Genomic DNA, 144,179 nt, shown 5'->3' on the forward strand with positions numbered 1-144,179 from the left:
TTAAGAAAATTCAATAACCAGTTCACCTGTTGTCCTAAGTAGGATTGACTATTTACATTAAGACTATAAGTAAAGGAAATTAGTTAGTGATGGGTGGGTGTGGGGTCAGTGGGAGGGAATGTAGACTAACAGAAAGTTCAAGTTTAAAAACTATAACAGGCTTTTATTTTATAAAAACTAGAGCTAGACAAGCTCTTTTAAGATCTAAATCTATCTTTATAAAGGATCCTACAGTTTAGCTTTTATCCCCCAGATTAGCAAAGTTCAGAGCAAAATAATGAATACTTACAAAATAATGAATACTTACATATATAGATATAGATATATATAGATACATATACATATATATATATTAAAACAACACAATATTGAAACTAAGAATACTTTAACTAAAATACAAAATGAAGTACAATCTTTGCAAACTTATAAGACTGCTGCAATAAAAGGTGGAGGGGCATAATCGAAAGGAACATCTAAGTCCATTTTTGTCTAAGTCGCAAGTCGTCCAAAGTAAAAACAGTCTAGGACACATTATTTAGAAAATCGTCTAACTATACATCCTGCTGATCTGATCATCCAAGTCACTAAATCGTCCATCTTTATACCACATTTTCGTCCAACTTCTCGTCCAAGTCAAAAATGCCTAGAACAAGCCCTGTTGGACGTGGGAGGGGTCTGCAAAGTGATGGACTAACACCCAGACATGGCACCTAAATAGTGAGGTACCTTACAAGGCACTGCTGTGAACTTCACAAAAAGGGTGCCATGTCTTCTCCTCACTACAACTTTCTTATAGGTCATGGTGAGCCCCCCAAACTACCTCCAGAATCCCCTCGACCCACTAATAGCCCTTATGGCTGCAGAAGCCACTTATATGCCAGTACAAAAGAGTTTTGGGGGTGTATAGGGGAGTGCACATGTTTCAGTATCAATGTAGTGATTACAGGGGCTTATAGGCATGGGGCCTCCTCTCTATGGGTCCCTAAACCACCCCCAAGATGACTTAAGCTGCCTCTGTGCAGGACGACTAGGCTTTCCTATGCCAGGCGGCCAGGTGATGATGGTCTGGGGAGGCTGAATTTTAAAGGTGTGATTATGATTTTTATGGGGTTGAGGGGGGGTTTCAGTGATCACTCGGGTAGTGTGTGTGGGTCTGTATTATGTGTTTGAAGTGCTTATCTGGTGACTAGGTGGGTTTTTGTGACTTAGACCATGCTTTAAATGGTCTAAGTCACAACGTCCAAGTTCCGTCGATCCTGGGCTGTATAACTTTCAGTTATACATGCTGTACGACTAAGTCTAAGCCGGCCCACATCTGGCCCAACTCCCGCCCTCGACACTACTCCTGAAACGCCCCGTTTAGCTTTGGTCATTCAGCGGCACTATGAAGGCCTAGGTCGTTTAGAAATACGTCCATATCCCATTTTCATTATCGGCATTGGACATATTTTGACAATGTTCATCCAAGTGCCGACTTAGGACATTTTTTGGACGTTTTTCTCTTTCATTTATGAGCCCCATAGTATTTTGCTACACCAGAAAATAGAGAACATAGAAAATTTCAACCAACGGGTAAACGTGAAGATTTTGAATTTTCCTAAAACTCTGGGTATTTCTTAATATGAAATGTTTAAAAAATATGCAATGAAAATTTTGTCCTATTCATCTGAACATATTCCACCATTGAATAAAATTGACTACCTTCCATTGCCAAAAAGACTGCCCAAGAGCTTATGAAAGTAGAGAAGATACAGAACCTATTTCCGAGGTGGTGGAGAGAACTACACTACTGATTTCCTTTGTTTTCCAACAGGACCTGGACTCATTTATGAAGTTGTATTTTAGGTTTTCAAAATCTTTGTACTATGGGAAAGAGTATGGGCATATATGGATGTTAAGAAGATCACCCAGGAGAGAAGGAAACAGTTTTTGTCTTTGAAGCAGGAAACAATAGCTTTGTGAGCCTCCTTCTTGTTAGCATACACTTGTATGTGCATTATAAAATATGCACAACTTAAATATGTATTTTTTCTCCCTGATCAGTTAAAATCCTTCCTGGAGCTGAAAAAGATGGCTTGAAATTGACCCAGTCTTAAAAGAGATAGCAAGTAAAGTGTAGCATTATAGCCTTTCTTTGGAATATTTTTCTTTTTATAAGCCTCAAGTTGGAGGGAAAATAATTATACCACATTTTATTTTGCTTGTATTAGTATCAAATTTGTACTGTATTGTTTGACAAGAAGTTTATTTTTCTTGTACAATTGTTGGAAACTATAAATAAAGAATTTTAAAAAACCAAAAAATCACAGTAAAACATTCATATAACAGAAATATAATAAATGTCAGCAGAATACAAATGATACGCCATAATAGGAAACATAAAAGCACAGATATGACACAGATATGACAGTAAAAAGAAAGCAAAATACAAAATGAAAACACTTTCAGAGATAACAGAGAAAACATAAAAACATGATGGCAGATAAAGACCAGATGGCCCATCTAGTCTGCCCATCCCCAACATCCACAAAAAGGGATGCAGGTTAGACACTGCAAATTACAGACCGGTAAGTCTCACGTCAATAGTGTGCAAGCTTATGGAAACATTGATTAAACACAAATTAGACACGGTTATGGATGACGAGAGACTGAGGGATCCACGCCAGCATGGATTTACTAAGGGGAGATCCTGCCAATCCAACTTGATCAGCTTCTTTGACGGGGTAACAAAAGAACTGGATAAAGGAGAGTCCCTGGATGTGTTGTACCTGGACTTCAGCAAGGCTTTTGACAGCATCCAACACCGTAGACTTTTGAATAAGATGAGTTCATTGGGGCTAGGAGGAATATTAACTGCATGGGTTAAAGACTGGCTCAGTGGTAGACATCAGAGGGTGGTGGTAAATGGTACCCCATCTGAAAAGTCAGAAGTGCACAGTGGAGTACCGCAGGGCTCGGTCCTGGGCCCAATCCTATTTAATATCTTCATACATGATCTGCCTCAGGGACTTCGGGGAAAAATTGCATTATTTGCCGATGATGCTAAATTGTGCAACATAGTGAGCGGAGATACCATGCCTGATGCTATGACACAGGACATACTTGTTCTGGAACACTGGTCTACTCTTTGGCAGCAGAATTTCAATGCCAAAAAGTGTAAGATAATGCACCTTGGTGGCAGAAACCCGTGCAGAACCTACACTCTGAATGGTGAGACCTTGACCAGAACTGTGGCAGAACGAGACCTGGGAGTAATCATTAGCGATGATATGAAGGCAGCCAATCAGGTGGAGAAAGCCTCATCTAAAGCTACAAATGCTAGGCTTGACAAATGCTAGGTTGCCTAGACAAATGCTAGGTTGCATCCGGAGAAGCTTTGTCAGCCGAAGGCCCGAGGTGGTGATGCCGCTGTACAGGTCCATGGTGAGACCACATCTGGAGTACTGTGTACAGTTTTGGAGGCCACACTATCGGAAGGATGTGCTAAGAATGGAATCGGTTCAACGATTGGCCACCAAGATGGTCTCGGGGCTCAAGGATGTCCCTTATGAAGAACGACTAGGTAAGTTGCACCTTTACTCTCTCGAGGAACGCAGAGAGAGGGGTGACATGATAGAGACGTTCAAATACGTTACTGGCCGCATTGAGGTGGAAGAAGATATCTTCTTCCTTACAGGTCCTACGGCGACAAGGGGGCATCCGCTGAAAATCAGAGGCGGGAGATTCCATGGTGACACTAGGAAGTACTTCTTCACCGAAAGAGTGGTCGACCGTTGGAATAATCTTCCACTTCAGGTAGTTGAGGCCAGTAACGTGACTGATTTTAAGATCAAATGGGATCAACACGTGGGCTCACTTCAAAGAGGAACTTAGAGGGGAGGGTTATTTGATTGGGCAGACTTGTTGGGCCGTAGGCCCTTTTCTGCCATCATATTCTGTTTCTATGTTTCTATCCACCATCTCCTCCTCTTCCTAAGAGATCCCACATGCCTGTCCCAAGCTATCTTGAATTCAGATACAGGCTTCATTTCCACCACCTCCTCTGGGAGACTATTTCACGCATCTACCACCCTTTCTGTAAAGAAGTATTTTCTTACATTACTCCTGAGCCTATCACCTCTTAACATCATCCTATGCTCTCTCCTTCCAGAGTTTTCCTTCATTTGAAAAAGACTCACCTCCTGCACATTAACGCCACAGAGATATTTAAATGTCTCTATCATATCCCCTCTCTCCTGTCTTTCCTCCAGAGTAACAGTCTAAATCAATAAATAGTATAAATACTCAAACACCCTAAAACAAGGCCAACAGTAGAACAAAAGGAATCTCAGCCTGCTCGCCCTTAGAGACGAAGACTTTATATCTCAAGTGCCCAAAGTCAGCAACCAGAGCATATCATAGTTGCTAGGCTTGTAACAGGGCTATCATTGATAATTGTCTTATTTTCTCTATGAGCTATTTTTGAGTTTAAAAAATCATTCACGTATTGACTAATGCTGTAAGCTGTATAATACTTAGCTCGGGTTAAATATTACGCCCGGCTTTCATCCCTTATTTTCTCTATGAGCTATTTTTTAGATTACAAAATCATTCACGTATTGACTAATGCTGTAAGCTGTATAATACTTAGCTCGGGTTAAATATTACGCCCGGCTTTCATCCCGACGGAAGATCTCCGTTTCGCTCTAATCCAAATGCCAAGAGCTTCTTCAGGACAGCATTTAGTTAAATGATATTCTAGAACAAAGCATATATAAAAATAATTTTATTATATATAAATTACTACCCTATTTAATATGTGCTGAAAGCCTCTAATTCTATCCGTCCTAGAAAAACTCAAGGACATCACCCACCTTTCCAATGCTGATAACATAACTTAAATATTGCTAAGTGATATTGCTAAATCAATCAGTTACGCCAAATTCTATAAAGTGCACTGAATGACCCAGAAAGCATTAAAAACAGATGGAAAGAATATACAGAAAATGTATACAAACAAGGTAATGAGGATAACATTGGGGAAATTGAACTGGAAACCAAAGAGAAAGAAGAACCAGATATTTTAAAAGATGTCATAGCAACGATTAAAGCTTTATTGAAAAACAAGTCACCTGGTATCGACGATATTCCAATTGAATTAATAAAAGTCTCAGAAGGTGCTATCATGGCCTCACTCGACTGTGTCAACAGATTTGGAAAGAAAATACATGGCCAAATGATTGGAGAAGATCACTGTTCATACCTATACCAAAGAAAGGTGATGCCAAGGACTATAACAGCTACAAAACAATTGTATTAATTCCACACACCAGCAAAATATTGCTGAAAATAATACAATGAAGGATCCAATCATACATTGAGCAAGAACTACCCAAAGTTCAGGCTGGTTTTAGAAAGGCCAAGGAACAAGAGACATTATTGCCAATGTTAGATGGATATTGGAGAAGAGCAAAGCATGCCAAAAACCCCTATACCTTTGCTTCATTGCTAAGTGGCCTACTAGGAGCATACAACACTGCCAAAGAGGACAGTTAAGGTGGTATCAATTCAAACAAAGCTCTATAAGCTAATACAAGTATCTTAAAATCCACTCTATCATTTCACTGGAAGACAATGACACCATAAAAACAACAGTCCCCCTCTCTCCCCAGACTATGGCTGATTACTTCCATGACAAGGTCCACAAGATCGCCCTTGAATTCACTATAAAGTCACATCTTTCTCCCCTACCCACCATCCACTCTCCTCAGGGGTCTCAAACTCCCTCCTTGAGGGCCACAATCCAGTCATGTTTTCAGGATTTCCCCAATGAATATGCATGAGATCTATGTGCATGCACTGTTTTCAATACATATTCATTGGGGAAATCCTGAAAACCCGACTGGATTGCGGCCCTCAAGGAGGGACTTTGAGATCCCTGACTCTCCTGAACTTCAAACTCATACCACCCCTTCATCCTTCACCCAAACAACTCAGGAAGCTCCCCTTACCTCTCGACCCTCTGTCAACTACCACTGACTTTTCTTCCTTCTCTGAAATCACAGAGGAAGAAACTGCACAACTTCTGTCTTCAGCCAAGCCTACTACATGCCCCACAGACCCTTTTCCAACCCCTCTAATTGACCCCATCTCACATACTGTTATCCCTTCTATCTGCTAGATTCTCAACCTATCCATTTCCATTACAACTGTCTTCACTGCCTTCAAGCATGCGGTGGTTAAGTCTCTTCTCAAAAAACTCTTACTGGACCCCACCTGCCCATCCAACTATCGCCCTGTCTCCCTTCTTCTGTTCCTCTCCAAGCTACTCGAGCATGTTATTCTTAGTCACTACCTGGACTTCCTTTCAAATTTCAAATTTTATTAAAAATTTGATTAATCACCTAAACAAAGTTTCAAGGCAATGAACAATAAAATATAACCAATAGGTTTAATTTTTGCTTTTTACAAAGGCCAACACTTACAGACTTACAGAACAAGGACTGGAGACTTACTGTTACAATAGGTTAATAAGGGGAAGAATTACAATAGAAAAAAATAAGAAAGAACATAAAAGAGAAAAACAAAAGGAAAGGGAGCAAATAATGTCAAAAATTCTGTTAAAAGAAAGAATTAAAATTTAACAATCCTATGGCGTCTTGAAAAGGACACTCAAGCATTAAATGCATCTCTATGAGAGTCAGAGCATTTACCGCGCCAGCCCACGCTAAAAACCTCTAGCACAGCTTGACAAAAGAGGCCAAGAGTCACATGATCTCTAAAATGAGCTCTAGCTCATAAACAAATTGCTGTATTTTGAAAAGTTTGTAATTCCTTTAATCTTCCAGATGTCAAGCTTATATAAACCAAAGTTACCATAGTCTAACTTTGAAAACAAAAGTGCCTGAAGAAGAGTATGAAAGGTATCCTCATCTACCAAATTTCTAATAGCCTTGAGCTGTCTTAGAACCTCAAATCCTTTTTCTTTTTTAAAACTGATGACAGTTCTTCAAAAGTCAGTTGACAATCAATATAGACACCCAAATATCTAAAGCTATCCACAGTGGAAGCAGCAAATGCATTCTGCCACTGCTGCTGCAAAATTGTAGCACTCTAGGCAGTGGTGTAATGTGCTTAATTCTTCCAATGACCCTGCTCCTCACCCCTCATATTTTGTATTGGGTATAAGGAGAGGAAAACAATAGGATCATGGCACAGAGAGGCAATATTTGGTGGGGGAGGGGGGGAGATCAGAAATCCATTGGAAGAGAGGAAGAGGGGATTAGCAATCATTGACTTTTTTAAGCTTTCCAAGTTATGGGCTTGGATTGAGGAGAAGACACTCCATTTATTTATACAGTTTATACTATCCATAGTCCTAGGAGGCTCACAAAATATACAAAAAGAGAATCTAACAAAGACTGCAGTATATCAAACTACGAGGAAAAACCAAACAAAAACTGCAGGCTATGTTTATTATACCAATGATAAAATGCAGTAAATATACGACCTTATTACCAACCCAAGGACCCGACATGGTCCGTGTTTCGGACAACACGCCTTCCTCAGGGGTCCATGGTGCATAAGGTATGAAATAGACTGCTAAAAAGTTCCAAACAATTGCCCATTGCGAAGGATTTTCATATTGAAGTTTCTGTCTGTAGATTGATCAACACGGGCAATTGTCCGAAACACGGACCGTGCCGGGTCCTTGGGTTGGTAATAAGGTCGTATATTTACTGCATTTTATCATTGGTATAATAAACATTGCCTGCAGTTTTTGTTTGGTTTTTCACAAAATATACATACATAATGAAAATCACAAAAAACAGCAATAAAAAGCCAAAATGATAAAGTAATCTATGATTATCAATTACAACTGGCAAACCAAAGACTTTTATTTTACCATCAATGCCTAACGAAATAGGTATGCCTTCAATAATTTTCAAAATTGTAAGTGAGATTTCATAAAATGTAATTCATCTGGAAGGGAGTTCTATAACTTAAATCCTTCCACAGAGAACATTTGTTGTCTAGAATTCTCTAAACAAATGATTTTATATGAAGGAACATCCAAAAACAGCTTCTCTGAGGAACATAACATCCCTCAATGGACAATAAATCTTTAATGAGGCCAGCAGTGATGACAGAACATCACCATTCAGTGGGATCCAAAGCACAAAGCAAAGATAACAATGAGATGACTCAGCAACAAGAAAGTAAATGACATTGAGTGGCCTGGTCAAAGCCCAGACCCGAATTCAATAGAAAATCTTTGACAAAACTTGAAACCTAGGGGTAAAGATGATCCCCAGCCAACAGGAAAGAACTTGAACTATTTATCCATGAAGAATAGGCAAAAACTGTACAATGGTTCTATGCTGAAGTTTCTATTCTGCTAGGCAAAGTTTGTAAGTGCTTCTCCTAAATGATTCATGGGTTATTGCTATGAAGATGTTTTGTTTTCTTATTTTTAGCTTGTTCTTGAATATTTCTATAATTGTTGCTTCACATTGAAAATGCAGTTTGTTGCATAGATAAGTGAACCAAACTCCTACTTGAATGCTTTATTGAAACTGCAGTTTTTGACAGAGAATGTGAAAAATGTGCAAGGATGTGAAGACATTTACAAGGTACTGTATGTGTGCACGTCTGTCTCAGAGTGTAAAAATGATGGCCATTTTTAGGTCAGCCAAGGTTTGACAGTGTCTCTATAAATTACTCATGCCTTTCATTTAATCCTTTCTGAGAATCATTTGTGAGAACTCCCAAACTAAATGAGCTCCTGTGATACAGTGCCAAGCCTATTGCTGATATTCAGCACATGGGCTCTGGCTGGGAAAAGAAACTTCTGGCTCTACTAGTAGCCTGTCTAGAAGGACCCAGAGTGACACCGGAAGTGCTGGCACCAAGTTAGCTTGTGTAAATATTTAGTTGTAACCACTCCTGAATCCACAAGAGCTGTAGGATCAATCACGTTGTCCATGTCACCACAATTAATTTCCAAGGAAGCATTATTCAGAATATTGCATAACCTTTTCATGAACTTTACCAAAGTGAATGCTGCACTAACATTTTCCCTATCACTGGATTTTCCTCCTTCTCTGCCAAGCCTGTCTCACAGGGACACTCCTTTAGGACAGCTAATTGACCACACTCTCTTCATGAAATCTTTAAAGATGTATCAATACTTCAGGGAAGTCATTGACAAATAGGCTATAGCAGTTGAGCTAGCATGCCACGTACATGAAACAGGTCAGCTAAAAGGAATTTTGAGTCGCAAACTTAGGGGTTTTCCCCAATACTAGAGAATGACATGGTGACAGAATTTGTCACCATCTCCGTCCTTGTGGATAACCACAGGAAAACATCCCCATGTCATTCTTTGAGGCGAGAAGGAAGAATCAGAGTATGAATGGGCTGAAGTTAAGATAGACACTAAAGAATGACAGTCTCTGGTATCCAGAGCTGAGATTGTGATGTTGTATAATGCCTCATTTCAACAATGCCTAAGAGCCAACCTCATCAGTGATGTCACAATGGCTTGACTATCCTATACTTGGCTCACATAAGAAACAGAGTATGAATGGGCACAGCTACTGACCCTCAAGCCTTGCATTGAAGAATGCTAATGTAGGACTAAAGAATGACACAAGATGGTTCCCCGTGGGGACAAAGATAGTGACAAATTCTGTCACTATGTCATTCTCTATACAGATTAACTGTACAGATTATACTGATCATGTGCTGCTAAGTATATAGCAGGGCAAAATAAGGCGCTTTTTAAGTAATCTGGAAAGAATAACATCAGCTTCTAAATTAATGTCATGACCTCTCTACGATGTGAACTCTGCAATAATTACATGCCAGAATGCATTGTTATGGTTGTAATCCCTGTACTGGGAAAAATGAAACCATGGATACCTGATAACACAATATGCAAGCCTATGGATAATACAGTACAACAGTGGTGTATCAAGGGCAGGGTGGGACAGTCCACCCTGGGTGCAGCTCATAAAGGGGTGCTCCGGAATATGGCGGGGAAAGGGTGGGAAGGAGAGATGGAAGGGAAGAAGACAGAGATGCCAGACCAAAGGGAGGGGAAGGAAGGGAAAGATACAGAAATACCAGACCATGGGGTGGGGTGGAGATAGAGAGAGGAGAGAGAAAATGGAGAGGGGATGAAGCTGGAATGAATCATGTAAAAAGGAGAGAGGGAGCACAGGTTGGATGGGAGGAGGACAGGCCAGTTTTTGGAAGAGACAGAAAGAGGGCAGATGCCATATGGAAGGGAAAGAGGGCAGTTACAGGGTGGAAAGGACAGAGAGGGCAGATAGTGGATAGAAGGGAGGATAGGGTAGATGCTGGATAGAAGGGAGAGAGAAGGCAGATAGAAGGAAGGGGCAGAAAAATAAGACTGATAGTGGATAGCAGGGCAGAGAAAGAGGGCAAGTGCTAGATGAGAGGGTAGACACTGGATGGGGGAATGAAGAGAAGATGAGAAAAGAAGAAACCAGACATGGCAAAGGTAGAAAGACTTTTTTTTTTTTTTTGCTTTAGGATAAAGTAGTATTGTAGCTATGTTAATAAACATTTATAAATAGAAAATGGAAATAAGGTGATCTTTTTATTGAACTAATTTTAATACATTTTTAACTAACTTTTGGAGGCCAAAACTCCCTTATTTGGGCAGGACAGAATACCACAAATGTACTGACCTGAGGAAGGAGGTTTTGGCCTCTGAAAGCTATTTGAAACTGTATTAATCCAATATTTGGTACTATCTTATTTTCCATTTTTTGTCTGTTTCTATTTGTTAATTTGTAAAGTGATGATTATTATTTGTCAGGTTTTGGGGTTTTTTTTTTTCAGATTTACATCTGCTATCTTTTTATTTATATTTTGCACAGTATTGGCAATGTTAGGGGACGTGTGTCAATCACTGTTTCTGCAGTGTTGCATTCTATACAGAGTCTGGCTCCATGAAGGTTAACTTTTTGTCTACATATTTGTATTTTTAGTTTGTGATTAGTTATTCCATACTAGATGAGTATGTATCTGTGTTTATGAAAGAGACATGGTTTTCTGTTAGCATTTATCTGTACTAATCTGGCTTGTTTAGTTTTATAATGAGTGTATTTATTTATTTACTAGTGTTAAAGCCCGTTACATTAACGGGTGCTAGAAAGCAGCCCCCTTTCCCTCTCCCCCTCCAGTTCCTCCCTGTCTCTCCGTGGCCCCCTTCTGTCTCCCCTCCCCCAAGCAAAGCTGTCTGCCTCCCAACACACCCCTCCCCCAAAGCAGCCTCCTTTCCCTCTCCCCCTTCAGTTCCTCCCCGACTGTCTCTCCGTGGCCCCCCTTCTGTCTTCCACCCTAAGCAAAGCTGTCTGCCTCCCAGCACACCCCTCCCCCACAGCAGGCCCCTTTCCCTCTCCCCCTCCAGTTCCTCCCTGACTGTCTCTCTGTGGCCCACCTTCTGTCTTTCCTCCCCCCCAAACAAAGCTGTCTGGCTCTCAGCACACCCCTACTCCAAAGCAGCCTCCTTTCCCTCTCCCCCTCCAGTTCCTCCCTGACTGTGTCTCCGTGGCCCCCTACTGTCTTCCCCCCCCCAAGCAAAGCTGTCTGCTTCTCAGCACACCCCTACCCCAAAGCAGCTTCTTTTCCCTCTCCCCCTCCCCCTCCTTAGAGAATTTTTACCTGCATGGGACACCTGTAGAACCAGCACCATACCCTCCAGCCATTCCTCTGAGCGAAACTGCCACCACCGCTCAAAACTCTTTCATGCGCCGCCTGCCTACACGCTGTTGAGGCTGCTGTGCACCATCCCTGCGGTCTGGCTGGCTCCCTTAGTCCCTTGCTGCCCCTCGCCCTTCCCTTCCCGCGGACCCGACAAATGTGCAAACTCCAGCAGCGGCCGCAGCACTCTAAACTCATTGCTTCGCGGCCTTCTACTGCCCTGATTTGCTCTGCCGTGTCGGACAGAGCAAATCAGGGCAGCAGAAGGCCGCGAAGCAGCGTGTTTAGAGTGCTGCGGCCGCTGCTGGAGTCTGCACGTTTGTCGGGACCGCAGGAAGGGAAGAGGGGTGGCGGTAAGGGACTAAGGGAGCCGAACAGACCACGGGAAGGGAGGGTTGGATGGGAGAGTCAAACTGCAGTGGGAGGATCAGATGGGAGGCTGAACAGGGGTTCGGGTGTGCCGGGGAGGGGGGGCGAAGACGCCACTGCCGAAGATGAACTTTCTTATAGGGAGGGGGAAAAAACTCTAAGCGCGCATGCGCACTCCTGTGGCCACAGACCTACAGATCATGGAAGCATGTAGTTAAGAGCGCGCATGCGTGGCTAGGGTTTTATTATATAGGATGTATGTCTTTCTTTCTCTCTCCCTGGCCCTTTTCTTTCTGTCTCTCTCCCTTGACCACTGTCTGTCTTTTTTTTTAATTCTCTCTTTCTTTTCTTGGCTTCTGGCTGTCTGTTTATCTTTATTTCTGTCTGCCTCTCTCCCTTTCTGTCTGTCTCTCTGTCCCCCTGTCTGTATATCATTCTTTCTCTCTTTCTCCTTGGCTGCTGGCCGTCTGTATGTCTTTTTTTCTTTTTCTCTCTCTCCTTGGCCGCTGGCCGTCTGTATGTCTTTTTTTTTCTTTCTCTCTCTCTCCTTGGTCGCTGTCTGTCTCTCTGTATTTTTTTTCTTTCTCTCTCCTTGCCTGCTGGCTGTCTATTTTTCTGTCTGTCTGTCTTTCTGGCACCCTGTCTCTCTGTCATTGTTTCATTCTCTCTCTCTCCTTGGCCGCTGTCTGGATGGCTATCTGTCTTTCTTTCTATCTGTCTCTCTGGCCCCTTGTCTGTTTGTCTTTCCTTCTGTCTGTCTTTCTCCTTTTCTGTCTGTCTCTCTGACTCCTTGTTTGTTTGACTTTCTGTCTGTCTTTCTCCCTGTCTGTCTCTCTGGCCCTCTGTCTGTCTGTCTGTCATTCTTTCCTTCTCTCTCTCTTTCCTTGGCCGCTGTGTGGATGGCTTTCTTTCTGTCTGTCTGTCTTTCTGCCTGGCCCCCTGTTTATCTTTCTGGCTGTCTCTCTGCCTGGCCCCCTGTCTCTCTCCCTGGCCCCCAGTTTTTATTTGTCTGTCTCTCTGTCTTTCTGCCTGGCTCCCTGTTTTTCTTTCTGTCTGTCTCTCTGCCTGGCCCCCTGTCTCTGTCCTTGGCCTCCTGCCTGTATTTCTCTGTCTCTTCTGGCCCCCTTCTGTCTGTCGGCCCTCCCTCCAAAGCAGCCCCCTTTCCCTCTCCCCCTCCACTTCCATGAGCCATTTTTTTTTACCTTGTAACAGCGGCAGCACACCCTCCTGCAAAGCAGCACCGGAACCGACACTCTCCACTAACAGGAGAGAAAATGCCTGCGCTGCCGCTGTGAAACCACCACCGCAACCACAACCGCCACTCTCCTGCCCCGACAAACCGCCAAACGCGCCTGAAGCCGACCGTGCTGACACAGTTGCGCGCCTTCAGCTATCGCATGCGCTTCCAGCCCCTGCAAGCGCCGTGAGGTGTAATAGAATACTGCCACAGAAGCACACCTCACGGCGCCAAGAAACACGAAATTTCAAGAGTGCATGCGCGCTCTAGGGTTTTATTATTATAGATTCAACTAGTCTTTAAGCCCGTTACATTATTGGGTGCTAGAATAGATGTGTCTTCTGTCTTTCTTTCTGTCTGTCTTTCTCTCTCTCCTTGGCCACTGTCTGGCTGTCCATCTTTCTTTCTGTCTCTCTCCTTGACCACTGTCTGTCTGTCTTCTTTTCTTTGTCTCTATCTTTTTAGCTGCTGTCTGTCTTTCTGTCTGTGTTTCTCCCTGGCCCCCTGTCTGTCTATCTTTCTTTTTGTCTCTCTCTTTCCTTGGCCACCGTCTGTCTGTCTGTCTGTCTTTTTTTCTTTGTCTCTCTCTCTTTGGCAACTGGCTGTCTGTCTGTCTCTCTGGCCCCCTGACTGTCATTCTTTCTGTCTCTCTCCCTGGCCCCTTGTCTGTCTGTCTTTCTGTATGTCTCTCTGTCTCTTTCCCTGGCCCCCTGCCTGCCTATCTCTCTCTGTTGCGCCATGCCTGCCTGTCTCTTCGTGGCCCCCTTCTATCTCCCCCCCCTCGAGCAAACCAAGATTGATGCCTGCCCCCCAGTATACCCCTCCCCCCAAAGCAGCCCCCTTTCCCTCTCCCCTCCTCTTCCCTATGCAGTAGTAGCAGCCTCACAGCACTCACACCCCGTCCGCTTCATTCAGGCCGAAGGACACCCTCCTACCATTGCTCTCAGCGCCGCTCAAACCACCACACGTGCCGCAAGCCAACACACACCTACGCCACATGCCGCACACGACACAAATCGAACATGGCCACGGAAGCACACAGCACGGCGGCAGGGATCACGGCCTCCTAAGTGCACATGCGCGCTTGGAGTTTTATTATAGATGATTTTCTATACTGTTCTCCCAAGGAAGCTCAGGACAGTTTTACATGAATTTATTCATAAACTCAAGCATTTTTTCCTGTCTGTGCTGGTGGGCTCACAATCTATCTAATGTACTTGGGGCAATAGGGGGATTAAGTGACTTGCCCAGGGTCACAAGGAGCAGCATGGGTTTGAACCCACAACCTCAGGGTGCCGAGGCTGTAGCTTTAACCACTGCACCACACTCTCCCTTTTGCGCTAATGCTTACTGCAATGTTTAAGATGCTGCCTTTTCCTAGGAACACATTTTTTGTGGATTATTACTAAAAATAATTTCTTCATATAGAGGAAGATGATGTTAAAAAAATGATTGGCCCCGGATGTCAAATACACCAGGTACGCATATCACATTTCCAAACTCTTTCCTACCACTTGGCATGATCTACAAAATGATTTCAGTGCTTCACTTAAGTACCCAAGGCTGTTAAACAAATTACATACTCCTCAGAAGATTATAGCACTCAGTTTGGCTCTGTTCCTCCACTTCTATGCAGTGCATAGCTTCAACCTACACTATCATCATATCTGATGATTTAATTGTATGATAAAAGCAAAGAGGATAAAGAAAACTGGCATCTGGCTAAATGTTTCCTCTGTTTTAAGTAATGAAATTTCATTACAGTTTTGAAAAATAAAAGCCATTTTAAACACTTCAGCTGGCTGAACTAGATTTTGGGGTTCATTTCCAAAACAGAAAAATGTCCAAATAATGGCACAAAGTGGTTGTTGGAACAAGGGATCCATGGTAGCCAAGGGACCCCCCAAAATCTGCCCCCCCCCCTTTTACCGCTGCTGCTGTTTCAACAGTGGAAAAAGGAAAATAAAGGCATTGCAGGCTGCTCTATTTATCCTCATGGCTGCCAGCCCTGCCCCAGAATTGAAAGTGTGTTTGAGAGTACTTCCTCTTTCATATATTGTTACATCACTGATTTAGCAAGTTCAGTAAACATTTCGTTTTGCCAAAATTTGTAGATTCTATGGCTCCATTAGTCATTAACAAATCATACAAAAGAGGTCCTTAACAACTACTCACATGGCAACAAGAATGCTGTAAGTTGGAAAAAGCTTGACCCTGGTGGAGTAGCTTGACTGCTAAGGCACTCTGGAAACCTCAGATGAGCTTATAGGCAAGAGGTTACCGAATCCAAGAAGGCATATTATTTAACCCTTTGCTTGGCAGATGGTGAAATGGCTACTTTACGTAACTTGATGTTGAACAAGAGCAAAAGTGCCAAGTAACAAGCATTTGGAGATGCAGATCTCCCATAAGAGCAACAATGCCAAATAAAGGGTTAAGCTTTTTACAGATTTTACATCATAATATTCTGCAAGGTAGTCCAAACAGCCAAATACAAATGAACTTGCAATTTATTTCTCAGAAGAAAAAAAAAAGTAACCGATATGGCAGTCCTTATTTAATGAATCATGTTCTCTTAGGTTTCTGCAGCTGGCATTATGATTGTTGCAGTTGTCAGGGTCTTACCACATCTAAGTAGATAATACCGTTTCATCAATCATGCTGTGATTGATGACTGAAGAAAGCCACGGCATGATGGCTGAAACTTCAGTTCTACCTACCCAGGCACGGTGAGACCCCGACAACTGCAACAATCACATTGTTCTTGCTACCTTTTCAAGACGAACATGGAGCACCCTGCAGATACATACGTGGTGCTCTGCATTTAGTTCCATCACAGAGGAAGCCGTTAAACCTTTGCTTCATATGTCTCATTGCACTTTAATTGATTTTTTGCTAGGCAATCCTCCTCAAAAACTTTATATGGAAAGTCTTTTCTGTGAACTATGTTATGCATTATAGTTATTTTCAACCATCTATGCGAGAAATGAATACCCTATTCTAAAATCTTTGAACTCAGGCTTGTCAAAAATATGTAGGGGTTGATATTCAAAAGCTTTTAGTCAGTTAACTCGTACTGTCTGGGCCCCGAGAAAATTTTCAATAGCACTTCCCCTATAGTACCGTCGAATGTCCCTTCTAACTGCCAAAGCCGAAACCAACCCAGGGGCGGAATTGGCACTTAACCAGTTAAATTAACTAGCCAAACAGGACTGCATAAATAGTCCTATCTTTGTCTGGCTTAACTTAATCAATCAGTTAAGGGCTGATCGTCCGCACACATCCAAATATTTAATGCTGTTACCTAGACATGGCCAAGCACTGAATATCTAGGCAAAAATTTCAGCTGTGGCAACCAGCAATTTTTTTTTTTTTTTTTTTTAATGCTGTCGCTGGCTGAATATTACAGCCTTAATTTCAGACCAATAGCAAGTACCCCATTTTTCACAAAATGAATTTTCTTGATGGATTACAACTACCCAGATTTTTGGTTGTAGTTTGCACTCTTCACGTTTTGGATCTATGTTCCCTCTTAAGCTGAGCACATGAGCAATTGCTCATAAATTCTAGCACTGTCACTCACAAAAATACTTGTGAATCTGGAAAATTGTTGGTTTTTAGAATTTATTGCTCACACACACACACATACAAAAAAATAAATAAATAAATTGAACTTGTCGCTCACGCGAAAAAAATAAACACGCACCTGGCCAGTCCTGAATCCAAACCAATGCTCCCTCTAAGAAGTTTACACAGTACAAGTGCATTGCTAACAACATTTTGGCTATCTTTGATACAATCAATTACACCCTATTATTGGCTAAACCGAGTGTTTTAGGTCTTTCCTGTGTACAGTAGTTCTTGATTAGTCCTGGAAATTTCTGGTTAAAAAGAAATATTGTTTCAGGAAAATGGGATTTGTCTTCTATCTGGCAGCTGACTTGTGTACCTCAGGGTTCAAAATTTTTATGAAACCTCTTGGCTTAATCTCACTAGAAAAGGGTGGATGCTTATACGCTTATGCTGATGGCATGTTTGTATTAATCCCTGCCCTTGTAGGACTGAAGACATATCCAAAAATAGCAAACTATAGTAACAAGATAAAAAAATAATTTTAACCCCCCCCCCAAAAAAAAAAAAACCCTGGGCTCTCTTGTTTGTTAAAATTGAATAGTAATAAAACCAAAGTTCTGTGGTTTAGTTGCTCCCTAAAGATGCTTTTGCCAATGAAGCAGTCAACGAGACTGCTGGGAGTATTATTACTAAGATGCTTTGCAATCTTCAGAACCTCAGACAAATAATCTAAGCAGCCTTTTTTCAAGTTTAAGCAATTTAGGATTGTTCACTCCTATTTCTATGAAGATTATTTTACACTATTGCTTCAGAGTTTGATACAGAAACATAGAAAAATGACGGCAGAAAAGGGCCAAAGCCCATCAAGTCTACCCACTCTAGTGACCCTTCACCATGAATTTGTTCACCACCTCCTGCCTTTACATCATTAGAGATCCCACGTGAATATCCCATTTATTTTTAAAATCTGCCAAACTGTTGGCCTCAATCACCTGCAGTGGGAGTTCGTTCCAATGATCGACCACCCTCTTGGTGAAGAAATACTTTCTGAAGTCACCATGAAATTTTCCTCCCCTAATTTTCAGCGGATACCCTCTGGTGGACGAAGGTCCTTTAAGATGGAAGATATCCTCTTCCACCTCGATACGGCCTGTGATATATTTAAATGTCTCAACCATGTCCCCTCTCTCTCTTCGTTCCTCAAGTGAGTACAGCTGCAATTTATTCAGCCTTACTTCATACGGGAGATCCTTGAGCCCCGAGACCATCCTGGTGGCCATCCGCTGAACTGACTCAATTCTCAGCACATCTTTCCGGTAATGTGGTCTCCAGAATTGAACACAATATTCCAAATGAGGTCTCACCATGGATCATCTGTACAGTGGTATTATGACTTCTGGCATCCTGCTGATAAAACCTCTACGGATGCAACCCATCATTTGCCTTGCCTTGGAGGAAGCCTTTTCCACTTGATTGGCAGTTTTCATGTCATCACTAATGATTACTCCTAAATCCCGTTCTTCCGTGGTCCTAGCTAAGGTCTCACCATTTAACGTATAAGTCCTGCATAGATTTCTTTTACCCAGGTGCATCACTTTACATTTTTTAGCATTGAAGTTGAGCTGCCAAGTCGATGACCATTGTTCCAATAGTAGTGGGTCCTGCGTCATACTGTCAGGCATAGTGCTTTTACCTACTATGTTGCACAGTTTGGCGTCATCGGCGAACAATGATATTTTTCTTCTGAGCCCTTATGAATATGTTGAATAGGATTGGACCCAAGACCGAGCCCTGTGGCATTCCACTGGTCACATCCGATGTTTTGGATGGGGTACCATTTACCATCACCCTCTGATTGATTTATTCTGTAGAAAAGGAAGTTTCTTTCCTAACTTTGATAGATATTCCAGATCACAGCTGCAAGGCTAATTCTTTTCAATCAAAAAGATTTGGTAGAGCTACTCCTTTGTTGGCAAGGCTTCATGGGCTGCCAGTCCAGGTGTGAATATTTCATGTTGGCCTTCTTTATCTTTGATTCTTTAGGTTTAGTCCCAATTTACTTAACATATTTGCTAAATATTCCATCTAGTAACAGAACTTTTCCCTCATTTAAAAGAATGTTAATTTTAAGACATTTCTGGTAGGCTCCTTTTCTTTTAATGCTGTTCAAATCTGGAATAGTTTCTCTTTACTTATTAAACAACAACCCTCATCTTTTGTTTCACAAATTTTTTAAAACACAGGATGATTTTGCCTGTGGTTTGCTACCAAATGGGTATGTTACCAGTGTTTTTTCAGGGGTCCTTTTACATGAAATTAAATAGTATCCTTACCAAATTAGTTTGGTTGGGTAAAACTACGAGAATTGCTTTAGTATCTTTACAAAAAACAATTGTGGTGGGTGGGGTAAATTTCCCAAGTTTTTATAGGTATCATCAGGCTTATATATTGTGTCAGGGCATATATTGGATTCTTCCTGAGTTCATGGAACATCTCCCTGATTGGTTGTATTTAGAGTGGCAACTTATGTCCCCATTACGATTGTTTCCTGTGTTGAGTATCAAGTTACCCAGATATGTTAAGGACAATAGTATTTTATTTGATACTTGGAAAACCTTGAAATTTATTAACATATTAACAGATGTTCCATTCTAGAAGTCCACTTATCAATCCTTATGGCTAAACTCCAAGATTAAAATTGACATGTCTGGGATCTTCTGGAAGCAATGGATGCAGGCGGGTATATGCACATTAGATGATGTTTAATCAAATGGAAAAAATGCTTGATTTTTCACAACTGCAACAATCATTCGGTATTTTAAAGTCTCAAAATTATAAGTGGTTGCAGTTGAAGCAGGCCATTCAGAAGGGATTCCTTGATTGGCAGAATCTAAAAAATCATTAAGCTTGCAGGTCCTATGCTCCAGACAGATTTGCTAGGACATCAGGCTGCTCGGTGGTATAAATTTTTTTTATTTTTCTGAATTCTTGAATAAAAAAACAAAATCTAGGCTTAGAGAAATTTGGAGTATTGAGATAAGGCAGTACATTTCTGCGTCTCAATGGCCATGAATTTGGACTTGGAGGATGAGATGTACAGAGTCAGCATCTATGAGACAAACCTGGTTTTTCTTGTTACATAGATCTTTTAGGACCCCTGTTAGGTTACAAAAGTTAGACAGTTCTAAATCTAATAGATGCTGGCACTGTCATCTGGACATTGGATCATCTGTTGTTCTATTGTCCTTTGATACTCAACTTTTGGAAGTCAATATTGGGACACATTAATGTCATACTGGAATCATCAATTCCATTGACATACGAGGTAGTCATATGTGGAACATTATTGCATATTAAGCGCCCCATGGACCGCTATAAATGCCGGCTTTTTCTAATTATGATTAGGATAGCCATGCAGATGGTAACTCATAATTGGAAAAATTATGATCACCTCAATTTTCCTTTTTGGTGGGTGAATTTATGTTCAAGTTATAAATATGAGAAAATGAACGCCGACATGCTGGGGCATAGCAATTTATTTAAATTGGTTTAGGGACCATTGACATCTTTTATTTCTTCATTATAAATTGTCTTTAATTTTTGTTTATTTCTATACACATCCTGGGAAGGGTGGGGGTGAGGGATACTTTTATCTGAATTTTAGCCCTTTGAGTACATACATCCAGGGCGGGTAGGATTACATTACTACTTTAAATAGGGAAAGGTTATTGAATAAATCTATGTATTTGTGTTTTTATTGACTAGTTATTGGATGGGTGGGTGGGTTTAAATGCTCATGTATTTCTAAGATGATTGTGCTTTTTTGATTTATTATATGTTTATACACTTCTGTTTTGCACTGTTGATATATGAAAAATCAATAAAGATTTAAAAAAAAAAAAAAAACCCACACAGGTTGAACATTAAGACAAATCTGTAGTTTTATGATATTGTTCATTTATAATTTACATAGAGAGGCAGGCGGGACTCAGGCCGCCTTATTGGGCAGACCACATGGACCATATAGCTCTTTGTCTGCCGTCATAGTATTTTACTATCAGCTTTGGTATTTTAACTGATGATTCTTACTGTGAGCCACTTCAGAGCAATTATGGAATTAAGTGGATTATCAATGCTCGAGATTGGACTAGTTCCAAAGTAAGTGTCAAATTACTAATTGCGAGTATTGGTATGCTCAATAGTAACTTGTTTTAATCTTTAATCCTTTGGTGGTGCTAACAGGTGTCTCCATCATGTGGTCTTATTACATAAGCGCAACTTGATGCTTCAAGGCACAAAACTTTATATTTTACAGGCCCTTTCTTTTGGCATTCTCTCCCTTACACTTCGTTAGCATTTCCTCTCAAATAATTTAACTGCCCTCAAAACATGGGTATTCACCCAAGCTATCTAGTGTGGGAATTTGAATTTCCTGTGCAGGCAGACGATTCATGCAGTCAGTGTCCTCCCAGCCCCTGTTCTTTACTCTGTGTTTTGGGTGCTTGATATTCTTTCATATCTACATACTTACATTTCTTTCTTTTTTTTTTTTTTTAGATTGTGAATCGCTTAGACCTATCTTGTTCAATCTCAGTGGTATAATAAATATGAAATAAAATAAAGTTACCCCATTAGCAAAAAACAAAAACTTTTACACAGATTTATCTGTATAACTGGTTCATTCCCCTCCAGTCTCATTCTCTCATTTCCTCTCCCAAACTATTATTGTAAAAATAAATGAAGATGCACAGAGCTGAAACTCATCTTTTTTTTTTTATTATGGAAGTCTATAAAATAGCCACATTTATTATTTTAAGATCACAAAAAGGACACAACATTCATTTTAATATGCGACACATAATATACTCAGGAAAAGAAATTCCCACATTATAGAAAACACAAAAGACCTTGTGGCACCAATTTGTAACGATGAAAAACAAAACAAAACACAAGTGCTTCTCTTAATATTAAAAAAAGACTAAAAAACATTTGACCAATGTTTACAAATAGAGGAAAATTCATATTTTACTAAATAAAATATTTAACAGCAAAAAAATACTAAATATCTATTTTGAATTATAACAAAAATAGTACTTATAATAGTTTATAAAGACAGACAAAAAATACAAATTAAAAATTCTGTGACGGCTGTGTATAAAATAATATATAGTGAAATTAGCCAGCATAAGGATAGCTTTAGGAACAAACTGACATTCAAAGTGCTTATTCTGCAAACACATTGCAGGAACTTTATTTAGTCGTTATAGAGTTAGGAATGGTAACCAAGGCATTTATCCAGCTGCAGTTACACAGACAGTGGCAATGCAAGTAAACAAGAGTGCCTGTTGCAACATCGTGCCACAAACTACAGAAACTCAGAGGCTTTCAGCAGGTTGATACAAAACAGAGCCACTAGCACCAGCTTATTATGGTATGAAGGTTTGCTTGAATCCCCACCTTGTCCATAAAACAAAAACACACACACACACACATTATGCTAGAACATGAACAAGTATGCTTAAGTCATTTTACAATCTGAGTACTCAACCTACACACAACACATTTGAGTTTTTTTGTTTGTTTTTCTGTTTTGATGTTGTGGTTCTTGTTAAGGAAAAAAAAAATTAAAAAAAAACAAACATTCAAGCAAAATCTATGTTTTCTGAGATCAGTTTGGGGCTCAGAATGTTCCCCTTTTCCTCAAGGATAAAAATCATCCAAACACGTTTTAAATTTAGCACTTCTACTGCCACTTCTCTTCCCCCACTTCCTTCACCACAGGCTTTTCCAAGGAGATATTGGCTTTCTGGCATACACACTGCAGCCTGCAAACAGTCACTTTACAAAATCCTCTTGGTATAGGGCTGGTTCCAAAGAAACGATAAATGAAACAGCCTGGATCAGTGGTCTCAAATTCAAACCCTTGGCAGGGCCACATTTTGGATTTGTAGGTACTAGGAGGGCCTCAGAAAAAATAGTTAATGTCTTATTAAAGAAATGACAATTTTGCATGAGGTAAAACTATTTATAGTTTATAAATCTTTCCTTTTGGCTAAGTCTTAATAATAACATTGTCATTTATAGCTAAAGAGACATATGATCAAGAAACTGTTTTATAAACATTCTGAGGGCCTCAAAATAGTACCTGGTGGGCCGCATGTGGCTCCCGGGCCACAAGTTTGAGACCACTGGCCTAGATGGAGGGCACTTAGCAGAAGTCAGGACTGGGTGCAAGAGCTCATAGCTTCAGAGAGTTTGAGCCCCTATTCACAATAGCTTACTAGGGAAGAAATTTTGATAACACATTTAAGTATGGGATAGAGCAGGAAGAAAACTACTAAACTTATTAGATTTACATAGTCAAAAATGTTTTCAGTATAAATAACTTTATGCCAAGATCTGATCACATGAAAAAGAAATACAAATAAATTAGAATACATATCACCATTAGGCATCATTGAGTTTTATCACTCGAATACTGTAATCTCATATACTTAATTACAATTGTTATTCTATTGAGAAAACTGGCACCAAGCTGTGTTATCATAGCAGTCTTGAGGGTCACTTCTTTTTAGGTGCATTTTGCAAAAAGCGATGGTGCCTACAGATGAGGTGGTGTCCATTTGTATCAGTCTCCATTCATGCATTTGCACATGGACAGCTGGACAAGTTCATAGAAAGTATACGGGCAGGAGTGGGAGCCATGGAGGTGGCAAAGAGCCCCCAGAAAGAGTAGACTAGCATAAATTGCAGTCACCTCAAAAACCCACTCCCCCACTCCACACACACACACACACACACACACACACACACACACACACACTCTCCTCGACTTGCAGAAACATTGCTATGTAGAGAATGGTCTGAGGCCTAACGGTAGCAGTAGCAAAACCAGTAATGGAATTGTACGAATGTATGTGACCATCAGCACATGACTTCAACCAGCCAGGTCTCTTTCTAGTTTCTGTAAAGGAAATGAGGCCTCTGAGGGGAATATGCACCGAGGGCTCCGAATGTCTTTACAAACCCATACTGTTGCTACCACCACCATCAGGCCTGTCGCTGGCCCTTAATTCAGTAAGTTTATGTTTGCAGGGCATGGGATCGTAGGGGGTGGGGGGGAAGGAGGGTTGTTGGCGGCCACTGAAGGAAAGGGAGATATCATTGCGCACTTCAACTTGTTTAATCCAAAGTGTATTCTGATGCATGATGCAGAGCAGACAGTCCCTTTTCCATTATGTAGTCCTTTCACCCAAACTGTGGAATAAGAGATCATTCTATAAGAAACTATAGCATTGATCTCAGCAATGAAAATTGGCATGATAAAAAGCAAGTGATCAGCTAACATTGACAAATGGCATAAACAAAAATAATCCAAAGCAGATTGTGTCCACCATCATTTATTACAAAACACTGTCATTGCCATTTCTGAAGTAGTCAGTTCACCTTGCTCTCTCCCACTCTGCCGTTTAATCATTAACATTTTAAAGTCAATGCTTTCGCAAAGTATTGCCGGTTCCACATTGTCAGTATTCCCAAATCCTAGAAGAATCAAATATAAAACCATCCATTCATTCTTTCTTCAACCTCACCATACCTGGCAGCTAAATGGTAGAATCCTTTACCAGCACAATTAAGGAACATCTCCTCCTACCACAACTTTTGTAAAGTCCTAAAAACCTATCTATTTGGAAAATACCTTACTCTCCCACTCAAACAGGCTACGACCACCAGAAACCAAACAAGACACAAATCACCTCTCCTATGTTTGACATGATGGCCAAGCTCCCTACAAACCTGGAAAAGTGACACCCATACCAGAACCCGTAATATCAAGACTACAACACCAGATGTAGCCAATCTTCTCTCCAAACCATATGCCATAATATGCTTACACAAACACAAACCAAGTTATCTGTGTCATGAACCCTAATGAAATAATGTAATCCCTTGATACGGCCAGGATCTTCAAAATTGTAAATTGCATTGAATTCCTTCCGGGGCATATTAGCGATCCATAAATACTAATGTAATGTAATGACCTAATTGATGCATCATGAATCAGAGCAACTTGGGACCAGACTTGTGTTTCTCGGGTCTAGAAACAAAAACCATGGGCTATTAAACTCCGATGTTTAACACTGTAAATAAACAAAGTCAAGGTAGAGGCAAGACTACTTCAATTCAGAGGCCTTCCCATAAACTGGCAACCTACTGTGTGTCCCACATCGCAAAGGGAGCTTTCTATCTGATGCAATTGCTCTAAGAGAATGTGAACAGCTCCATCTAGGTCCCCAACAACCACCATTTTCCTGTCTTCCCATCAGCTGTGGCACATGCATTCACCATTCCCAACAGAGTCGTGGTTTTTCTTTTCAATTCGGATGTGTGTAACAAACTAAACATGTTTTGTGTTTTTCCACAGAGATAACACGTATCAGCAACTGTTTGGCAGCTTTATAAATGTCTGTGAAAGAATAATATTTTTGTAAAGTTAACTGTCATTTCGCTGTCATTTGCTTGCCTTTCCTCCTGCCTTATTCCCAAAACTTGGGTTACACCGTGGTTCCCAGCATGCTTTCTGTTTCCGTTATGATCTCATTTTGGTTAGAATCAAGTCCAAAGAATTTGACTTTCAGTCCGTCAACAGGATGAACCACAGGAACTGGCATGACACGTGGGAAAGTTCTTGTAGCCAACTCAAACCGGCTCATGCTCGTCAACTCGATGGCTAACGTTTTGAGGAAAAGCTTGGCTAAGTGTTTACCTAGACAGGACCGCACACCACCTCCAAACGGGAGGTAATGGAACCTGCCATCTTTGTCTTCTGTGCGCTCCTGCCCAAAGCGGTCAGGATCAAAGATATCCACATCTTTAAATACTGGAGCAGTGTCATGGGTGTCCCGGATACTATACATGACACTCCAGCCTTTGGGAATCTGGAAGCCCTGAAAGAACGAAAACAGAATTTACCATCAGAAATCAATCACTCGGACAGCTACAATGTGTGACATCCTTTATCGTGGTGATTCTCAAAATCTGGTCCCTGAGGCCCCCCCCAAGACAAGATTATTCAAATAAACCCAATTCTTAGTCTAAATATATTAAATGGTTCTCTCTCACAAACATTGATTGCTGAGACTCAAATTCAAATGTCTTTAGGAGTTTAAATTTGACTGAATTGCTCTATGCACAGATTTACATAGGAACATGAATAATATCAAAAATTACAGTAAAAACTGCAATAAAAACTGAGGGATCCTAGCAAAAGAGAAAAGTAGTCTAGGGGGGCAGGGGACACTGGTTCCTCTAAGGAAACTGGACAGTTCACACCAGAGCTTTAACATCTTTCAAGAGGGAAACTATGAATGTGGGCTACTGTATTGATAAATTGGGTTATGTTACCACAAAAGTTGGATTATTAGAGCACAGGGTCTCTCACTGCATAAAATGGGAATCTATACTAAATAACCCAATTTGTGGTAAAATAACCCAATTTAATATTAGTCCACATGGATAACCCCACCCCCACCCCTTCAGTGTTACAATAGAGAAAACATGTTTCTGTGTTTTCCATGAAACACACTGAAATAAATATCCCAGGATTATGAGAAAGTGACAGGTCAAAATTGAAAGTTTAAAGGTTATATGAACTCCACCAAAAACACAGAAAAAGATTATGAGAAAGATTCCAGTGTATTTTCATTCCCAAAAGATGTAGATTTATTCTGGGTTTCTCAATACATTCAATGGAGGACCATATTTTTGCACATTCATTATTCTAAGCAATGTTTGGAGAAAGGAACCCCAAAGTGAGTAGTATCTGAACATTTTGACTAGTCTTCAGAATTCCATTTCTACATTAACTAAAGTAGTTTGTGATGATCAGCAGAACTTAAGACACCGTCTGGAGAGATGATGATTTGTCACTTGAAACAATGGAAGCTGCTACAGGGAAGCTCCAAAGAATAAGGACTCAACACACTGGAAACTGGAAGTTATTAAAAAGTGATGTGAGATTTAAACTCGAGTTCTTTATGTCCTGATGGGAAACTTTAAAATTCCAAGACAGAAGACAAAAATCCTCTGCAAATAGATGTACCATAAAGGAACAGCAGTGGAGACAAGAACAATCAGGATGGCACAAGAACATAAAGAAAATTGTAGATGGCTCGACACGAATCGTGTTTCGGCCAATAAGACCTGCCTCAGGAGTCCTGTGAGAATCTAAAACTGCAGAAGAAAATATTACAGCTGTGAACTTATTGAGTCACAGCTACAATATTTTCTTCTACGTGTTTATAGATTCTCGTAGGACTCCTGAGGCAGGTCTTATTGGCCGAGACATGATTCATGTCAAGTCATCTACAATAAATTTTCTTTATATGTTCTTATGCTGTCCTATCTCCACTGCTGTTCCTTTATATGTATATGTAGGAAGTTCTAAAGATTCCAAGCACAGCAATTCCCCCTTGAGTAAAACCTTTAATTCCATTTAAGAAGATGGATGGACAAAAATGGATAAGGAAGGTGGTATATTTGCACATAGCCTGGACCTTATGGAACTTTTGGAGCACTCAGAACATAGAGAAACTAATGCAGAACTCCAAATTACCACCTTTGTTTTTCCACAGGACAGGAATCATGTGTACAAGCACAAAGGAAAAGATTTCTTCACATGTATTGAGGCTTTGTTCCAGAGCTGGGAAGAAGCAATACCAGTTGTGATTTCTTTGTAAATATATAGTTTTATTTGCCTCTATGTACAGTATATATTTGCCAGAGCAATTGAATATTAGATGCCAAAATGTTGGAGACATCAGTAAATGCTCAGAATGGTATTTAATTGGGGAGGGATTGGGGGTGTTGTGGAAGCTATGAGCTTACCTGTCCTTTATTTCCTTATAATTTGGGGGCCTTTTTACTAAAGCACATTAAAAGATTTGAGCTTCACTCATTTTAATGCAGGACATTCCTACATGTTAAGCCCAGCTCGTCTGTGGCAGTACTCGGGGCATTTTAAATACAGTAAAACCTTGGATTGCAACTGCAATTAACTTGGTATGCAAGTGTTTTGCAAGACAAGCAAAACATTTTATTAAATTTTAACTTGATAGACAAGCAAGATCTTGCAATATGAGTACATACAGTATACACGCGTCACATCATCATCACAGTTGAGCCGATAGATCTCTCCGCCGCTGTAGGAGTGTAGCGACTGTTCTAAATGAGCGAGGTCTGTATAGTATTTTGTAATAAAAGGTTTTTGGGTTGTGGAACAAATCATCTTGAGTTTGTTATTTCTTATGGGGAAATTTGCTTTGATATACGAGTGTTTTGGATTACAAGCATGTTTTCAGGACAAATTATGCTCGTAAACCAAGGTTTTACTGTAATTGTTAGCGCACAAGATGTGCCATAAAGTAATGCAGGAGCACCTACTGCCTTTTATTTAGGAGGCATTAAGTGCTCTCATGTTAAGTCCAATTAGTGCACGCTAATCAGAACATGCTAGCTGGAAAACGCTTTCACTATTCCCCACCCTTGGCACACCCCCTCCCAAAAAACAAAAATAAATGCACAAATAGGACTGAATTCCATATAAAGAATCTAATATAATAAAACTCTAAGCCACGCATGCGCACTCCCACTGCATGCGCCGGTTTTCCATGAGCTGTAGGGACCCGCAGGTAGGAGTGCGCATGCGCGGCTTAGGGTTCTGTTTTTCGTCCTGTTTATCGGTCTGGCCTGCTCCCTGCTTGTCTTGTCGTATTGTATTTTTTAGTTGAAAGACGCGGCGGTGGCTCCTCTCATGATCCCCGCCTGCGTCGGACTTCCGACGCAGGTGGGGTTCATGAGAGGAGCTGCCGCCGTGTCTTTCAACTAAAAAATACAATACGGCAAGGCGAGCAAGGAGCAGGCCAGACCGAAGCTCCGACTTGAACTGCCAGTTGGCCGGCTCCCTTGCCGGAGTTATTTTTTAAGTTTAAAGGTGCCGCGGCGGCTCCTGTTACCAGCCGCACCTGCTTCAGAGAAGACTTCTAATGCAGGCGGGGATCATTAGAGGAGCCGCCGCAGCACCTTTAAACTGAAAAATAACTCTGGCAAGGAAGTCGGCCAGATCACCACGGCAGCCACTCCCCACCTCCCGCCCTCTCTCTTGGGCTACTCTCCGGGAGCAAGCGAGTGAAGCCCGGTACTTCCGGGTAGCTAAGGGGCGGAGCACGGCGCGTGCCCAGGGTCCAGGTGGAGAAGCCGGTGCTAGAGCCGCTTGCGCACATTAGCGCTGGTTAACGCGCCCCGCAGGGCTTAGCGCGCGCAAATTCCATCTAAGGCCCATTGAAACCTTTAAGGTTGGGGGGAAATAATGGAAACGAGCAAAAGAAAGGCCTGAAAGCGCCAGGGAGGAGCCACCCCCAAGACAAAGATGCCAGCAGAAATGGAAGTTGGAGTTTGAGCCACTGATGTATGTGAGGCGATTGCTTTTTATGTGAAAACATAAAAAAAATGTACAGAAGTTCAAAAATGTAACTACTGCCGACTGCTTGGTGGGGGGGGGAAGGAAGGGAGGCCTACTGCTGGACAGGGGGAGCAGGAAGAGGTGCTGATGGACAGGGGGGAGGTAAAACAAAGGGAGAAGGGCTGCAGCTGGATAAGGGGAGCAGTGAAGGGGTGGTGGTGGACACAGGGGAGGTAAAAGAAAGGGAGAATGGACAGGGGAAGCATGCAAGAGGTGGTGGTGGACAGCCAAAAGAAAGACAGAAAGAAAGACAGAAATACAGAAAGCGGCTAAGAGAGAAAGAAATAAAGACAGACACACACACATATTCTAGCACCTGTTAATGTAACGGGCTATTCAGTGAGGGTCTGGGCAGGGAGAGCGACAGAAAGAAAAAAAGATAGAAGAAAGAAATAAAGATAGACAGCGGGAGGGAGAAAGAAATAAAGAAAGATAGACAGGGCAGGGAGAGAGACAGAAAGAAAAAAGATAAGACGGGGCAGGGAGAGAGACAGAAAGAGACAGGGGGGCAGGAGAAAGACAGACAGACTAGAGAGTTTTTAAGGCCCATTGTATAAATGAAACATCTATGCAGTTTATACAATTATAAAATTACAGAGCACAAGAAGCAGCATCCTTCTGCACAACTGCTGGCTCTTTGCCTTTTCATGTTATGTTAGAAAGAAGCATATTTTGTTCCTTCCCCTTCCAGTCGCCCCTGATGCAGTCTTATAGGTGAAACGTGGCTAATCAGGTTTTGTTTTTATTTGCATGAAAGCTTCTACTTCTACCATTGCTTCATGTTTTCTGCTCTGCTTTTATACAGCACATGCATAAATCAGCACTTTGACCATGTTCTGTCCAACTCCGCCCCAGAACAAACCTATACCAGAGTCCCATAAGAGCATACATGTTCTTGTCACTGTGCAGATTTGTACATGTGGAGTAATATCAGAAGTGCAGAAATGGCATTAAATCTACACCTCTCTAATGAGTAGAATAATCCACACACAAGAGCATGAGGCAAAGATGTCATCAACCACAAAGGATTTCAACCGAGAGTGCTTTATTGGATATGAACTCGACATTGCTATTGTTTCAGCACAATGTGCCTCTCTCAAGAGTCACAGTCTTTCTGAGAGAGTCTACAATCATCAGTTGACAAACATAAAAGCAAGAAATCAACCATCAGATCCAAAATAAAGTAAAACTAGTCGAATAGCATATCTGCTCAGTAGTTAGGCAGGAAAAACTACCGAGTACATATGCTATTGTTTGACTGGTTTGATTTGGTTTTTGAAACTTTTAAATCCGATGGTCAATTCTTGCCGTTTTATATTTGTCAATTGATGATACTTGAAGACTCTCAGAAAGACTGACTCTTGAGAAAGGCACATGCTGCCAAAAACACTGGCAGTGTCGAGTCTATATCCAATAAAGTGGCGAAGTGGTTAAAGCTACAGCCTCAACACCCTGGAATTATAGGTTCAAACCCACACTGCTCCTTGTGACCCTGGACAAGTCACTTAATGCCCCAAGTACATTACATAGATTGTGAGCCCACCAGGATTGGGAAAAATGCTCAAGTACAGGCAGTCCCAAATTACAGATGTCCGAGTTAAGTACAACTCATACTTAGGAACGTGGTCTCAGCTTCATTTGATTTCACTGAGCAGTATTTCCAGTGAGGCATAGACTTCCCCTGAAGCAGATTCAGGAATGATGAATGGCAACATTAACAGTATGTGGTTGTGAATGCTGTACTTTAGCGGGAACACTGGTAGGGACATTTGGCCCTTTTGTCAGCTGGGAGCAGAGGTAAGCAGCAAGAACCTTAAAATCTACAAGTTCTGAGTTGCATACAAATCCAACTTAACTTGGAATTACCTCGTTCTTAACCTGGGGACTTGCCTGTATATGAATAAATTCATGTAAATCATTCTGAGTTCTCCTGGGAGAATGGTATAGGAAATTAAATAAATATCAGTTGAAATCCTTTGTGGTTGATGACATCTTTGCCTCATGACTCTTGTGTGTATAACATTAGAAACAGCATTTTACATATACTGCCATATGTGTCTGTCTTTATAAAAGGGCCCTTCTAGAGGTCTATGTGAAGGCCATGTAGATGCCTATTTTATAAGGGCCCTTTTAATGAAATGCATTAAGCACTTATCCCCACAGTTAGGCATTCACATTTGGCGCAGATCCCAGATGTGCATAGAAGCTACTTAGTCAAATAGGTGTCAACAATCAACTATTGAGGTGAATCACAAACTGTGTGCCATGGCAACACTGGAGCCTATCACTGACAGCGCCTCTCCTCCTCTCTGACATCACCACCACCACTACCACCCCACCACCACCCACCCCCTCTGCGATGGAGGGATTCCCAAAACCCAGCAGTACGTCTGGGTTTTGGAAGGCCCCCGAACTCAGGACCGTGCCTGCAGAGCCTATGAGCATGTGCGGACATCGAGAGGCAATGACATCATGCACATGCATGTGACATCACCGGTCGACGTCCGCGCATGCTCAGAGGCCCTGCAGGCACAGCCCCGAGTTTAGTGTGCTGCGGCGGCAAAGGTTTGCAACACGCTGAACTATTGGGAGTTATTTGGCAATAATTATGAGTTATGCATGCATCTGCCTTACACCCTATTCTATATAATGGATGCTTAAGTTTCATAGTGAACAACTCAAAATGGGAGGGGTGGCCAGGGCAGAGCCATGAGTGGATCAGGGGCGTTTGAAGAAGTTAGGCGTGATTTCTAGAATATTTGGGATTTCCACGCCCAACTGCCATCAGTTGGGCTCGAGGATTTACACCAGGTCTCAGCAGGCATAAGTTGGGCATGGGAATCCGCTCTATGGGCTATATTTTATAAAGCGTGATCTGCACGGAATGCCCTTTATGGAATTCTAGTTTAGTTTACTGAATCCAGCCCTTTAACATACAAGTTAGCGCATGGTTAACAAGTTAACAAGCTACTGCAGAAACGCTGCATGTTACTCCATTTTTCTAAATTTTTCTGACGGGTGTGGCATGGGCTGAGAGTGGGTATAGAAACATTGGCTGTATAGCTAGTGCGTTATACTTATCTGGTGTTGTAGTCTTGGCTAATAGAGAGAGCGAGTTAACATGAGAGCACTTAGTAAGTCCTAAATAGATACCACATGCAAATGGTTACATTAATGCATGCGCTGCAATGAAAAATAGAAGAAACACCCCCAAAACATGTCATACTAAATCTGGACTTTACATGTGATAAAAATCTAGCATTACAACATGCTAGGAACAAATTTCAGTGCACTTTAGTAAAAGTGCCCCATAGTATTTTATAAAAATACATAGAGGCCTTACATAAATCCAGCAGAAATAGTGGCTAGACTGAAGCCATAGACATTTACAGCTGCTTGAGAGCACAGCAATGTTAACTCCTGCCCTGAACAGACCTCCTTTAGAGTTCCACACACATATATGTTTAATTGCAACTCATATACTTTTCCCACAGAAGATATTTTAGACGTGACCTTTCACATGCGTACCCTGGCATATAGACTCAAAAAAACTTTATAAAATTATCTCTTTTCTGATTGCTCAATCAGCTACAGGCCTGTGGTTTGGGTTTGAAGATTTTCTGAGCTCTCTTGAGTAATGAGCTGCTCTTGCTTATTATCGTATATAATGGAAATACTTGAAAAATGGTCCTACTATGGCACTGGGCTCTTTAACCTCAAGCTCCCCTGATTACAGGAAATACAAAAGCCTGGTTTTCCATTCATTGTATTACACAAATAGGATACATATACCCTATTTTACAATATCAAAAAAGTATGGCGCTCATGAAAAAGAATGTTGATGTGGAGAAAGGGGGAAGAGATTTATGGTGCACTGATTATTTTAAAAGGTTTACAGTTCCAGTTCTGACATTATTGGAATTTGCAGTTGCAACATCATATGGCATTTAGTAGACGAGATTTATATTCATTATTCTAAGTAACAGCTCTTTCTCCTGCAACCTGGTTGCCCCGTGCAAGAACTAAATTTCCACCTCAAGTTTTCACTTTGACAGGTATCTTTTCTTTTTTAGCAGGAGAGGGTGCATTTAGGCAAATTTGGAGCATTAGGGAAAAAAGGGTTTTGTGAAGGTAAAAATTAATTTTATAAATATCTTTCAGACTCACATCTAGCTCAAACGTCTGCAGCACAGTCCTGTACCCTCCAGAGACAGGGCTGAAGAGACGCAGGACTTCCTTGATCACACATTCCAAGTAGTGGAGGCTATTGATGGTGTCCACATGGAGGGAGCCCTCACAAATGCAGCCATTGTGCAGGATGCCTTTGCTTCGGAGCTCCTCCCGGAGCTTCTCCAGCACACCAGGATGCTTCAGCAGCTGCATGATGAGAGAAGTGCTAGCACTAGCTGTTGTGGCATAGGCAGCAAAGATCAGCTCCAGAGCGCCATCCTAGACAGGGGCAAACAAAAAGCATGAAAGGGTAGGTAAGGCTAGAAGAAAAAAGATGAGATCAACATTCATCTAAGCTTAAATCTGTCAGTAAAAATTACATTTAATGGACTAGGTGCAATGTTTTTTTATTTTACATTTGTGTCATTTAATATCTCCACAAAAATCTCCCCTTAAAAAATTGCCATGAGGACATTTTACAAATCAAAAAAAATCTAAGAGTATGGCAAAATTTTGAAACAGTACAATTTTTACCTATGACACAAGTCTGGCACTTGGTAAAAAATGTGTGCAGAGCAAACCAAGACTTGTGCCCAGTCCTTATACCTAGCCATATTTATAACTAAAATACAAAATAAATAAATCAGGAAAACATCCATAAAAATAATATTCTAGATCCCTCCAATAGAACAAAAACAAAAAAACTGTATATAGGATCTATACTTGTACTTTTGCTTTTGAGAACAGTTTCTTTTGAACTATATTAGGGCTTGGTAGGACAGTGTTGCTGTGACAGATGCAACCATTACATGTTTGGGAAGGTGTATATCATTTACTGAGCACTTTCTAATTATTTAATAAATTATTTTACGAGTATAGATCCGACATCCTTCATATTTATAAAACTTACAAGGTGCACTGAATGAACACATCACTAGACAAATTACCAAGTTACACTGCACCACTTAAACCTAATATTTAGCAGAGAAAGGTTATTCAACTCATAGCCTCATGAATAATAACTGTGGCATAAACGATGGTATTGGAGCTGGTTTGTCTGTATGCAAAACTGTGATGTTATGCTCTAGTAGCTTGTCTTTCACTAAATTTACTCAGTCATGCAGTGCATGGTAAGGGATTGGATCGGAGCCCAAGCTTCCAAGTTTTACTGTGCTTTGATTTTGCCACTAACCTCAGCTGCCAGCTCTTGACAAGCTGGATCAATCTCCCGCCTAAAAGTTTACTGGCTCTCTTTACAAATTGGGACCAACAGTCAATCAAGCATGGAGCTGTGGAGCTCCAATGAGAGGTGTGTTGATTTTGTCTGCCCCCAAACGATTCATGATGATTTCACTGTGCCACAAGACAGGACATTTTATACAGCAGCAGTCAAATCAACATAATAAACCCTCCTGACAAACAGTCCTGTTGGAGGTACTTTTATCACTGGGATGAAGAAAATATTTCCATATGATCTCCTCCTTCTTGTCTTCTCCCCATACCATCATCTGTTCTTCTGCATCATGCTCACAGGGCAACCCCCACCCTCACCCCACCTTCCATTACACTCAAAGAAAATCACCTTGTCACCCATCACACTCTGACATCCCCTACTCACCCCTTCCTAAATAGTACTGCAGAATGAATTATTCTTTATAAGATAATAAAGAGAGCATGGAAATTAAATGACAACCTATGACAACAATATGCCTCAGTCCTTGGAAAGAGATGATGGCCTCTGATGAGACGGTTATTCTCCCCTTTCCCTACCCTTAACATCTTGCCTGAGATTCTGTCAGATTCGGCATGCGTGGCAGAGGAGGAGGAGAAGGACTCGGCCCAAGCAGTTGGCCTGCAAGAGAAGCTGAGAAAATGATTGGCCATTAGCCACGTAGCCTGGGTTTGCTCTTTCCTCATCATAACCACATGATGGAATAGGATTTGTTCCCAATCCGCCTCCGAGCACTTGCGGTTTTTGTACTTCTATGAGCAAGCAATGGCTTCTAAATGGCTGTTTTCAGACTGCTAAACAAGGAGCTACATTCCTCCCAGAAAGCAGGCCAGATGACAGGAGGAGGAATACAGAAACATATAAACTTACAGGAATTACTTTGGTATTTCTAGCTAATTCCAAGTTATATCACACCTCACAAGCACAGCCTTCGGTGATTAGTTGGTAAACTACATTTGGAGAAAGAGGAATTCAGAAGACAAACCTTTCTTGGCTTAACATGCTTTGGAAAAGAGACAGCTTAGGGGAGATATGATTGAAGTCTACAAAATCCTGAGTGATGTAGAACGGGTACAAGTGGATCGATTTTTTACTGCATCAAGATTTACAAAGATTAGGGGACACTCAAAGTTAGAGTAATACTTTTAAAACCAATAGGAGGAAATATTTTTTCACTCAGAATAGTCAAGCTCTGGAATAGAGAATGACAGTGTGACAAAATTCATCACTGTTCCCATCCCCGGGGATAACCGCGGGAAACCATCTTCATGTCATTCTTCAAGGAGAGAGGGAAGAATCAGAGTATGAATGGCCAAAACCACTGACCCACAAGCTTTGCTCTGAAGAATGCTGGTGTAGATGGACTGAGGTTGAAATAGACACTAGAAAATGACAAGGGATTATTTCCCGCAGTTATCCGTGGGGACGGAAACGGTGATGAATTTTGTCACCGTGTCATTCTCTACTCTGGAACGCATTGCCAGAGGATGTGGTAAGAGCAGTTAATGTAGCTGGGGTTTTTAAAAAAAAAAAAAAAAAAAAGGTTTTGACAAATTCCTGGAGGAAAAGTCCATAGTCTATTGTTGAGATAGGTGAAATACGCTGATACCAGAGCTACGGTCATTCAGTAGTAGAAGTGAAATTGTGGAAAAATCTAGTTGGACAGCTTAGAATGATTGTTAATATTCAGCAATTTAAAAAGCTTTAGAAAAACATCCTTATTTGTAGAAGCTTTTTGTCTAAGTGGGTGAGGTGCAGTGCCTAGGATCTATGGGTTGGGCTTGCAATTGGTAGAAAAAAAAATTAAGACCTTGAGTCTATTGTGATTGTGCTTTAGACTTTAAATTTCAAATATATATGGTAGTCAAGGGCTGTTTTCAGTTGCGCATGACCAAACAATTGAGATCTTTGACTAAAATAAATCTGGTGAAGATAGTGCATGAATGCATTGATAATTAGTTGATTAGACTATTGTAATTCTTTGTATAATGGAATGAGTAAAAATTGTTCAGATAGATTGCAGTCAGTGCAAAATACTGCTGCAAAATTAATAGCGGATAAGAAAAAATTCAGACCATGTAACACCTATATTGGTTGACTTTCAGTATAGCCCTTGTATTTATACTGAAGTTATACAAAGATGACCACAGAAGATTTAGAAGGGAATAATTTTTCAAAACTTGTGATTATATGGAAAGTCCCTTTCACGAATCAGCCCCCAGATGTAGTCTACCATCGTGTTCTCGTTATATTTCCCTTGGTAGTGGCATTTGAAGTCCAGGATATCCTGATGGAAGCACTCACCTTGCTCCTCCAGTGGTCTCTGAGTATGCTCCCACATTCTCCTTGAATGTTTCAAGAAGAGCATTAAGGACATGGACTGAGACATCCTATGGCCCATTCTACTGTAATTTATCACCAAATTCTCGACCAACTCCATGTAATTTTCAGCCTTGTGATTTCCCAGGAAGCCCTGCGACAAAGCTGTTCCAAACTGCTTTCTCCTTCCTAGTTAGCTTACTTGCATGCCAGGATCTTCTTTATCTGTGGTCTGACAGACACCTTCTTTGTCCTTTGCCTCAGACAGATTAGGGAAGAGGTCTTGAAAGTATTTGAAGTCTGCCAACTCCTTATCTAGAGCTCTGATAAATTGTTTCATTAGGCTTGATTCGATGTACAGTGGTGGCATCAGCACCTTCCGGGGTCCCCAGAGAATTTGGTCTGCTGTGGTCAATCCTGCCTTTAGTAGTGCACCTTTGTGTCCCTGCTGTCCAAAAGGAAGAGAAGGCAAGGAAACTTGGAAAAACCACCTTTGAGACCCATTAGGAATGCCACCGTTTTGAAATGCCCGATGACCTCCCAGCTGTACTCATCATACTTCAAGCAAGGCATCTAGTAACGTCTTGATGCTGTTGTAATCCTCTTTGAGGTACACTGAGTGAGCCAGTGGAAAAGACTTGTTCCCATTATGGAGCTGCACAGCTTTGATGCTCCTGGATGAGCCATCAATGAAGAGATGTTACTTTTCTGGGTTACAGGCTATTCCAATTGCCTCAAACAGACTGGTTAAATTGTGGCAAAAGCAGAGCTCATCTTGATGGGTGAAAGTGGAGAAAGCTTGGTGATGCTTCTGATATGTGACTTGCACACTTTCATCCAACAAGTTCCACTACTTGAGCTTGACATTGGACTTGGTGAGACCAAGATCTCTGATTAAATCACTGAGATATTTTTGGTTTGGATATATGGGTCTCTCTCATCAGCTGCATCACTGATATTGTAAACTGGATCTAAATTGTTTCCCTCATTCTAGACTTGATGCTCTCTTTCTGGGGGAGTGGGTTAAAAAGGTCCCTAAGTTTATTCAGCTTGGAATCAATCTGTAATGTTCTGCAAAAAAGGTAAATTTAAAAATATCAATGTCCTGGTCAGAAAAGCAAAGTTTGAAGGGAATGATAGTCGTTTTTCTATACTTTTGTGGATTATGCAATTAAAGGAGGAACACTTATTAACCCAGAAACAAAAAAAACCTGAATTGTGTTACATAGTGTAGTTAATGTGTGTTAATTTGGGCAGGTGCCACATAGCAACTGCAAACTTGTACCGTAGAAAATAGAGGCCTGTAGACAATAGTTGTTAATATGGATGGGCAGGCCAGATAGAAAATGAAGACAAATACTACTGGCCTGTTTCTATGTTTAGAGTGTATTACAGAGCTTCCCAATCTGAGTTTGGGGTTGCATCCTGAGTGGACTTTCCATAGAGTCATCGTTATTCTGCGCCTCCAGTGGGGTCACAAAATTATTTGGCCACAATCATGGGATCAAGGCCACAAAAAGATAAACAACAACTGATGTAATAAAAGGTTTGGATAATTTCCTAAAATAAGTCCATAAGCCATTATTAAGATGGCTTGGGGAAATTGAGGAGTGTGTGGCTTGTGGTTGAAGCTACAGCCTCAGCACCCTGGGGTGGTGGGTTCAAACCCCATGCTGCTCCTTGTGACCCTGGGCAAGTCATTTAATCCTCCATAGGCCCAAGTACGTTAGATTGCGAGTCCACTAGGACAGATAGGGAAAATGCTTGAGTACCTGATTGTAAAACCTCTTAGATAGCCTCGATAGGCAAATATAAAATCCTAATAAACTTGAAATCCCCTGCTTATTCCTAGGATAAGCAGCATAAAATCTGTTCTACTCCTTAAGATTTTGCCAGGTACTTGTGATCTAGACTGACCGCTGTTGGAAATGGGATACTGGGCTTGATGGGCCTTTGATCTGTCCCAGTATGGCAACCCTTATGTTCTTAAGTAAGAGAATGAGAAATGCCTGGACAGCAAATCTCTGAACTCCCAGTACAACTGTGATACCGCATATCACCCAGTCACCCAAATCTACATGAAGATAAAATTTTAGTTCTGTCCTTGGAAGACATGATACTCAATTGGTCCTATAGCTGTAGTCTTTTCCAGGTCACATTTCTGACCCTGCGCCAAGTATACCACACACATGTACAAAGCATCTACATAGAAGGTGTGTCAAGAGTAAGAGAAGGGGAGTTAAACATGTGCTACTGTTAACCCCAGTTATTAGTAACTAAGTCTCAATGCATAAACTGGGACTTGTAGTAAAATAACATTTTAGCAGGAGCCTATGTTGATAACTACGCCCCTAACTTACTTAGTCTGAGGTCCAATGGTTAATCTGGATTAATTTACACCAACCACAGATTACAAAAATACAATAAATCAAGAGGCATTTCTAAGTCACGGGCCCATCTCTTTCTTTGACTCATCTATGACTCTTGTTCAAGCACAGTGGCTCCAAAACTGCTGGTCCTGGGCTTCTACAACCAGAAAGTGCTCAAAGAAAATATGAAGAGAGATGCACTGGCTTCAACAACAGCAAGAGCAAGGCCCAGGAAACCCAAAGACCAGGATCGTAGCTTCAGTCCCAAATTGTCACATGAGCAGGTTTGGGTTAAGCAGCAAGACATCACCCTCAGTGCTGCCCAATATTTATGTGGGGGTGGGGGGGGGTGTTGCAGTAAACAGAAGAGAACAAAAGCAGCATCCAGGGAAGGGGAAGGGGTAGAGTTACCCTATTTGTGCTACCTTCAACTCTTGCATGGTCATCTCTTTGCCATGTTCTTTGCTGCTCTCAATGAGAACGTCCAGGGCATCTGCATAGTCTTTGCCCTGTGAGCTCTGCAGCTTCTCCCAGATGGCTTTCTCTAAGCTCTTCAGCAATGTCTCACGAGCTCGGATCCCCTGTGGAAAACAATTCATATAAATACAGTCCAGTCAATATATATTTATCAGATAATTAAGGGGCATTCCTTCCAAGGCCCTGCTGTAATAAGAGAAATGAACTGAAGAGGGTTTGTTCATAATTCAAAAAGAGAAGTTAATTGGTTTCATCCCATCAGTCACTAGCAGAACATGCAGAGAGAAAAAGTAAATGAGCTATCAGAATTACTCTGATGTTTTCCTCTCAGTGATCGCACTTTCAACTGCTCGTACCACATCTTCATGTGTGAGCCATAGACTTCCTAAATAACCCCCTCCTTTACTAACGCGTACGCGCGGGTTTTAGTGCTGTTAGCAGTGATAACTGCTCCAATGCTCATAGAATTCCTATGAGCGTTGGAGCAGTTACCGCCACTGCCGGCGCTAAAACCCATGCTACGCGTTAGTAAAGGAGGGGGTAAAATAAGTAATGAAATGTTTTAAGCCAGCGACAGTTTTAAGCCATGCTAGTTATACTGCACAGATATAAAGATTTGTTACACAATATTTCACTGTATACAATCACCCAATTATACTGCAGCTTTCTAAAGAACTCCCCCATGCTGATCCCCTCTCCATGAAATCACTGACAAAGCATTTGGTATTTCCATCTGCTGCCCTGTGATACACAGATCAGTCTGCAGAACCACACAGCCCAGTACAATCCATCACAAGCAAAACCTCTTACCCTCCTGTAGCCGCTAAATGGCAAGTCCACGGGCAAGGAGAAGACATTCTCCACGAACTGCTGAAAGACCTGGAAGAGCTGGCTCAACTCCTCATCAGAGAGGTGAAAACCCAGCAGCACACAGATGGCCATGCGGAAAGTAAGCTTCTGCGCCTGGATATACACATCAATGGGCTCGGGATTACTGCTCCAGACCCGCAACGTGTCCTGAATCACCAGCTGGATCTTTGGAAGGTAGCTGTCTAGTGCCTCATGGCTGAAAATCTTGGAGAACACCTAGAAAATATAAAAACTAGAAGATAAATATACAAAAAGTGTACATAGCATCAAACAATGCTGGACACAAATTAATAGTGATCTCAAAAATCAATACTTCAACACTAGAACAATTTATAATATGGCATTATTTTCACACCAAAGGTCCTCAGGACACCACGTTAACTCATTTGAATAGTGTGACAGCACTCCCCACTGGAACCCTTGTTTATCGGCGTGTACTATTTTTAATTTTAAAACTTTTTTTTTACTATATTTTTAAATTAGTTTTTTAAAGTGTCAGTGCTTATAAATTAATCAATAATTTAGTATAAAGTGCAACTTAGCTTCTGAACATTATTGCACCAGCCCCCTCAGACTCGTTTCATTCTTCTTCAGGGTCAGGAATACTGGACATGCAAGATGTTCAAGCAGTTAGCCCACCCGAACCGCCGACCATGAGCAAGTCCTACATACCGGTGCCTCCTTCCAAATCAGCGTTGGGCCGGCAGCACTCTAATCAGGATGTTTCGGCCTTGTCCACCATTGAATTCTCTCTGCTGCATTACTGATGATGTCAGTGACGCGGCAGAGAGAATTCATTGGTGGACAAGAACAAAGCAGCCTGTTTAGAGTGCTGCCGGCCCAATGCTGATTTGGAGGGAGGCACCGGTATGTAGGGCTTGCTCGCGGTCAGCAGTTCTGCTGCCTGAGAGGATGGGAGGGAAGGAAGGAAGGGTGGAAGCTGGGCAAGGGTTCTGCTGCACATGGGGATAGGAGGGATGGAGGGATAGAAAGATGCTGTAGAGGGAAGGCACAAGGGAAGGCACAAGGGGATGGGTGAGAGGGAAGGAAAAATGCTGAACATGTGAGGGAGAGAAAGGAAAGAGGAAGAATTGGGGTGAAGGAGAGGAAGGGAGAGATGATCATGTACATACCCCAAAAATAAGACCAAGTGTGTTTTTGGGCCCAAAATTAATATAAACACTGTCTTATTTTCGGGGAAACACGGTAGCAAGTGCTGATTTTAAATGAAAGATCTCACATGCCACAATGTACTGGGACACAAATACAAAAAAAAAAACCCCAAAAAAAACCCCAGTACAGTCCAGCCCCAAGCATTCTTCTAGAACTAATGTCATATGGCATTTCTTGCCCCTAAACTTCACATATCCAGCGTAAGTAGATTTTTCAAAGTCAAGGTACTGCATTTTAGTGCTTCTATTTCCTTTCACCATGTTTCAGCAAAACAATCAACCACAACATTGCTCATCTGCATTAACTGCAGACTAAAAAGCGACACCCTCACAGCTTTGCCATTCTTACTTGCATATGTGTGTATATATAAAACAAAAGGTCGGTGTTTTGTAAAATTTTGCCTGAAGAAAAAAAAAAGTTGGAATATTTTCAATTTAAGCACATTAAAAAGAAAGGAAAAAAAAAAAAAAAAGGAATCCAGTCAAAAAAATATTCAAACATAGTAGCCTTTTAAAAACTGTAAATTTGAGAATTCTTCTTGCAGTCAGTACCAAGAGGAAAAGGTAACTTTTTCCTGGCCAGGACTTTGCATTTTTAATATCCGTGGCTCACTGGAGTTTGTTTGGTAAAATAACATACTCTGTCCCTTTAAGGCCTCAGCTCTGAGCCCCAACAATAGCACTTTTATAAGAAATTCCCCATGCACACAGTCTAACCTTTCCAATACTTCTTAACCAGGGAAGGGATTTATTTACAGGAGGTGTAAAAAGGGGCAGGCACTTTTTGACCATTAAACAAAAAAAGAATCCCCTTCTGCAAACATTTGAGAAACGAAATACAAGTACTAGGTTCATAGATTCTGTTATTTGGACATAAAGCCCTCTAACAGAGAAACAAGCCTGCCAGTCTAGATCCATTTCTAAATGAACTGATAATCCAGACCAGCTTTTCTAACTCTTGCTACAGTGCAGTCTGGACCATGTGGTTCTCAAACTTCTTAGACTAACAGGACCACAGTGGCTGAAGATAAAAGGCAGAGAATTCTAACTAGAAATGCTGTGAAAAGAACCTCACAATCGATGTAGCCAGACAGACACAATGTCTACAACTGAAGTCAAAGACTTTAGGGAAGAAAAAAAAAATTGAAGCTCCTATTGCTAAGGTTTCCATGTAAACGTCTGGTTGCATATGGAAATAAGTACACTTTTTATTTTTATTGTTATATCTAGTTAAATAAAACATAACAAAAGAATCAAGAAAAGTAATATCAAGAAAAAAAAAACACAACCAACCTATAGATAATATCCATTAATTTTAGCCCATGCTATTTGGACTGTCTCATGCCTTAATAGGCAAAGAAATATTATAGAATAAACATTTTCATTAATCCTACAGACAGACAAAAATAAAAAACAAAGTATCAACCTCTAAACATTAACTTCTAAAACTGTCTGAAGTACAGGTTTAATAAATATCTCCAATTGGGATGGATCCACAAATATATATTTATTAATTTCCATAAGAAACCAGACATTTACAAAGAAATCTAAGAATTTTAAATTTTAAAAAGGAAAAAAAATAAGGCTTCAGCTCAGTTAACTTGGAATTTGCTCAAGTTCTCCCTCCTCACTGGCTTTCATTGCACTTTTGAGTCTACTGCGGAAAGGTGGGTGTTGCAATTATAATATTGTATTATATGGACTCACGGGGCACAGACAGATTCTTTTAAAAGTCCAAGCATTATCTACATTTGTGAGGCCCATTTACTAAATGTTGTATTCCATTTTGGAGACTATTTACTAAACAGGGCCCCATGATTTGGGGATACATGGGCCAGGATCTTTTACCCAATTCCCATCCCAAACTCTTCTGCTGGCAATACAAGGAGGCCATCAGAGCAGAGGTTTGCTGCCGACTTGAAATAGGTCCTAAAAGATCCTAGAATAAAAACACTGCGCCCTCTAGTGAAAAGTTATCTGAAATCTTTCCCTGACCTTTCTTGTTGAAAAAAGCTGCTTCTATCACCTAAATGAGTGGTCTTTTCTGCTCTGCTGAGCATGTGTCTGTCTATAGCAGTGTCTCTCAAACCTTTTTAGATCCGGTACATTAAATGGAGCAAATTTTTCACGGCACATAACTGAAATTATAAAATTGCAAAACCAACAAAAAATAAAATTTGAGAGTTATTTATTTAAAGTTCTTTAAGCTATTTATAGATAACTGTAACGACGGTGAAACTAAAGCAGATAGAATAGAATTGCTAATCAATGCAAAGGATGTGCTTGTTTATGAGAGCAAATTAACTCAAAATGCAGTTCGATAGTCAACAAGCAAACACATTTCATCATCCATCATCTGCAGTCGTTCTCTTTTTTTTCAATTTAATTTCTGTCAGAGATGAAAATCCAAGTTCACAAAGATAAGAAGAATCAAACGGTAACAAAGTCGTGATTGCTTTGTTGCTCAAGTTAGGATAACTACTGCATTAAAAATAAAAATTACTTGTCATTAGTTTTCAAGAACCAATCATGTCAAAGAATGATGCTAGTCTGGGTGATTGTGTCCTTATACACACATAACATTCCGCTATAAAAGGGGCCTTAGGCACTTGGGCCAATCAGGCCCTAGGATCCTGTGGGTTGGGCAGGGGAGGGGCAGGCCCACCTCATTTGGACAGAGGCGGGCCTGCTGGCCGGACGTGCAAGGAGCCGTCCGGTCCAAATTGCAGATAAGGCCAAGGAGGGGGAGAGGGGGGTCAGCAGGAGGGGTTGGCTGCCCTCCTGCCATGATCTTCAGGAGGGCCATTGGGGGGCTCGGCAGGAGGGGTTGGATACCCTCCTGCCGTGATCGTCAGGGGGGTGGGTTCTGTAGGCAGAAGGGTTGAGCACCTTCCTGGCGATCTTAGGGGGGGTGTTGGGGGATCCGGCAGAAGGAGTTGGGCATCCTCCTGCCAGCGATCTTCGGAGGGGCCCGGGGACGGGGGTTGGGCATATTAAACCCGATTCTGTAACTGGCATCTGGGTTAACTTTGGGCGGGTGTAGGCCCAATTCTGTATAGGACAAGTAGTACATACAAGTCAAAAGTAACCCTCTCCTGCCTTGTTAAAATTTTGTACCTTTAAAATCTAACTTTAAAACAGGATAAACTAGTTCATTTCATTATACACGGACCACCAAGAAAAATGGATCACTAAGTTAAATTATGCCTTAGAAATAGCATGGTTGAATCAGTGGTCGGTTACAGCAGAATAAAGTTTGAGGGATGACTAGCCTTGAAAAAAAACTTTTGGGTGAAACAGGTTGACTCTAATATCCCTGAAAGAAGACCACTTTTCAAGCTAAGTACTTTTAATATACGAGTATGCTTTAATGGTGTTTAAAAATCTAAAATTATATATAAAAATCAATTAAAAAAAAAAAAAAGTTAGCTCTAGTAGTGAGAAGTAGTACTTAAACCCTAGGGCTATGAAATCATTTGAGCCCAGATGGTACTTCTGAGGAGCTGGGGACTATAGATAAAATATGAGGAATTTATGATATGTGCATCTAGAATTATAATAAGGAGTGAAGTGCTACATGGTGAATTAGAATAGCATGGTCATATTTGTGGCAGGTTAAAAGTTTTGTCTGCCTATGGAACAAAAAACGTTATAGAACTCTACTCCCATCTCCCTCCGCTCTTTTGCGTTCCACTATTCCTGTAAAAACCAGTGGTTCTCAACTCTGTCCTGGGGGACCCCCAGCCCGTCGGGTTTTCAAGATATCCCTAATGAATATGCATGAGAGAGATCTGCATACCTGTCACTTCCATTATATGCAAATCTCTCTCATGCATATTCATTAGGGATTAGGGATATCTTGAAAACACACCTGGCTAGAGGTCCCCCAGGACAGGGTTGGGAACCACTGCATGTAAACCAAAGGTGTTGCCACAGAATTTCTATCAGATTCAGGTCCAGCCTTTCTTCTTGCTGAGCTACTATGCTGTTTGGCTGTGTGTTGAAAGGTGAATCTTTCCCATGTCCCAGGTCTATGACAGACGGGAAAAAGTTTTCCTTCCAAAATCTGCCTGTACTCTGCACCATCCATCTTTCTCTGTATCTTTACAAGCTTCCCTGTCCCCACCCCCACCACAAAACACCTTTACAATATAACACTGCAACCACTGTGAATGATAGGGCAATGTGCTATGTTTATTTTATGCCACACACATCACTTGGTACTGCAACCAGAGAGTACTACTTTCATCCCATCAGACTGCAAAACCTTCTCCGCCCTGTGTGCTGCATCTGCCAAGTGTTTCTCTGCAAATGCTATACAGCGCCTAATATGACTTTTCTTCGATTGTGGCTTCCTTCTTGCCTCCTCTTACAGGTCTGTGCAGTAATTTTGAAGTTGTTGAATAATCAACATTCTCCCAAGTCTCATGCAGAGTACCTTAAGATGCACAGTGCCCTTTTCCAGCCATTTTCTTATTAACCCACAGCTACTGATTCCGGAAGGAAAACCTAATTGAGGCAGCGCCTTGGGAGTGCCAAACTGACTCAACTCTAAAATGCTGGGTATTCAAGAACCAAAGAAATAAAACACAAAGAGCCTTCAAGTTCTAGGCTTGGAACCTGAAGGCCCTTTGTGCTTTTGTCTTTGGTTCTTGTGTGGAGCATACTCTATATTCTGCCCAAAGATATTCAAACACATTAAAATGGTCTCATACTCTACCCCCTATCTATACCTTCGAATACATTTATCCTTCAGTTCTTCTGCCTGCTCTGTGTTTGGCATTTTTAGATTTTTGCTTCAAATTTACTTCATACGACAGAAATAGCTTGCTTCTCCATTCAGATCAGCCACTATAACTGGACCCAGGTGGGCTCTGTTTAGAAAAGAGAACTAGTTTGGGCTTGGAAAAAAAAAAAAAAAAGATCTGAAGACATAAGCAATCAAAACTTTTTGGCTTCTTTTTCTTCATTATTTGTTGAATACTTCTATAATTGTACTTTGATGTCAAAAGTTTTACAGTATGATATTAAAAAAAAAAACGGTGAAAAAAAATATTGAATGCACTTTGAAATGCATTTTTTAGACAGTACAATGTTAAAAAAAAAAGTAGTACAATGGTGAGAAAACTACTGCAAGGCACTGTAAAGCCTTTCATGTCTCAGATCAGAGGTTTCCCAACACTCTTTTCCCCCCGTTTTCAACAGCTGCTTTTTATTTCTTTCTAAATGTATATGCTCTTCATTTTCTATAAGCAGCGCTGGAGCCTTGGTGCCTTCAGCCTGCCACTAATAAGCCATACACGTTAGACACTAAGGGGCCGATTCTATAAAGGGCACCTAAAGTTAGACGCTACTTAGAAGCCTAAGTTAATTGGCAAAATACCGTTAACAGCCTCATTAATTGGTTAAAAAAATTTAATTGGTTGATAGGAGCCTATTACAATGTGCCTAGCGGCACTTTGGGCGTTTCTGTGGGTAGAGCATGACTTTTAGGTGCTACTAAACGCAATTCTCCAAAAACTTAGGCACCTGAAATGCAGGCCTTTAAAACCCTCACCTACATTTCAGGCGTCTTAAGTTAAATAGGCATCACCAGCCGCGATTCTGTAAAATGGTGCCTGCGATTGACATTCGGCAAATGCCATTTTTCTAGGCACAAGCCAATTTAGTCATTTATAGAATCAGCTCTTAAGGGCCCGATTCTAAAAACATCCCTACTGCCGCCAAACTTAGTTTTAGTTTGTTTAAGAGGTGCATTAATTGGCTGCGTCAATTAAAACGCCATAAAAAAAATTAGAGGCACCCTTAGAGCACCGTTATCACACATATGGAAGCGCCTTAATCATGCCTACAGTGGCATAAGGCATTAACATACCGTAAGTTGTGTCAGGCATCATAAGGTGCCTCTGTGGATGCGATTTTGGTGAAAGATACGCCATGAAAACCCTGGCCTACATTTATGGTGCCTACCTTTCACATACCTGACACGCGATCAGCGGCCATTTTTAAAGCAACTGCCAATAATGGCACAGTTTACAGAATCCGGGCCCAAGAGCCAGAGGTTCAACCTCGTTTTTCCTCCATTGTGTCTCTAGGGGACAAATGTTTAGCACACCTGGTTCTATGCGGCACAATGATTTCTATGCGACAATGAGTTTCCACTGTTCAGGGAAATGAATGGTTCGGTGGACTAGCACAAGCATGAAAAGCCTTTCACACCTTTTTCCATTACTCAAGGCAGAAAGTCCTTTTTTTTTTTTTATTTTATATTTATCAAATTTTACATTTTATCAATCAAGTATCCACTTGTACAGAAAGTTGAAGAAAAGCAGAAAAATAATACTCATAGGTAAAATACATAATAATCAACTAAATAAAATAAATGTTTAGCTTAAATTCAGCTCAAGTCCTCAAAATTAGATCCGAGATGGATGAGGCGGACATATTAACAGATGCTAACGAAAATCAAATCAAATATTAGGAAAACAAAGTCCCTTAGCAAAGTCCTTTTTAATAGGTGAATAAAAAAAAAAAAAAAACCCCACACACTTGGACATAGACTCTTCTGGCCACCAGTGGTAATAATTCAAAATAACCAATTTCCGCTAAATAAATTAAATCCTTACAATGAGCCTGCAAAATAACATACTGAGTCTCACTCCCTTGCTACTGAACCACTGAGGCTGGTTTCTCATGCCATTCTCTGATCTGTGGTAAATGTCCGACTTTCAGGCATACAAGGGACAGAATCCTAATGGGGGCACTACTGGCAAATATGGCTGACCCAACTAGACAATGAGAATAAACCCAAAAGGGCAAAGGAGTAACCCCTAAGCAGAAACCAAGAACAAAAAATAGCAGGGGTCTGATGTAATGTTTTCCAACCAACAGAATAAATTTATCCAAACATTGCATCAGACCCAAATTTGTTTGTACCAACTGTTAGACAAACCAGCCAAACTCAACTGTTAGACAAACTCAAAGAACCATCAGCACATACTATTTTCTGAAGGAAGAAAGGATAGTTTGCAATTAGTCCATTTACCCAAATTCTTTTTTTTTTTAATCATTCAATATTTACTGGTCTTGATATATTTGCAAGACAAAAAATCTGATATTAAAGTATCTTATCCAAAATTGTATATTTTTAGGTTGTTCTGGGAAAAGGTGGTGTCGGGATGATAATTGTTAAATTTAATCAATATCTTGGAAGGAGACAAGATCGGTTAACTAAGAGGTGGGCACAAGGGTGAAGGTTCATCTAGGGAAGTATGTCTCAATCCAGTCCTCAATCTGGTTTTCAGGATATCCACAATGAAATATACCATGAGATAGCCTTACATAACAAAGAAGCAGTAGGTTCAAATCTTTCTCCTACATATCCATTGTGGATATCCTCAAAACCAGACTAACTTAGTGTGCCCTGAGGGCTGAGTTCATAACCAATGACATAGGGTGGCTAATATCCCTGCACTAGTGCTGCCCGGTTCACCGATTCACTTTGGTAAATCAATTTGAAGCGATTCGTTGTCCACAAAAATTGGACTCACTGATTCAGTTACCAACCCTCCCACTGTGAGACCTGACATACCTCCAGGCCTCTTAAAGAAGCAAGTGGCAGTGGCCTTGAAGAGGCAGCACTCTGAACGGGCTGCTCATGTCCTGCCCCACTGGGGCCTTCCCTCTGACACATCAGTGACATCACTGATGACAAGGAAGATGGAAGGCCTGGTGGGGCAGGCCACAATCAGCCTGTTCACAGCACTGCCTCTTCAAGGCTGGCCACCACTGCTGCTGCTTTAGGAAGTCCAGAGGTATATCAGGTCTCATGGTGGGAGGGTTGGTGGGGTGCTGCTGCACAGGGGGATGGAAGAGAGGGAGGGATGGAAAGCTGCTGCATGGGTGGGGGGAGAGACAGTAGAGAGGAAAAATTGTTGGGGTAGAAAAGAGGGAGGAAGAGTTGAATCAAAGAGGTAGAAAGAGGTGATAGGGAGAAATCCTGCAAACGGTGGAGGGGAGGGAGACATGCATGGAGAAGAAAGGAGGGAGAAATGTTGGACATATGGTAGAGGGAAGGGAGAGAGAGAAAGAAATGTTGTGCATGATGATGGAGGGGAGGAAGGGAAAATGCTGCATGGAGAATAGAGAGGTCTGACCCAGGGGAGAAAGAAGACAGTGGGAAAGAAACAAAAATGTTGAATATGGAAGTAGAAGGTAGAAAAAATAATTTTATTTTCTATTTTGTGATTACAATGTGTAAGATTTGAAATGTGTATCCTGTCAGAGCTGGTGTTAAGACAGCGAGCATAAGCTAGGACCTAAGAGAAAAAGTCTTTTTTTTTAATTCATTTACACGACAGTGCCGACATGGGGTTGGAGAGGGCAAAGGGGGGGGGATGAGTGAAAAGGCTACCAAAAAAACCTGCAGTACGTTTGGCACAGGGACCAATGGTGGCCCCCTCATTCTCTTTGGTTTTTTGTCCCTACACTCTACCTGTCTACTCAAGCTCACAAACAGAAAGAGCAAAGTGGAATGGTGGGGGGGGGGAGGGCAGTATGCTTGAAGAACAAGGCAGTTCTTCATAGATGAAGAGATTGCATTTGGAAATGCTCATCTTCTTGGGGAATACCCCCATGAAAAATGTGAAGGCAGGCTGGTGGGGATGGATGTCGTGTCACAGCCTTGTGTGGGAAGATATTTGGTGGATCTCCTTCAGCACATTTGGATCCAAAATGGCCCCAACTTAAAAATTAGTGAAGACCCACTGATCTAAATCTTGGGTACCTGCATTAAAAAAGGGTATAAAGTACTGCCAAATAAGCATGTATATTTTGCTAAACAAATGTTCAAAAAGAGTGACATGGCTAGGGGCTTTCTATCCTTAAGTACTGCTACATGCACCTGTAAATGTACATATGGTGGAATTTAAGTCTACATGTCTGTGCTCACTTCGGCAGCACATACTAAAATTGGAACAATACAGAGCATGGCTCCTGCACAAGGATGACACGCAAATTCATGAAGCGTTCCATATTTTTTTTTTTAAAGTGCACGTCTAATTGATGAGCTATTTTCTGAAACTTGATTTTTAACACCGAAGTGATAAGCACAGTTCTTCATCTCCCTCCTCAAATTCTCCTCCAGTCTAAACCTTCAAGTTTATGTTGCTCCAAAAAGGTGTAAGTGGTAGTGGGAACTTTGAGGTTTAAAACAGGGGATATACTTAATACAGCTCAAGCCATGCCCAGAACACCCTCTTCTAAATCTCTACAATATACCTAAGTAATGCCTGTTCTATAATCACTTTTATAAAATGCATACCCAATTATGGGCTAGATGCTCAAAACTTTGCAGTTAAAAAACTGATGGTCCGCTCATGCAGCCGTTATTGTAGCTATTTCAAAAAGGCGAGTCATTCTAAAAAGAAAAATCATGCATGCAAATGAGGTTGGCAAAAAGTAGTGAAGGTTTGCTAAATGTACACGAGATAAGTCGCTGGTGATAAGTGATCAGCACACGCGCAGAATACGCCACGAAAGAGGCGTGTGAGCATGTGCCGGGAAAAGCAACGCCGTAAGCACACATCTTGTGTGCGTGCCTTATTTGAACATACTATATGCTCATGTCATAGGCATGTGACACATGCGGCTATAGCTGTTGGGCGCTGATGTCACAAAAACAGATAAAACTACTATAATTCAGATAAATCTTGTAATTTGTTTTAATGACAAATTTTATCATGAATAAATATAGATGCTCCACTTTCTATTTATTACTTATTTACCCACTTCCACCATTTTAGATAAATTTTATCATGAACCACAGCCAGAAACACATAAGACACTGTTATAATGTATGCACTCAAGAAACGTGCTTTTGCCCCTCCCCCATCCCCCCCCCTAAAAGACTATAATTTATGTGAATCATGTCATTTTTATTTTGTTTCATTAGTCAGTCAAAACATACACCAGAGATGCGCTTCTCACAGTGCTGGCACAGTACTGGCACCCCTGGACCAGTCGCTGATTTTTGCTCGCCAAAAGCAGATGCTGCGCTTGGAGAATCACTCGGCGATGTTGAAGAACCCACCGAAGTGCTCATTTAAAGATTGATGAGCCCATTTGCATAGCCGCATCGAAGATAGCTAGGAAGCTCGGAAGAGACCACAGTAAGACATTTTGATAATCCCCCGCTAAAATACATGCACGCTAAACCAGCTGGAACTGGTTTAGCGACTGAATTAAAGGCAACCTTAAATTTTGAGAATCTGGCCTTATATATTTAAACTAACATTTCATAGTGTAAATAATTCTTAAAACTGTTCTAGAATTACTGGTTTAGCGACTGAATTAAAGGCAACCTTATATTTTGAGAATCTGGCCTTATATATTTAAACTAACATTTCATAGTGGAAAGCTTGCTTAAAACTGTTCTAGAATTACCTCATAGATCTCAAAGTGAGGCCTCTATCTATCAATCTATCTAGGCAGAGGAAACACCAATCTAAGGTACAAGTGCATACATTAGAAGAGCAGCTGTTTGCAGTTAGCTTCCCTTGAGCTCCAGCAGCACACACTGCTGTTTCCTGCTGAAATACTGCAGTCCCTGGCATTGCCCTTTTAATAAGGACTCCTTATGGGGGCTGCGGGTATAGCTGTTTTCAGGTTACTATAGTTCATGTAGCACGTGCCACCTTCTCCCCGTCCTCTCCTCCCCTTCTCAAGGGTGTTTAATTCCATACAGGGGTGCACAAACGTTGTTTCCTTTATTTGTTTCCCTGCAGGCAAGCAGCGAAAACGCAGTATCAGCTATCAGCATGGATTTAAAAAAAAAAAAGGAGGACCCATTCCTCAGATATTTCTGTACTGTACCTATATTCCACCTCCACCCCTTTGCCGCGAACATACACTCTGGTCTTTAGTAACATGATCAATTTGCTTTTACACTATGGAAGGAACGCGCTTAAAGTGGCGGTTCCCAGAAAATCTTGGCATCGCCCTTTTAAATTCCTCAAAAGTCATCTGTGAGTGGGTGATCTACTGCTTTCACAGCCACAGCCGCTTATCTTCAGCATGGGAGAGCAGAAGATTCTGGGGGGTGGGTCTAGAGCCTGCTGAAAAATGAGCCGCTGACTGCAGCCTATTGCAAATTAGGTGTGGAGAGGGAAGAGGGGGTTGAAAGGAGAACATATGTTGCACAGAAATATCACAGGAGGGACGACAGCCTAAAGCAGGGATGCAGGTGCGTTAGGGTAGGTTAGCGCTTGCTTACCTTGCGCTTGTGCCGGTGGATGTCCCCGGTGGAGTTGGCCAGACTGTTGGGTCCCAGCAGCATCCTGGTGCTGCGCGGCCACTCGGTGCTCACCAGGTGGTGCTCCCCCAGCAGGATCTTGCGCACGTTCTCGGCGCCCGTCACTCGGATCAAGGGGCGACCCAGCAAGTGCGTCTTAAACACGCTACCGTACTTCTCTCTCCTCGACGACTGGAAACCGGTTCCCTGCAAGCCAAAGAAACACGCACTTATTTATTGTATGCATTTGGGGAACGTTTCTGGGGTTTGTTTGTTTTTCAATGCACTCATGCTTTTTTTTTTTATACTGGAAATCAACGCCGAATCCAATGCTCTGCTGCCCTCCCCCCAAAGGCCAGCATGCAGCGTGTGCGCCGCAGCTGTCTGACCCATTGCTCCCGTACGTCGACCGGCCGCTGCTGCTCGCTCTCGCCGGAATCGGGGAAAGCCCGACGTAGCAAACTCCCCCCCCCCCCCCCCCGATCGTATTGACACCATCGACGACGTTGCAACTGAAAGGGCCAATCAGCACCAGAGAGCACTGCAGGGTACACCTCCTCTTCCTGATCAGGCTGAGCGCAGGAGAGCATGCCCTCAGCCAGGGAATTTAAGGTTGGCCGCCTTTGCTCAGTGTAGCGGTTGTGGCAGTACTTGGGACGAGAAGGGAAAGGGATTCGATATACCACACGGCTGTGGTGTAGTTGCATTTCAAAACGAGTTTTACACGTTATATACAGGTACTTATTTTTAGGGTTACTCTATGGCTCCAGAAAAAGGAAATGTTCAGCCACGGGAGGTCTTGCCTCACCAATTTGCTCGACTTCTTTGAAGGACTGAATAAACATGTGGCTAAAGGTTAAAGGGACTTTTATACTGCCTTCTTGTAGTTTAAACATACAGGTACTTCAAGTATTTTCCCTATCCTTCCTGTTGGGCTCACAATCTAACTAATGCAGGGATCTCATTTTCAGGATTTCCCCAATGAATATGCATTGAAAGCAGTGCATATTCATTGAGGAAATCAAGAAAACCTGACTGGATTGCGGCCCTCAAGGAGGGACTTTGAGATCCCTGATCTAATGTATTTGGGGCAGTGGAGGATTAAGTGACTTTGCCCCAGGTAGATAATGACACGGGGACAAATTTTTCCCCGTCCCCACGAGTTCTTTTCCTGTCCCTGCAAACTCCATCCTCATCTGCACAAGCCTCACACACTTTAAAATCATAAAGTGTTCGAGGTTTGTGTAGTTAAGGCAGAGCTTACAGGAATGGGACAGCAACGGCGACAAAACTACTACTACTATTTATTCTATAGCGCTGTACATTTTAACATACAATAGACAGTCCCTTCTCAGAAGAGCTTACAATCTAATTTAGACAGGACATTTCAGGGACAGGACAAGGAAATTGAGTTCCTGCGAGGATGGGGACAAATTTGTCCCCATTCCGTTCTCTAGTCCCGGGGGAGCAGCAAGGTGAGCCGGTTGATGCAAGACATCCAAATTTTCAGAATGTTTTTGACAAAGTTCCTCAAGAGAGGCTCCTGGGAAAATTAATGAGTCTTGGGATAGGGATTGGTTATCCAAAAACAGAGGGCCATTTTTCTCAGTGGAGGAGGGTAAATAGTGGAATGCTGCAAGGATTTGTTTTGAGACTGGTGCGATTTAACTTATTTATAAATGATCTGGAAATTGGAATGACGAGTGAGGTGATTACATTTGCAGAAAACACTAAACTTCAGAGTTGTTGAAACACATGTGGACTACGAAAAATTACAGGCAGACCTTAGGAAATTGGGAGTCCAAATTGGATTTGTCCACATTCAATTTCAACTGCTAAGTCATGCACATTGGGAGGAATAACCCAAATTGTAGTTACCAGATGCAAGAGTCCACTTTGGGGGTCAGTATAGACCAGTGATTCCCAACCCTGTCCTGGAGGAACACCAGGCCAATTGGGTTTTCAGGCTAGCCCTAATGAATATGCATGAAGCAAATTTGCATGCCTATCACTTCCATCATATGCAAATCTCTCTCATGCATATTCATTAGGGCTAGCCTGAAAACCCGATTGGCCTGGTGTTCCTCCAGGACAGGGTTGGGAATCACTGGTATAGACAATACGTTGAAACTTTCCACCCAATATGTGGCAGCAGCCAAAAAAATGCAAATAAGATGCTAGGAATTATTAGAAAAGGGATTATAAACAAAACTAAGAATGTTACAATGCTCTCTCGCTCCATGGTATGACCTCACCTTGAGAATTGCATTCAGTTCTGGTCACCTTATCTCAAAAAAAGATATAGCGGAACTAGAAAAGATTCAAAGAGTAGTGACCAAAATGATAAAGGGGATGGAACTCCTCTCATATGAGGAAACACTAAGGTTAGGGCTCTTCAGCTTGGAAAAGAGATGGCTGAGTCGAGATATGATTGAAGTCTACAAAATCCTTAGTGGTGTAGAATGGGTTCAAGTGGATTGATTTTTTTACTTTAAAAATTACAGAGACTGGATACTCTTGATGAAGTTACAGGAAGATACTTTTAAAACCAATAGGAGGACATATATTTCACTCAGAGAATAGCTAAGATCTGGAACACATTGCCAGAGGATGTGGTAAGAGCGGTTAACATGGCTGGTTTTTAAAACAGGTTTGGACAAGTTCTTGCAGGAAAAGTTCATAGTCTGCTATTGAGATAGACATGGAGGAAGTTGCTGCTTGCCCTGGATCGGTAACATAGGATGTAGCCACTATTTGGGGTTTTGACAGTTACTTATCAGAATGCTATATAGCGTTGTTCTGGCTCAAATTGGAGTACAGGATACGCTACAAGTTGTTGCTAATGGTTTGTCTTTGTGTTCGCAATTTGGCACCTAAGTGCCTAGTGGATAGCATTCTGCTATATGTTCCACTTTGAGAGTTGTGCTCTGTAGATCAGGCTGATAGTTCAACAATTAGGCGATTTAAGGCTGAAGGTAAGGTGTCCAGGACCAGTATGTTTTCTTGTATAGACCCCCCGAGAATGGAATGAGATTTCATTGTACATACGCCAGCAGGAAAAATTTGAATAATTTAAAAAGATTATTTTTTTAAAAATATATATTTTGTAAGATGAAGTATAGGAATTTAATTTTAAGTTGTATGTTTGAGCGCTGAGCACTTTTTCATTGTTTGTGATTATTCTGTTGTGTATGTCTTGTTGATTTTATGATTGTGTATTTGTTGTGATCCGCTTTATGTAAAGTGGGATACAAATAAACAAACTATAAGCTACTTGTGACCTGGATTGACCTCCGTGAAGACGGGATACTGAGCTAGATGGAACATTGGTCTGAACCAGTAAGGCTATTCTTGCCTTATTGAGACATCCAGGTTTTACTTCCATTGAAAGGAATGGAAGTAAAACCCAGATGTCTTTAATCCATTCTCCTGTTTCTGGAGCCATATAACAACCCTACTTATTGTGTACCTGGCGTGATGAGGGTTAAGTGATTTTCCCAGATTCATAAGGAGATGAAGTGGGAATTGAACCTATGTCCCCTGTTTTTCAGGCTACTGCATGAAGTATTGGGCTACTCCTGCACTGGGCACTCATCACAGTAGTAATTTTATGCATGGTGCACACTCCCTTCTATCCCGGTCAGGGTCAGTCCCCTGAGCCCCCCACCCAAGCAAAGGGTGAGTAGGTGAGTGAGTATGTCACAGCCAGGGGCAAAGCAGTTAAGTGGTCAAAGTCATAGAGTCTCTTTCTCTGCTCTATACCTCCATCGTCTCACTGTCTGGTGCCCAGCCCCTCTACGAGCATATGTCTCAAACATGGTAGAGCTAGGGTGGTGTTTCCAAGTTGGTCCTGGAGTACTTCCTTCCTTCCTTCCTTTTCATGATATCCACATGAATATGCAAGAGATGAGGGACTTTGAGATCCTTGACCTAGAGTTACTTTATGGCTCCAGAAAAAGGAAGATGGATTGAAAGTCAGCCTCTAGTTTGAATTCAGAAGTACCCTACCCTGAGGATGGTGAGGTGCAAATTGACATAGCACCATGAATCAACAAAAGGTTTGAGGGGGTAAAAGGTTTAAAGCGGAAAGAACAGGTGCAACTGATGAAGCTCATTCTGGTTGCCCATCCACATTATGCACACACATTGTCAGGGCAGATGCCTTGATTAGAGAAGGCCAAAGAATAATGGTGTCTCAACTGGCTGCAAATTTGGATATTGACTATGGATCTGCATTTGCCATAATGCATGTTGACTTGGGATACATGAAAGTTTGCACATGATGGGTTCCCAAACTGCTTGCGACCCAGTTTCTGAGATGGTATGAAGATCTGAGTTTTCTGGAGAGAGTTGCAACCGGTGACGAGGCATGGGTGCATCTCTATGACCCAGAGAGCAAAAGAAGTGTGGAGCAGAGACATTTGTCTTCTGCAGCGAACAAGAAATTCAAAACGTCAGCCCTCCTCCAAGAAAATCACGTTAACCTTCTTTTGGGACATGAAGGGGCCTATTCTGGCACGTTTCCAAGTGATGGGCAAACAATGAACAGTGCAAATCACTGTGCATTGCTGCAAAATGAACTTAACCCTGCAGTGTTTTATTATGTATGTAAACTTGTAACCCGTTCCGAACTCTTCTGGGAGGACAGGATATAAATCCAAATAAACAAAATAAGAGGAATGATGTCCAAAAACAGTCTTGCGGCACCGTGACAATGCATGACAGCAGCAGTGACAGAAGAGACAGTGCAACAGCTTAAATTCAAACGTCTTCCATATCCTTTCAGCCCGGATCTGGTGCCTAGTGATTAATACATCTTTGGTCCATTGAAGGAGATGCTGCTAGGTCGAAGATTCACCTCCAACAATGGAAGTAAAGGAACCCTTGCTCACCTGGCTTCAGGTCAGGAGCAGCCCAAAATACTTCTGCTCTGCAGGAATGCAGAAGCTAGTTGAACGATACAACAACTACATCGTCTTGCATGGGGGCTATGTGGAAAAGTGGTTATGTTCTAGTAAAGCTGTTAAGTGTATTTTGCCTTTACTTTTTGGATTTACCCTGTATAAACTTCATTTCATTGTAGTATTATTTCTCTACTAACAGTATATTCTTGAGAAGTACTTGTGTTTTAAAAACCAATCATTGCAAGGTTTCTCTCTCAGAATCAGCTAATGCCGTTATCTCCACAGAGAGGCTAATTCCTAAGGGGCTTATCCCAAATTTACAGACTTAAATTCCTGCTAAATTTGTGTCTATCATATAAACTACTATGCAAGATCATAACTGCATTACTTGGAATCACATTACACACACACACAAAAAAAAAATGTAAAGAGTAGCCCCCTTCCCCCCAGGCTACCTTACAATCCCTTGTGGTCTAGTGGTTTAGGGCTAGATTCACTAAGGGCATGGATCCGATCTGTGTCTGGGGGGGCTGATTAACGAATTGCCCTCATGCAAATGAGGGTGATCAGAATCACGCCCCCAACTGATTGAATCATATCGTTGAACAGCAATCCTCGAGCATGCGCTGGCTCTCCATGCCCGGCAGAGCATGAATTTTTATTTTTATTTTTTTGCTTATTTTGCTTCCCAAGCCCGTGGTTTTAACCTATGGGTTAAAACCACAGGCTTGCACTGCAGGGAAGGGCAGGAGAGATTCAGGGCAAGAGCAGGGCAGTGAGTCGGGGTGGCAGGAGATATTCAGGGTGGCAAGTTGGGGCGGCAGGAGAGATTCAGGGCAGAGAGCAGGATGGCAGAAGGCAGGGCAGTTGGAAAGCACCTGAGCGACTGGTCCTTAGCAGTCGCTTATTTTTGGATCGGTCAGCCCAGTCGGTGTCCCTCTTGTTTTTAGTGAATCGCTGCCTGCCTGCATCGCTAAGTGGTCAGAAGCTGATCAGTGGGCTTAGTGAATCTAATCCTTAATCAGGGCAGGAGTGATCCCCTGTCGCTCTTGTGGCAGTCTCGCAAAATTACCACTAGAGGCAATGGCAGCCATTTTGAGAGCATAACCAGCAGGAGCCCCGACTACACCACTAGGCCACCAGGCCTTGTAGGATAGGCCTGCAAGGGGGTAAGGCAACTCCTGTTTGGAGGGGAGGGAGACAGAATAAAGAACAAATTTGGGGCTTCCACCGAAAATACATGGTCATGTTTGGCCGAAATTGAAACCAGGCAGAAAATATATTTTGGGACAATTTCAGCACTATAACTGAAGCCGAAATTAATTTGGCCTCTAATTCAGTCTTACTCAAGAGTTCTTAATGTGGCTGTGTTCTTGACTTGCCATTCCTTATTTGTTCCTACAACAATAAACAAAAACCTCTTTTAGGTTAGCCTAACTAATAATAATTTTTATAGGGTTACTAGATGTATGACACCTTATGGATCAGAGCAGTTATCTTAGGTAGTTGTACTGCTGTCATACAAAGTAAACCAAAATTCCCCTTTAAGGCTTCCACATACTTATGCAGATTGGTTTTCACGATAGCTCTAATGAATATGGATGGGGCAGAGTTGCATGCCTGACACCTCTATTATATACAAATCTCTCATGCATATTCATTAGGACTATCCCGAAAACCCAACTGCTGGTCCTCCAGGACAGGGTTGGGGGGGGGGGACTACTGTATGTGAGTCAATATGGTTGTGTGCTTGTTGGTTATTCTTAAAGTTGCAGCACCGTGATGCTACATGGTTAACGATGATTTTCTCATATTCATGTGGAAAATTTTGTTTGTGAAATTTGCCTGCCCCTCCCCCCTCTAATTTGCCGCTCTATGGCCAGCCACCCTTTTTTTTTTTTTTTTTGGACTGGAGACGCCACTGTTTCCAGGGCTCCATCCATTCTGGTGTGGGCTCCCGGCACTAAAGAACAAACGGTTATCTGAAGTGGCTGCCGGTCTCCAATCGAACCCGGAGGCAATTTAAAATTAATAAGTGTTAACTGCCAGCTGCAACGGATATTCATAAAACTATCAGTTAGTTGTTCTTCTCCCCTCCCCCCCCCCCCATTAAAAGAAAGATCACAAGACACGTGGCTGACCTAGACAGAGAGCACACGTTCACTGTCCCTTACATCAGCCCCGAGAAAACGACTGGGTGCGAGGTCCGCGTTTTACCCCCCCCCTCCCCCTCCCCCTCGAGAAAGCGCCGTTAGCTCGTGCACTTCCGATTGCCGGTGGGATAATAACCAAGTAGAAGTTTTGCCGCAGGCGCACTGGCAGAAATGGAGGTTGGGGAGCCAGCGCGACGCGGAAATGAAGAACAGGCAATGGAAGCAGGGTCAGTAGAAGGCTTTCCGGGATTGCCTCTCTTTTTTTTTTTTTTTTTTTTTTTTTTAAATCTCCGCTTTAGGTTGCCAGGCAGGCAAGGCCGAGAGCTTCTTCGGCGTCATAAACGACGGCAGGATTTCAGCAAAAAACAGTCCTCGAGACCGGAACAAGTAGACGATCCCTGGGCTATCTGTGGGATCGCTATCTTCTCATCTGTTTACCGCACTTTCGGCTACCGTTACGCCTACAAGGAGAAGGGGGTGGGGGGGAATCGATGAACTGAGTCTAAACTTAGAGCGGCCAATTACCGTTCTATAGAGACGCCAACAATTTTTTTTTCTCTCTCTCTCTCAGCTGAAGTCTTTGGTGCTCCCGAGACATTTACGCCGTGCAAAGAACTGGGGCGTTGCACCCTATACTGTAACTGGCGGAGAGCTGCAGAAGTTGAAGTGGTAGCTCAACATAGCTTCCCGGGTCAGACGATTCCTGGCTGCGCAATGCCTTGTCGTTTTATATTGATCACAGTAAAGCAAAGGCGTGTATGATCATTGGCACTTGGAGACGTGCAGACCTCCCACGATCAGCCGCAGCTGAGCCTTACTTAAGGTATATGTAGTTGTAAAGTGCTGCAAACCACTTCAACCAAAAAAAATTAAAAACCCCGAGCGGGGGGCGGGGGGGGGGGCGTGAAACTGGAAGCTATTTAGTGCAGGCCAGGATGCCAACTCCTGGTCGATTTGATGGGGAGAATCTTGCCCTGCCTAATAAGTGATAAATGGTTGAAAAGACTAGAAAAGTTACTTTAAATTTTCAGAACTAGATCACTTAAGATCTCCAGAGAAGGGTTAGAGGGGCATCAGTCTATAGCTCTTAAGGCCCGCTGCTACACCATGCAGAAAAAGGATAAATATGAGCATTCTAAAAATAAAAAAAAAATGTTCTTACTTTGTCTAAGAGGTGCCTGCCTAACAAATGCACTGCATAAGTGTTCAATTTCCTCTGCCATTGGCTCTATATGAACTCTGAAAGAATGCATTCTTTTCCCCCATTCCATTTTTCTATCCCCTGAATCCGACCCTGCATGCCCTTCTCTCTCTCCCTCCTCTCCTATTCCTCACCAAAGTTTGATCCCAAACAGTCTGCCCCCTCACTTAATGGCACCTTCAACTCATGGCCTTTGGGTGCTGGCAATTAGATTATATTTGGGGTGAAGGGGAAGCGAAACTTATTCCATTTAATTTAATGACATTTCTAAAATTTGTTTTTATCTTCTTACCAGGAGTCCCATGGTTTTGGGGGGACTTTGTTTTTTTTTGCATAGATACCGCTATGGATAAGGCTGTTGATGTACCACAGCATGGACACTGTTAAAACCTATCGCCTGCAACAGCGTTCAGTGACCAGCCAAGTTGGAAACGTTCAAAATCCTCGTGGTTAAAGCTGGTTGTAAAGCCACGGGAAGGGGTAAACGTGAGGTCCACGTTTTCCCATACCTCGTCACAGCAAAGAAATCTACTGACTTCCCCCCATTACAACTCTTTCCACCGTATAATTCTGCTCAGGATCTTTTCGCACATGCTCTGGTTCGTTGCCCCAGAATAAAAGCAGAAAAATAAACATGGGAAGCTATAACGTAAGTTAGACTTTAATTAAAGTGTGCAAAACTTAACATACGAGGGTTGGTTGGTTTGGGTTGTTTTTGTTTTTTTTTTTGGGGGGGGGGGCATTGACACGGCATTGTCATTCAGCATTAAAAAAAAGTTCTTAGAAGGTTCAGGTGACACATTTCTGATCTGCATAAATATAATTAAAGTACTTTTTTGTGGCACTAATAGAGAGTTATTTGTATAATGTTTCCATTAGAGCACAAAGGCTACCTTTATGTGTTAGTAGTTTCCACCGCAGTCCAATTTATACAAAAATTGGTATTTTTAGCCCTAGACTGTGTTTGGATGGAGCCTGTGGAAAAAGGAGCACCCTTTTCGTCCCCTTGAAAAAAAGAAAGAAAAAAAAATCTGATAAATTTCTTTTAAAACTAAAGGGCTATTGAGAGCTTGTTTTTAACCCCTTCACTGCTGTCGGAAAGTGTGACGCGCGTTTTCTGGCGTCTGCAACATTGGGGTGGTCAGAAAACGGCGGCGGCGGGAATAAAAGCAGTCCTTTAAGAAAGCGTCAGTGTTTCTTGTGGACGGGAGGTGCAGTCACTGCGGGGCAGGAAAGGGGGGGGTAAACGATGGATCTCAGCATACGAATCGTCTACAAGTGCAGCGCGCAGACTTGTTATGAATGCCAGCCGAGAAAGTGTCTTGCACAGACAACACCTTCCAGACACCCAGCCAATCAGGTCCTCGCCTCAGCTTGTCATGTGCTTTTTCTTTTGCTCATTCAAATAGGTTTTTCTTTTACCCCTTTTATGATTTTTGTTCCGTTTGTAGGAAAATGAGCACTTGTTTCATTGAATCTTCAGTACGGTGGGATTATACGTGCTGTTCTAGGAATGCCCGCCACTACGTAATTATACTATGAGTAAAGACACTTTAAAATTACTGAACATTGGTGGATATTTGGCTCTTATTTCCTTTCGCAAAAAAAAGTTCTAATGTTCCCTCTCGAAACAACACTGTCTTTACACTGCGTTATTCTACTCTATAGGTTACAGCTATTTCACTCAAAATCTTTGAAGTGCAGTTGGAGGCGATCAAATTGCATCAGACCATGCTCAGCACTTAGCAAGGTTAATCCCAGGTTAATCTACCTATTACCCGCCACTGCTTTCCTTTCGACAACGAGATCTGGGATTGTCCAGCGCACTAGTCGTCCACTCAAAAGGCACGTGCTTTAAAAAAAAAAAAAAAAAAAGACTAATTTTCTTGGATCACGTTTTTTTTAAAAAATCTAAAATCAAATGCAAGCAAAGCTATCAATGGTGCGAAATCGTCGCTGCACTTTTACTTTCACGGACGCATCAAGCGCGAGGCTGCCAGGCTCGGTTTCCCTGATCTTAAAGGGGCAATGCTCGTCTGCGTTTACTCCTTCTCACCGAGTTGATGAATTACAGGAGTAGAGAGGGGGGCTAACTTTGGTCCTTAAAACCACAGTAAATTACTCCAATAGGAATAGCAGATCAGAAACGTAAGGAAAGCGAACCGCAGCACTGATAACTTTTATAGCGAAGATAGCACCTTGTTTCATAGTATCTTAAATTGAAATGATTTGTTCTTTGCGATAAATTTGGAAAATAACTGGTTTGAAATCAACACCTCCCTTATACAGCTCAATTTTTTTTCTTGAAAGGGTTTTTTAACGTGTTAAGCAGATCTTTTAATCTGTTCAATATACCCCCCCCCCCTCTTATCATTTATAAAACAGTAACTGTTGTTGAAAGGGGAACCCTCCTCCTTTTAAACTATACTTCAGACTACTAGAAGCTGATAATATCTTCCAGATTTTATTTAAGGTATGGAGCGAGCTTCAAAGCAGTCCCATTCAGAGAAACTCTACCGTAAGACACATCAGGAAACACTTCAGGTCTCAATTTAAAAAAAAAAAAAAAAGATAGTACAATAAAATCAAGTAATACTTTACAGATAAGCCAAACATTTCATATTGAAAAGTATGATGCAATACTACTGTGCTTGCAGCTGTCACGGGCCACCTTAAGGGAAGCAGGGGGATCTCCTTACCTGCAGGATCCAGTGAAAAGTTTCTCCGATGAGGGGGAATCCCATGGAGCCCTTGGGGATCGGTAGCTTGCAGCTTTTGTCCCGGGTAGCTGCCCAGCGAAGCTGCCACAGTTGCTGGGAGACGGCCAGGAGCAGGGCCACTGACACCAAGCAGGCAGCCAGTGTGGCCAAAGCGGAAACCAGATCAAAACTTTCAAAAAGCATATTTCACGTGGATGTGCACAGGAGGACCAGAACTGGAAAAAAATCACACATGCGTATACAAATAGATATACAGTATATATATATATATATATATATGCACGTAAGTGCAATGTTATAGAGGATGTAGAGAAAGTAGCGAACAGCTTTTTGCAAACCCCCCACCTCCCTTAAAGCAAAAAGCAACTTTTTCACTTTCAAAAGAATAAATAAAAAAAATGTTTAAAAAAAAATCCCAGTGTGTTCTGAAATAAATGCTATAAAATACGATGTAAAGAATTCAAGTTTTGAGAGAGGGGGAAATAATTTTTCAATGTTAAGTCTGCCAAATAAAAAGAAAAAAATATATATATAGTATATCAAATAATAGGGCGAAGGGGGCAGCAAGGAAGAGAACGAGGGAGGGAAAAAAAAAAAGCCAGGCTTAGTTAATCAGTCAAAGAGTAAAGCCCCACCAGCTTTTTCTTCACTTGAGAAAGTGCTTTGAGAAGGGAGGCAGGGTTTCAAGGGCCGGTTGTTAAAGCGTCTCTGAGTTTTTGAGTTAAAAAAGGAGCCAATGTGTGTTTTTATACAGAGGCGGGGAGGAGAGCAGTGGGCAACCGGCCAGGTAGGAGCTGGGAGGCGGGGTGAGCGGCTGCTGGAGCGTGCTAGGTCTCGAAGCAGTCCCAGAGAGACACGGCCAGGGAGCCTCGTCGAAGAATCAAACTCCCCTTTCTTTCTCTTTCCCTCCTGCAGGAATCCACACCTACAACACGAGAGAAACAAACAGGGTCTCAGCTCTGCTGCTGGTGAGGGCTAAAGCGGTGCCACTTTGGGGGTGGGGGGGGTTCTACCTTCCACTTGTTAACAAGTGATGAAGAGGTTATATTACGGCATGACAAAAATCCGCCTACGTAAAAAAATTAAAACGTGCCAGCATTGTATCTATTTCTTCCCAGGAATGTGTGCCAGAAGCTGGCGCTTTCTTTCTGGAGAGCCCCCCCCCCCCCAACTGGGCTCTCTGGAAGTGTGTGGTGTCTGCGTGTTGATAACAAGTTTGTCATCTGAAGTCCCTGTTTTCACAAAATGTTTGCACCACTGACACAGGAGTCAGCTCTGCCGATGCTGCGCATGCTGGAGCACCCCGGGCACTGAGCAATGAGTTAATACCTTCTCTGTGTACAGGGAGGGTAACTTTGAAAAAGAAAGAAAAAAAAAAAAAAAGTTGACTCCTATGACAGAAGCTGCAGACACGAGTGAAAGAAAGCCGCTGCCCGTGGCCCGGCGTCAAGACTCTGTTCTTCTGTGCAAAGGCTTGGACAGCATTTGCTTCACATTACAGGAATAACAAAAGTTCATTGATAAAATTTGCTACCTCTCCAGCTGGTTTGAGTCTGCTGGATAGTGGAGCTTTGAAACAGCAGAGGGCTTTGTATCTCTTTCTGGGATTGTGTTCTGAAGACTTAAGATATGTGAATAGCTTCTGGCCGTAAGCGTAGGTGTAATCGAAAAGGGTAGGTTTCGTTTTAGCAAAATTCTGAGCACAGTAAATGGCAGAGGGATCTTAATGTCTTTCACTTCCTCCCGGTTCCCTCTTTTCTATTTCTCGGTGCTCGGGACTGAAGCATAAGTTCTGCTGCTGGCCAGCCTAGGGCAAACTGCGCCTTTTTGCTCTCACTCTTAGCCTTATATCCCCACCTAGTGGTCAACCGGGGCACTATTGTGCGCTTTCCCCATAGATAAAATGAAAATTTGCCACAGTGTAGCACATTCTTTACCAATAATTATATTTTTAAGATAGCTGTATTGTTATTGTTTGGTCCTCTTGCCTTAGCAAGGTTACATCATTCTTCCCCAGTGTGGGCCTGGTGACAGGGTATTGATTCTTCATATTTGTAAGGTTCTCACCTTCAGCTAATATGAGACCATTCTCAGCTCTCAGAACTCAGACCTAATGTTTGTATTTTAGCCAGAAAAAGCCTAGAAGCAGTGTCATGCTAAATCCATAAGTTGTCCCACCCCAATACGAGTAGAGAATTCTTTATACACTGTGCTATTCATTTCTTCAATAGCTTGTCCAGGGAATGTGGGGAAGCTATTTGAAACTTAATGATTTGTGCATCTGCAAACATACAAAATTCTGTGGGAAACTGTGGCTGTTTGAGAATGGAGCTTGCAGTGAAAGAAAAAAAAAAAAAAAAAAGCGCCTTCATTCCTCTTTGCGAGGGACAAATAATATTTAAGATTGAAGGGATGCATCACTGATTCTATTCTGTTTCTTTTACAAGTGACCTTATCTGCTGCTTGTTTGCAGATTTTCAAAAAACAAAAACACCCCCACAATAAAATGCATTGTGTAAATAACAGAAACTCACACTTTACCACTTATGTGCTATGGGTAACCAGTAATATGCTTTGCAATAATGGCAGGTATCTATGCACTCTGCCCAGTAGCCATTTGGGTAGATGCCCATATAAAATCCCACAAGGAAATTAAACATCACTTCACCAGCTTTTAAAAAATGTGCAGTAACTTCAAAACACTGCTTGTTACTACAACCTTAAGTTTATGTATGGTATATGTATACACACACAAGCAGTCCACAAGTTAGATAACCAACTTAAGTACAACTTCAACTCATACTTAAGAACGCTTCATTTGATTTCACAGAGCAGTACTTCCAGGGCATAGATTCCTACACTTCTCCTGTAGCATGGCCACATTAAGAACAGTATGTGGTTGGGATTCGGGAACACTGGTAGGGACAGATGACCCTTTTGTCAGCTGGGAGCAGAGTTAATGAGCAAGAAACTTAAAATCTACAAGTTCCGAGTTACATACAAATCCGATTTAAGAACAACTTTAAAAATGCAACTCGTTCTTAACCTGGGGATTGCCTGTGTATATACTTATATTACCTTTATACAATGTTTCTGTGCTTGTATTTTTTCTTCAATGTATATACTACAATGGTAAATTTCTTACCTTATTCAAGAATAAGAGACCTGCAGTATTTATCAGTGAATGAGTTGAATGTCACTCTTCTTTCAGCAGTGCCCCAAGATCAATAGCTGGAGTAGATCAGGATTCCATTTTAAAAGCATACACATAAAATACTTATTTCCAATGAGCTTAAAGACAACATTTTACTGACTTGCTTGAAAATTAGGAAAATGCTAGTGCTTTTTACTCTGCCTCTATCCTGAAGTCCTCTGAAGCATCACTTGCAAAAAGATTGGGGGGGGGGGAGGGGGTTGGAAATAAATTCCTTGCATGTTCAACATATCAGTCCTCTGGTTATAGATTATTATATACTCTTAGTGCTATACTATCAAGATGTAGTTGCTTTCAGGGTTACTTTTATATTTGGAGATATCAAGCTGTCCTCCAAATTCAGAAGTACTCTTATTTGGAAGGGGTTTATTTTACATATTTTTATAAGCCAGTTATACTAATGTGTTTTCTGACACAGGAAGCAGTTTGTTTGCAAAGAGGTTTAGGGCTCTCAAATTTGACAGCCATACCAAATACTCCAAGATTTATTATAAAGAGGGCCTGCATCTTTCCATTTTATTTTTAAAAATGGTTTGAAAGGAAAATCAATTGTAAACGAAGACCTATTAAAAGATGCACTATTTTCTGGAGATGATCCCAACCATAGTGAAACATTGGTTAAAGAAACTTCATAGCTTGGGGTTTATGTGCTCCAACCATTGCATTTTTGGTGAGGGTCTCGATTCTCCTCTAACAAAAACAAACAAATATATAGATAGATATAGATGTATATTTACTCTTACTGTAGGTCATCCATAGGTGAGATGAGAGGAAAGCAGAATCAGTGAACTATTGGCTTGATGTGTCAATTCTAGTGATTAGGGTACTGTTGGAGATTGATGGAGGGACCATAAAAGCAGGTCAGATTGCATATTGAGAAAATGTTTTGCAGGAGAAGTGACTGGAGGATGGCACTACCTAGATAGGATATGATACTAAACATCCCCCATGTCCTACAATATAGATTTTACCTGTCACACTACAGTATGTGCCACTACTTACACAGCTGAAGTCTAGGCACATGGGAAATAAGAGTTAAGTACATCTTGGGCATTGACTCTTCCATGCTGGAAAAAAAATAAGGTATATAAGGCAAACACCTTCTCTGTTCAGTCACTTCAACTGACTGACATGTTAAAAAACTAAGATTTTACCTAAAAGCCTTTCTTTTGTTTGTTTTAATTTTACCAGGCCAGGGAGTTGTCTTTGCTATATGGACATACAGTACTCCCCCGATATTCGCGGGAGTTCCGTTCTAGGAACCCCCGCGAATCATGAAAAACCGCAAATACAGTTTTTCATGGGGGAGACTGGAGAGGGCAGCGGGAGAGGCAGGAAAGAGCAGCCGGAGCGCCAGCAAGTGCAGGAAATCACTCGCTATATGCTCCGACCGCCTCTTCTTGCACTAAGTTGGGCCTTACCAATCAGGAGCTAAGTGTCAAAGCAGCTCCTGATTGGATAAGGCCCGACTTAGTGCAGGAAGAGGACAATAAGGTAATAAGGACAATAGTCTGCAACAGAATGGTCTAGGACCACTAAGATTGGTTGAGCCTTCAAGTTGTACCAAGTGGCGTTATGTTCACTAGTAAAATTTGAAAAAAAAAGTCAAATAGTTAATGAGTAGCAATAATTAGACTTGGAAAAAAAAAAGTCAAAAATATATGAAAGTTTTGGATCTATGAAAGATACCCATGCCACAATTCCTATAAGGACAATATTACTATTATCCTTGGAGTGGTAATTCTGAGATTCTTTCCTTCATTTAGTTACCAAGTTGTGGCATGGTTAATCTTTTGTGGATCTTGACTAGTTTTGGTTAATCAAAAATTTTTCACTTTGATATATACAACTTTCCCAATTTTCATAGCAGACCTTAGCATTCCATCCTTGTTAGGTAGGCTTCTGCCCTCACTGTAGTACAGAATCCATTCTTATTTATTTAATTTTCTATACTGTTGTCTCATGAGAGCTCAGAATGGTTTACATCAGTTTATTCAAGTACTCAAGCATTTTTCTCTGTCCTGGTGGGCTAACAAACTATCTACTATACCTGGGGCAACGAGGGGGGGGGGGCGAATTAAGTGACTTTGCCCAGGGTCATAAGGAGCAGTGTGGGTTTGAACCCACCACCTCAGGGTGCTGAGGCTGTAGCTTTAACCACAGCGCCACACTCCCCCCAGGAGATTCATTCTTACTTGGACCAAGGACAGATTACTCTTGTCATAACTTTAGGCCTTTTGGTGGCATTTGATCCGATTGATCACTTTCTTCTGTTAACACACCAGTCATCTCTAAGCATTATAGGGACTGTTTTGGCATTGTTTCACTATTCTAACAGGCTGATCTTTTACAGTTTCCACTTCATTTGAAAAATCTGCAGCCATCTCCGACCCTGTTCAATCTTCAAGTCCCTAAGCACTCCTAATTCAGGAGGCTGACATATCATTCCACATATATCAATGTCTCAAACTCAAACTATTTGCAGGGCCACATTTTGGATTTGTAGGTACTTTGAGGGCTGCAGAAAAAGTAATGTCTTATTAAAAAAATGACAATTTTGCATGAGGTAAAACTCTTTATAGTTTATAAATCTTTCCTTTAACTGTTAAAGGAAATATTTATAAACTATAAAGAGTTTTACCTCATGCAAAATTGTCATTTCTTTAATAAGACATTAACTGTGAGGGCCGTAGAAAAAAATAGTTAAAGTTTAACATCTTTCCTTTCTCAGAACTGACACATTTCAATCACTATATTGAAAATAAATCATCATTTTCCCTACCTTTGTTGTCTGGTGACTATTTTTCGGTGCTTTTAGCTATGTTTCCAAGGCCTTCTTGTCCACTGACTGTTTTTCTCTCCATCTTCACTTTCTGCCTTGCATCCATATTTGATCCAAACAGACCGGGGATTTTAAATTACAGTCCACTTGAGGGGGCAATACTTTCAAAATAGAACACACACACAAGAAAACCCTCTCATCAATACTGGGCAAGTTTCTTAAATAATATCTTCATATAAAACATTTAAAGGCTTTTAAATATTTAAATGTGCTCATAAGCTCTTTAGCAAGGCGCCACAGCAGCGGTACAATGTCACTGGAAAGGTGCTTGAATTTTAATCATAACACATTGCATGGAGCAAGGATTCTTGCTTCTACTGGAGTGGCAAATGTTATGGCTCTACAAAAGCTGTTTCACAGTAGACCACTTATCTGAAAAGGTCAGTTCACTGCTCCAACACAGTCTGTGTTTCGCTAAGCTACATCAGGAAGCTGGAAGGATAAGCTTTTTATATTGATTTTATTTGCAGTGTGTAGAGCCTGAGTCCTTTGGTCTACACACTTTGATGTTGAAAAAAAGACGCCAAAGGACTCGGGCATTGCACACTGCAAATAAAATCAATATAAAAAGCTTATCCTTCCGGTTTCCTGATGTAGCGTAGTGAAACACAGACTGTGTTGGAGCAGTGAACTGACCTTTTCAGATAAGTGGTCTACTGTTAAACAGCTTTTGTAGAGCCATAACATTTGCCACTCCAGTAGAAGCAAGAATCCTTGCTCCATGCAATGTGTTATGATTAAAATTCAAGTACCTTTCCAGCGACATTGTACCGCTGCTTGTGGCGCCTTGCTAAAGAGCTTATGAGCACATTTAAATATTTAAAAGCCTTTAAATGTTTTATATGAAGATATTATTTGAGAAACTTGCCCAGTATTGATGAGGGGATTTTTTTTGTGTTTTGTTCTATTTGGCATTAACTTAACATTTAATTTTTCAATTTTTCTGCTTTCTTCTCAAAAAGAACTTTCCATGTCTTCCCTTCCATTCCTATCTCTCTCTCCTTCCCTCCCTATTTTCATGGTCCGACATCTGTCTCCTACCCCCCCCCCCCAGTGTAACATTTCTCTTTCCCTTCCTGTTTTCTGCCCCCTGCAGTCCATCTCCCTTCCCTTCCTCCTTTCTGGCCCCCCTCCCAGTCCAACATTACTCCCTCCTACCAATCCAATATTTTTTCCTCTCTTCCTCCTGCAAGCTTCACTTCCCTCAACCAAACATCTCTCTCTCTCTCTCTCTCCATGAGTCCAAATTTTCACTCTGCCCTCTCCCCATTCCCCAGTGTAACATTTCTCCTTCCCTCCTTTCTGTCTGCCCCATCCATCTTGCCCTCTCCACGAGTCCAACTCTTTCTGCCTCCTGCATGCTTTCTCTGTCCTTGCCTCTTCCCTCAGTGGCATCCCTCCTTCTCACCCCCAACCTAACATACTCTCTCCCCATGCACCATCTCACCCTCCCCTCCAGTGTGTAGCACCATTCCTTCCCTTTCTGTCAGGTCCAGCAGCACCCTTTCTCCCTTTTACCTCCCCCCTGTCCAGCAATACTCCTTCTCACTTCCCTCCTTGTCCAGCAGTACCCTTTCTCCATTTGTCCAGCAGTACATCTATTTTGCGGCCTGCATGCGATCTCGCACACTGGGCAGAAGAGGCTCTGGTGCCAGCTGACTTGAAACTTCCTGCTGCCGTCATGTATGCTGGTACTCCTGCCTTTGCTCATCTGCTGGGACTCCTGCCTTCACCTTGTCTCCGAACCTCCAGACCAGCAGCAGCAGGCTAGAGAAAGGAAGTAATGAGTCCTGGCAGATACGCAAAGGCAGGAGTCCCAGCATACATGACGGCAGCAGGAAGTTTCAAGTAGCTGACAACAGCGCCGGAGCCTTTCTTCCTGCCCAGTGTGCAAGATCACGTATAGCCCATGGGCCGCGAGTTTGAGACCACTGACATGCGTGATGATATTTTGCTTCTTCATACTAATTCTTATAATCCTGACATTACACCCCTTCAAAACTGCCTCATTCATATTGACCAATGGCTCAATGATCATTGTTTAGTGCTAAATCGTGACTGACTTGCAGAGGTTGAAACTGAATGACAGTATCTGAATTTAAGTATTATGTGTGCTCTTTGTTTGGTTTATTTTCTGTGCTTCCCTGTCAATGATCTTGCAGTTCCTTTTCTTTTCATGTTGGATTTTAGAATGTAAACCGCTTTGATCTACGGTATAGAAAGTACTGATTGATTAGTTAAACCCAGTAGTACAAGAGCTGTAGCTTTTGCTTATCAGTTAAAACTCTCTAGACGTGGCTAGAGAAAGCTACCCATTTTACTAACATACCTCCCATTGCATGCTTTGATGCCCTGATGATACATCACTCTTTGGCACCCCCATTACCCCAGTCACTACATTTCGTTACCTCGATTTTAGATTCCCAGTTATCTTTTATGCCTCAAGTTTCCACCACCTGCAAGTCTGGTTTCTTTGTTCGGAAACAACTTTGCACAGTTAGGGCCTATTTCAACAGGACCTTTTTTTATACCTTAATCATTGTGCTTTTTACATCAAGATTAGACTACTGCAAGCAACGGAAAGTGAAACAAAACAAAAATCCATACGAAAAAGGAGATTATCGCTGAAAAATAGCTGGAAAGCTATGACCACAAATGCTCGCAGTCTAAGCAACAAAAGTTCATGATCTGCAAGCCCTGATGTTAGAGGCAGATCTAGATATTGTCGCTATCACAGAGACATGGTTCAGTGAATCACATGGATGAGATGCAAACATACCGGGATATAATCTTTTTAGGAAGGACAGAGATGGTCAAAAAGGTGGAGGAGTAGCTCTCTATGTAAAGATCAATATCCAAGCGACCGAAATGCAAGGGACCTGGGAAGAGGAAGAAGCGATATGGATTGCTCTGAAAAGAGAAGTTGGAACTTCTATCTATGTGGGTGTAGTTTACAGACCTCTGACTCAATCGCAGCAAATTGATAAGGATCTGATTGTGGATATCCAAAAGTTTGGAAGGAAAGAGGAGGTTCTGCTGTTGGGAGATTTCAACCTGCCGGATGCGGACTGGAATGTTCCGTTTGCGGAATCGGAAAGAAGTAGGGAGATTGTGGATGCCTTTCAAGAGGCTCTGCTCAGACAAATGGTGACGGAGCCCACAAAGGAAAAAGCGATATTGGATCTGGTCCTCACAAATGGAGAGAGTATCTCTAATGTTTGAGTGGGTGCTCACCTGGGACGTAGCGATCATCAAACGGTTTGGTTTGATATAACGGCTAAAGTGGAGAGCGGCCGCACGATTCTTAAAGTCCTAGATTTCAAACATACGGACTTTAATGCAATGGGAGAGTACCTGAAGAAAGAGCTGTTAGGATGGGAGGACATAAGAGAAGTGGAAAGACAATGGTCTAAGCTGAAAGGAGCGATAAAAAATGGCTACGGACCTTTATGTGAAGAAAATCAATAAAAACAAGAGAAAAAGGAAGCCGATATGGTTCTCCAACCTAGTGGCTGAGAAAATAAAGGTGAAAGAGTTGGCGTTCATGAAATATTAAAAAACCCAAGAAGAGGAGAGCAGAAAGGACTACAGGGTGAAACTGAAAGAAGCCAAGAGAGATACATCTGGCATAAGCACAGGTGGAAGAACAAATGGCTAAAAATGTAAAAAAGGGAGACAAAATTTTTTTCAGATATATTAGTGAAAGGAGGAAGATGAAAAATGGAATTGCTAGGCTAAAAGATGCTGGGAACCAATATGTGGAGAGTGATGAGGAGAAAGTAAATGTGCTAAACAAATACTTCTGTTCTGTGTTCACAGAAGAAAATTCTGGAGAAGGACCGAGATTGTCTGGCAAAGTTACACGAGAAAATGGAGTAGATTCTGCGCCGTTCATGGAGGAGGGTGTTTATGAGCAACTTGAAAAACTGAAGGTGGACAAAGTGATGGGACCAGACGGGATCCATCCCAGAATACTTAGGGAGCTCAGAGAGGTTCTGGCGAGTCCTATTAAAGACTTGTTCAACAAATCTCTGGAGACGGGAGTGATTCCTGGGGATTGGAGGAGAGCGGATATGGTCCCAATTCATAATAGTGGTCACAGGGATGAAGCAGGAAACTACAGGCCGGTGAGCCTCACTTCAGTTGTTGGGAAAAATAATGGAAGTGTTGCTGAAAGAAAGGATAGTGTACTTCCTTGAATCTAATGGGTTACAGGATCTGAGGCAACATGGCTTTACAAAAGGTAAATCGTGCCAAACGAACCTAATTGAATTTTTTGATTAGGTGACCAGAGAGCTGGATCGAGGACATATGCTAGATCAGCGGTCTCAAACACGCGGCCCGCGGGCCACATGTGGCTCTCCAAGTTTTATTTGCGGCCCGCGGTCTGGACTGGATCATTCCCTTCCTTTTGGAGCAGCAGCGGGTCTGGCCGGTTCGTTCTGTTCAAAGCCGCGGGTTGGCGGCTTCTTGCGCTATTCACTCCTGCATCGGAAACCTCTCTGACATCACAACATCAGAGAGGCTTCAGACGCAGGCGCGGATCTCGCAAGGAGCCGCCACCCGCGGCTTTGAATGGAATGAGCCGGCCAGACACGCTGCTGCTCCAGTGGCGTACCAAGGGGGGGGCGGTCCGCACAGCTGGTCACCCTCCACTGTTCTTTCTAGAGTGCGGCTCGCGGCTCGTCTAGAGCAGGGGTGCCCAACTGCTTCCCTTCCCTTCTCATCGCTGCCATCGGGGAACAGGCCGGAACCATGCTCTTTGATCTCCCTGCTTCTCTCGCCGCCCGACCTCAATTCTGATGTCGAGAGGACATTCTGGCTAGCCAATCGCTGCCTGGCTGCCCGGAACGTCCTTTCCGACGTTAGAATTGACGTCGGGCGGTGAGAGTTGGTTGGCCCCGTGGAGATCTCGGCCTGTTCCCGATGGCAGCAGCAGCCTATTTCCCGGTGGCGGTGGCATGGAGGAGGGCAGGAAGGAAGAAAGAAAGGGGGGGACAGGGAGCCAGAAGGAAAAAAGAAGAAGGGGGGGGGACAAGGAGCCAGAAACAAAGCAAAAAATGGGACAAGGAATCAGAGAAAGACAGACATAGAAAAAGTTGGGGGAGGGAATGAGGTCTGGAGGAGAGGAAGCATACAGGAGGCTGAAAGAAGAGAAGAAATATTGGATGCACAGTCAGAAGAATAAAGTGCAACCAGAGACTGATGAAATTACCAAACAAAGGTAGGAAAATGATTTTATTTTCAATTTAGTAATAGAAATGTGCCAGTTTTGAGAAAGAAAAGATATTAAACTTTAAATGTGAGTGCTGCAGAAAAAATAGAGTACTTGGAGGGCCGCAGAAAAAATAGTTAATGTCTTATTAAAGAAATGACAATTTTGCATAAGGTAAAACTGTTAAAGGAAAGTTTTATAAACTATAAAGAGTTTAATCTCATGCAAAATTGTCATTTCATTAATAAGACATTAACTATTTTTTTCTGCTGCCCTCCAAGTACCTACAAATCCAAAATGTGGCCCCGCAAAGGGTTTGAGTTTGAGACCACTGTGCTAGATGTAATTTACTTGGATTTCAGCAAAGCCTTTGATACAGTTCCTCATAGGAGGCTGATGAATTAACTTGAAGGGCTGAAGTTAGGACCCAAAGTGGTGAACTGGGTCAGAAACTGGCTGTCTGACAGACGCTAGAGGGTGGTGGTTAATGGAAATCGCTCGAAGGAAGGAAAGGTGAGTAGTGGAGTCCCTCAGGGTTCGGTGCTGGGGCCAATCCTGTTCAATATGTTTGTGAGTGACATTGCTGAAGGGTTAGAAGGAAAAGTGTGCCTTTTTGCAGATGATACCAAGATTTATAACAGAGTAGACACCGAAGAGGGAGTGGAAAATATGAAAAAGGATCTGCAAAAGTTAGAGGAATGGTCTAATGCCTGGCAACTAAAATTCAAGGCAAAGAAATGCAGAGTAATGCATTTGGGGATTAATAATAGGAATGAAATGTATATGTTGGGAGGAGAGAAGCTGATATGCACGGACGGGGAGAGGGACCTTGGGGTTATAGTGTCCGAAGATCTAAAGGCAAAAAAACAGTGTGATAAGGCAGTGGCTGCTGCCAGAAGGATGCTGGGCTGTATAAAGAGAGGCGTAGTCAGTAGAAGGAAGAAGGTGTTGATACCCCTGTACAGGTCATTGGTAAGGCCCCACTTGGAGTATTGTGTTCAGTTTTGGAGACCGTATCTGGCGAAGGAAGTAAGAAGACTTGAGGCGGTCCAGAGGAGGGCGACGAAAATGATAGGAGGCTTGCGCCAGAAGACGTATGAGGAGAGACTGGAAGCCCTGAATATGTATACCCTAGGGGAAAGGAGAGACAGGGGAGATATGATTCAGACGTTCAAATACTTGAAGGGTATTAACGTAGAACAAAATCTTTTCCAGAGAAAGGAAAATGGTAAAACCAGACGACATAATTTGAGGTTGAGGGGTGGTAGATTCAGGGGCAAAGTTAGGAAATTCTACTTTACGGAGAGGGCAGTGGATGCCTGGAATGCGTTCCCAAGAGAGGTGGTGGAGAGTAAAACTGTGACTGAGTTCAAAGAAGCGTGGGATGAACACAGAAGATTTAGAATCAGAAAATAATATTAAAGATTGAACTAGGCCAGTTACTGGGCAGACTTGTACGGTCTGTGTCTGTATATGGCTGTTTGGTGGAGGATGGGCTGGGGAGGGCTTCAATGGCTAGGAGGGTGTAGATGGGCTGAAGTCTTAACAGAGATTTCGGCAGTTGGAACCCAAGCACAGTACCGGGTAAAGCTTTGGATTCTTGCCCAGAAATAGCTAAGAAGAAAAAATTTAAATTGAATCAGGTTGGGCAGACTGGATGGACCATTCGGGTCTTTTTCTGCCGTCATCTACTATGTTGCTATGTTACTATATTGTTTATTTAAGATTGCTCCAATTATGCTTAAAAAAAAAACCCTCAAAAATAAACATACAACACTACAGACCTTACAAAACACGGCTATTCATGTAGGGCTCCTTTTACTAAACCGCAGAAGAGTTTCTTACCGCAGGCCAGCGAGGTAAATGCTCCAATGCTCATTCAGTTCTTATGAGCTTTTACCTTGCTGGCCCATTTGAAGAAGCTCTACCACGGCATAGTAAAAACCCAGTGTTAGTTTGTAACATAAGGCAATCTGATCACATTAGTCTCAGAAACAATATCACTGGCTGCTCGTAGAATTTCATATTATATACAAACTTCTCCTTCTAACGTTCAGGGCTTTCAGCTGTGGTTTCCCATACTATCAACACTTACTTATACCATATTCTCTAGGATTAATTTTTAGGTCTTTTAATGACCATCAGCTGGTCTTACCTGGTCCCCATGCTGCCTGATTAGAACGCACATGCCATAGGAATTATTTGCCTTTTCTTATTAGAGGAGAACTTCACTGGCTTCCAGTGATTTCTAGGATTCACTTTAAATGTAGCCTAATATTCAAGATCCTACATGGCATTCTTCCTCCCCTAATTCCACTATCCTGGAATTCTTTGAAACCTGGCACTACCAGATCCGCCCACAAACTCAAACTATCTTTCTCCTTGTTAAAAGGTGTCATGTATGCAGGGAGATTAGGGAAATCCCTTTTCTTCAAATTCACTGAGATTTGGAATAACCTAGGCTCATTCCAATTATTCCGAAAGCATCTGAAAACCTGGTTTTTCTCCAAAATGTAAAGCTATCTATTTAAAATGTAAAGCTAGCTATCCTCTTCATAACCTCTAATTTCTTATTATGTCCTTCCCTCATTTATTGAATTTACCTGTAAACCGTGCTGAGCTCTCTCTTTATGGAGATGATGCGGTATACAAGCTTAAGGTTTAGTTTAGAGAACTCACATATAGGCCCCCTTTTATCAAGCCGTGTTAGGGTTTTGGGTTGTTTTTTTTAAAAATATCACCAGCCACTGCGGTAAAAGCTCCAGCGCACATAGGAATTCTATTAGCAGTGGAGCACTTACCACAGTGGCTGGTGATTTTTTTTTTTTTTAACCCTAAGGTGGCTTAATCAAAGGGGGCTTATTTCAAGACAAAGTTAAAGATTTGGCTCTTTCAAAGGGCATTTAATGTACATGACTGACTTGCAGAGGTTGAAATTGAATGAAGGTACCTGAATTTAAGTATTATGTGTGCTCTTTGGTTTATTTTCTGTGCTTCCCTGTCAATGATCTTGCAGTTCCTTTTCTTTTCATGTTGGATTTTAGAATGTAAACCGCTTTGATCTGCGGTATAGAAAGTACTGATTAATTAGTTAAACCCAGTAGTACAAGAGCTGTAGCTTTTGCTTATCAGTTAAAACTCTCTAAGACGTGTCTAGAAAAAGCTACCCATTTTAGTAACATACCTTCCGAGTAAGAGCCAAACGTAAAAGGCACTAGTTCCACAATCAAAAATGACTGATCTGTGCTTGCTCTGTAGAATGCAAGTTGAATTTTTTTTCGGCTGAACATGGGAGACTTTGAATGGTTTACTGTGAAGACCCCCCTGAAGTAATGCATGCCCTGAGAGGTTGACACACTGTGTGCCTCACTATTCCTGCCAGTCCCTGGGCTGGTCCAGGATACAGCACAAACCCTGCATGTTAAATGCCAATCACTACAACCAAGAAGAACCAGCCGGGAAACCAAGTCTCCTCCCACTCAGCTCCCCCACCAAGGTAACAGATGCAGTTAACCCATTTTGACTGCTTCGACAAAGGGTTCTTTAGAAACCTGTTCTGAAAGGTTCAGTACAGTGTCAACTTTGTTGACTACAGTTGAGTTTACAGCCTGGGGAAGCTTAAACTGACTTAACCAAGACCTTCAGCAAAGGCGCAGAGGTGGGGAAGGGGTAAAACGCGGACCTCGCAGACCTGACGGACCTCGCGGATCTAAACCCGCACGGCCTTAAAAATCTGAGGTCCGTCTCCGTGCCACTCGTAGTTTCTGTCTGACAGACCTCGATGAGATTTTAGCGCCGACGGATCCGTCTCAGCATAGGGAGGGAAAAGTATTAGGATCCGTCGGCGCTAAAATCTCATCAAGGTCTTGAGGCCCGTATTTTACCCCTTCTCCAAGAAAGGCAGAGCAGAGGGGTCCATCGAGCAATTCAGAGGAAGGAAAGCAGCCGAGCTTCTCTGCCTCATGCCTACGATCCTCAGACTGAACCCCGGCAGCACCCAGCAACGTTTGGAGACTTCTTTTCCATAACGCATGTCCGAAACTTATGTCCCCGCTCTCTTGGCTTCTGCTCTGCCACTCCAGCACTAGTCTCTGGCTCTGACAGACCTCGATGAGATTTTAGCGCCGACGGATCCTAATACTTTTCCCTCTCTATGCTGAGACGGATCCGTCGGCGCTAAAATCTCATCGAGGTCTGTCAGCGACAGAAACTACAAGTGGCACGGACACGGACCTCGGATTTTTAAGGCCGTGCAGGTTTGGATCCGCGAGGTCCATCAGGTCTGTGAGGTCCGCATTTTTACCCCTTCCCGCAGAGGTGCGCCCAATATCTAGCGAGCTCCTTCGCTGTCTCCAGGGGGAGGTAGTTTATGGTTTAGCATAGCACCTCGCTCTCAGAGAAAGGTTGACTCTTTCTATAAGAAAAGAAATCGAGACGATTAATTCACAAACATAAAAGGGGGGAGGGGGGAAGCTACAGCAATTTGGAGCCAGCCTGTCTGCTTATTACGTACGGGTTTCTACTACAGAGTCTTCTTCACAAAGCACTGTATTTTAAGGAGGATCGCCAACTCCAACTTTTGATATTCAAAAAAGCAAAGCAGGATATTTCAATGAAAAAAGGTTACATGTATTAAAAATGCACCTTACCTTTCGTTATTGAAAACTACTTCCCCTCCTCCCATAAAATAAGTTAGTATACAGAAGCACTTTTTTTTTTTTTTTTTCTTTTCTCGTCTGGTACAGCAACCCTAGCCTAACTCGTGCGACTCCTGAGCTAGGCTCGCCTTTCTGCAGAATTCGAGAGTCTGTAGTGCCTGGTCCCAGTGGAGAGGGAAGAAAAAGCTTTCTGGCAGGGCTTAGCGCCCATTCCCGACCCTATGAGCAAGAGACTAACTTGACACGATCGCTAAAGCAAGTTTCAGGAGAGTAACTAAAGATGCTGGTCAAAATAAAGTCACCCATCTATCAACGCTATGAATGCCGCAGCCGCTTTAGGCAGGAAGCTAGATCCAGTTAGGGACTTCTGATTCTATAACTAGGGTTTCTTTCCTTATTTGATTGAGCTTTCACGTATAGTAAAAATAATTTCTCCCCTCTCAGGCGGAACAATTTATTATCAATGGCTTTGTCCAGATTTTTTTTTTTTTTTTTAATGTCACCTTGTTATTATTTTTGTCTGGTTTTAAAGATGATGTGTGTGGTATTTCTCCTCTGTATATCCAATCGGTATCCATTCATAAGCATTGGGTTGGGTTTGTTTTGGGGTGTTTTTTTTTTTTTTTTAGTGGGGGAGGGCGAGTCGGCAACGTTCGCTTTAAGGACACACCTTCCCTTAGACTTCACCTAGCTGGAACGTTTCCTAGATACATTCATATATAGTAATATGCATTTGCTGCTTATATTCCTACAAGGCAGACTTGTTCTCCTAATAAAACGACTTTTTTATGTAGACATTGAACTTTCGCATACGGTAGAACTGCTAAAATAGTCTTTGGTGGTCCAATTCATAAATATAAAAGCAAAGGCAAACGAAAAATTACTTTGCAAATACGGCCTTAAACGTTGCCTTTCTAAGTCAGTTTACAATATCTAACGGGAAACTTTCAATTCTAAGCGTAGTGTTGTTTTCTTTAATTAAAAAGATGTAAGGATTGTTTGCGTCTCTTAACATTTTTTTCTCCTGGTTTCCCTAATATTAGAAGCTAAAATAAAACTGGATTTAAGAAGTTTCTAATTGTTGCTGCTTTGTGGCAGTGTCTTCTGTGTTGTACTCATAATAGGAAACTTTGCAATTGAATTTGCAACACGAATGCAGAGCATTTTTGTAGCAAAGCCAAAACTCTGAAAGCTGCAAAAAAAAAAAAAAAGCTTTTAAAATCTGTTAAATAAAAGTATTTTAAAATTAGAAGCAGTAGTTGATTCTGCATTAACCCATTAGAAAAATAAAGGTAAATTACAAATGAAAGTCTCAATATTTGATCACTTTTTCTCCCCAGGATAGCAACCTAGAAATACTATTGTTACACCTTGGTACTAAATACAAAGTTCGGAACTTACCAATTTTTAAGTCCAACGTAGCTTCATAGAAACATATAATTTGGATTTTAGGGGTTTCCTCAAAATCTGTACGTTTGTTTCCAATTCAAAAAGGTTTCCCCAACATTTTATAGGGCAAAAACCCCATTAGGTGTCCGCCCCCTAATGTGATGTCTACAAATGAATATTCACTCACATTTAAGTAATTCCCATAATTTAGGGATTTGACTCTCCCCCCCCCCCCCCTTCTTGATAAGTCTGCAGATTTAAGACTAACCAGGAACATTCCTTTTTGGTTTTTGTCCTCTTTCTCGCTTTTATTTCTAATGCCCAGCGCAAATTTATAGGCATGTTCAATTGAGAATCTCAAATATCTGCAGAGGTTTTGGGGTTTGGGGTTTCTTGAATCCCCTGCCTCCCGCCCTTCTGGCAGTAAAATCTTGAAAAGACCTCGGAAGCCGGTGTGTTCGCCTGCAGAAAGTTGATCAAGCTACCTCGTGCCAAAGAGCTAAAGTGCATATTCATAGTGACAGGGGAAAAAAAAAATAATCCCAGATACTTTTTGTCAGATGCAAAAATAGGCTTGAATGACAGGGGAAAAAAAAAAAATCCAGATACTTTTTGTCAGATGCAAAAATAGGCTTGCAAATCAGAAAATTGAAATGAAAGTCCCTTTTAGTATATATTTTTCATGTCTCTGTATATGCATTCATTTATTTAGGGGTGATTCTTTGTGACTGGTTGCACAAGATCATTTGCTGAGAGGTGGTAAGAAAAGGCAGCGGGTTTCTATTATTAATTAACGAACGAGAAACTTTGCGGCAAGTAAAACCGGGCATTTTTAGGGTATCCGTCTCAATATCCGGTTCTCATTTCTGAGATATTGTTTCGTTTATCCGATAAGGGGGAGAGGACCGGTTATTTCAATCCCAAACCTGAAAGCACAGAATGAGGTCATAGAACTAGGGGCAGAGTGGGGGAAGCCCTGCTGGGACTTCGGACGGCCAAAGCCGGGCTCCTCCAGTGGGGAGGATTAATTTCTCAAGAAGCACGCCCTGGACCCAAAATAATAATAATAAAAAAAGATCGTACTTCTGTTGGATCTGATGCTCCGTTTGCGACTTCTCATTACCTGCTCTCTAGACCTTTTCCCGCAGGCGCAGGATCAACGCTGAAGGTTTAAGGTTGCAAAGAAGAGAGGACGTCAATGTGGCTCTCGGATGCTGTTGGAGCGTCCAGGTAAAGGGGATTCAAGGCTGGACTTGGGAGAAGGGCCAGGTAAACAGCTTGATCTTATAACGGAGTGAAATGTTCTCTTAAGAGGACTGCAGAAGCTATGTTAACAGAACGCTAGAAGATTAAAATTACTTAATTGTAATATTGTAATCACATAATATGTCTTATTGTATTAATAATTGGGAGGAGGGTGGGAGAAAACGATTGTTTTATGTATTACTTGTGTAACTAATAGTGCGTTTTATGCAGTGTTTTATGTTTAATTAATTGTGTTGCACTGTCAAAGTTTGAAAATCAATAAAGATTAAAAAAAAAAAAAAACACGCTAGAGCAGGACTCCAAAGTTTGGTGTGTTTTTTTTAAGTGGAATCATTTTATAATGTAACGATCTTCATAGCATAGACCTTTTATAACAAACATGTTCCTAGCAAATCCTGGCCATAGCAAGCCACGCGAGAGAATCGTATGCAGATCACACCATGAAAGTCGCGTACAAAGTATCGACCGACTCAACTGTTGGTCGTTCAAGCGGTCCGTGTTTAGAAAATGGACTCGGTCGTTCTTAGGCGTGAAAGTTCCGCGCGTTAAGTTGATCTGAAGCCAACGTGTACGTGAAATAGCGACTGCTGTGACTGGGGATGTGGTTTCTGCCGCTGCCCTCTTGGTGCGAGATTTCACTTTCGCTGGGCAGGTGGAGCTCGGAAAGGTCGGCTAGGAGTTTCTTTAAGCTCCCCCCTAAGAAACAGAATGCTTCTATAAGAAGTGATGAGATGCTTTTCCTTTGCAGCGAAACTGTTTTCTTTTCATTCTTTTTTTTTATTTTTTAGGTATGGCCTTTCCCGAAGTTCTTTTTGTCTTTTGCACTTATAACAGTTTTATTTCCCAGTTTAAATATGTTCCCCCCCCCCTTTTTTTGTTTTAGTTATTTAAAATTGTAACAGAGATACTGTTGGTGGAAAATGAAAATTATTTTATAAGATATTATTGATGTAGCCCTAACATGAATTTAGTCAGCTAATGCTACCACCCAGTAAGAACCAGTAGCTTATGTTCTGTATTAATGCAGCAGCCAATTAAGCAATCATTTCTGTATGAAAGTTTCCTTTGAAAATTCTAATATCATAAGTGTCCTAAAAAAAAATTAAAGGCTAAAATGGCAGCATCTGCCAGATGCCCCTCCCCCTAGATGATTCTATTTTTGATCTTCTACAATCTATAATAATGTACTTTGCAAAACTGTAAAAGATCAAAATGGAATCATTCACTGAGGGAACATCTGACAACCTTTGACCTTTTAGATCACTTATGATGTCACAGAATGTCCAAATGCATGAGATCATCACAGCTGAAATGGATCTGTTCATAATCAGAGTTGCAGAAGACCTCTTATATAGAGGGAAAACTATGACTGGATGTGCACATACTATACAATAGCCCAATCTAACCCTTCCACATGGATGTCCTGCTGGTTAGCAAATATATAAGCAGTTCTACTGTAATGATAGGAATTTATGTATAATTTTTTTAATCATCAATGAATATCTTCATAGCAACATGCAGACTCGGGCAGGTTACAAACATCCTCTCAGAAGGCAGCTGCTCAGACCTCATGGCTGCACCATTCTTTTCCTTTAAAATCACTGTCTTATCGTGTTCACCACCTGCCTCTAGCCAGTCACAGCAGACCCAAAGCGTAGAAAATGTCTTTTTAAAATGCAAGACTGGTGAGAGGGAAAGTGTGGTCACATTTTCTTGCTGTCTAGAAGAACCCATGTTACAGGTGTGCAAATCTGCTTTTTCCTATGACTGCAGGCATCAACCCTGGCAATTCCAGAGCTGAAGGTTGCAGTGGGATGATGGATGCGCTAACAAATTGGAATGCAGTGATTCAGGTGATAGGGAAGAGCTTCGTACGGGACTGACTGTCCAAAACACCATCAGATATGAGAACATACAGGCAGTCCCCGGGTTAAGAACGAGTTACGTTTTTCAAGCTGTTCTCAAGTCGGATTTGTATGTAAGTCAGAACTTGTAGATTTTAAGATTCTTGCGGCTTACCTCTGCTCCCAGCTGACAAAAGGGCCAACTGGACCCAGTGTTCCCTCTAAAGCACAGCATGCACAACTACACACTGTTCTTAATGTGGCCGTGCATCGTTCCCGAATCTGCTGCAGGAGAAGTGTAGGAGTCTACGCCACTGGAAGTACTGCTCAGTGAAATCAAATGAAGCCACAACTGGGTTCTTAAGTACTTTGCAAATGTCATGTATTTTAGCAGCAATAGACCTCTACCTTTGGGCTCTGTATCACTTGACACCAGCCTATATTGGCAGCTTGGGTGCTGTGCTGTGCTGTGATTTTTTTGTGACTTGTATGTTTCCAGCTATCCCAATGGTTTTCTTTGAATCGCGATTGTATTTTTCAACATTGCACTAGGTGGCAGGCACCTCTGTGTGTTTTTTTGCAAGTAAACTCAGTTTGGCTTGATTTTTGTATCATTTGGCGCTATCTACTGGGCTACTATTACACCCCTGAGGAAGGCCCCCGCGGCCGAAACACGGATCGTGTTGGAATCTAGTATATGCTCTATTATAAAGTACTTTATATGCCTGCCCTGTTTTGTTTTATTTATATGTATATTTGTGCAAATTTTAACTGAAATTCTATATTTTAAATAAATGTATCTGTCCACACAGTGGTCTGACCAGTGTCCCTCTCCCCTCCTCTTTTTTTGTTTCTATAGTTTGCCCATGGGGTTGCTTTTTTTCCTTTGTAAGACGGCCAAGGACCCCATAAGACACCTTTTCTTAAAATATTCTTTATTCATTTTTAAAACTTACAATAAGTGAAACAGTATATAACATCAATTTGTACTTAAATACATCACATAATACCCTATAAAACTCTATTTCAGATCCCATATCCCTCCCTCTCCATATTCAATAACTTTCATCAAACCTAAGAAAGCATATAACCTCCCCCTCCCTACATTGTTTACACTCATACGAAAACTAAAATAACCCCCACCCTAGATGTGCATATCCAAGGGGGTAAATGATATTCATTCATTCCAGTATTTTGTTAATGGCTCCCAAATATCCTGAAATTTCTCAATGTTCCCCCGCTGCATGGCAATTACCCTTTCCATTTTAAATATGTGACATAGAGAGTTCCACCAAAAGCTATAATTCAAACGATCCCAATTTTTCCAATTTTTGTGGACCCCATAAGACTTATGAAGAAGGAATTTTAATTTTGCCGAAACATGGCCCATGTCGGGTTATTTGTATTTTATACATTCTTTAGTTTTTATCTTTAGTGACTGTATACACCCTGTATGGATTGTTTTTAAGTTATTTGGATGCTTATTATTAAACCACAAACTGGTACATCCATCTTCTGTTCCACAATCCTTTTGTTGTTTGCTACTTCATTTCCTTTTTGGAACTTTTTGGTACTATTTGGATTTTGTTGTTATGTATTTTAGCAGAGCATAGTTTTGCAACTGTAGTTGCCTTCACTTAGTTGGTGTATTCTGATGTGACTAGGATCTGGAAGATGTGTTGCACAATAACTAAAGGCTATGCAGTCTGAAACCCACCTGAAAAGGGTACTTTTAGTAGCAGGCAAGGCCAGATTAGTAAGACTGTAGGTTACAATAGTTCAGATTTCCTCATGGTATGTGTTGCATGAAGACAAGCAAACAGAAGAACACCTTGCCTTGGGATATAGACAGTCTAACAAAAGGCAAGGGAGGCATCTTTTCAACCAAAGATCAAGTCTTTATTTGAACCGATGGTCCCAATAAGGATCCCAGTTATGGCGTTTCGAAAAACATCTTCCTCAGGGGACACTTTGCTTGAGAAAGCTGAGTGTAATCTACTTGTGGAGTTAAGCAGCGGTGCTCAGAGCAGTGTGTTGTAAGAAGAACATAAGAATAGCCTTACTGGATCAGACCAATGGTCCATCCAGCCCGGTATCCCATCTTCACAGAGGCCAATCCAAGTCACAAGTACCTGGCAAAAACATTCCATGCCACCGATCCAAGGCAAGCAGTGGCTTCTTCCATGTCTGTCTCAATAGCATTTTATGGACTTTTTCTCCAGGAACTTGACCAAACCCTTTTTTAAAACCAGCTACATTAACCGTTCTTACCACATCATCTGGCAACACATTCCAGAGCTTCCATAGTCCATGGTATCGCGAAACACTTCCTCTTTGTTGGTGTGAGGTTTGGGGATAATAAACAAGAGTATAATATCGTGGAACTGGGATGTTACTTTTGGGAGGAACTTTGGGCGAGTGCAGAACACTATATAAGGAGGATAGAGCCTGTTCCCTCATGTAGCCATGAGGATCAATATTTTCAGATTCACTGTGGCAAGACCTAGTGGTTTGAAAGGACTAATTACCGTATTTTTCGCTCCATAAGATGCACTTTTTCCCCAAAAAAGTGGGTGGAAAAAAGGGTGCATCCTATAGAGCGAATACCCCTCCCCCCCTGTTACATTATTTAGACCGGCGCCCGCCCCTAGCCGCTACTGCTACTGGTCACTCGCTGCTGCCACAAGTAGAGCAAGGGGAAAGGCCAGGCGGGTGCAGTGATTGCATGCCGCCGGCCCAGAAGCCTTACCCCCCAATGTCAATTCTGACATCGGAGAGAAAGAGGCTTCTGGGCCAGTGGTGTGCAATCACTGCACCCGCCTTGCTCTTCCCAGCAATTCGTTCCATTCATCCCTCGCTCTTGAGCCACAGCGAGGCCATGGCTTGTGGTGCTGCTCTGACGAGTTAGACCCACTCCTGAGCCAGGAGTCTCCCCCCCCCCCCCTCGCCGCTGCTGCTTCTTCAACATGTTCTCACAGTGACAGCAGCAGAAGGTAATTAAATCCAGCGGGCGGGCAGGCTTGGGGGGAAGAGGACAGAGGCTGGAAGGCAGTGAGGGGGACATAGGAGGGAGGGAGGAAGGGATAATTGTTGGGCCTGAGGAAGGAAAGAAAGAAATCACCAGACAACAAACGTAGGAAAAATGATTTTATTTTCAATTTAGTGATCAAAATGTGTCAGTTTTGAGAATCTATATCTGCTGTTTATATTGTCTATATTGTCTATTTTTCTATAGTTGTTTGTTACTGAGGTGACTTTGTATATTTAAAAAAAGTCATCTACCTTGACATCTATGCCCTGTCCCTGCCTGCCCTGTGCCCTGTCTAGGCCTACCACTAGACCACCAGAGGGGGGACAGGGTACAGAGCCTGGCAAGGAGTATGGGGTTGGGTGCAGAGCCTGGCAGGGAGAATTTGGTTCAGAATGTTTTTTTTCTTGTTTTCCTCCTTGAAATCTAGGGTGTGTCTTATGGTCAGGTACGTCTTATGGAGTGAAAAATACGGTATATGAGTAGTTGGCCTAGTACAATGTTAAAATCCCAAATATGTTGTCACTCTTTCTTAAACAAAATGTTTTCTTTGACCCAGAGAAGCTTAAAGTTCTTATTAGAAGCTAAGAGGTTAGAGCTACTTGTAGTAACTGGAGTAGAGTTTTGTTAGATAAATAAAGGGTATAAAAGATAACAAGTTTGTCCTATCTTTATGATATTTGTCTGTTCTAGCTGGTTTAATTATAACTGAGAACAAACTGATGCAAAGTTCAAATTACACACAAGACCTCAAACACTCAAGACACTACTAGAACTTTTCTTCGTGTCCTTACTGGGGTGAAGTATTCATCATCGGTCCTGTACCTGAATACATTATTTAATACAGGCAGAAATTTATCAATCTCATGTGGTGGAAAATTCAAATGGAGAAGAGCACTTATCTTTTACCCCGATGGCTACCCAGCCGTTTCACTGCTAATTTTCTTCAGGGGCTATTAATCTTCCAAATCACCCCTCCGCCTTTTTGAGATTTTGAGGTGGAATATACTGGTACGCTCTCCTCATACCATAGAAAATCCCTTTTGTCTTGGAATGAGTAGCATCCATATGTTTCTTTAAGATTTTCTTTTTCTTTTTGTTGCTATTTCTTAATGTGCTTTTCCAACATCAAGTGTTATGATTATGTATACAATTTTTGACAGTAATACCAAACTAGCCATCAGTTTTAACTTACTTTTGTGCTGCTATAACAATTATCACATATTATACAAACGCAGCCTTGAGCATTAAAACAATATATTCATCACTCTTTTGATAGCAGATTTTTCAGATATGCCTCCTTCAGCCATATGTTATGTAAATCGGCTGAGTGAATCACTATCGGCATTTATAGTCATCATCATATCTGCTTTTTTTTAATGTTTTCTACTTTTAATCTTTTCCTATTATGCTTTTTTATTTATTTATTTATTTTTAATCCTTATGATGCAGTTAGCTTCAAATATTTCTTGCATGAAGCAACAAAATCACTTATCTTTTAAGCCATCTGATTAGGCTTGCACTTTCCATTCAATTTTCTCAGAGTGCCTCAGACTGGCCGACATGTTTCACCCTTAGGCTTTCTCAACATCAGCCCCCTACAGTGTCAAAACAGACAGGCGATGAGAAACTCCAGTTTAATATGATATTTCATACTTTTCCAAAAGTAATACATTCTTCTTACCTCTTCTTTTTTTGCTGTGTACCATCCCGACTGTGTCGCTTGGACATACACACAAAAAAAAAATGATCCCAAGACGGAAGGGGCTTTTTAAATTAGTAGTTTTATTTTCATGAGACCTTGCAAATGTTGAAACTCAAGAATATGGAGATACTGGATTCTCATTAACCTGATTAGGGTATGCTATTGTGGTTGCCAAAAGTCTACAGACAGAGCTTGTTTTCAAACCAGAATTGGACAGGTGCAGTAAGTAGGACAATGTATCACTTTTGACACATATTCAGTACACCCTCCCCCCCCCCCCCCTAGTACAACGAGACCACTTGGATCAGTGACAAGTAGAAACAATGTGCTCCCAGTTTCATACGCTTTCTGGTAGGCAACGGGAAAGACACACAGTCGCAATTACTGTTCAAACCCATCTGATAGGAAGAGGGATTCCATTTGGTTGTCATCAGTGAAGCACATTTAGATTTCATTTCGACATAAGTCTGTTGAGACAGATGCTTCAAATTTAACTTTTTCACCGCACTGCATGTTTGCAACATATTTAAAGATCAAAGGAAGCAACGTGAGCCAGAAGAAAAAAAAGCTAAAACACAATTTCAATGTACTTCTAACGATCTGAGACATTGTATGTCATGTAGGACAGAGTTCTTTAAGCAGTGGTAGACCTTTGTCCTGAGAATGGTCAGAGCATATAGTAACCCTGCTGTGTATTATGGAAGGTAATATAGGCAACCCAATAGCAAAAATGTTTGTTTGTTTTTTAAATCATACATAACATATCATAGTGACAGCAGATGAAGAACAGAATGGCCCAACAAGGTGGTTAGGGTTGTAATTGTCACCCCCTCTGTGGGTTTTTGTTTTTGCTTTATTAGAAGCATAAAAAAGTCTTAAGTTTTGCTTTGAGCAGAAATATTCTGTAGTTTGTTGCAATGATCCATGCTTATGCTTTATAGCAGTGGTCTCAAATTCGTGGCCTGGGAGCCACATGCAGCCCGCCAGGTACTATTTTCAGGCCCTCGGTATGTTACCATTGTTCTGGAACATTGCCTGCCTCACTGCTGTAACCTCACGCAAGTGCTTTCCTGCATCTGTACGTGATTGTGAGGTAGAGTGGAGAGTATAATCGCGTTCAGACGCAGGAAAGCGCTTGCATGAGGTTACAGCAGTGAGGCTGGCAACGTTCCAGAACGTAAGGTAACCATTGGAGGCAGAGCAGCTTGAGCATGTGTACGTAATCTTGTGGACTCTTGTGGAATTCGACACACTCCTGGCGGTGACTTCTTGATGTAAGATGGCGGTTGTGTCCGGTGCTGGAGGAGGTGAGAGCTGAAGGCGGTTGCGGACGCGACCACCGGACACTTAAGGCAGAAGTTTTCCAGGCACAAGTCAGATATTGATTCTTCCCTCTACAAAAAAGTCTAGAGGACTGCTCCAAAATCTTTGTCTCGTGCAGTTGATACTTTATATTAGAATCTAACTCACAATTTTGCATGAGTTAAAACTCTTTATAGTTTATAAATCTTTCCTTAATTGCTTCTGATAATTTCAGCTACACACAGCTGAAAGCAGTGCAACATGCAGAAAGTGAAAAACTATCTAAACGTCACTTTCTGCATGTTGCACTGCTTTCAGCTGTGTATAGCTGAAATTATCAGAAGCAATTAAGGAAAGATTTGTAAACTATAACAAGTTTTACCTCATGCAAAGTTGTCATTTCTTTAATAAGACATTAACTATTTTTTTCTGCGGCCCTCCAAGCATATACAAATCCAAAATGTGGCCCTGCAAAGGGTTTGAGTTTGAGACCGCTGCTATATAGGGATCCTTTGTGCTTATCCAAGGCTTTTTTTTTTTTAATTCCATCACTGTTGTGTCCTTAACACCTCCACCATGGGTATTCCAGGCATCCACCATCCTTCCTTTAAAAAATAAAGTATTTGTGCATTAATACCTTTCAAGTATTTAAATGTCTAGTTCATATCTCTCCTGTCCTCTAGGGCAGTGTTTCTCAACTCGGTCTTGGAATACCCCCTTGCCAGTCAGGTATTTAAGATATCCACAATGAATATGCATGAAAGAAATTTGCATATAATGGAGTCAGTGTATGCAAATCAAGTTTACGCAAATTCAATGTGGATATCCCGAAAACCTGGCTGGTAAGAGCCAGGGCCGAGTTGCGAAACACTGCTCCAGGACATACGTATTCAAGCCTCATATATGTTTTCCAGTGCAGACACTATGCCATTGTGTTTGTTTTCATCTGAATGACTAGAATTTAATCTTCTTACATAAGGATAACTATACTGGGTCAGACCAACGGTCCTTCTAGCCCAGTGTCCTGTTTCCACAGTGGCCAATCCAGGTCATAAGTACCTGTCAAAAACCCAAATTGTGCGCCTTAGGTGATGCTAAGCACGATTTTATAGTGTGCACTTAAATTTTAAAGAATCGTGCATAGTGCTGCACTGGTCGGAGCTGAGTTTTTAGGTGACCTATATAGAATTGGGCCCAAAATGTACTGTACACATGTGCATGTTTTTTGAAAAAATATTTAGGCCTGCTTCCAAGCATAGTTTCAATCTTGCCACAATTTCTGCCTCTTTGACCTATGCACCTTTTAAAAATAGGCTTCAAGTGGAGATACACAGTGCATATGATAAGCCTCAAGGAAATATCTAACATGGCTGGCTGGAATCCTTGTTTGCAGGGGTATGCTATTCTGGTTCTCGAGTGCTTTGAGCCTGTTTGGTGTGATAGATATCTAAACGAATTATGCCTGAGATACAGTTGTATGCTCTGAGCTTGCCCAAGCCACATAAAGTTGTCCTATTTGAAAAATGTCATCATAGAACTTCTCTTTTAAGTGCTTCCACCCTGTGACTGGCCTCTTATCACTTGTGACCCTCAGCTTTGCTTCGGACATCAGCTACTGCCCTGTTCGTTCCTAACACTGACCTGTATTGAATGCTGTATTAATGTGATAGAGTAATAAGCTTTTGAGACTCTTGACAAAGGCATAGACGCCGAAACACTGTTCAAGTCTCTGCAGTGCTACAATCAATAAAGTGTATCTTGAATTTTACACCTGTGGCTGAATTATTGGCATCTTATCTTCATGACTCCTCTGTTGTGCTGTGCTGTGACTCTTGTAGACCATACTTACCTATTTCTGCTTTATTGTAATTTAGTGACATCTATTCATAAATAGTGGTTTGGGTTGGGCCACTGGGATCATGACCTGACCAATATTTTACTCAACACAGCATCGGCAACTTGAGGTTGGGGTTGGAGATTGACTTTTTTTTTTTTTTTAATTCTCCAATTAAAAAGGTGCCCCTGCACTCATTTACTGCTTTTTCCAGCCCAGCACCCTCCCTCCTACTGTTGGCAGAAGCACTGATTATTCACAGAGGTGAGAGATCCTTTATTATTAATAATAACTTAATTTTTGTATACCGCCTTACCACAAACAATTCTAAGAGGTTTACAAGGGAAGAGACTGTAAAAAGACAGCAACGTTACAGCAAACTTTCAAATTTACATTGGCTTGTTAAGTTTAGTCAGGTTTATTTGGAAGTCTATTGGGAGTACATTAGGTTGAGGTGGGGTCAGAAATTTGGAATTTTGAAAATAGCAATTCTGAAACAGTTCATTTGTTTAGCTGGATATTACTTTAGAAATACCAGGTTCGTTCTTAAGAGACAAATGGAGATGGGCAGCCAAGCAGTTTGATTGGCTGCATTGATTTTCAGAGCCAAGCAATTTATATAGAACTATGTAGCATAAAGTGAAAACAAGTTCTTTTTTTTAATATCTTTATTCATTTTGAAGCCAAAAATAAGTGTAACATATTATACAATCATATTACACTATAATAGCACCTAAATTCAATCAAAATTGTAATCTATGACAAATATATATATCACCCCCCTCACACACACACATACCCACACACACACACACATACACCTTTTATATTCAAAAATTGCACTCAAATTTTTAGAAAGCCTTTGACAAAGATCCTCATGAGGAAATTAAAAATAACCCATAGAATAGGAGATAATGTTCTGTTGTGGAATGGGAACTATTCAAAAGATAGAAAAAAGGATGAATGCATGGTGGTGCAACCTAAGCTCTTCCATCCCCAATCTGATCGCCCCATTCATAAATCCCCCCCCCCCGATCAAACTCCCCCATCCAATCCTTCCAAATCAAGGCCCCAAATCAAGCTTCCTACTCAAAAGCTTCCCACTAAAAAAAACCCCAAACATCTGAACAGAAACTTTCCCCCTTCCCCAAAAATGGAATCCCTCCTTGAGCAATACTGCCTTATCAGGTACTCCCAACACCATATTCTGACCATTTCCTAACATCCTAGGACTTACCTGGGGGTTACCCTGGGAATCTAGTGGGCCAGGACAGTAGCAGCCTCCCTCCAGTCCCACCCTCATGCAGCTCCCGGTTCAAAATGTCATCAGTGGCCTCATGGTGGCATTCTTGAGGCACTACCAGTAGAGGTCAATTTGTCATGTAAGGACAATCAAGTTGCAGGAGTAACTAATGGTCAAAGCAGCAGACTGAGAACCATGGAAACCAGGTTCAGTCCCACTGTAGCTCCTTGTGATCTTAGGCTTCTCACTTGACCCTCTATTGACTCAGGTACAAAATTAAATTGTAAGCATTCTATAGACAGATAAATAGAGTGCCTGAATGTAACTCATCTTGAGCTACTACTGAGGGTGAGCTTTCAAGATGCAAGATTTTTCAACACCCAGCCCTTCCCTCTCACTCTCTCTCCATTCCTCCCATGTCTCCGTTCCCCCCATGTCTTACCACAATAATCTAATAATCTGTAATAGCCTTAACAGCTACCAAAACGAATGAGGCCATTCCCTGAACATCTGTTCTGCATCTATGTGGCCTTGTTGGACAGTAGCCAACCACCATTAACCTGCTAGTAGTGACCCAGTTGATTTCTGATTTATTATAGATAAAGTAGCCTAAGGCCTGGCTACCCTGTGTAGGCCACTGTTCCCTCTAAGCTGTGTGCTCGTGCGCGCGCACACATCTTGCCGAACCCGTGCACACAAATTAAAATAGCACGCACAAAAAAATAAATTTTTGCCTAAAATGATTTATTGAAATGAGACTTTATGTTACATAAAGTGTAACTAAAATTATATTGTGTTTTTGTTAATTCAGATTAAACTCAAAGACCTGCCCATAAATGCCTATAACTGAACTCCGGGCCCTCTGGCAATCATTTTTATAGCGCACACAAATTTAGTATTTCTTTAAAATGCGCACAGATGAAATTTTTTGCACACACAGCCTATGAAAAATTAGAGGGAACACTGGTGTAGGCCTGCTCTTACTATCAGAAGCTAAGCAGGGTTGGGCCTGGCTAGTAACCAGATGGGAGACCACCTTGGAATACCAGGTGCAGCTGGGCAGCAGCAACATAGTTGAGCCACAAGGAAGGCAATGGCAAACCACTCCTGGACTCTACCATGAAACATCACAGGGTAGATTCCTCACTGCGCATGTTGTCATGAGTAGAGAATGACACAGGGAAAAAATCTGTCCCCGTCACTGCCCCCTCCCCGGCCCACCATCCTCTGCACCGCCCCATCACCGCCGTTCCCTTCACCGCCACTGCCATCCCTTTCACTGCCCCATCACCGCCACTGCCATCCCATTCACCGCCCCATCACTGTCCCCGCTGCATCCATATAAGCCTTAGTACTGTAATATTTAGCTTATTCCTTTCTTAAAAATCAAAGTTCCTGCTGCTGAACTAGAGAAAGAGATGTTCAGCTGGCAGGGCTTTGTTTATAAATTTTTATCAACACAACTAATATACTACTTTATCCTAAAGCAAAAAATAAATAAATAAATAGAATTTTTTTTTCTACTTTTGTTGTCTGGTTTCTGCTTTCCACATCTTCTCATTCAATTCCTTCCATCCACTGTGTGTCTTCTCTCTGCGTCTTCCATTTGCTGTTACTGTGCCTCTCCCTTCACCCCCCCCCCCCCCCAATTGGTCTAGCACCCATCTTCTTCCCTCCACTCTCCCATAGTCTGGCATCTGTCTTCTTCCCACTCTGTCTTCCACATTTCCCTTCAGGGTCTGTTCCTCTCCACCCTCCTTCAATGTCTGTCCTATTCTTTTCCACCACTACCCTTCCCTCCCTCCTTTACCATCTGTTCCTTTCTACCACCCTTCAGCTCCTCTCGCGTGGCCTATCTATCTACCTTCCTCCCTCTTATTTTCATGGCACATTACAATGTAATTTGTGCAAGCCACTGGAACCTGCGAGCTCGGTCCCTGTCCCATCCCCACAAACCATCTCGCTTCTGTGCTGCTATTTCCCCATTTCTAATATCTCCCCTATGTATCTGCCATTGCCCCCCCCTCCCCCGTGTCCATATACCATCCCCATGGCATGAACCCTTTATGTCTCTGTCCCTATGTCCCATGCACATAATTTCCCCCTCTTTCTGTTACCTTCCTGTGTCCAGATTTCCCCTATCTTCCTCTTCCATACCAGTGTGTCTCTTCTTTTCAACCCCATCTAGCTTTTTTCCCTCTTTCTTCCCCCTCCCCCCCCCTGCTTCTAGCATCTGGCTCACCTGCCTGTCCTTCCCTTTCTTTCCTGCTGTGGGTTTTTCTTTCCATCTTCATCCCCTTGGCCCAGAATCCTTTTCCCTTTCACTCTCTCCTTCTAGTTTGAGCCTGGTTGGGCAGAAGCAATGCGCTGTTTCTTCATCTCCAAGGTAATATGCTATATTAATATGGTATTGCACCTGGTAAGTTTGCAACCACCACTTCCTCTTCCCTTAACATGCAATAGAGGTAGACAGCTCATAATAGTGAAAGCGGTTTCTAGAACTGCACATCTAGATAACCAAAGTTCCAAATAAGCAGGTAGGGTAGATGGTGTTATTTAGTACAAAACATTCATTCTTCTTACACCTTAAGTACCAACCACTACTCCAACAAATAATGAACAATGGCAACTAGTGCATTACAGGCGATTGATGTGGCACATGTTGTTCTCAGCGTTAACCAAAAAACGATGCTCTCTAGTAGAAATGCATGTAACATATCTTACAGATGGATCGCGCGGTCCCCGCAGCCCCCACCCACCTGCCCAATCGATCCTAGTGTTTAGCCAGCTTTCTCCCTTCTCCTCACCTTAGTTTGTAGGTTTTCTTTTTCGGCGACCTGCACGCTTTCCCAAAGAGCTGTGCACGCGCGGCTGCTCAGTGTTCAATCTTCTGCTCTGCTGCAACTTCCTGTTTCCGGTTGCGTCAGAGCAGAAGATCGAAACTGAGCAGCAGCGGGTGCGCGGCTCTTTGATAGCGTGCGGGTCGCCGAAAAAGAAAGCCTACAAACTAAGGTGAGGAGAAGGGAGAGAGCTGGCTAAACACTAGGATCGATTGGGCAGGTGGGTGGTGGCTGCGGGGACCACGCAATCCTTCATGCTTCACTGCGGGGACAAGACCATTCACCTCTCCACGGGGCGGTGAATGGCCTTGTCCCCGTCCCCGCAGCGACTGCTATTTTTTGTTCCCCGTTTTGGCGGGTTACCCGCGGCTAAACGCGGTGGCCGCGGGTAAACCGCCACTGTGTCATTCTCTAGTCATGAGTCAATGGCATGATCCATCCATAGATAAAGTACAGTAAAATCTGGTTTGTGAGCATAATCCATTCCAGAAGTATGCTTGTAATTCATAACACTCGAATATCAAAGCGAATTTCCGCATTCAGACAATTCGTTCCACAACCCAAAAACTTTAATACAAAATATTATACGTACTTGTATTGCAAGACCTCGCTTATTTAGAACAGTTACTATCAGTGCTCCCTCTAAGCGGGCGGGTGTTGTGGGCAAAATTTTTTTCGCTGTGCGCTACAAATATCGGGCGCCAGCGCCAACTCGCCCGATTCTCCTCTCGCCGCGGCCTGCCATCTCCGTACGCCGTGCGCTGTGACGTAAACTTGTGCGCTGCGATGCAATATTTTGTGCGCCAGCGCACGCCAGCGCAGCTTAGAGGGAACACTGGTTACTACCCTCCCGCAGCGTCAGAGAGAGAAGAACCATCGGCTCAGTTGTGATGTGTGTATACTGTATGTACTCGAATTGCAAGACATTGTTTGTATACCAAGTTAAAATTTAATAATGTTTTGCTTGTCTTGCAAAACACTTGCAAACCAAGTTACTTGCAATCCAAGGTTTTACTGTAATTTGATTGTCATTTTAGTCAACTTTAAAGGTAATAAACTGAAATAAAATAGAATTACAACAAAAGAAAGGAAATTATGGTGATACATTTTTTTTGTTGGACCAACTTAATACAGTTTTGACAAACTTTCAAAGATAGAACTTTCTTCTCTTCAGATACATTCCAGCTACATAATGACCTGCTGTACCACGTGCTAAAGGCTATACTTGACCTTTTTAGAACAGTGACAATTACAGCATATATATGACCCTGAGGTATTACATCATATCGTATATTTTTTTAAATTTCTATAAAAAACAATCTACCAACTAAGCATTATGAATTATTCATCAGTCATTTTGTATGTTCATATTCCATATATACTCTAATATAAGTCGATCTGAATATACCGTATATACTCAAATATAAACTGGGATTTTGGGGCCAAAAAATGTCCCAAAAATGGGGGTCCCGGTTTATATTCAGGTCATCCCCCAGTGACCACCCAAAACCCTCCTGGACTTCCTGCAGGCCTGCTTTAGGCCCTGTCATCTCCTGCCCCGGCCGACACTAACAATTACCACCCTCCCTCCTTCCCTCCCTTGCGTACCTGTTTGTTCCCTGGTGGTCCAGTGTGTATCCCCCGCTGAAATCCTCCAGAAGATAAGTAGCCCGTAGTGCACCTGGGCCGGCATGCAGGAGCGAGCTTTTCGTGCTCACGGCTGGCCCTGCACCGCTCCTTGATAGGCTGCCGCAAGTTCTCGTAGGATTCGCGGTTCTCACGGCAGCCTATCAAGGAGTAGTACAGGGCCAAATGGGAGCAGAAAAAGCACACTCCTGCATGCCGGCCCAGGTGTGCTGCTGGCTACTTACCTTTACAATCTTCTGGAGGATTTCAGCGGGGAATAGACGCTGGACCACCAGGGAACAAACAGGTACGCGAGGGAGGGTGGTAATTGTTAGTGTTGGCCGGGGCAGGAGATGGGAGGGATCCCTCCTGTCCCGGCCTTTAAGTTAAGTGGAATGGTTACCGGTAATCTGCTGGCTAGGGCAGAGGGGAGTATGGGACAATCAAGCCATTGTGACATCACTGATGAGATTGGCTCTTTTCAAGGGGACGAGGGTACAGGGAAAGAAGGTGGGACAGTGTTCAGAGCCTGGCAGGGATGGGGGGACAGTTTTCAGAGCTTGTCAGGGAAGGGGGCTTGGTTCACAGCTTGGTAGGGAATGGGACTGAGTGCAGCGCAGGGAGGGAAGGGGGCTGGGTGCAGAACTTGGCAGGGAGAGGGGCTGAGTGCAGAACCATGCAGGGGAGGGGACACTGGGTGCAGATCTGGGCAGAGCATGGCACTTGAATATTAAACCCCTGACTTATATTTGAGTCAACCATTTTTCCTCCTTTTGGGGGGGGGGAAATGGACGTCTCGACTTATATTCGGATTGACTTATATTCGAGTATATACGGCAATAAGAGCTCCCCTAACTGCATTCCATTGAACATGTCTCTTCTTCTTTCTTAGCACTTTTTATTCCATTATTGCATTTCCTTCTCTGGCAAAGCCATCTGTCCATCCTACAGTCATTTGACTTAACACATATTTCTTGGGCAAAGCAATCAATTCCTTGGAAAAAGTACCTTGGATTTTCTTTTACCTTGCATCACTGCAAAAATATAAGAGTAATACTGTAAATGGCAAATACCAGGTTTTAGGATATTCAGAATGGGTAATGAGAAACATCTTATGGTGGCAATAAAAAAATTTAAAAAAAGAAAGAAAAAGAAATTATCCTAGCATGTCATTGTCCATCTGCAAACTCAATCCCCAGCAAAGAGAGAAAGATTGCTGAGGAGAGCAGGGGGTTACCCACTGAAGCGGATTACACTTGTCTGTGAGGAAGCTCACATGAAAAGAAAGATATTTTACAGTGGTATTGTGACTGAATCACAGTCACAATATGTGCACTTTAAGAGAGGCAGAGGGAGCGTAACATTAAAGATGTTTCCCAAGCTGGTAACTTGGCACCTAGAGAAGTGGATGCTGCAATGGCTAGCTGGCATCTTTTCAAACCCCAGTTAACTCAGTAAATATATATTTTGGGTGGGCAGGGGAACCACCTTTCCCAACAAATGTTCCAGATTCACGGTTTGCATTTGCTTTAAGACATTCCTACCCTTTGTGAAATTTTTATGTGTTAAAGAAATTCATAAAGCAGTTAAAGGGGTAAAGTACAGAAGAGAAATATTGGAAGGTGTTTTCTGGTTTCTGGGTATACAGTACTCCCCTGAAATTCACAGGGATTCCGTTCCAGGAACACCCATGAATTTTGAAAAACCATTAATGCAGTTTAGGAGCAGATTGGAGGCAGGAGAGGGCATCGGGGGGTGCTGAAAATCGGGTGCGCAAATCATTCTTAGTATTTTCCGACCGCCTCTTCCGGGAACTAAAGTCAGGCTACATCAATCAGGAGCTGCTTTGACACACTATCTAGCGTGTCAAAGCAGCTCCTGATTGGTGTAGCCTGACTTTAGTACCAGGAAGAGGCAGTCGGAAAATATCGCAAAAGACTGAGTCCACGATTCATGAACTGCAAATTTGCGGGGGTATACTGTACTAGATATTATCTTTGCTTATGTTATATTTTGTGGCCTGGTGGCAGGATATGACACACTCGCATTTTGCTCTTTCTCCCTCTTCCTCTCCCAGCAAATAGAAGACACTGCTGATTTAATTTTTCCCCTCACTTAAGGGAATAAAATCTATTGGGGAAATTGGGTCAATAATATATATTTAAACTACCAGAAATTTGGATTGGAATCCCTTTTGCAATAAGAGGACTGGGTTCTTTTCAATTATTTCGTAAGACTTTGAAAGCATTGTTGTTTGCAAAATATCTAGAGGGCTTTCCTAGATGGTTTATTAGTTATTAAGAATTAAGGCATGATTATTCTGGCTATTCCTGCACATGAGTTTTTGTTGTATCTTTTTAACTAGAAACCTTCTCGTTATCTTATAATTTTGTTAACGGAGTCAAGCTCCTAACTGGTGATGACCCGGCCTATAAATCCAAGTTTTGGTTTAGTGTTCTCCATTAAACAGCTTTGAAGGAAAACTCAACCCTCCTCTGGGCTATGCTGTTACAGAACAAGTCAATCACAGATAAGGGGAAAAATTAAAGAGGTATTTAAAGAGGGAGATCGAATCTTAAATCTTTTCTTGTGGCATGATTAAAGAACAAGTGGTAAGCAGTAATATTTATAGAGTACTTTATTTCACTTTTTCCCCAAACAGGAAAGAAAGAGAGAACAGTATTCGGAAATTTGAAAAAGTCTTTGAGAAACAGACAAATGCTAAAATTTAAATTGTTTTTAGGTCCCCCTGCCCTGCCCATCACTGGCCGCTGAAGCAGTTAACAAGAAAACAGCACCAGAGTGCCATTGTTTCCAAATGGGTAAGTCTTGTGTATACTATGACAGAAAGTGTTGCAGTGTCCACAAAGTCTCGAGCAGATGAGCTATACCTCCTTACTGTGCCTTTCTCCCATCAGAACTTTGTAGCCAGCTATGAGATGAGTAACTGTTTCCTGTTTTTCCTTACGGAATCTACAGATGTCAGTTTTCCCAGTCTTTTATGGTGTTTGCTGTGAATCATCTCACTATATTCCACTGTCTTCAGCTGCAGCTACCAATCTCTCATCCTCAGACAGTGCGGATAACGTGGTGATATTCTGTCACAAATCAATCCGAAATGCTTTAAAGCATGTTTCTTTCCTGGCCAGGTAAAACATATTCCATAAAACAAAAAGTACTCGAACTAAGGGCTAGATTCACTAAGCAAACCGATCAGTTTGCGACCCCTTTGTGACCCAATTCACTAACCTAGTGGCTGATCACCTCTGATCCGAATCCAATCCGCGCATGCAAATGAGGGGAAACGGCATGCAAATTAGGAAGGGCCGTGATTCGCTAACAAAAAGCAGGCACACCGACTGGGCTGGCTGATCCAAAAACAAGCAACTGCTCAGGACCAGTCGCTTGTGTAAAAATCCCTGCTCTCTGCCCTGATCTCCTGCTCCTGTCAGCCCCGATCTCCTGCTCCTCTCTGTCCCGATCTCCTGCTCCTCTGGCTGCCCTGCTCTTGCCCCAAATCTCTCCTGCCTGCCACCCTGCTCTTGCCCTGAATCTCTCCTGCCGCCTTGACTCTCCTGCCCTTCACTGCACTGCGAGCCCGTGGTTTTAACACACGGGTTTAAAACAGGTTAAAACCACCGGCTCGCAAAAAAGGTTTTTTTAAAAAAAAGATTTTGTGCTGCTCTGCCGGGCACGGAGGGCCAGCGCATGTGCAAACCATCTACATATGCCGGTGAAGCGTCACTGATGACGTCATCAGTGACGCGGCAGAGGGAGAAGAAAGCCGCGAAGCAGCAGACGCTACTGGAGGGAGGTTTGCTGCTCTCGCTGGGAGGGTGGGAGCGCGATAGGGACCGGGCTGGCTGTGCACCCCCCCTAAGGCTGCACCCGGGGCGGACCTTCCCCCCCCCCCCCCGCCCTCCCTTGGTACGCCACTGCATTAGGCACTGCTAAGTGCCCTTATCAAGGATGCCTAGCAACACCTAACTTCAGAATCTGCCCACAACTTTTTATTTTTAATTGGCTTAATGACCATGCCAGTTTTCAGCTAATCCCAAAAAATTAAATTACCAACTAAGAGTTTCATGCGGAACTCATAGGATGCCTAGTGATGTCTTAAGTCGAGGGGCCTAGCAATGCCTAATGACACCTACCTGAAAAGTAGGCAAGGTTATGGGCAAAGAATAGATGTGGTTTACATAGGCATAGCTAGGTGTTGGAGATAGGTGCCGGTAAATTAGGCCAGGTAAAGCCTGGCCTAATATACCGGCACCTACCTCAGGGACATCTAGAAATGCCTAATTCCACTTAGGTGCTGCTAGATTTGATTCTGTAAGTGGCACCTAGCAATTGATTGACAACCGCACAGAGTGGTTCGTACAATGTAGGCGCACTTAGGCGCCATTTATAGAATCTAGCCTTAAATGTTCAAGGCTGGGGTTGTTTGCCCACAAATTCCCTGGAAGTGGACCAAAGCTACCATTTAAAAAAAAAACAACAAAAAAACAATTTAGCTTATTCCCTTCAATTTTCAGAGCTGACTTTTGAAATGTTATCTTTTCAGAGCAGAAACATACAGTTGAATTTACCAGATAGATGGAGAGTTTTTCAAAATTCAGTTACCTAGAGATTCTAAGAAGACACTTAACTTGTTTATAAGATTGCTCAATGACTGAAGGTCATAAGGCCTACAATGAGCTGGTCCTGGTTTTATCCGAGTACATATGTGGGCCTGTAGTCATAGAAACATAGAAACATAGAAGATGACGGCAGAAAAGGGCCACAGCCCATCAAGTCTGCCCACTCCAACAACCCTACCCCCTTGAATTTACCCCCCTAGAGATCCCATATGTGTATCCCATTTCCTTTTAAAATCCTTCACGCTGCTGGCCTGAATCACCTAAGGTGGAAGTTCATTCCAACGATCGACCACCCTTTCGGTGAAGAAGAACTTCCTGGTGTCGCCATGAAATTTCCCACCCCTGATTTTCAGCGAATGGCCTCTTGTGGCAGAGGGGCCTTTAAAAAAGAAGATATCATCCTCCACCTCAATACGGCCGGTGATATATTTAAACGTCTCTATCATGTCTCCTCTCTCTCTACGTTCTTCAAGTGAATATAGCTGCAATTTATTCAGCCTTTCTTCATACGGGAGGTCTTTGAGTCCCGAGACCATTTTGGTGGCCATTCTTTGAACCGACTCAACTCTCAGCACATCCTTTTGATAATGTGGCCTCCAGAATTGTACACAATACTCCAGATGAGGCCTCACCATGGATCTGTACAATGGCATTATAACTTCGGGCTTCCGGCTGATAAAAATTTCTTCGGATGCATCCCATCATTTGTCTTGCCTTTGATGAAGCCTTCTCCACTTGATTGGCAGTCTTCATGTCTTCGCTAATGATCACCCCCAAATCACGTTCCGCCTTGGTCCTAACTAAGGTTTCACCATTTAGTGTGTAAGTTTTGCATGGATTCCTGCTGCCGAGGTGCATGACCTTACATTTTTTAGCATTTGGAATAAGGAAATCCTAAGCAGCTACGAGAGCCTAAATTAGTTTTTCTCATATGACCTGGAGTTATATGATGACACTAGTACACATGGATGCCTGGCTTATTCCAAAAGAAGTGACAAAAAGCCCCACCTGTGGCAATGTCAGTGTTAGTAAGATGAGGTCAGCAAGGCACGTTGAGGGGAAGGGAAGTGGGGCTGTCATACCCAGCATCTTCCAGATTATAAAATCATATTCCCAAATATTTCCAGACACTTCAGACTGTAATTTAAAATACACTTTTGTCACCATAGTACATCATTGGATTTCAGTGTAAGTCTACGCAAGCCTTAACATCCAAAGCATTTCACCATTTGTATTTTTAGCAAAAATAAACTTTAAGTTTATAAACTTTCGCTGGCTTTTTCAAAGCTGCAGTAGAGGGTTTCTATCATGGGCCAGCGAGGTAAATGTTTCAGTGTTCATAGAATTTCTATAAGCGTCACACCATTTACCTCACTGGCCAGAAAGGAGCCCTTTGTTTATAAAAATTGGCCTTCATTTGGCATAATTCACAGATATGCATAAAACTATACATAGAAATAAATTTCTACAGAACTGAACGAAATATGTCCTGAGCCAGCTTCAATATCTGTCTATATATGTATAAGAGTTGGAGTATTGAAGCTGCTGCTGACCAAATATATAATGTATATCTATTAGTTATTCCATTGCTACATAATAGGAATATATCAGATGTTATTCAATCATAGTAGACAGTGGTAGTAGCAAAGAGGAAAAACAAACTGTGCTTTTGTGTCAAGGCGCACTCACATCAGATCAGTGTTTGAAAGCTGGAAATTCTACAGCACCAAAGAATCAGGCCTGACTGAGCTAAGGGTTCAGCCATTTTGAAGAATAATTGCTAATAGGCTTGCTTTTTCTTCTTCTTTTCATAACTTATTACAATCAGCTTGCAATACATGATTAACATAGCACTGTAATTTTAGAAGAATTAAAAAAAAAAAAAGACGCATAAGTATGCCTCTTTAAAAACCAACAAGCAGATGCCAGACAGGTGAATGAACATAATGCATTTTTCTGCATTTTAACTATAGTTTTTGAGGTGAGGAGGGCAGAAACAATTGTATTAGTTTTATTGTTCAAATTATAGTTCAATAAGTTGAGCTGCACAGCTGAGATATTAGTTTGCAAAAGGCTCTGGGTGTTGTTGCAAAAAATGGCTGCTACAATCTCTAGTGGTATTCTACTGCAGTGTTTCTCAACTTCTTCAAGCCAAGTGCCCTCTAAGTCTAACAAATATCAGCCAAGTGACCCCCACCCCCATAATAATAGTACTAATTGTAAGGCAATTTCTTTTATCCATTTTTTTCATATACACACAATATAATCTTATTAATACACTAGTGTTTAAGCCCGTTACATTAACGGGTGCTAGAATAGATATGTAAACTTTTAGCACAATGGGGCGCTGAAGCCTTTCTTTCTTTGCTTTCTGCTCCCCCTGTCCAGCAGTAGCCCTCCTCCCTTCCTTTTACCTCCCCCTGTCCAGCAGTAGCCCTTCTCCCTTCCTTTTACCTTCCCCATGTCCAGACATTTCAGCTCCAGCCCCTTTCTCCCACCTACCCTTAAATCACTCCTTTTGTCTCCTGCTAGTTGTTTCCACCCTCCCCAGCCTGAACAACCGCCAACCACAGTCCGGATACTGAGCGTCGGTATGCCTGCTTCTCTGTTATTATTTTTGTGCTCTCCTTGGTCCTTTGAGTCACACACACATACGTTTGAGACGGAGTGAGAGCGGGAGGGGGGAGTCGCCACCGTGGTGGTCACCACTGACTCCATGCCTCTGTGCCGCTCATGCGCAGTAGAAGGAGCCAGCGTCGCCGAGGGAGAGCGATAGGAAACCGCCACTGGCTCTTTCTACTGTGAATGCGGCTGCACAGAAAATGTTAATTATCATTTATATTTGTTGGGGTTTTATTCAAAAAGGTCAAGGCAGATGACTTTAAAATATGCAATGTCACCTCAGTAACAACTATAGAAAAATAGACAAATATAGTACAAAATATAGACATCAGATATAAATTCTCAAAACGGACACATTTTGATCACTAAATTGAAAATAAAATCATTTTTCCTACCTTTGTTGTCTGATGATTTCATGAGTCTCTGGTTGCACTTCTTTCTGACTGTGCATCCAATACACTTCTCCCTCTGTATCCACGGGAGTTAGGTGCAGAGCCGGTCCGCAAAGTGTGAAAACCCGCGAATAACTTCTCGGCCGGCTCTGACCCACCCCCCGCCTCCCTCCCGCCTTCCCCCCCGGCATCCTGGACCTTACCTGGTGTCTAGCGGGCTTTTGGGGCAGGAGCAATCTTCCTATGCTCCTGCTCCGTGCAGATCACTCATAGGAAATGGCTGCCATGAGATCCCATAGTCTCCATGAGTCCAACACTTTCTACCTCCTGCATGCTTTCTCTCTTTCTCCTCGCCCCTTCCCTCTTTCTCACCCCCAGTCCATCTCTCCTCAACCTCACTCACAACATGTTCTCTCCCCATGCCCCATTTCTCCCTCTCCTCCACACCATGTCCATTTCTCCCTCTTTCATCACTCTCATCCTGCAACAATTTTCCTTCCTTCCCTCCCCCATTCCCACTCACAACTAATATGCTCTCTCCCCATGCACCATCTCACCCTCCCCTCCAGCGTGCAGCACCTTTCCTTTCCTGTCTCCTTCAAGTCTAGCAGCAGCTTTCCCTTCCCCTCCTGCCAGGTCCAGCAGCACCTCTTCTCCCTTCCCTTTCCCTCTCCCTTGTCCAGCAGTACCCCTGCTCCTTTCCCCAAGTCCAGCAGTACCTCTTCTCTCCCTAGCAGCAGCTCACTGCGTGCATTTAACTTCCCCACATAGCTGCCACTAGCATTAGTTTAGCCGCAGTTCTATCAGGCAGCCTTGGGGCCTTTGCTAGGCCAGACCACCTCCGATGATGCAACTTCCTCTTTCATCAGAGGCAGTCCAGCCTAGCAAAGGCTAAACTAACCGCGGCTAAACTAACATTAGTGGCAGCTGTTGGGGAATTAAAAGCACGCAGTGAGCTGCCACTAGGGAGAGGAGAGATACTGCTGAGCCAGTGATTCCATCAGGCAGCCTCAGGGCCTTTGCTAGTTCGGCTCGCCTCTGATGATTCAACTTCCTCTTTTGTCGGAGGTGGGCTGGCTGTTGCTGCTGCTGTTCAAGGAGGGAGAGAAGCTGGGGAGAGAAGACGAGGAAGGCGGGAGTATATACAAAGGCAGAAGGAAGGGAGACATACAGCACTGGCGCTGCATAGATATGACGGAAGAAGGAAGTTGGGAGACATACAGCATCGCGTACCCCCTACAAGCGGCTGTGTTGAGAAACACTGTTCTACTGTAAGAATACCACTACAAGCTGCAGTGTCCATTTTTACAAGGGAGTTGCTAGTGGCAGGAGTAAGTGGGGTTTGTGCCTACCTGCATTGTCCCACTGGACCACCAAAGACTAAGTAAGGCCCAGGAGGCCGGGGGGGGGGGGGGGGGCTGTGATTGTGTCAGGTGAGCAAAAAGTATTGAAGATTTTGCTAGGGGAGGAGGAATCAGAGACTATTCTGGGGAGGGGTGGAGTCTGTACTTATGTCAGGGGAATCAGTTATTGTGTCAGGGGTGGGTGGGAGTGCGGACACTTACACTCTGCTTATGTGGGTCCTGACCGATATTCAGCCAGGATCCACATAGCTGGGACTCACATAAGCTTGGCACTGAAACGGCTTAATTTAGCTTGTAATTGTCAGTGTTTAAAAATAAAAAACAGCCAACACCATTGATCAGTAAATCTTTCTAGTGATCACCTACAAGCGCAACAAACATAGCATGACATGCAAGGATCTACAACCAGTAATCCACAAAGATGAGAGACCAAGAAGTGTCTTCCCAAACTGTTCACATTTATCCTACAGAAAACCATACATCTGGGGGAAAAAACCTGATGCCAGGAACATATCATCTTAATGCAGGATATTTTGCTAAAAACAAAGACATTAAAACTATTGGCATAATCCCCAATTTAGAGAAGGATGTAAAATTCAAGACTCATTTATTTGCAATCTCCCACAGCATGGTCTAATGTGCATTAATGAGCACAAACAGTGCTTTTTTAATATGAGGAATACCAGACACAGCTCCAAAACTGGATGAAATTGAAGATCTACTTTCACAGCATAAAGCCCCAGTTACTCGACTGGGAGTGTCCTTCTCTGGTCCAGGTACAATATGGGTGACTCAAGGGTAGCAACTGAGCACTGGGTCTTCAAATCACAAAGGACAGCAGTAGCCATTTTCTTGATAATGCATCTTCTTAAACAGATGCTAAAGAAGTGATACAACATCGTTTTAAAAAACTAAATTATAATGCCATAATCAATATTAAACAATGTAATAAATAAAAAAAAGGTAAGCCAACAAAATTATTAAAACATTTGAAATGGCAGACATTACACAAACTATTACAACAGGCAAAAAATGCACACAGTCTCTCTCTATAAAAGGCCTGGGTTCAAAGTGGCAAGCAGCAAGGTGCCCATGCACTAATGTACACTGTGTTTGCCACCACAAGACTCCGGGGGCTATATGCACTAAAGTCAATGATTGTCACTAAACCTGTTTTCACAGCTGTAGCGACAATCACTTTTACCAAACTAATGCACAAAACAGCTCACCGCTCGCTTTTCCCCTCGATCATCCATTTTCCAAACCGGCCATGCAAATTAGCTAAAACCCCATGCAAATCAGCCAAGTGATTAATGCATTAACATTGCTTGGCTATGCAAAAAACAAACAAACAGGGGTTTTAGCTAACAGGGGGTCTAGACCATGGAGGATGGCCTAAGGGATCTGCCCAATCAGAGTCTTAGGCCACTCCTAGTGCATCTCAGAATGCATTGGGAGGGAGGCCTAAGATTCCGGTTGGCCCAGGTGCCTAAGGCCCCGCTTGTGATTTTCCACTTTTATCATTCCATATTTTTCTGACAAAACCAAAGTGGAAAATCACTGGACTAAGTGTATAGCCCTCGATGGAGACTGCCCCTACTTTATTGGTTGGGCTGAGAACTTTTCAGCGGTCCCTCGTAGCTTCATGCTATAGCATTTAGGCACTGATTGGCCAGTTAAATGGCATTTTAGCGCTTAACAGCAGACATTCAGTAGAAAATAATCAGTTATCTCCTTCTAAATATCCACGGTTAATAGCTAGCTTCTAACCAGCTATATTGCTCAACTTATCTAGTTAGGCACCAATATTCAGCGCCTAACCAATAAGTTTTTAGTAGTTAAATAGGACCATAAAATTAGCTGTCCTATTTTTAACCATTAAAAAGTTAATTGGCTAGTGCTGAATATGGGGGTCACCAGCATTGAATATTCAGGTTGAAGTTTGCGTTCTCACACTTAGCCGGCAAAGATGATTTTCATTGGCTGGGCGGCAAAGACTAATGACTACTGCTACTACTTATCACTTATATAGCACTGAAAGGTGAATGCAGCACTGTACATTTTGACATTTATAGACAGTCCCTGCTCGGAAGAGTTTACAATCTAACTTGGACAGAAAGATGTGACATATAGGGTTGGGGAATCAGAACCCAAGGTGAGAGGAACATAAGAACATAAGAACATAAGAAGTTGCCTCCGCTGAGGCAGACCATAGGTCCATCCTGCTCAGCGGTCCGCACCCACGGCGGCCCATCAGGCCCATTGCCTGAGCAATGGTCTATACCTATCTATACCCCCCAATCCCTTTTTCTTCTAGGAATCTATCCAAACCTTCTTTGAAACCATTTAATGTTTTCTTGTCTACAACAGCCTCTGGAAGCGCGTTCCATGCATCCACCACCCTCTGAGTGAAAAAGAACTTCCTAGCGTTTGTTCTAAACCTGTCCCCTTTCAATTTCTCCGAGTGCCCCCTTGTACTTGTGGCGCCCCTTAATTTGAAAAATCTGCCCCTGTCTACTTTTTCTATGCCCTTCACTCTCAAAGAGGTGGGCTATTAACTGGGCCTTGAATACTGCCAGTGATGGATCCTGCTGTAGGGTTTCGAGCAGCTTGTTCCAAGCATAAGGCACAGCAAGGTAGAAAGGACAGTTGAAGAGAAGGGCACAGATAGGAGGGACTTACCAGCTGAGCCGAGCTCACGGGGGGAGAGGCACAGGGAGAGATAAGCGAAGAGGGATAGTGAGGGGCAGCTGAGTGAGTGCATTTGTAGGTCAGTAAGAGGAGTTTGAATTGTATTCAGAAATGGATGGGAAGCCAATTAAGTGGCCTTAGAAGAGGGGTAACGAGTATAGCAACCAAAGATAGACCCACCTACAAAGCAGGTCTATCTGGCCATATGCCTTAGCCAGTCAGCCAGCCAATGAAAATCAGCAGTGACCAGTGATATTACACGAATATCAGCAAACAACCAACCAAATGGGACTTAGACAGGAGCCATTTCTGGCCGACTAAGTCCCACTTAATATCAGGGAGCATGTTTATAGAACAGTGCCTAGGTGCATCAAGTAACACCACTTAAGGGTCATTATTAGTACTTAGGTCTATAACTTGCATGACCAAATTTGCATGTTAGAAATTTGGGCACGCAACTTTCTCATAGAACTAGCCCTATGTGGTTGGGTTCAGTTGTGATGTGATGTGGATGGGGCTTGAGCAGAATTAAAATCTAAATATGTATTCCCTATTTCACAAAATCAAAAATAAATAAACCTTCCGCCCTCCTATTACATTCCATCTTTAAACCCAATATAAAAGACAACCTATTTATACTGTAAAATCCCATCAGATCCTATCTACTATTAAAATCTACACAAGTTAGTACAATACACTTCTCCCTCCGAATTCACGGTTTCAGCAATCACGGTTTTGATTGTTCACGGTTTTTTGCTTGCTTGCTCTTCCCCCTCCCCCCCCCCAATTAAGAACATAAGCTTGCATAGAGAAATCGCTGATTCCAAGCATTTACAGCGAAAATCACTGATTCCCGGTACTTTCTTCACCGTGTTTTGCCTCTACTTCAGGAACAGGCCAGGTCTCCCACCATGTTATTTGCGGTTTCACCATATTCATGATGTTTTTTTAAAATAAAAAACAGTGAATAACATATGAAAAAGTTATTCATGGTCTGAAAATCCAGACTGATCCAATCCCCGAGCAGTCTGGATTTTTGGACCTGTACTGTAGGGAGAGGTATGACCAGTAGGAAAAAGGAGGTATTGATGCCCCTGTATAAGACTCTGGTGAGATTTCTTTTAGAATATTGTGTACAATTCTGGAGGCTGCACCTTCAAAAAGATATAAAAAGGATGGAGTCAGTCTAGAGGAAGGCTACTAAAATGGTATATGGTCTTCATCATAAGGCATATGGGGACAGACTTAAAGATCTCAATCTGTATACTTTGGAGGAAAGGCGGGAGAGGGGAGATATGATAGAGATGTTTAAATACCTACGTAATGTAAATGCACATGAGTTGAGTCTCTTTCATTTGAAAGGAAGCTCTGGAATGAGAAGGCTTAGGATGAAGTTAAGAGGTAATAGGCTCAGGAGTATTGTAAGGAGATACCTTTTTACAGAAAGGGTGTTAGATGCGTGAAGCACTCTCCCAGAAGAAGTGGTAGAGATGGAGATTATGTCTTAATTCAAGAAAGCTTGGGCACTTGGGATCTCTAAGAGGAAGAGACCGTGGTTACCGCAGATGGGCAGACTGGATGGGCCATTTGGCCTTTATCTGTTATCATGTTTCTATGAAAATCTTTGTCTGGAAAATAAGGCTTTGCCTAGCTCAATAGATACAACTTTAAAAAAGAGGTTTTTTTTTTGCCATCATACATATCTGTTGTACAAAAGAAAGATGGGAGTATAATAGAGCACTCCTATCTCTTAACCCAAACTCTTTCACTCACTATGCTCTAAATAACGCTTCAATTGCTAATCTATTTAAACTTTTGTCTTGAGGTAAATAGACCTCCCAATAAACCTCTAAAGAGGCAATATTTTACTAGTATCTAGCACTCTGTCTATTCCATGGTTTGTACAGTAAAATTCCAAAACTCCAGATACCAGAAATCCAGACCACCAGTTCTGCACACCTTTTCCCTCCTGCCTTCCCCTCCCCTCACATGGTCTGGCGTCATTTCCTCCACTCTTCAGCTTTGCTTGTGTTTTCGTTCACTCCCCTGGTGTATAGTACCTTTTCAGAAATACAGTAAGTCTTCTGTGGTGCTTTCTGTCTGACCCGTTCACTCTTCTGAAAACAGAAAGTTGCATAAAAACAGCAGGAAGGGTCACAGAAAAAGATACAGTGCAGGCCGAAGGCAGCCACTCTTTGAGTAAGGCTGCTGCTAGCGTTGTACCACAGAAGCCTTACTGTACTTTTTAATATATATTGTAAACTGGAGGATAGGGCTGGGAGAGCCATGAACAGGGCTGGGAGTAGAGGAAAAGATGCCAGGGCATGTGAGGGGGTAGGGGAGGAAGAGATTAGCCATGGGGGGCACTGGGAACCTAGGCCCCCCTCCTTTGGGCTCTGGCATTTACAGTATTCTACTTAAGCTGCAGAGACAGAGATGCTGAATAAGAAAGAGAGACACAGTGAGAGAGAGACTGGATGGGGAAGATAGATAGAGAGAGTGAGAGAAAGATAGGGAAAAGAAACGGAGTTAGAGACTGAGATGCTGGATGGGAAAGAGAGACAGAGAGAGATGCTGGATGGGGGAGACAAACAGAGAATTTAAAGGTACTGCCTGAAAATCCAGACTGATCCAATCCCCGAGCAGTCTGGACTTTTGGACCTGTACTGTATTCCTCTTAGTTTAACCTTAAAGTAGGCAAACCTTGTCTTTGCTATCTACGAAATTCTTTAACTAGGTCACAGAAACAGCTTTAGACAAGATCCAATGTATTCTTTTCTAAACTGTGCATTGTTCAACTCATGCTTTTCCTGTACCTAAAGCCCTGAAGCATTTAAGCAGCAAGCACCTCAAGCTCCAGAAGAGGGTTCCCCAGGATTTAGCACTACTGGTTTCTTAAGGTTAGCCTGCAAGAGGAAATCTCCGTCACCACAATTTTTCTGGAGAGCTCAGCTTGCTCAGAAATTTCTCTGGGATGTTCATTTTTTTTTGTGTGTGCGCGTGAGTCTCAAGCCCTTGAAACTTCAGAAGAGCAGTAACTTGCAGCGTCTGGATTTCATTTCTTTTTACTTTAGCCCATTTTAGTTTAAAGCATTTTTAATGCTTCTCTTATTTTGCAATGTGGGGGTGAGGGTGGGGTATCCTAAATCAGGATGGAAACAAATCCTTTGTGTTTTCCCTTTTGGTTCTCTTTTTCATTTGGAAATTATGTGATTCATATAATATTTTTTTCCACTTCCTTGCAATTTTCAATGGATTCCATTTCTTAGCTATTAATTTGATATCCTTTCTTTCTTTTTATTGTTATGAAAAGTCTGTTTCTAATTTACCAACAATATTAAAGCAGTGCTACCTATTTCTCTCAGACCATACCCACTACTCAGCTCTACTTTCCCTCCATTTGCCCTGTTCTAGTTTATTGTATGTGCTTATAGCTATTCAGCCTTTGAGACCTGTTTGCTAAAGTTTTGAATTTACAGTGCTTTAATTGTATTTATTCAATTTTTCTATGCCGTTCTCCCAGGGGAGCTCAGAACGGTTTACATTCATTTATTCAGGTACTCAAGCATTTTTCCCTGTCTGTCCCGGAAGGCTCACAATCTATCTAATGCATCTGGGGCAATGGGGGGGATTAAGTGACTTGCCCAGGGTCACAAGGAGCAGCGTGGGTTTGAACCCACAACCTTAGGGTGCTGAGGCTGTAGCTTTAACCACTGCGCCACACTCTCCCTTTAATTGTGCCTTAAAAGTGCTTTAATTGTAAAAACAAAAGTACCATAACTGTTGGAGGTGTGCCCAGAATCAGGCCATGCAGGTGCCATAAAGGGTAGGTATTTAAGCCCTGATTCTTTAAACGTCGTCTAACTCCTAGGCACCATTTAGACCCCCTTTTATGAAGCCGCGTTAGCTTTTTATTTTTTATCACCAGCTGTGGCTGTATTAGCTCCAACGCTCAAAGAATTCCTATGAGCGTCTGAGCTAATACCGCTGCGGCCGGCAATAAAAAAAAAGTGTAACGCATCTTTGTAAAAGGGGGGTTACTGCGGTTGACAGTCATCTGCTAGGCGCCATTTATAGAATCGCGCCTAGTGGTGCCTAAGTGTTCTTAGGCGCTGGTAGGCATTGGGGCCCAAATTCTGTAACCAGCGCCTAAAGTTAGGCACTTATTTTGGAGGCGCCTATCTAAATTGAATAACAAGCCCAAATAAGCTTTTTAATCAGCACTGATTGAAACATAGGCGCCTATCAAGAAAACTGCGATTCTGTAACAAGGCACCTCTAAAAATTTAGGCAGCCTTCAAAAAAAATATGCACTATGCATGTTGGGCGTGGGCGTGGCTATGTGTTAGGCGCCTTCTTATAGAATCACTGCTCTTAAGCGTTCAGCTAGGTGCTTAACTTTTAAGTGCCTAGAGCTGGCCTATTTAATGGGCGCCTCCAAAATAGGTGCCCACATAGGTGCCGCTCAGCGTGATTCACTAAACAGCACCCAATTTTACTTGAATCACGCTGAACAGTGCCTATATAGGCGCCTAACTTTTGGGTGCTTCTTATAGAATTTGCCCTTGAATCCTTAGGTACACTGCCATTTAAGCCAGGGTTTTCTTGGCCTAAATGAGTGTGCACAAGTCATCCACGCCTAAACTTCATCCAAAATCTTCCCCTAACTATGCCTACTTTCCAGTAGGTGCCTCAGTGTAAACACCTACCTTGAAGTAGTAGGCGCCTACCAAGTTAGGTGCCTACTGGCTAATTCTATTCTGTTCATATACTTTATATCAGGGATGCCCAAAAGGTCGATCGCGATCAACCAGTACATCGCAAAGGCAACGCGAGTTGATCGCAGTTCCCATTCCGGGCTCCACGATAGACTCGCGTTGCTTTCACATTCTACCTGCTTCCCAACGCCATAAACATGAAGCAGAAGCACCGAGCTGACCAGCCTTCCCCCCACCCCCCACATCAATTCTGACATCGGAGAGGAAGTTCAGGGCCAGCCAATCGCTGCTTGGCTGGCCCAGAACTTTTTTTCAATGTTTGGGGGAGGGGGAGGAGGCTGGTCGGCCCGGCACTTCTGCATCCTGTTTACGGTGTCGGGAAGCAGGGAGAGCTTAGAACTCGGCGGTAGTGGCTTGGGGGCCGATTGCTGTGCCAGTGGCTTGGGGGAGAGCAGGAAGAAAGAAAGACAAAGAAAGAAAGGGGGCAGGCAGGGAGACAGAAAGAAAGAAAGGGGGCATGGAGAAAGAAAGACAGACATAAAGAAAGGGGGCAGGGAGACAGAAAGAAAGAAGAGGAGCAGGGAGAAAAAAAAGAAACGGGAGGAGGTATGGAGAGAGGAAGAAAAAGTTGGGGGAGGGAATGAGGTCTGGAGGAGAGGAAGTATACAGGAGGCTGAAAGAAGGTAAGAAATATTGGATGCACAGTCAGAATAAGAAAGGGCAACTAGAGACTCGTGAAATCACCAGACAACAAGGTAGGAAAAATTATTTTATTTTCAATTTAGTGATCAAAATGTGTCAGTTTTGAGAGTTTATATCTTCTGTCTATATTTTGCACTATGGCCTTCTTTTACTAAACCGCAATAGCGGTATTTAGCGCAGGGAGTCTATGAGCGTTGAGAGCATCGCAGGGCATTCAGTGCAGCTCCCTGCGCTAAAAACTGGTTTTGCGGTTTAGTAAAAAGGGAGGGGGCATATTTGTCTATTTGTGTATAGTTGTTACTGAAGTGACATTGCATAAAGTCATCTGCCTTGACCTCTTTGAAAAAAACCCGTAATATAAATTATATTTAACATTTTCACTGCGTACAGTGTGCTTTGTGTTTTTTTTAAATTATTTTATTGTTGGTAGATCATTTTGATTTGGTCATTTTAAAAGTAGCTCACAAGCCCAAAAAGTGTGGGCACCCTGCTTTATATGCTACCCTTTACTCAAGGTTAAAGAGCAATTCATAGTCAATTCTTCCCTTATAACAAAATTCATATATGATCAGTGGTAAAGAAAACAAAATAAAACACCCCAATAGCAATAAAATGTAATGATCAGTAGTATTAAATATTTTCAGCATCTTTCGAAAAGTGAGATATCCTAATTGATCAGAAATTTCAGATGGCAAAGAATTCCACAAAAAAGCAGTCCACATAAAAGGGTCCACATTTTATAATGCCCTTTTCTAGTGGTTGTCAAGTGAATACTCTGTAATGAAGGAAGCTCAAACAAGCTGTACTGAGATGATGTAATACCCTACCCCGATTTAATTTCTTCAACTTCTCCCTGAGATAGCTTGGCTGTAGAAAGCAAAATGCTTTGAAAACAAGACACAATAATTTAAATTACATCCTTTCCTGAACTGGAAGCCAAAGCAAATCTTTCAAAATGGGAGTAATGTGATCTCTTTTCTTCTTGAATGTAATTAACCTTGCTGCAGCATTTTGGACTAACTGAAGCCTTTTAAGATCGACCTTAGGAAGACCCATGTACAATAATACATTACAGTAGTCCCACTGACTAATTACAAATGCAAAAATTAACAGTTAAATTTTCTTTTGTCAGGAGAGATCGTAACTGGTGAATGTTGCGCAACTGTAAATAGCATGATTTAACTACTACATTAGGGGCTCCTTTTATGAAGCCGCGTTAGCGGCTTTATCGCATGTACCTTTTAGCGCACGCTAACTCCCGTGCTAGCCAAAAAACTAGCGCGGCCGGTAAATTAGCGCACGCTATTATGCGCATTAAATCGCTAACGCAGCTTCGTAAAAGGAGCCCTAAATTGTTTGTCAAATTTCAGCTTTGAATCGCAATGAACTCCCAGTGTAATAATTTCTGATTTCAAATTAATTATTTGGCCTCTCATTTCTGGTTGCATCAAAAGTGGATGCTGTTTATGGATGTCCACATTAAGAAATAAATCATGCTCATGAAACCAGGTCTCGAGTGAATCTAAACAACTATTGAGTTCTGTCATAACGTCAACCTGATCTCTCCTCATAAATACTATGACTTGAATGTCATCAGCAAAAAGATGAAATTTGTAGTTCCAACCCGCCAATATTTTGTCAACCACTGCAAAACAGTACATCTCATTCCATAACCCTCTAAATTTTGAGCAGCATAGCATGTGAAAATGTATCAAAAGCAGCTGTTAAATCAAACTGAAGCCATAAGGCATCGTACCACTGGTCACCCATAACAAGAATATCATCAGGTTAATAATGTTTCTGTGTTGTGACGTTGCCTGTAGCCTGACTGGCAATGATGCAACAGTTTATGTCCATCCACAAACTCCTGTAATTGGTCAAATACTATCTTCTCTATGACCTTACTAAGCATAGACATAAGAACATAAGAAACGCCTTCACCGAATCAGACCTTTTTGGTCCATCCAGTCCGGTGACCCGCACACGCGGAGGCCAAACCAGGTGTTCCCCGATGAAAACCTGTTTACCCGTATCCATCGATGTGATTTGCAAGAAGGTGTGCATCCAACTTGCCCTTGAAACCCAGAATGGTGGTCTCCGTCACAACCTCCTCTGGGAGAGCATTCCAAGTGTCCACCACTCGCTGCGTGAAACAGAACTTCCTGGTATTTGTCCTGAGCCTGTCGCCTCTCAACTTCAGTCCATGACCTCTTCTCTGATTCACATTTGACAACGTGAATAACAATGCTTCTCGCTCTATGTTGTCGAATCCTTTTATTATTTTATAAGTCTCTATCATATCCCCTCGCAGTCTTCTCTTCTCAAGGGTAAATAAGCCCAGTTTTCTGAGGCGTTCTTTGTAGCTCAAATTTTCCATACCTACTACTAGCTTCATAGCTCGCCTCTGCACCCTCTCCAGCAGGGTCACATCCTTCTTTAGATAGGGAGACAAATTAGAAACTGGTCTATGAGCAGAATAGATATCCTCATCAAATTTATATTTTTTCAAATAAGGTATAACTACAGCAACCTTGAATTTGTCTAGAACAGAACCCTTGTTTCAGAGAAAGATTAAGCAGATAGGCTTCTAATGGGAGAATAGTCTCTCTAGTTTTAGCTAACACTGAAAAGGGAAGTTTGTCCAAAACGACTGAGCAGGAATACAAATGCCTCAATGCTTTTAGAACTTGTTTCTCAAATCAATCAACTGTGGTCATTATATTCTAAAGATATTTTCTAACAATAGATAAATAAAACTTATAATAAACATCCATTTCCTGCAAAATTCAAATTTAGTAAAACCTTGAAATGTTATTGGATGTAACTGTATAACATTTTTCTTCTTGAAATATTATTTCAATACCAAGAGCTTAATAACATAAGAATAGCCTTCCTGGGTCAGACCAGTGGTCCATCTTCACAGTGGCCCAATCCAGATCACAAGTGCCTGACAAAAACCCAGATAGTAGCAACATTCCATGCTACTGATCCAGAGCAAGCAGTGGCTTCCCCCATGTCTATCTCAATAACAGACTATGGACTTTTCCTCCAGGAACCTGACCAAACCTTTGTTAACTGCCCTTACTATATCCTCTGTAAATGCATTCCAGAGCTTAATTATTCTGAGTGAAAAAATATTTCCTCCTATTGGTTTTAAAAGCATCACCCTGTAACTTCATCTACAAAATCCTGATATCAGAGGGAAGACTTCTGGGTCTGGGTCTGGGTCTGGGAGCCGCTGCGTGTGGCTTTGTGAAGAGAAGTGTGGCTGAGAGGAGGGAGCTGGTCAGAGGAGGTAAAAAACCCGTGGGAGGGAGGCATGAATTTGACATATAAAACAGAAGGAGGGAAGGATGATGAGGGGTACATTGGGACACGGAAGGGAGGAGGAGGGTTGCGTTGGTACAGGAAGGAAGAGGCAGGACCCTGGTTCATAAGTACGAGTCCAACATAAGTCAGATGGTCTTAACCCAGGGACTGCCTATACTGATATTGGGTTGTAAGGTGTGTGTGTGTGTTATTTAGCTGATGTTTCTTACCTGTAGCTGTTGTCACACTGATAGTTTGTGCTTGCAGGTTAGAGTGATATAAGGTAAACTTAACCAATAATGAAAAACAGGTCAAATATGTACATTTGTAATTCAAAAGATTTTTTTGTGTGTGTGACAGAGTATGAATGGAAAGACATTCTTTATTCTGCAAATGCTGGGATGGGATATTTATGTACACATAAACAATAAATCACACGCACACACTATACACACACACACACATATACATACACATTTCCAACTTAATTTTCATTTAGATTGTTGTCACTAAGTGCAATGCCCCATTCTTTTGTAGAAAGGTAGAAAATGTCTAGCAAGAATGAAATAACAAAAGACAGGATGTAGAGGAAAGAAAACTAGAGGGTCAGTTGATACCGACAAGACTCCATATTTGCATAACATCGCATTTAATGTAACTGTAGAGTGCAATCAGAGCCCCAGACTTGCCTCATTATTGCAATTACAGCCAGTATCATGCAGAAATCTGACTTTCACACACAAGGGGTTTTATTTTTAAAGCATTCTTATTGTCCTTCATGTACAAACTGAGGACCTTTTGTATCTTTTATTTCCTGCTGGATTTACCAGCTCTTTATGGGGTTCCTTCAATCTTTCCTTTTTCTAAGCAATTCTGTTTCTCTTTCCTGGCAAGTTTTATCTTTTGGCTCATTTCACAGCCAGTAACCAGAAACAACCTATATATGTCCCGTCTCCCCATCTTTTTCCGCAGGTACAATCTTTATCCAAGATTTTTGCAACAGTAGAATGTGATTATTCTTCATTTCTGCAGTAATATGGTCCACCATTCCCATCTTCCTGTACTGGCACCGGTGCTATTTAACTTATTTATAAATGATCTGGAAACTGGAACAACGAGTGAGGTGATTAAATTTGCAGATGACACTAAACTGTTCAAAGTTGTTAAATGCATGCAGATTGTGAAAAATTGCAGGCAGACCTTAGGAAATTGGAAGACCGAGAGGGGCATAATCGAAAGGAACATCTAAGTCCATTTTCGTCTAAGTCGCAAGTCGTCCAAAATAAAAAAAACAGCTTAGGACACATTTTTGAAAAATGCGGCCACATTTTTTTTCGTTTCGAAAATCGTCTAAGTATACATCCTGTCGATCTGATTGTCCAAGTCACTAAATCGTCCATTTTTATACCACATTTTTATCCAACTTTTCGTCCAAGTCAAAAACGCCTAGAATAAGCCCTGTTGGACGTGGGAGGGGTCTGCAAAGTGATGGACTGAACACCCAGACATGGCACCTAAATAGTGGGGTACCTTACAGGGCACTGTTGTGAACTTCACAAAAAGGATGCCATGTCTTCTCTTCACTACAGCTCCCTTATAGGTCATGGTGAGCCCCCAAAACCACCTCCAGAATCCCCTAGAACAGGGGTAGGCAAATCCGGTCCTCGAGAGCCGGAGCCAGGTCAGGTTTTCAGGATATCCACAATAAATATGCATCTCAAGGAGGCAGTGCATGCAAATCCATCTCATACATATTCAATGTGGATATCCTGAAAACCTGACCTGGCTCCGGCTCTCGAGGACCGGAATTGCCTATCCCTGCCCTAGAACCACTTATCTACCACCCCAATAGCCCTTATGGCTGCAGGGACCATTTATATGCAGTAAAAAAGGGTTTTGGGGGTGTATAAGGGAGTACACATGTTTCAATATCAATGCAGTGCTTACAGGGGCTTATGGGCATGGATCCTCCTCTCCATGGGTCCCTAACTCACCCCCTAGATGGCTTAAGACAGTGGTTCCCAACCCTGTCCTGGAGGACCACTAGGCCAAGCAGGTTTTCAGGCTAGCCCTAATGAATATGCATGGAGCAGATTTGCATGCCTCTCACTTCCATTATATGCAAATCTCTCTCATGCATATTCATTAGGGCTATCCTGAAAACCCGACTGGCCTGGTGGTCCTCCAGGACAGGGTTGGGAACCACTGGCTTAAGACACCTCTGTGCAGCACGACTAGGCTTTTCTATGCCAGGCTGCCAGGTGATGATGTTCTAGAGGCACAATTTTCAAGTTGTGATTAATATTTGTATGGGGTAGGGGGGGGTCGGTGATCATTGGGGTAGTGTGTGGGGGTCTGTATTAGTGCTGCCCGATTCAGGAAAAAATATTTCGATTCGATTCAATCTATTGAATCGATTTTTCGATTCGATTTTCCTGCCCAATTGGTGGGGGGGTTTCCAAACGTCCTGGTGAGTTTATTTTATAGCCTCTTCACCCCCTTTGCCCTCTCCTATCCACACGTCCTGTGGTGTAAATAAAATAAACAAACAAAAAAAGACTTTTCCGCTCTCTGTTAAATCCTAGCTCACGTTCGCAGTCTAATACTAGCTCTAGCAGAATACAAATTTCAAATCTGACACATTGTAATCACAAAACAGAAAATTCAATTATTTTTTTACCTTTTGTTGTCTGATCATTTTTCAAATCACGTTGATCCCAGGCTCTATAACAAACATCTTCTGATAACTTGCTTGCTAGGGTCTCTTGCCCATTTGTTGTTTTCTTCTTTCTCTGTGGTAACCATCCATCTTCCATTTCTGTCCTCCCCTTCCATTTCCCTTCCCTCCCCTGGAAGTCTGATATCTTTCCTTTTTTCCACCTCTATTCCCGTAGCTGCAGCAATGGACCCCACCATACTCAGATCCACCATCTCTGCTTTTCTCAACTACCCTTTCATGCAGCATCTCTCCCTCCTTCCCCCATTTCTCTTTCTAACTACCCTCCTATCCAGTATCTCTATCTCCCCACACACACACACCATCCCTTGTGTCCAACTTCTCTCCCTTTCTGTTCCTTCCCTCCCTAAAGCCCATTGCCCAAAATCTCTCTCCCTCTCCTGTTTTTAGATCCATTATTTCTTCTATCCCTCCCCATCTCACCTCTTCATGATCTCCCCCAAGTCCATCTCACCCTCCACCATCCATCTTCCCTCCTCCACCAAGTTTATTTCTCCCATTCATCTTCTCCCCATCTCTCCTCCAGTCCACCAACTCCCCCAAGTCCATTTCCCCTCTTCCGCCACCTACCTTTATTTTGATGTTACAATGTATTGCCAGTGGCGGTAGTTATGTAGCGATCCACTCCTTATGTCTTCTCTTCACTGTGGCCTGCCCTCTGTGAAAACTTCCTGTTTCCGCTTGGGCGGCCTAATGGAGAGAAGACACCCGGAGTAGCGGCAGGTTAGTGAATTGCATTCGCTACCGCTGCTTTTGCCTGGCCAGGGAGGAGAAATACTGTAAAATCTATCATTACATATTAAGGGCATGTATGTACTCAGAAGACAAATTCTGAGCCCAAAAATACCTTCATATAAGGCTATTTCTCTTTAAAGTAAAATGATTTTACATTTGGAACTGAAAGCTCAGATCCCTTATCATGTTCAATACATGCCTCCCTTCATCTTGTTTAGAGGACAGCTCTGAGTGGACTCCACCATGTGCAGGCAAAGAAAGTGCAATCAACCTACTCTGTGCCGGTCTGCTAGTCTTAGAGGCTCTGCGGAGGTCAGAGGGAGCTGTGGGGGGGGGGGGGGGCGGCCTGATCTGCTGTGCAGCTGGTGGACGTTTGAATATCCCTGGTCCTGCCTGTTCTCGGCTCCTTTCTGCATCGAGCACTGATGATCTGCTTGTCTTTCCTTCCTGTTCCTCCATCAGACTGGAATGAAGCTTGAATGGGAATGAGAGAGCCTTGCTGCACACTTAGACCCGTTCTGGATTTCCCTCTGCCACCGAAGTACTTGCTTCGATGTAACTTCCGGTTTTGCAAAACTGGAAGTTATACCAGAAGCAAGGACTCCGGTGGCAGAGAGAAAGCCCGAACGGGTCTCTGGTGCAGATTGGGGCAGCAAGGCTCTCTCCTTCCCGGCAGCAAGGCTCTCTTCTCTCCTCTCTGGCCAGGTAAAAGTGGCGGTAGCAAGGGGGCCAACAAATCGATAAGTTCATTTTTCTTCAATAACAAACTGATTCGAATCGATTCACCCAAAGTGAATCGGTGAATTGATTCGAATCACGAATCGGGCAGCACTAATTTGTATTATATGTTTGCAGTGCTTATCTGGTCACTTTAGGTGGGTTTTTGTGACTTAGACCATGTTTTAAATGGTCTAAGTCACAACATAGAAACATAGAAAAAAGCAGCAGAAAAGGGCTATAGCCCACCAAGTCTGCCCATTCCAAGTATCCCCTCCCCTGAATTTACTCCCTTAAAGATCCCACGTGAGTATCCCATTTTCTCTTAAAATCCGTCACGCTGCTGGCTTTTATCACCTGGAGTGGGAGTCTGTTCCAATGATCCACTACTCTTTCGGTGAAGAAGTACTTCCTGGAGTCGCCATGAAACTCCCCTCCCCTGATCTTCAGCGGATGCCCTCTGGTGGTCGAGGGTCCCATGAGCCAGAAGATATCATCTTCTGACTCGATGCGTCCCATGATATACTTATATGTTTCAATCATATCTCCCCGTTCTCTTCTTTCCTCAAGTGAGTACAGCCGCAATTTTTTTAATCTTTCTTCATACGTGAGATCCTTGAGCCCCAAGACCATCCTGGTGGCCGTTCGCTGAACCGACTCGATCCTCAGCATGTCCTTTCGGTAGTGTGGTCTCCAAAACTGAACACAGTACTCCAAGTGAGGCCTCACCATGGCTCTGTACAACGGCATCATAACTTCAGGTCTCCTGCTGACGAAACCTCTGCGGATACACCCCATCATTTGTCTTGACCTGGAGGAAGCCTTCTCCACTTGATTGACAACCTTCATGTCCTCACTAATGATCACCCCTAGGTCGCGTTCCGCCGTGGTCCTAACCAAGGTCTCACCATTTAGTACATAAGTTCTACGCGGGTTTCTCTTACCCAGGTGCATTATCTTGCATTTTTTAGCATTGAAGCCTAGCTGTCAAGTAGTTGACCATTGTTCCAGCAACAGTAGGTAGTGTGTCATATTATCAGGTAATAAGCTTTTGCCTACTATGTTGCAAAGTTTGGCGTCGTCAGCGAACAGTGATAACCTTCCTCTAAGTCCTTGCGTCATATCTCTTATGAATAAGTTAACGTCCAAGTTCCGTCGATCCTGTGCTGTATAACTTTTGGTTATACATGCAGTACGACTAAGTCTAAGCCTGCCCACGTCCCACCCAAATCCCACCATCGACACTCCTCCTGAAACGCCCCATTTAACTATGGTCGTTCAGCGGCACTATGAAGGCTTGGGTCGTTTAGAAATACGTCCAAAACCCATTTTTATTATTGGCACTTGGACGTATTTTGACAATGTTCGTCCAAGTGCTGACTTAGGCCGGTTTTTGGACATTTTTTTTCTTTCAATTATGAGCCCCTGAGCGTCCAAGTGGCAGATGAAATTTAATGTGGACAAATACAATGTGACGCACATTGGGAAGAATAACCTGACTCACAGTTACCTGGTGCTAGGGTCCACCTTGGGGGTGAGCACCCAAGAAAAGGATCTGGGTGTCTTTGTAGACCAGGGGTCTCAAAGTCCCTCCTTGAGGGCCGCAATCCAGTCAGGTTTTCAGGATTTCCCCAATGAATATGCATGAGATCTATGTGCATGCACTGCTTGCAATGCATATTCATTGGGGAAATCCTGAAAAAACGACTGGATTGCGGCCCTCAAGGAGGGACTTTGAGACTCCTGGTCTACAATGACAATACGATGAAACTTTCTGCCCAATGTGCGGTGGTGGCCAAAAAAGCAAACAAGATGCTAGGAATTATTTAAAAAGGGATGGTTAACAAGACTAAGAATGTGCGACCTCACCTGGACTATTGCATTCAATTTTAGTCTCCTTAGCTCAAGAAAGATATAGCGGCACTAGAAAAGGTTCATAGAAGAGCGACCAATTTGATAAAGAGGATGGAATTCCTCTTGTATGAGGAAAGACTATATAGATTAGGTCTCTTCAGCTTGGAAAAGAGATAGCTGAAGGGAGATATGATTGAAGTCTACAAACTCCTGAGTGGTGTAGAATGGCTACAAGTGGATCGATTTTTCACTCTGTCAAAAATAACAGAGGCTAGGGGACACTCAATGAAGAAAATGATTGGCAAAAGACTTGTGTCTTGGCATGCTCTCCATAACATCTTGGATTTTGGCCCTTCCTCTCTCTGGGATGTTCTCATCTCCTTCACTTCCAGGACTGCATATAAGTTCTTCAGTTCAAGGGTAGGTGGAGTCACAATATCAATCCTGCAGGGTCATGTAATCTGAGTTCAGCTGTCCTCCCTCAGCATGTCTTCTTCTTCCTTACTGAAGCATTTCATCAATGTATCTCTTATTCTCATGGATGTTTCTCAGTCTTTCTACCTCCTCTCTCTGTTCCTTAACTTCCTTCATGAAGGATTCAAGCTGAAGACAGCTTGCAAATGGAATCACTCCCTTTGCTTAGGTAATATTTTCTGTATGTGCAGAGATAGAAGTTATAACCTGAGCAACAGCTTTGATGACACGATGTTTCCCAGAAAAGAAAGAAAATGATTGACAAAAGACTTTTTCAATTTGTACCCTCAAAACGGACACCAGTGTCTATATTCAGTGATGAATAATGATAATAATGTTAAGACCTCAGGAGGAAATACTCTTAAAACCAATAGGAGGAAATATTTTTTCACTCAGAATAGTTAAGCTTTGGAACACATTGCCAAAGGCTGTGGTAAGAGCAGATAGGGTAGCTGGTTTTAAGAAAGGTTTGGACAATTTCCTGGAGGAAAAGTCCAAAGTCTGTTATTGAGAAAGACATCAGGGAAGCCACTGCTTGCCCTGGATCGGTAGCATGGCATGTTGCTACTCCCTGAGTTTTGGCCAGGTACTAGTGACCTGGATTGGCTGCAGTTCTCCCAGTACTAAGGTCTTAACATTATTATCATTATTCATCACTGAATATAGACGCTGGTGTCCGTTTTGAGGGTACAAATTGAAAAAGTCTTTTGTCAATCATTTTCTTTCTTTTCTGGGAAACATCGTGTCATCAAAGCTGTTGCTCAGGTTATAACTTCTATCTCTGCACATACAGAAAATATTACCTAAGCAAAGGGAGTGATTCCATTTGCAAGCTGTCTTCAGCTTGAATCCTTCATGAAGGAAGTTAAGGAACAGAGAGAGGAGGTAGAAAGACTGAGAAACATCCATGAGAATAAGAGATACATTGATGAAATGCTTCAGTAAGGAAGAAGAAGACATGCTGAGGGAGGACAGCTGAACTCAGATTACATGACCCTGCAGGATTGATATTGTGACTCCACCTACCCTTGAACTGAAGAACTTATATGCAGTCCTGGAAGTGAAGGAGATGAGAACATCCCAGAGAGAGGAAGGGCCAAAATCCAAGATGTTATGGAGAGCATGCCAAGACACATCCAGGGGTCCAACCATACTGCAGCCAAGAATTTTCTTCCAGAAGTCACTGGGCCCAATATTGAACTGTGGGAGATAGCCTACCTATGTCCCACATTGTGTGGCAATCCTGAATATTGCATGCTCAGGCCATATCCGGCCACTGGCATTGAATATCCAAGTCAATGTTAGCCACTGCGGATTTAGCCAGCCATCCTGATATTCATCAGCTAGCCAGCTAAGGCCTAGTGGCCAAAGATAAACCTGCCTTTTAGGCGGGCCTATCTGGCTGTGTACTTTAGTCAGTCAACCAGCAAGCCAGCCAATGAATATTGGCGGTGACTAGCTATGTCGTGTGACTTAGCCGGTCACTAGCCAATCCAGTGAACTAGATATTCAGCAGGAGATAGCCAGTTATCCCTCATTGATATTGGCAAATAGCCAGCTAAACAGTACTTAGCCAGCCAGGAGCTGAATATTAGTATTTTCTGAGAATCCTGTCAAGCATGAGGAACCCAACACACTAATCTTCTTCATGAATAAATTCTTCCCTTCGATGATCAGCATCATTTGGTACAAAAAGAAAAAGACCACATTTGAGGGCCAGCCTAGGATGTATTTGACATTTTATTTTAGATCCCACAAACTAACACTAGGCTCACTATTGACCACGATGGCACTACAGTAAAGCCAGTACCCCTCTCAGACCACCTGAAATCTTCTCTGCTCCTCAGCCTCTTTTTCCTTAAGCTAGAAACTGCAACCTATCCTAACAGAAGTAGGGATTGAAGTTCAAGAGAAAAGAAGTATTTCGGAGTACTTGCCAGAGGGAGATCCTTCATGCCTTTTCCATAGTAACATAGTAACATAGTAGATGATGGCAGATAAAGACCCGAATGGTCCATCCAGTCTGCCCAACCTGATTCAATTTAAATTTATTTATTTTTTTTAAATTTTTTCTTCTTAGCTATTTCTGGGCAAGAATCCAAAGCTTTACCCGGTACTGTGCTTGGGTTCCAACTGCCGAAATCTCTGTTAAGACTTACTCCAGCCCATCTACACCCTCCCAGCCATTGAAGCCCTCCCCTGCCCATCTTCCACCAAATGGCCATACACAGACACAGACCGTGCAAGTCTGCCCAGTAACTGGCCTAGTTCAATATTTAATATTATTTTCTGATTCTAAATCTTCTGTGTTCATCCCACGGTTCTTTGAACTCAGTCACAGTTTTACTCTCCACCACCTCTCTCGGGAGCGCATTCCAGGCATCCACTACCCTCTCCGTAAAGTAGAATTTCCTAACATTGCCCCTGAATCTACCACCCCTCAACTTCAAATTATGTCCTCTGGTTTTACTATTTTCCTTTCTCTGGAAAAGATTTTGTTCTACGTTAATACCCTTCTAGTATTTGAACGTCTGAATCATATCTCCCCTGTCTCTCCTTTCCTCTAGGGTATACATATTCAGGGCTTCCAGTCTCTCCTCATACGTCTTTTGGCGCAAGCCTCCTATCATTTTCGTCACCCTCCTCTGGACCGCCTCAAGTCTTCTTATGTCCTTCGCCAGATACGGTCTTCAAAACTGAACACAATACTCCAAGTGGGGCCTTACCAATGACCTGTACAGGGGTATCAACACCTTCTTCCTTCTACTGACTACGCCTTCTACTGACTAAGCATCCTTCTGGCAGCAGCCACTGCCTTGTCACACTGTTTTTTCGCCTTTAGATCTTCGGACACTATAACCCCAAGGACCCTCTCCCCGTCCGTGCATATCAGCTTCTCTCCTCCCAGCATATACGGTTCCTTCCTATTATTAATCCCCAAATGCATTACTCTGCATTTCTTTGCATTGAATTTTAGTTGCCAGGCATTAGACCATTCCTCTAACTTTTGCAGATCCTTTTTCATATTTTCCACTCCCTCTTCGGTGTCTACTCTGTTACAAATCTTGGTATCATCTGCAAAAAGGCACACTTTTCCTTCTAACCCTTCAGCAATGTCACTCACAAACATATTGAACAGGATTGGCCCCAGCACCGAACCCTGAGGGACTCCACTAGTCACATTTCCTTCCTGCGAGCGACTTCCATTAACCACCACCCTCTGTCGTCTGTCTGACGGCCAGTTTCTGACCCAGTTCACCACTTTGGGTTCTAACTTCAGCCCTTCAAGTTTGTTCAACAGCCTCCTATGAGGAACTGTATCAAAGGCTTTGCTGAAATCCAAGTAAATTACATCTAGCATATGTCCTCGATCCAGCTCTCTGGTCACCCAATCAAAAAATTCAATCAGGTTCGTTTGGCACGATTTACCTTTTGTAAAGCCATGTTGCCTCGGATCCTGTAACCCATTAGATTCAAGGAAGTACACTATCCTTTCTTTCAGCAACACTTCCATTATTTTTCCAACAACTGAAGTGAGGCTCACCGGCCTGTAGTTTCTTGCTTCATCCCTGTGACCACTTTTATGAATATGGACCACATCCGCTCTCCTCCAATCCCCAGGAATCACTCCCTTCTCCAGAGATTTGTTGAACAAGTCTTTAATAGGACTCGCCAGAACCTCTCTGAGCTCCCTTAGTATCCTGGGATGGATCCCGTATGGTCCCATCGCTTTGTCCACCTTCAGTTTTTCAAGTTGCTCATAAACACCCTCCTCCGTGAACGGCGCAGAATCTACTCCATTTTCTCGTGTAACTTTGCCAGACAATCTCGGTCCTTCTCCAGGATTTTCTTCTGTGAACACAGAACAGAAGTATTTGTTTAGCACATTTGCTTTCTCCTCATCACTCTCCACATATTTGTTCCCAGTATCTTTTAGCCTAGCAATTCCATTTTTTATCTTCCTCCATTCACTAATATATCTGAAAAAATTTTTATCTCCCTTTTTTACATTTTTAGCCATTTGTTCTTTCGCCTGTGCCTTCGCCAAATGTATCTCTCTCTTGGCTTCTTTCAGTTTCACCCTGTAGTCCTATCTGCTCTCCTCTTCTTGGGTTTTTTTATATTTCACGAACGCCAACTGTTTCGCCTTTATTTTCTCAGCCACTAGGTTGGAGAACCATATCGGCTTCCTTTTTCTCTTGTTTTTATTGATTTTTTTCACATAAAGGTCCGTAGCCATTTTTATCGCTCCTTTCAGCTTAGACCACTGTCTTTCCACTTCTCTTATGTCCTCCCATCCTAACAGCTCTTTCTTCAGATACTTTCCCATTGCATTAAAGTCCGTACATTTGAAATCTAGGACTTTAAGTATCGTGCGGCCGCTCTCCACTTTAGCCGTTATATCAAACCAAACCGTTTGATGATCGCTACTTCCCAGGTGAGCACCCACTCGAACATTAGAGATACTCTCTCCATTTGTGAGGACCAGATCCAATATCGCTTTTTCCCTTGTGGGTTCCGTCACCATTTGTCTGAGCAGATCCTCTTGAAAGGCATCCACAATCTCCCTACTTCTTTCCGATGCCTACTCTCTCCATATTACTGAGACGTAATTTATGCCAAGCTGGGAACTCTACAATACAACTGCTGTGCTCCTTTCCCACCTCAGCCCAAAACCCTGAAACTTCAGCTGTTCCGCTCCCAGGTCTTTCTGTGATTGCAATGACAATTCTTATCTGCCTGTCCGCATTCCTGCAGTGTGCTATAATCAGGCTGAGCCAACAGTCTATTGAAGAAATAAATAAAGGGAGATTAGGTAATCAACATTACGAGGTAGGAGGAGAAGGTACCTGTTATTAAGTCTAATAATATTTATTTTTTTACCTAGCTGAGCTATATTGTCAGACCTGAGGTCTGAAATGATAGCATGAAACCATAAAAATGAAATATTGTATTAAACAAAATTATTGTTTGCTGAAAAAATGTAAGATGATGCATTGCAAATGTTCAATGAGATGTAAAACTAGTTAACAAGCCCCCCCACACACACACACATGGCTTTTCATATTATTCACCCCTCATTGAAAGCATGCATCTATTTACTATCCAAGTGCAAGTTTTCTACATGTTAATCAGAATGAGGTGGGAGCTGGAACTGGGATCTTTCAGTTTATGAGTCACTGGTAAAATCAGTGTCAACTGCATACAGCTGGCAACCCTAACCACTATGCAGAGGCTAAGCCTCACAAAGTGAACAAAAACGAAGGCCAGTGCAGACACAGGAAATCCATTCTCACTAGCCTCAGCCTATAAGACTTTCCCCTCTTAGCCTGCTCTATCCATAACATGCGATCAGTGCTATCGCTGAACCTATTGGAGGACTTGGCAGCAGCTGGAGTGTGGAATATTCACCTTTACTAGCGTTCTGTGGCATCAACTGCACTTTCTAGTGGTGCGACAGAATTTGGGGTAAGATTTTAACAACCAATCTAGATGAGCTTTCACAAAGCAATGTAGAAAGGGAAAGGGGTTGGGACTTGATATACAACATTCTTTTGAAATCTCAATATAAATACTGGCGTTCCTTTCCCATAATAAAGATTATCTGCTCTTCTGACTTTTCTTGTTAAATATTATGCATTAGGACAGGGGTAGGCAATTCCGGTCCTCGAGAGCCGGAGCCAGGTCAGGTTTTCAGGATGTCCACAATGAATATGCATGAGATAGACTTGCATCTCAAGGAGGCAGTGCATGCAAATCCATCTCATACATATTCATTGTGGATATCCTGAAAACCTGACCTGGCTCTCGAGGACTGGAATTGCCTACCCCTGCATTGCGGCATAATAAGTAGTTTTGAATCAAAGTATATCCATGCATTTTTGTCTTCTTACTCTCGCTTCATATTCTTTATAATAATATATGAACAACTGCCATTAAAGACACCAATTTACAGAGGACACTGCAAATAAACTCATCCATAATGTTTCCCCTCTCTTTTTAGAGCATTATTGGCTCTCAATGGCTTACAGCAGGGGTGTCAAAGTCCCTCCTCGAGGGCTGCAATGCAGTCAGGTTTTCAGGATTTCCCCAATGAATATGCATGAGACCTATTAGCATACAATGAAAGCAGTGCATGCAAATAGATCTCATGCATATTCATTGGAGAAATCTTGAAAACCCGACTGGTTTGCAGCCCTCGAGAAGGGACTTTGACACCCCTGGCTTACAGTCAAATTTCAGATCCTGCTTCTAGCTGTTAAGGCTTTTTCTACATGCCAGCCTACTTATTTCTCTAATTCCTAGATACCGCATTCCCCATCTAGGACACCGATTCCAAAACTATTTCTTCTTATTCATCTGCCCCTTTACAAGAACGTCTGGACTCCATGTGGCAGTCTATATTATACATTCTGGTGCCTCTTCTCTTGAACTTCATTATCTTGGATTAGAAATTTTACTTCTGAAGTCCAAAACTGGCTTAAAACCATATGTCTTCTCCCAGGCCTTTGGGTTTTGCTAGGCTTCATTAGGTAGTAGTATTGGGGGAGGGGGGCCCTGCCACCAGCTATTTTGCATTCCTCTTTGTTTTTCTCTACCTGATTACTGTTTTACTTGTAGGTCGCTCTGGTATATCAAGTTCTGTATGTAATACACATAAATATAACAAGGCAAAAGAATACCCATTGCATTTAATCCATTAGTTCCATATACTGTTCACATTAAGAAAATCAACATATTTGGAAAGGCTTGATTAGGATTATGCATAGTATAATTAAGTTGACAGTGTGTTATGCAATTTCAAGCTATCTTAAAAGAACATTTAAAACAGGCTAATTTATATCTATACTGTTCTTAAAATAGATATAATCATTTATATTTGCTAAAGTCATCAAATAATGAGTTCTTGAAGAAAAAGACCTGAGAATTTGCCTTTAACTCATTAATTTTGGGTGTCTGAGGCTGACATGTAAAAATTACATAAAATAAGTCCTGGGATTTCTTTGCTAAAGTATGACGAAGATGTTTTTGACACCTGATAATAAGTTTAGATACAGAACAAATTATCACCAATGTTCCCTCCAAGCTACAGCGACTGAATATTTGTATGCAGAATAGAAGTGTGTACGGGGATGTAATTTGGACTCCATCCCCATCTGTCCCCCAGTCAATTCTATTCCATCTCCATCATATTGATATCATCCCCTCACCTTCCCCAGTCAACTTTTTCTGTCCTTGCACCATCCCCGTACCTAACTCACATTTAAAAGGCCTTGTAAATTCAAGCAAAACATAAAATGTATCCCATAACTTGTTCAAAGGCAAGACAAAAGAAACCAACAAAAACTTTGTGTTTCTCAGTGCAGTGCCTAAACAGGAGAATTTTTACACCTGTTCCTTTCGACTTTGTTTTTTCCAATCTGTTGTTTTTTTTTTATATTCTACATACCATTATCTGGGACCCCTGAGGAAGAAGTGTTTTTCAAAACATGGACCATGTTGGGTCCGGTCCACACGAATACTAGGACCAGTTTTTGGATATATTTATTATATTTATTTTATGTATGCTATATATGTTCTTATGATTTTTATTGAATAAATTTCTGCACCTTGTAGATTCTACTGCAATTTTGTTTTGTTTTGTTTTCCATAACTTGTTACAATTTAACACAAAACAATAGGCATAACTTAGCCTCTCATCTCAATGCCACCACTTTGCGATGCTGTGCTCCCGCCGTGTTGCCGCTTGTGGTCGCCTGCACCCTCCCGGCTGCCTGCACCCTGGTCCTCCCGGCTGCTGTCGCCGTTTGGGTCCCCCTGGTCGGTAAGTAATACAATTGATATGTCTTAACCACTTGCACTATTTTTTTAACGTCATTATAAAGATACAAATTGCAAACCTGCCTAAAACCCTCCTGGAAGATGCTAAATGTGAAGTTAGAGATGTGTTCAACAGGCAGACAGTAATGTGGCATTATTGGAGAAGAGTAGGAAACGGCAAAACTTCTTATTTCATTAAATATGTTGATGTCAAGTTTCAGCTCTCACTCAGGCCCGGATTCAGGTACAGCAAATATTGACAACTACCAGGAAACTGAATTCTGACATGATCAAACGGCTGTACTGAACAGGGTTTTGCTTCCTCACTCACGACCTCTTTCACTGCCCATTCAATGGACTGTTCCAGGGCAGTATTCTTGGGGTCATGGGTAGTAGAAGAATTGCCTGCAGTGTCCCCAGATTTTGATAAATCTTCAAGTCCAGGAATGTAGGTGCTTCCCGACTGCTCTGAGTCAGGTGCAAGAAACCTCAATATTGATCTCACTGTTCTGGCAATTACAGATAGTCTGGAACTGCTGGCAGAAAAGGGGAATACCCCAGTGCAAAAAGCTCTGCCATAGGAGAGTCTGGGAGTTCAGAGGGCACTGCTGGCATTTGGAGAAAGTCTCCTGAGCCTCTATCAGGCCAATATCATCTCAGAGGAAAGTTGTCAATATCCGTCTATGTGTGTATTTTGTGTTTAAAAATCCATTTAATGAACTTGATAGTTTGGAGTTAACTAGGCTTCTGGAAATGTCTGAAGAATATTTAGAATTACCTTGTATAAGTAAAAAGGGTGATTCTATAAAAAGGCACCCAGAGGTTCAGTAGATTCCACTTTATTAAGGTGCACATTTAACGCACGCTAAATCGGTTAGTGCACCTTAATAAAAGGACCCCTAAGTACCCTAATTAAAAATTTGGCCCGCAACTTAGCTTATGTTTTAGATTTCGGCCCCTTATGTGATTGAATTTGACACCCTTGCCATACAGGGACAGACCGAAGGTCCATCAAGTTTAGTATCCTGTTTCCAACAGTGACCAATCCAGGTCACAAAAACCCAAAGAGTAAAAATATTATGTGCTGCTTATCCTAGGAATAAATCCTGCCCTGGTCTTTACCATTTTGCCCAGCACCGATGTCAGACTCACTGGTCTATAATTTCCTGAATCACCTCTGGAATTCTTTTCAAAAATTAGTGTTATGTTGGCCACCCTCCAGTCTTCCAGAATCATGCTGGATTTTAAAGATAAATTACAAAATTACTATCAAAAGCTCTGCAAGTTCATTTTTCAATTCTATCAGTACTCTGGGATGTATACCATCTGGTCCAGGCAATATGCTACTCTTCAATTTGTCAAATTGGCCATTTACAACTTCCAGTGTTACAGAGATTTGTTTCAGTTTCTCTGACTCATCAACATTGAATACCATTTCTGGCACTGGTATCTCCCCCCACATCTTCTTTGGTGAAGACCAAAGCAAAGAATTCATTTAATCTCTCCGCTATGGCCTTGTCTTCCCAGAATGCCCCTTTTACTCTGCACTTGTCAAGCAGTACAAATGATTATTTTCCTGGCTTCTTGCTTCTAATATACCTAAAAATGATTTTACTGTGTGTTTTTGCCTCCAACAAAGTCTTCTTTTCAAGGTCTCTCTTTGCCTTCTTTATCAGTGGCTTGCATTTGACTTGCTATTCCTTATGCTGTTTTCTATTATTTTCAGTTGGATTCTTCTTTCACTTTCTGAAGCACTTTCTTTTAGCTCTAATAGCTTCCTTCACTTCACTTGCTCTGTTTTTTTAATTCAGGGAATATATCTGATCTGGGAAATTATATACTGGTAAGTCTTTCTTCAGTGCTGGGCAAAATAAAAAAATAAAATTACAGAACACATAAACAAACATGGTTTAATCAGACAGTCAGCATTGATTCAGCCAAAGGAGGTTTTGCCTCACTAATTTGCTTCATTTCTCTGAAGGCGTGAAAGAACATGTGGATAAAGGTGATCTGGTTGATGTAGATTTTCAAATGACTTTTGACAAAGTTCCTTATGAGAGACTCCTGACAAAATTAAAGAGTCATGAGATAGGGAATTAGTTATTGAACAGAAAACAGAGAGTAGCGTTAAATGGCCATTTTTCTTAGTAGAGGAGAGTGAATAGTGGAGTGCCACAGGGATCTCTACTGAGACTGGTGCTATTTAACATATTTATAAATGATCTGGAAATTGGAATGACAAGTGAGGTGATTAAATTTGCAGATGACACAAAACTATTCAAAGCTGTCAAAACCCTTGAGGACTGTGAAAATTGCAGGAAGATCTTAGGAAATTGGAAGATTAGGCATCCAAATGGCAGATGAAATTTAAAGTGGGCAAATGCAAACAGGAAGACTAATCCAAGTCAAAGTTACCTAATGCTAGGGTCCACCATAGGAGTCAGCACCTAAGAAAAACATCTAGGTGTCATTGTAGACACTACACAGCAATCTCTTGCCCAGTGTGCAGCTGCAGCAAAAAAAAAGCAAACAGGATGCTAGGAATTATTAGAAAAGGGATGGTAAATAAGATAGAGGATATTATAATGCCTCTGTATAACTCCATGGTGGGCCTTCACCTTGAATATTGCGCACAATTATGGTCGCCATATCTCAAAAAAAACATGGCGGAAAGAGAAAAGGTTCAAAGAGTGAGCAAAATGATAAATGGGATGGAACTCCTCTCATATGAGGAAAGACTAAAGAGATTGGAGCTCTTCAGCTTGGAAAAAAGATGGCTGAGGAGGGATATGTCCGTTGTCTACAAAATCCTGAGTGGTGTAGAGCAGGTATAAGTGAATCGATTTTTCACCCTTTCCAAAAGTACGAAAACCAGGGGACACTCAATGAAATTATATGGGAATATTTTTAAAACAAATAGGAGGAATTATTTTTGTACTCAAAGTATAGTTAACCTTTGGAACACATTGCCAGAGGATGTGGTTACAGTGTTTAGCGTAGCTGACTTTAAGAAATTTTGACCAAATTCCTGGAGGAAAAGTCCATAGCATGCTATTGAGACAGATATGGGGGAAGCCACTGCATGTTCTAGATAGGTAGCATGGAATGTTGCTACTATTTGGTTTCTGCCGGGTACTGTGAGCTAGATTGGAGACAAGAAACTGGCTAGATGGACCATTGGTCTGACTCGATATAGCTGTTCTTATGTTTTAATTTATTTATTTTTATTAAGCTGAGAGACTGGTGTTAAGTTGCCAAGTCAAGATGTGTATGGAGACATAATCTGGTCCCCATCACCATTTATTTCCAATCCATCCCCACAGTAGTAATGATTTTTTTGTCCCCATTCCTGCAGATTTCTGTGGGTTTCCAGTTATCCCTGTCCCCGTGAGCAGCTCTAATGTAGAAGCTCACAATTGCAATCTTTCTTGTGTCCTATTCAGGATCTCAAGTCAGCTGAGCTGAAGTCAGGAACAAAAGCTTTCACATTTTCCATGAAGCCAGTGACACATATGTCTGCAGCATTCTGCTGGTCACCATGCACAGTTTAATGGGCTCTAAACCTGACCACTGGATGTCATGCTCAATGATGTGAAGATCCAGTCTGGAAATTGAACCAGGAACCTTCCACAGGGCAGTATGCCGCATTGCCAATGAGCCAGCCAGCCAGCCCTTTAAGCTTTTTTTAAACACATCCTGACAGATTGGAATCATCTGGGACTAAAATTACCAAAGATTACAATATGTTAAAATAGCGTGAAAAATATTTTTTTTTCTATTTTTACTAGTGCAAGAATAGTTTACTTAAATGGGTATGGTTCTTGTTTGATCATCCTTAGAAATTAAAAGCAAAAAGCTATATATAAAATAAAGTTCTATATAGAAAGGAAAAATCAAAGTCAGATGCCTTTTTATTCATTTAGTTTATTTTAAAAAATATATGCATATATACATACACCACACACACACATATATATATATATATAGATAGATACACATATATTATATTCTGCTTTCAGGGATATCAAGTGTGGTACACAATATAGACTCAATTAAAAATACACAGAAGCATAGAGAAACAGAGAAAAAATGAAGGCATATAAAGACCATATGATCTATCTAGTCTGCCTAACCATGCCATCTACTATCTCCTCCTCTCCCTTAAAGATCCAACATGCTTGTCTCAAGCTAGGATTACCATACATCTGGGAAAACCTGGACATGTCTTCTTTTTATAGGACTGTCTGGGTGTCCGGATGTTGGTGGGGGGGATTTTTGAGGGGGGGTTAATAGGGAAGTGTGTCTGGGTTCAGCCAACTTGCAAGCCCACTCAGTTTGGCAGGGCCAGCATACACCCTGGAGTCGGTTGGCTCTCCTGATTCCCCCACCTACCTCATCCCTGGCCACTACAATTGAATCTTCGGGCAGTCGGCAGCAGTGAGGTGAGCCTGCTGCCATAAGCCTACCCTGGAAGTTGCCTCTCTGCAAAGCCCACCTTTGCAAGAACAGGAAGTCACTACAGAGAGGCAGCTTCTGGGGAAGGCTGACGGCAGCAGGTTTACCTCATTGTCGCTGCTGATAGCTTGAAGATTCAATTGCTTTGGCCAGGGAGGTGGGATAGTTGGGAGCTGGAAAGAGAGGTTGTGAGAGGAAGTTATTAGCAGCTTTGGAGGTGGGAGAAGATAGGGCTATAAAAGTGGCTGAAAAGGCAACTTTGGGAGGGAGGGTTGAAAAAGCAGCTTTGAGGTTAGAAGAGGGAGGGCTGAAGAATCAACATTGAGAGGGGAGAGGGCTGGAGAAATAGCATGGAGGGAGGGCTGGAGAAACATGGAAAGGAGAGAGGGCAGGAAAAAAGAGTATAGAGTGGAGTAATGATGGGAGGGGAGAGGATTTTGGAAGGAGAGAGAGAGGGGCACCAGTGCGGGGAGTAGGGGGTTGGAAGGAAAGAAATAAAGAAGCACCTGCAGGAGAGGGGGTTGGAAGGAGAGAGAAAGAAGTACCCTTGGGTAGGGGAGTTGGAGGGAGGGAAAGAGAGAGAGAGAGAGAGAGAGAGAGAAGCACTAAAAGGGTACAAAGGATGGGAAGGGGACCAAGAAAATGGGTGAAAGGTGGGAGGGGCATTGGGCAGGGCGTGGGACAGGGCTGTGGTTAGAGTATGGGCGAGCTCATGTGTCCTCTTTTTTTGTCTTCACAAATATGGTAACCCTATCCCAAGCTTCCTTTTATTCAGATACACTCTTTGTCTCCACCACCTCCATTGGGAGGCCGTTGCAAGCATTTGCCACTTTTTTCTGTGATAAAATATTTTCTGAGGTTACTTCTGAGTCTAACCCCTTTCATCTTCTGTCCACACAGCTCCCACATTCTGATATTTGTTTTATATAGTGTTCCTAACAGTGCCTTGGTTGTTCCAGACTGCTTGTGGTTTGTGATCTTTAACTCAATAGGGCTGCCTTGTATCCACTCTAGGTGTAGTCTCTTTTCCAGTTGGTCACTGGAAATAGGCAATGCTAGAGAGGTTGTTTGTCTCTAGCTCCACTCTCTATTGCAGGCAAAGACTGCAGCAGCGTCTGGCTGGGATCCCAGGAGTACATCCCCCTTTCACGCTGAATTTCAGTCAATCACATTTCCAGAGAAAAGCTTATCTCAGTTGTATGAACTACAGCTCTGCACAACTACCCTCAATTCAAACTCATCTTACAGTACATTCTTGTGCGTTCCATTACTCTGTTAATAAAAGTTTTGAAAGAAGTGAGCCATTGCATACTTTTTGAACTGAAATTCTGTTCACCTAAATGCTTAACTGTATAGTGATATGGGCAATGAGGACAGAATGTATTTATTTATTTAGGTGTCTTTTTACTACCTGTAAGTTGTAGTAAACTCTGTCATGCACTTACGAAAGCTTAAAATGGCTTAACATAGGATACACTCAGGCATCCTATAGTAAGTTCCAGATTTGCATGCACAAACTAGAGAATGACATAGGGACAAATTTGTCTCCATCCCTGCAGAATCTATCTCCATCCCCACCTCGTCCCTGCTCCATTCCTGCAAGCTCTGTCCTCATCTCCTCAAGCCTCGAACACTTATGATTTTAAACCTGGGGTCAAATAACTTGTGGGAGCAAATCTGTAAAGACCCCTGGGGCAGGCGTTTTTTTACCAAAACATGGCCCATGTCGGGTCCTACAATAAATAGAACTCGATTGGGTCCTACAATAAATAGAACTCGATTGGGTCCTACAATAAATAGAACTTGATCTTCCCACTCTGGATGGTACCTGGTATTCTTTTGTTTTTGTCTACTGGGGTGGTAAACAGGTGGATATATAGTAGGTTTTGGGGATGTTTTGGAGGGCTCATCATATAATGTACAGGGGTTATGGTGAGATATGTACCTGGCACTCTTAATGTGAAGTTCACAGCAGTACCCCTAGGGTGCCCCACTCCTCTGCTGGCATGTCTGTGTGGCCAGTCCATTAAAAATGCTGGCTCCTCCTACATGCAAATGACTTGCTGTGGACATTTTTAATTTGGACTTTTTTTTCGATAATGGCAACAACAAAAATTAGATGTCTAGCTGGGCTTTTTTTTTTTTTTAATTAGATATCTTGCAGGTCCAAAAATGGACATTTTTCCCAACCAATATTTGGATGTCTTGCAGGAAACATCCAAAGTTGGGCTTACACATCCTATCAAAATGGCCTTCTACCTGGATAGCACAGTTTTACCACATGAGCCCTTACCAGCTACAAAATAGGTATCAGATAAGGGCTTACTCGCTAATATTCTTTATGGCTGTGCTAATGGTGAGATTAGTGCACTGTCATCAATAGAAAAAATAGAAAATTGGTAATTTTATGGTTGCCAATATGAACAGAGATACCACCATCTTTCTCAAAAACAATCTTCCATAAAAGAAAAGTGAAGGTGGTGAAGATGAAGAGTGTATCTGAATTCCATAGAACTTCGGACAAGTACACTGGATATCTAAGGGAGAGGCAAGGATAGTGGATAGCATGGTTGGGCAGACTAGATAAGCCATATGGTCTTTATCTGCCTTCTTTTCTCTATGTTTCTATGTAAAAGGAAGAGAAAAAATTGCCCTGCAGCACACAAATCACTATATAAATCTGCACATCATATTATCAATATATGCAGTGAAAAAGGAGGGGGGAGAGACATCGGTAAATAATTTAAAAAGGTCATAAGCTCTCTTACAACACATACTTGTTCCAAATCCAGAGGCCAAGAAAAAAGTTTCCATCACTTGTTTAAATTCACCATACTACTACGAGGGGGTGCTGTTAAAAATGTGTCTGACTATTTTGCCTTCCTGTGTTACACTTGTTGTTTGGGTTTTATTTAATGGATCGTAGGGAGCTCAAGATAATGTGAATGTAATTTGCAAACTGCATAGCCAATATGCAGTATATACATTTTTAAATAAATAATAAAATATATATTCTCACTCCAACTAACCAACTTCCTAAATTCTGAGCATAATTTTGCCACTATAGCTGAAAAGAGCTGGGGGTCATACTGGACTTAGTGCTTACAAATGGGGAAAGTGTTTCTGATGTTACAGTGGGTGATCATCTGGTATCCAGTAATCACTGCATGGTATGGTTTAATATTAAGATGGGTATAGAGAGGGCTCATTCAAAAGCAAAGGTTCTAGATTTTAAAAAACTAACTTTGTTCAGATGGGTGTTTATGTCAAGGAATTATTGTCTGGATGGGAACATCTGGAAGGAGTGAAAATGCGGTGGGCAAAACTGAAAGGAGCAATTGTAAGGGCGACAAACATTTTTGTGAGGTAAGTAAGTAAAAGTAAGAGGAAAAGAAGGCCACTTTGGTTCTCAAAAGTAGTAGCTGAGAAGGTAAGGAATAAGAGGTTAGCTTTCATAAACTACAAAAGATCTCAGAAAGAGGAAGACAGGCAAAAATATCTGGAAAAGTTAAGAGAGGCTGGTCTTGTAGTCAGGAAAACAAAGATGCAAATGGAAGAAAAACTAGCTGACAGGGTAAAATGGGGAGACAAGACATTTTTTTGATATATTAGTGATAGGAAGAAGTGCAAAAGTGGCATTGTGAGACTCAAAGGTGAAGGGGAGGCATATGTAGAAGCTGAAAAAGAAAAGGCTGAATTGCTTAACAGATATTTCTGTTCTGTGTTCACGGCTGAAGCGCCAGGAGCGTGACCACAGAAAACAAACGTGAATAGGGATGGAGGAGTAATAGACCCTGATCGATTTTCAGAGGGTTGTTTTCGTGAGGAGCTAGCTAAAATAAAGGTAGATAAAGCAATGGGGCTGGATGGTGTACATTCTAGGGTGCTGAAGGAACTTAGGGAAGTTCTGATAACTCTGCTGACTGACCTTTTCAACGAGTCTCTAGAGTCAGGAGTGGTACCAGAGGACTGGCAAAGGGCAGATGTAGTCCCTCTCCACAAAAGTGGAAGTAAGGAAGAAGTAGGGAATTACAGGCCTGACTTCTGTGGTAAGCAAATTAATGGAAACACTTTTAAAACAAAGAATGGTCAAGTTTCTGGAATCCTGTGGATTACAGGACCGGAGGCAACATGGATTCACTAGAGGTAGGTCTTGTCAGACAAATTTGATCAATTTTTTTGACTGGGTGACCAGAGAATTGGATAGAGGATGTGTGCTAGATGTTGTGTATTTAGATTTTAGCAAAGCCTTTGACAGTGTTCCACACAGACATCTAATAAATAAATTTAGTGCCCTCGGCATAGGTCCTAAAGTGGCAGGCTGGGTCAAGAACTGGTTGAGTGGAAGGCAACAGAGGATAGTGATCAATGGAGATCATTCTGAGGAAAGGGATGTTACCAGTAGTGTGCCTCGGGGTTCTGTTCTTGGGCCTGTTTTTTTTAACATTTTTATAAACGATATTGCTGAAGGGTTGTTGGGTTAAGATTTGGCTCTTTGCGGATGATACAAAAATCTGCAATAGAGCAGGCATGCTGGATGGTGTGAATAACATGAAGAAAGACCTGGCAAAGCTTGAAGAATGGTCTGAAATCTGGCAGCTAAAATTTAATGCTAAGAAATGCAAGGTCATGCAAAAACCCAAAGGAATGGTACAGATTAGGGAGTGAAGAGCTTATGTGCATGACAGAAGAGTGGGACTTGGGTGTGATTGTATGTGATGATCTTAAGGTGGCCAAACAGGTTGAAAAGGTGATGGTGGGGGAAGTATCTCTTGGAGGGCGCAGAGACTAGAGACCAGGGATTAGTTCTGAACTTGCTTGTTTTGCTGTTCCTACAGAGAGTTTCTCCCGATATCACAGTGCCTACTGCTAACAGGCACTGAATTGGACTCCTCTAACATCGAGTCCTGCAGCCTGGGAGATAAGAAGCTTCTCCTCCTGTGGCACGGCCACAGGGTGTGGCCGGAGGGGCGTGCCCTGAGGGGCAGGTCATGCCCCTTACGAGCCCCTTGAGAGCCACTGGAGCTTCTGGCGCAGGAACAGCTTCTAGTTAAGTTGAATTTATTTATCTATGTGTGACTTGCTCATTCTTTGATAGAAATGGGGAAACGTAAAGGGAAACCTCGTGTTTCAACACCAGTTAATGTTGGACCCATGGATAAACATTTATTGCTACCAGGCACCCAGAGGTTAACAGATAAACCTGACTCATTCTCAGGAGCATCCTTGAGTTCTCCAGAGCGTACCCCTCCCCTCCCTCCTGATCTTCCTAGGGACTTGGAACCAATAGGTTCACAAGGGGCTTCCTTTGAAGCCTCCGACCCCCAACAGTTTGCGGAGATTGTATTTTCGCAGATGCCTCAAGTTTTTCCTGGAATAATTAATCAACCAGAGGGGTTGGATGAAAACCCAGAGGAAGTTACTTTAAAAGATTTGTGGACCTTAAATACGAGGATGGAGGTGATGTTAAGGAAAGTTACTAATCATGTTCAAGTTTTTTCCAACGAAGTTGTTGATAAATTGGGAAATGTAGATGCTAACATCGGGAATTTAGATAAACGCACGCTCTCTCTCGGAAAGCAGATAAAGAATTTACAGACATCTATGGTGACAGTTACAAAAGATTCCTTGAATATTTACTATAAGTTGGAAATGAGTGAGAATCAGGTTAGATCAAGGAATCCAAGATTAGTTAATTTTCCAATGACTCATTTACTATCTCCTGCGATGCTATTGAGAAAGTATCTCAAGGAGATATTAGGGGTCACTAATTCTGACACCATGATGTTCTCTAACTTCTTTTATATACCTCAAAAGAAAAAATTTCCAGTAGAAGGGGGAATGGATCAATTAAGTATTGTAGATGTAGATTTAACAAAATTTCTTGAAGATTCTCAAGATTTGATCCAAACCCCGACTACTGTGTAAACGAGCTAGATAAAACTTTAATGTTGAAGTCAGTGGCGTACCTAGGGTATGTGGCACCCGGGGCCCATCATTTTTTGACACCCCCCCCCCATGTAAAAAAAATATTTTTTGTAATGACCATGAAACGGAATAAATGGTCAGAATAGAAACAGGCAGTGAAAATTTTCTTATATTCCAAACATAACATAACATAAATTATGTCTGAATTGTCATGACATCAGAAGTACATATGGAGTAGTTGCAGGTGATACTTGGGACAGTTCTGATTGTGTTAGTTCGGTTTTATGTGTTTTTTGAATAGAAGGGTTTTTATTTCTTTTTGAAGGTTTTGCAGTCTGTGGTCGATGTCAATTGGTTGTAGAGTTGGGGGTCGAGTGTTGCAGCTCGAATGGCTAGGAGGTTGTCGAACAGTTTTTTTCTTTTGACGTTTTTGGTTGGAGGGTGTGTGAATGGTGCGTGAGTTCTCCTATGTCTGTTTGAAGTGGATTGAATTATTTAGCTGAAGAAATTAGTTACCCCCTCATCCCACACACATTAATTCTCTTCCATTTTTGTTCCCATTATAAAAAACACTGATAAGTTCCCAGAAAAAAAATACATTAAAATAAGAAGTGAAAACAAAGGCCCCTACAGATGAGAACACAACATAAGAATAGCCTAACTGGGTCAGACCAATGGTCCATCATGCCCAGTAGCCCATTCTCATGGTAGCCAATCCAGGACA

At 42.1% G+C, this 144,179-nt stretch overlaps 1 protein-coding gene, 1 long non-coding RNA gene and 1 pseudogene across 2 annotated transcripts; 2 read left to right on the plus strand and 1 right to left on the minus strand.

Annotated features, from left to right (window-relative positions):
• Positions 1-22,973: 22,973 nt before the first annotated feature.
• Positions 22,974-64,998, minus strand: LOC117364350 (cytochrome P450 26B1). Its single transcript, XM_033953478.1, has 7 exons — positions 64,926-64,998; positions 64,270-64,505; positions 53,295-53,519; positions 40,791-41,066; positions 39,929-40,084; positions 33,582-33,863; positions 22,974-25,842 (listed from the first exon to the last, which is right to left on the minus strand). Exons 2-7 carry the CDS (start codon positions 64,471-64,473, stop codon positions 25,450-25,452), a joined length of 1,536 nt encoding a protein of 511 aa, XP_033809369.1. The 5' UTR covers positions 64,474-64,505; positions 64,926-64,998; the 3' UTR covers positions 22,974-25,449.
• LOC117352816 lies at positions 50,967-51,061 on the plus strand (annotated as a pseudogene).
• On the plus strand, positions 60,410-62,231 carry LOC117364362. The gene is made up of 3 exons (XR_004540226.1): positions 60,410-60,596; positions 60,941-61,192; positions 61,866-62,231. It is a non-coding gene; the product is annotated as an uncharacterized LOC117364362 (long non-coding RNA).
• Positions 64,999-144,179: the final 79,181 nt, after the last annotated feature.

This window comes from Geotrypetes seraphini, chromosome 1 (genome assembly GCF_902459505.1).
Source record: "Geotrypetes seraphini chromosome 1, aGeoSer1.1, whole genome shotgun sequence".
In the NCBI taxonomy this organism is placed as follows: domain Eukaryota; kingdom Metazoa; phylum Chordata; class Amphibia; order Gymnophiona; family Dermophiidae; genus Geotrypetes; species Geotrypetes seraphini.

What these genes read in the sequence shown, in the direction of transcription:
- LOC117364350 (XM_033953478.1), bottom strand. Translation starts at nt 64,473, where the DNA reads ATGCTTTTTGAAAGTTTTGATCTGGTTTCCGCTTTGGCCACACTGGCT. An exon ending in CTTTTCACTGGATCCTGCAG is followed by an intron (nt 53,520 to 64,269) that starts GTAAGGAGATCC and finishes TTTGGCTTGCAG; the next exon opens with GGAACCGGTTTCCAGTCGTC. An exon ending in TGCAGACGTTTGAGCTAGAT is followed by an intron (nt 25,843 to 33,581) that starts GTGAGTCTGAAA and finishes TCGTTCTTTCAG; the next exon opens with GGCTTCCAGATTCCCAAAGG.